At 42.9% G+C, this 144,179-nt stretch overlaps 1 protein-coding gene across 1 annotated transcript; it reads right to left on the reverse strand.

Moving 5' to 3' along the window:
* Positions 1–1,889: 1,889 nt before the first annotated feature.
* Positions 1,890–120,164, reverse strand: LOC124619754 (aminoacylase-1-like). The gene is made up of 8 exons (XM_047146332.1): positions 120,025–120,164; positions 79,078–79,247; positions 70,302–70,473; positions 54,414–54,560; positions 22,975–23,162; positions 9,553–9,782; positions 8,292–8,352; positions 1,890–2,118 (listed from the first exon to the last, which is right to left on the reverse strand). The coding sequence occupies exons 1-8, from the start codon at positions 120,110–120,112 to the stop codon at positions 1,972–1,974; spliced, it is 1,203 nt and encodes a 400-aa protein (XP_047002288.1). The 5' UTR covers positions 120,113–120,164; the 3' UTR covers positions 1,890–1,971.
* Between the last annotated feature and the right edge of the window lie 24,015 nt (positions 120,165–144,179).

The raw sequence follows: 144,179 nt of genomic DNA on the forward strand, positions 1-144,179 counted from the left end.
AATGGCCGGACGCGGGATTGAACCGTCGTCCTCCCGAATGCGAATCCAGTGTCTAACCACTGCGCCACCTCGCTCGGTCGAGAAGCTCCTGACTGCACCTATTTCTAAGAATAAATTTTTGAGTCATAGTACCAAAGAGGAAACGAATATTTTTTGCGAATTTGCATTTTGCTGCAAGTGAAAAATAGGTTGGTAGCTTGTCTGAAAATTGAAACAAATAGTTGTAGCTCCGTCACAAGTTGCATTGAGAAGCATTCTTTTTTTTTAATTTTTTTTTTATGGTGAGTAGTTTCGGACACCTGTTTCCCTTTTCAAACCATTCGTGCTATAAGTGTGACAAATTAGGCGATAGTTCATGTACAGAATCTACCACTGCAGTAATCGAAGTAGTATGAGGCCGACTTAACAACAACAAAATGCGCCACACATTAGAGAACTCTATGTCTCTAATGACTGTACATGGGCTGTTGCCTGTATTTGACATACTTATAGCACGAAAATTAGTCACCATCAAGGAATAAACAATATACTTCTCAATGCAAACTTATGACGGAGCTAGAACCATTTATTTCGAATATCTTTTGCATGTATTTCAATGAAGAAAGAAGATTATGCACTTACCTGAAACAAATGGCGAAACGTTATCTTTGTGTGATAACTTTTCTGCAGCGTGTGTCTCTTCCTTTTTTGCTTAACTTCCGATTCTGTCAATATCAAGATGAAAAAATTTGTGACATTCTGTAGTATTTACAAATCTTAGCTCTACCGTCCGCCAGTTCGTTGTACCTCTTTTTTGTTGTTGCTGTTATTGTAGTCTTCAATACGAAGATTGATATGCCGCACGTATCCATGCTAGTTTATCCTTCGCAAACCTCCTCTTCATTTCTACATAGCTGCCGAAATTTGCATCCATTTGAACCTGCTCAGAGTTTTTAAGCCTTGGAATTCCTCCACAATTTTTACCCATCACCCTTTCTTCAATTACCAAACTGACAATCCCTTGATGCCTCATGATGTGTCCTATAAACCGGTCGCTGCTTTCAGTGAAATTGCGCCATAATTTTTTGCTCAATTCGATTCAGAAGTTCATTTGTTGTTCAGTCCACATATCTTACAAATCGCTATTTTTCAGTCCATTAAATTTCGGGCATGCAACCGCACAAATAAAATTTCTTCCACTGGTATTTCGGCCGCAAACCCTATTTTGTTGCCCCTTTTTGCCGTGCCTGATAGGTCAACGTCCGTTATGACTGATTTCGATTTGTTCGTCCTCTACTTCACCCAGTATCAGAGCAATCACTGAGAGTCCACCAACAGAAAATTTCGCTGTTTTACAAACTCGGACGCAATGTCAACCGACGGAGGTATTAGATCGAGACCTATTGACTCACTAGCCAATGACGTTAGAGTTGGGTGTGAATAAGCCTAACAAAAAAAAAGCACTCCGTCTTCAGGCCGCAAGTGGCCCATCGGGACCATCCGACCGCGGTATCATCCTCAGATGAGGATGCGGATAGGAGGGGCGTGTGGTCAGCACACCGCTCTCCCGGTCGTTATGATGGTTTTCTTTGACCGGAGCCGCTACTATTCAGTCGAGTAGCTCCTCAGTTGGCATCACGAAGCTGAGTGCACCCCGAAAAATGGCAACAGCTCATGGCGGTCCGGATGGTTACCCATCCAAGTGCCGGCCACGCCCGACAGCGCTTAACTTCAGCTATCTGACGGGAACCAGTGTACCCACTGCGGCAAGGCCGTTGCCAAGCCTAACAAGTGTTGCTTTTATTTAATGTTCTTTCCCCTTAATCGCATCTCAAGCAATTTAGTGTTTTGCTTATAAATGACTTAACTAGGAACACATTCCAGGAAACGTGATGAATTCTGCAGTGGAAAGTATATTTAATAGTGAATGAGGTACATTTGTCGCTGCATCGCAATGCACAGCAGGCGAGCCGTCTGTACGGAGCGAGAGTGCTACGGGACGTTAGCCAGCTCGAGCAGCAGCTCCTGGAAGATGCGGATGCCCTGCAGGAGGGTGCTCACCCTGATGAACTCGTTGTGGCCGTGCAGCAGCGGCGGCGTCAGGTTGATGGCCGAGAAACCCAGCGCCGGCACGCCCACCTACAGCACGGAAATGACGAAAACAACGACGGACTCAAAGTCTCCACCTCATGTACAAAGATACACTGCCGTTTATTATTGGTGGTATTTCACTCAAACATAACATAACGAGACTGGCACAAGTTGTGTGTCATTTTAATAGCCATAAAACTTACACTACTGGCCATTAAAACTGCTACACCACGAAGATGACGTGCTATAGACGCGAAATTTAACCAACCGGAAGAAGATGCTGTGATATGCGAATGATTCGCTTTTCAGAGCATTCACACAAGATTGGCGCCGGTGGCGACACCTACAACGTGCTGACATGAGGAACGTTTCCAACCGATTTCTCATACACAAACAGCAGTTGACCGGCGTTGCCTGGTGAAACGTTATTGTGATGCCTCGTGTAAGGAGGAGAAATGCGTTCCATCACATTTGCGACTTTGATAAAGGTCGGATTGTAACCTATCGCGATTGCGGTTTATCGTATCGCGACATTGCTTACCGCGTTGGTCGAGATCCGATGACTGTTTGCAGAATATGGAATCGGTGGGTTCAGGAGGGTAAAACGGAACGCCGTGCTGGATCCCAAAGACCTCGTATCACTAGCAGTTGAGATGACAGGCATCTTATCCGCATGGCTGTAACGGATCGTGCAGCCACGTCTCGATCCCTGAGTCAACAGACACGGACCTTTCCAAGAAAACAACCATCTGCACGAACAGCATGACGACGTTTGCAGCAGCATTGACTATCAGCTAGGAGACCATAGCTGCGATTACCTTTGACGCTGCATCACAGACCGGAGCGCCTGCGATGGTGTACTCAACGACGAACCTGGCTGCACGAATGGCGAAACGTCATTTTTTTGGATGAATCCAGGTTCTGTTGATAGTATCATGATGGTCGCACCATCGCTTGGCGACATCGCAGTGAAGCACATTGGAAGCGTGTATTAGTCATCGCCATACTGGCGTATCACCCGGCGTGATGGTATGGGGTGCCACCGTTTACACGTCTCGGTCGCCTCTTACTCGCATTGACGGCACTTTGAACAGTGGACGTTGCATTTCAGAAGTGTTACGATCCGTGGCTCTACCCTTCATTCGATCCCTGCGAAAACCTACATTTCAGCAGAATAATGCACGACCGCATGTTACAGGTCCTGTACGAGCCTTTCTGGATACAGAAAATGTTCGACTGCTGCCCTGGCCAGCACATTCTCCAGATCTCTCACCAACTGAAAACGTCTGGTCAGTGGTGGCCGAGCAACTGGCTCGTCACAATACGCCAGTAACTACTCTTGATGAACTGTGATATTGTGTTGAAGCTGCATGGGCAGCTGTACCTGTACACGCCATCCTAGCTCTGTTTAACTCAATGCCCAGGCGTATCAAGGCCGTTATTACGGCCAGAGAAGGTTGTTCTGGGTACCGATTTCTCAGGATCTACGCACCCAAATTGCGTGAAAAGGTAATCACATGTCAATTCTAGAATAATATATTTGTCCAATGACTACCCGTGTATCATCCGTATTTCTTCTTGTTGTAGCGATTTTAATGGCCAGTAGTGTAAATTACAAATTAAAAAATATCCTCTAAAGAGTGAAAAAAGGAAAAAAAATGTGCATTGCCTTGTTAAGTTTAATATAAGTAGTAATATTTTGATCCAGTTGTCGTCGCGTCAGGGGACCGCTAAGTAAATAAAAAAAGTCAACAGTAGCTTTCTAGAATAGCGTAGTTTCATTATTGCTGGGTATAAGCCTCCTCTTCTGTTTGGTGCCCTCTCTTCCAGGCTTGCGCAGCCTGCATTCACACATCAAAATAGGTGGTGATATTAAAATTAATTATTATATAAAATGTGAAAACCAATCTCTCTTTAATTAGACTAGCATTATTGAAAAACAGAGTTGCCAATTTATTTTTTATCCTGTTTCTTACATAATTACATGCGAACTTAGTTTCACGCATTACTCTGTTTCGAGGCCTACGGCCTACAGTAGTCTGATGATAGCGTCCTAACTCTCGGCGAAACCGCGTGGTGCGCCGTATGAAGCTTGCAGGGCTTGACCAGGTGCTGTGACCCGAACGGGCAGTCGTTTGACGACAGGCGTCGTTGACATATGTGTCTACGTTTCCAATTTTTTCGGAGTAAAGTAATTAAGACTTAGACTCACAGATTTATATTGTTGGTTTGACATGTATCTACACTGCCTAGGTAGTTGATTTGTACTTAAATTTCGTACTTCACGATTTTTAGATGTATTCTGTTTTTATTTTGTTTACTTAGCGGTCTCTCGACGCGACAACGGTTGAATAAAACTATTCCTGCTTAAGTAAAACTTAAAGGGGCAGTAGATACTACATTTTTACCTTATCGGGTTTTTTTGTGTCATTTTTTTTATTTAAGTTTTATTTCGTGCTTTTTAAATTTCATATTTTGCTAGTAGACCCGGTGCGATTGGCACACTGTCTTCTCATTCACATAAATACTTTCCGGGACGAAACATAAAATAATGACATAAAATTCTGTATACAAATCATCAACATTGGAGGCCGAAGAAACCGGCGTAGGAAGTCACCCTCTTTCATCTAACGGCCTTGCCAAGAGGACGGAGGATTGTACAGAGGTTCAGGGCACTGTCTTGTTCTTGGGGTGGGAAACTGTTCCTAAAGACCTAATAATCAGCAAAGATCAATGGCATGACTGTTCAGAAGACGATGGAACCAATGCATTAATGATACGTAATGTATATCCAGAGGACTTGTAGCCCGTAATAGAAAAAGTGTCGATATCTCCATTGGTAAAAGATTCCAAATTAGTCCCCCCATTCGGATCTACAGGAGGATACAGGGAAAGGGGAGGTAACCATGAGAAAAAGACTGAATATCCAACGAAGGAATAACACTGTAAGAGTCAGGGCTTGGAATGTCAGGAGCTTGAACGTGGTAGGGAAGCTAGAAAGTCTGAAAAGAGAAATGTTACGGCTCAGTCTAGATGTAGTGGCTCAGTGAAGTGAAATGGAAACAAGATAAATATTTATGGTCTGAAGAGTACGGGGTAATATCAACAGCAGCAAAAAATGGTGTAACGGGAGTACATTTCGTTATGAAGATAGGACAGAGAGTTATTTTCTGTGAACAGTTCAGTGATAGGATTGTTCTTAACAGATTCGATAGCAAAACATCATCGACAACAATGGTTCAGGTATGCATGCCGACGCCGCAAGCTGAAGATTAAGAGATACGTAACGTGAATGAGAACACTGAACGGGTACTTCAGTACGTAAACGGATATACAAATGACCTGGATGCAGGAAGTAGTAGAAGAAATGGTCGCGGGAGAATGTGGGTCTGGTACTATGAATTAGAAAGGTAAGATGCTAATGGAGTTCTGTGATAAATATCAGTAGAAATAGCGAATACTCTGTTCAAGAAACACATAGTCGGAAGTACTGACTGAGCGTGTAGGAAATTAAAAGCAAGAGTGGCAACGTTACAGTGTAGTGGGAATTCCACTGTTCAATGCAGAGGAGAGAGTACATAGGTAGAACAGCACACTGAATGCCTCTATAAGGAGGAAAACTTGTCTGATGACATGGTAGAAGAAGAAACAGAAGTCAGTATAGATGAAATAGGGGATCCAGTATTAGAATCAAAATTTAAAAGAACTTTGAAAGTCTTGAGATCGAATGAGGCAGAAGGGATAGAGAACATACAATCATAATTTCTAAATTTGCTGTGGGAAGTGGAAACAAAGCGACTATGGACGTCTGTGTGTAGAATGTGTCAGACGACATACCATCAGATTTTCGGAAAAATGTCATCCACACAATTCCGAAGTTCTCAAGAATCGACATGTGGGAGAATTACCACACAATCAGCTTAATAGCCCATGCATCCAAGCTGCTGATAATAAGAATACACAGAAGAATGAAAAAGAAAATTGAGGATGTGTTAGATGACGATCAGTTTCTCTTGAGGAAAGGTAAAGACGCCAGAGAGAGGCAATTCTGACGTTGCGGCTAAACAAAAATCAAACACGTTCATAGGATCTGTCGACTTGGAAAAAGCGTTCGACAGTGCAAGGGTGCCAAATATTCGAAATTCTGAGAGAATGGTGGTAAGCTACAGGGAAAGACGGGTAATATAGAATCTGTAGAAGAGCTGAGTGGGAGCAATAAGAGTGGTAGACCACGAACGAAGTTCTCGGATTAAAAAGGGTGTAAGACAGGGATGTAGTCTTTCACCTTTACCGTTGAATCTGTACATCGTAGAAGCAGTAACGGAAATAAAAGAAATATTCAAGAGTAGAATTAAAATCCGGGGTGAAAGGATGTCAGTGAAAATATTCGCAGATAAGTGAAAGCGTAGAATTGTTACAGGATATGCTGAACGAAATGAACTGTGTAGTAAATACCGAATATTGATTGAGAGTTACTCGAAGAAAGACGAAAGTACTGAGAAGTGGCAGAAATGAGAACAACGAGTAACTTAGCATCATAATTGGTGATCACGAAGTAGATGAAGTTACCGAAACTGCGACCTAGGCAGCAAAATACCCCGTGACAGACGAAGCATAGAAGTCATAAAAAGCATACTAGCATTGACAAAAAAGGCATTCCTGGGCAAGGGAAGTCCACATAGGTTTTTATTTGAGAAAGAGACATGTGACATTCTTCTTTTAGAGCACAGAATTGTACGGCAGGGTGACATGATGGACTCTTGGAAAACCGGAACACAAGAGAATAGAAGCATCTGAGGTACGGTGTTACAGAAGAACGTTGAAAATTAGATGGCCTGTTAAGGTAACGATTGAGGAGATCACCCGGAAAGTAAGAAGGGACAGGATGATGGGGCATGTTGAGACAACAGGAAATAACTTACACGGTAGTAGAGTGAGCTGTAGAGGAAAAAACTGTAGAGGAAGACAAAGACTGGGATACATATAGCTAATGAAGTTGCAACTGCAACTCTGAGATGAAGAGGTTGGCACAGAATAGGAATTCGACGCGGGGGAGAGGGGGGGGGGAGGGGATCAACGCGCTATTGACTTGCTCAGGTTGTGAAGTTTGTTGTCTTCAATAAATCATCCAATTTTTCTGAAAATATACTTTTGTTTGTAGGTAGAAGTACATGATAACTACTAATTTACGTTCCTTCCTAGTGGTTCTAAGCACTTCAGTCTGGAACTGCACGACTGCTACAGTCGCAGGTTCGAATCCTGCCTCAGGCATGGCTGTGTGTGATGTCCTTAGGTTAGTTAGGTTTAAGTAGATCTAAGTTCTAGGGGACTGATGACCTCAGATGTTAAGTCCCATAGTGCTCAGAGCCATTTGAACTATTGAACGCCCCTTCCGGAAAATTCCTTCGTGATTTGCTTTTTTTTCTCTCTTTTTCTGAGATTCTGTTTACGTAGTGAAAATCAGTATTTTAAGTGCCGGGGCTTGGAGAAATCTGGAGGAAAATGTAGATGCTGTAAGAGTCAAGGGTGACCACGAAGACAATGCTGCGTATAAAGCATCATTTTGTTGCAAGATATTTCTTAGATGTTGTGTGAGGCAGTAACGAATGAGTTCAAAACTAAACCACGAAGGTCGAACTAGCGTTACAATATTTAAAGGCGTCTTTCGTCACGTCACGCGGAAGTGCGTTTTGATCAGGTCGTGGGTAGGACGCTACTTTATCGGCGTAGTGTAAAAGAACAATACAGGACCTTATAGGGCTCGTTTTCATAATAGCTCATTACACAGTTTAAACTGGCCTTGGTTGCCGATAAAACGATAGATTTAAGTTAACTAGTAGACTCTACTTGTGTTTCGAAACAAAAGTTTCGTATTTTTATGTGTCTGAACACCCTCGTAGATTAGACAGTAGTCTCTTTTACTTTAACGTGACTTTGTAATGGATAGTAACATCAAATATTTTACCGAGGCGAGGCGGGTGAGGCTCTAAATTCGCATCGGGATGGAGACAAGTTCATATACCCGTCAAATCGTCTAGATATTGGTTTCCTGTCGCTTCCTTACATCGAAAGACACAAATGCCGGTTTGGTTCCCTTAAAATGGTGACGCTGGTTTCCTTACCCATCCGTACCATCTATATATCTTGTCGTCGACAGGACGTGAAAACCTAGTGCACTTTCCTTTCACATGATAATACACTTAAGTCTTTGCACAACTTACATTTCGCAGGAAACGCGCGTCAGTTGTTCCAGGACAGGATACAGCTCGTATCTTCAGCTTCCTGCAAAAGCAGAACATAACGAGTTCACCAGAGAGATGTCTATGTTTCATAATAAGTAGATAGGATTTCAACGTAAGAAAGTATTTGTATTACGTACAAGCTGTTCAAGAAATAACCTTATGAGAATAACTGAGCAAGTTGTTGAAGTGACCTCCATTGTGAGATGCTGCATGTTTTAATATTTTTTGTGGAGTCAAAAATTTAAAACCTTCTCAAACCGGCCTGATTTACCTTCACTGATCAGGATGGTAAAAAACATGCGTATATTAAGGGAATTTTCATTCACAAAGCAGGCTTATCACATTCCTGATTAAATTGAGCTTAACTTAAATTCCATAAGGCAGTGAAGCAATTTCGAAGTCTCGGTGCGACGAAAATTGTCAGTCGATCTCCTGAAAACGTTTGTAATAATTATTAACTTTCGGTGATCACATGGGAAAGACCGGAGATCTGCTGGTAAGACCGTGTTAGCCTATTTATTGGAAATAATAAACTGGTTATCTTGAGCATACAAAACGGCAGGTTCGTCCAGCGTAAATTAGACGTTCCCCACTGATCCCGTGCAACACAGCGTAGTAAGCAGACACTGTCAATAATAATCAGTTAAATAATACGCAAACACACTTACTTTAGTTTAGTTCATGTATTGAATTCCTTCTCATACAGAATCTCATCAAGATGGCGATTAGCTCAACAATACATACATAAACATCTTCGTTCTTTCCTGGCTAATCGGCAATATCCGAATCCTTCTTTTCATAAGAGAAAAACATAGATAGCAGAGAAGCTATTCCATGGAGTAAATGCATGCTCCAAGGAATAATAGGGCTTGAAACTACTTTGCATTGATAATCATCGTATATTAAAGTTTAGTAACCGTTAAGATAAGAAGAGATATTTCGAGATATGTACTGAGTTATATAATTTATAAAATTTCTGAAAATATTGCGGAGAGACCGCTGCAAGAGACATTACACTGTTGCATGTCAAAACTACGTAATATTTGTCGAGAAATAGCGTTAACGCATCATGGCGAGCTTACCAGCAGCAGCAAATAAACGCCTGTCATAAGGATACACTAGTTTTTAAACACCTTGAATTTCTGTCTTGAAGTATTAGGACTAATTTAGGGAGTACAGCACTCTTGTCGTTTCATCAGGTGTGAGACATAACGTGTACGCGCCAGCAGCTGTTGCTTACAGCTTGTCGGCTGCCCTCTGGAAAGCTGCCCACCACGCGTTGTCTGGCCCCAGGTCAGTGACCTGCTGTCTCGCCTCCTTCTGCAGGAACCCCAGCTCCACCTGGTCTCCAGCCTCGGAACACCACTGCCGCATCCTGCGCTCCAGCTCGTCGAAGTCGATGCGCGGGTTGAGCCTCATGTCGAAGACTGCACTCATCTCTGGCGGTATCACGTTCACCTGCATGCCTCCCTAAACAATACATAATCAAAGGTCTTATGAAGACGCTACCAGTAAGGATGGTTAAATTTTCTAAACTATGGATGTATCGAATTTTTGGTAAACGTCTGACTGATATCGATGCTGAGGCTACATTTAAAGCTACCTCTTTATTCAGCACTTTAATTTATACCCAGTATATTTTTTTCGTAGACGACGATATTCACTGTTGTAACTGCGACCGGAACGGTCGCAGCTTTGACGTGACGGAAAGCGCGGCGGGACCCATGGAGCGGCCCGCGAACAACACAAACTGGAGAGGACGGACGCGACCAACGAAGGACCTTACGAACAACGACAAGACCAAAACAACAGGGTCACTAGAAAACCTAACTAGACAACCATGTCCTCTCGTACACAGAACAAGAAAGTAAATACGCTATCTATGGTGAGGCGATATGTCCGGAGATGTACGCAAGATTAGACTGACTGGTTAAGTTTTTTTTTCCTTTATTGAATTTCGATTCCCCCAGAAGGGGGCGGGCTGGCAGCAGCTTAGTACTCTGCTCTGCAGTCTACAGACTTTTTAAAACGTAAGAAGAAGATAAGAAACAATATAAGCAGGCGATAAAACGGTGACTTAAATTGTAAGACGGCGGAAAATTGTGGAAAGTTAAAACATAAAGCAAAGGGTTGGCAAAGCTAATAAAATACACAGGAAGCAGACAAGTAACACGGTAGACAGACAGTTAAAAAACATGGTGAAAGTCTGGTTTCTGTTGGAAAGAGATATAAAAATCACACCCAGCGACAGTATGATGGCCGTTCGCAATACTTCGGAAAAGACACATAACACCGAACACACACTGTAAAAACTGCACTAAAATGTTGGCACAAAGATGACACGCCATAGCCAATGGCAAATGGGGGGGGGGGGGGGGGGGGAGATCTGGACAGATGAGGGGGAAAAACAAGAAGGAGGGAGGAGAGGAAAAACGAAAGGGTTGGGGGAACCAAAGGAGGGGGAGGACTCATAAGGGCAAAGGGGAGAGGGGCTCGCTGAGAGATTTTTGTTTTTTTTTTGTTTTTTCTTTATTGTTATTTTCAAACCCGCACAAACAGGCAGGCTGTCAGCAGCATGTTACGCCGCTCTTCAGGCATAGAGTAGATAAATAAACAACAGAAAGTGTGGTGTCACCGCCAGACACCACACTTGCCTGGTGGTAGCCTTTAAATCGGCCGCGGTCCATTAGTATACGTCGGACCCGCGTGTCGCCACTGTCAGTGATCGCAGACCGAGCGCCACCACACGGCAGGTCTAGAGAGACTTACTGGCACTCGCCCCAGTTGTACAGCCGGCGTTGCTAGGAAAGGTTCACTGAGAATTACGCTCTCATTAGCCGAGACGATAGTTAGCATAGCCTTCAGCTTAGTTAATTGCTACGACCTAGCAAGGCGCCATTTATCCTTTGCTATGTATCTAATGAAGCATGTACAGTAACAAGACCAATGTTCACAATTGTGGATTAAAGTTAAGTATTCCAGCAGCTACGTACTTTTTCTTTATAGCATTCATTACGTATCCTGTTTCAGACCTCACGCCAGCCTGCGTGAGTTTAAGCGCGTGCCTTTCGGTTACCCGTCACTGTGGACTGGCTGTCTTGTCAGTCCACAACATTTTTGGCGGCGAGTAAAAACAGGGTCTTGTTCTTTATCCTTGCTTAGATTACTTGTGTCATGGCTTCGCCACAATCTCCAGATGTACTGTCCGAATTTTATCGCTTGCAGAATCAGCAGACGCAGGCGTTATTGGATTCCCTTGGACAGTTTGTCCAGGGTCAACGTGCAATGCAACACGATGCGGCAGCCGCCGCTCCACCGCTACCACAGCCACAACATGCAGTTGCACCACCTTTTAGACGCTTCGATGCGGCCCTGGAAAGCTGGACGGAGTGGTCACGCCAATTTGGATTTCATCTCGCCGCCTACAGAATTCAAGGGAACGAGCGGCAGCCTCATTTATTGGCGTGTGTAGGAGTGCAAACGTACCGTGTGATAGTGAAATTATTTCCCCGACGCGACGTAGCAACTCTGTCCTGCGAATAAATTTTGTCTGCTTTAGATGCCTATTTCAAGGAATCAGTCAATATAGTGGCAAAACGGTATACGTTCTTTCGTACAAAACGTACGGCCGGTCAAACTAATCGGGAGTGGGTTGCAACTTAGCAAGACCTTACCAGGGATTGTGCTTTCGAGTGTGAATGTGGACTCCCTTATTCAGATACAATGGTACGTAATGCAATTGCACAGAACGTTTCTGATGTTCGTATACGGGAGCAAATTTTGAGACTAGTCAATCCCTCCCTTCAACAAGTGATAGACATATTGGTTAGGCAAGACACACTTGACTTTGCTCAGGAATCATTTGAAACTTCGCCAGCCGTGTGTCACATTAACCGGCCCGCCGGGCGAGCTGCACGGAACTGTAAACAGCGTGTCAATTACGTAACGATCGAGAGTAACAGCAGTAATACTGGCGAATACAGCATTACCGAACAGGAAATGGTGCACACCATTCAAAAGCTGGAAAACAACAAGGCTGCTTGCGTGGACCACATGTCAGCAGAGATGTTAAAAGAGGGTGGAAAGAAACTACATGAAATCTGTAACCTTATCACAACGATCTGTAAAACTGAAACTCTATCTGAAGACTGGAAAACTGCAATAACTTTGCTCATACACAAGAGAGGAATTAAAATGGAATGTGGAAATTACAGAGGAATCAGCCTGCTAAACATAACATACAAAGTTCTGTCAAAGACCATTCTCGAAAACATTAAGTTTTATACAGAAAACATTATCCAAGAATACCGGGCTGGATTTCGACCAAACAGTTCCACAGATGACAATCTGTTTGCTCTACGGCAGATCTTTGAGAAATAGCGTTAATCTGACGGGAATATTTACTCTCTGTTTAATGATTTTCAGCGAGTCTATGACAATATCCACAGAATTACAGAAGTAGCCACTATAACACACTAAAAGAATTTAGGATTCCCAGCAAAATGATTATGATGATACAACTGTGCATCGATGGCTCACAGGCAGTAGTGGAGTTCAGAGGATCCATATCCTCTAACTTCTCAATCAAAACAGGAATACGACAAGGAGATACTCTTTGATTTGGTTTCTTCGACCTTGCATTGGAGAAAGTTGTCCGATACGAGCACAGTGAAGTAAAACTTCTGACATTCGCAGATGATGTAGTCTTGCTCAGTGAAACAGGAGAAGAGCTGAAGGCACAGTGCCGGCCGTTGGTGGCCGAGCGGTTCTCGGCGCTTCAGTCTGGAACAACGTGACCGCTACGGTCGCAGGTTCGAATCCCGCCTTGGGCATGGATGTGTGTGATGTTCTTAGATTAGTTAGGTTTAAGTAGTTCTAAGTTCTAGGGGACTGATGACCTCAGATGTTAAGTCCCATCGTGCTCAGAGCCATTTTTTTGAAGGTACAGTGCCACCAGAATGGGACTTTTCGTAAACTATCTCCCGAGTAGTACCGTACGGTCCGGAAAGCTAGATGCTTACCAAGAAAGAAAGAGAAAAGCTGAATGCTTTAGAAAGAAAATCGATGTGAAAAATCTCGGGACCTGTATTGGAGAATGACATCTGGAGAGTTCGAAAGAACACTGAAATTTACCACTAAATGAAGCAACCCATTGTCTTCAAGAAGTTAAAAAGCAGAAAACTGCAAATGGGCGGGGCATGTGGCTAGAATGGAAAGCAAAAGAATTCCTGAGGGGTTCGAGGACACTCTCTAAACGACACAACCATTGGACCGTCCTCGCACACGGTGGAAAGAGGACATAGAGAAGGACGTCGAAGCTTTAGGAATCCACGCAGGTTGGAGAGAGACAGCGAGGGATAGAACCAGATCTTTGATGCAGCTCGTCGTCTACAGGGCGTGTGATTGCTGAAAAGAAGAAGAAGTTCTGTTCCGGATTTGGTTAAGTGCTAGTTACTAGAGACGTGTTTCTAGAGGACACTGCCTTTTTCTGGATGTGGTCAGTGCTATTGTGGAGATTCTGCTGTGTTGGCAGAAGAGCCAACATCGTGTTACGAATGGAGGCCGAAATGCACGCGTTTTAGCTCACGCAGGCTGGCGTGAGGAGGGAAGGACTATACTGACGTGAGTTCTGGAACATGACAAGGTATTAGAATTCAGAAAGCGGACGTAATTAGTTTGATACTTAACTTTAATCCATTAATGATGAAAGTACATGATTCACAATATCGATCTCAATAGTAACTGAATATGGCGCGTTGCTAGATCGTAGCAAATGACGTAGCTGAAGGCTATGCTAAGCTGTTGTCTCTGCAAATGAAAGCGTATGTAGACAGTGAACCATCGCTAGCAAAGTCGGCTGTACAACTGGGGCGAGTGCTAGGGAGTCTCTCTAGACTAGACCTGCCGTGTGGCGGCTCTCGGTCTGCAATCACTGATAGTGGCGACACGCTGGTTCGACGTATACTAACGGACCGCGGCCGATTTAAAGGCTAGCAAGTGTGGTGTCTGGCGGTGACACCACAAATTCCACAATGAACAAACATTTGGGTGAAATCATTTCAGTTTACTAGCATTGGTCAGACTTAATTGTAGTGGCGAGTTGACGTTGGTACTCTGTGGTTGGATTAAGAATTAGGCCGCGTGTCTCCGAGCAGTAAAGTGGAAGCTCATAGGTTGCTCATATTAAGGACAGTGGAAGGTGATTACAGAGTCGTATATGAACTTTTCACTTCGTCTTGTTGTAAATTCCAAAATGTTACCCTTTCCAAAGAATAAAGTAGTTTCTGAGCTTCTAAAAAAAGTTATGAGGTGTCCCGAACGCTAGCCGTCACACCGAATTCCTTATTTGCAGGCTTGAGTACTTTTGCGGGCTTATAGAATCATTTTGTGCTGACGTACGCCTTCGGAAGCACGCCGGTGGGCACTAGGAAACATTGTGTAGGAGGAGCTGAACTAGGTGCGCCTGTAACAAGAGAATACCAAGACACGCCGCCAGGCTTCACACCGACAACGCCCCCTGGGCAGCGTTCATATAGGTCGCCGCCGCCGACCAAGCTGTCTGAACCTCTCAATCCCGGTACCTCAGAAGGTAGCACTTGGACTCAGTTCGCATTGCACCACAATACGTCGCATTGCTCTATAGTCTCCCACAGTGATAGTAGTTGCTTCGCACCTTAACTGAGAGGGAACATTAGTCATTGTATATAGTTGTGTGATGGACATGAACAAGATTCAAAAATTAGTACTTGTTATTTGATTGCTGTTAACCATAGAACTTCAGACTGGACGTTATTGAAGTCAAGTATTCAGTTGGTTCCTGTAATAAAGTGTATTTCAACCGTATGCACATTATGTGTTGTAGTGAGAGGAAACTGCCCACGTACCTATCATACCACCCTCTCCTAATCCAGCCAGGAATCACAAAACATTTCAGGAGGGTACAGCCACAACAATTGGTGACGAGTTTGATCAAGTTTTGTTTGATTTTCATGTGTTCTAGGTTTCTGCAGGGGAGCTGTCGTTACAGAGATTCTATTTGCTAATTTATTATTATTGTTCATGTATTACAGGAGGGGAGCTGCAGAAATAATATATTTCTCTTTTCGCAGGCTTTGCACATTGCTTTTTCTATTTGCCCTGTGCATCAGCCGCAGACTGCTCCTGCTCTGAAACTAAATCAGATTTAAGTTTCAGAACCAGTAAATTGCCACACTGACTGTGGAGCAATTGCTTTCCGCACAAGCTATGTCGACTGCCCAACCGGCCAACCAACTGCAGTCCTTGTTTCATCCGTCATAGACGGTTCCTACACGTACTGCTCAAAAATTGCAACTGTGGGCTTTACGTCTACACCAGTATCAGTACGAAATTGTGTAGAGAGCTACGACAAAGCATGGCAATGCAATGCTGACGCCCTTTCTCGCCTTCAGATCGGCCTGACTCTGATTTTGATTCCTCTGACACATCTTCTTGCCAGATCGATGGGCAGACTCTGAACTGCTGCAATCTTTTCCACTGAATTACAGAAAAATTCCACAGGCCACGGAAGCGGACCATGATCTGAAGATTTTGTAGCATTACATTCGCACGTCTTGGCCTCGATCATTGAACAGTGTTAAAAAAAATGGTTCAAATGGCTCTGAGCTCTAAGGGACTTAACATCTGAGGTCATCAGTCCCCTAGAACTTAGAACTACTTAAACCTAACTAACCTAAGGACATCACACACAGCCAGGCCCTAGGCAGGATTCAAACCTGCGACCGTAGCGGTCACAAGGTTCCAGACTGTAGCGCCTAGAACAGTGTTCAGAACTCAGTAGTACGCCGATACTTTGTTCGTCGGCATAACCTTTCAGTACAATAAGTTGTGATCATAGTACAGTCCGATAGTGGACAGTCGCATGTGCTCGTTTCCGTTCCAAAAGTATGTGTTACAAATGCCCCACGAAGGTCATTTGGGAACTGGTCGCACTAAACAGATAGCGCGCCGGCGCTGTACTTGGCAGGGCATGCACGCCCACACTGAACAGCGTCAAAGCGTTGCGCATGCGCGGACGACCAATAAGCTCCGCCACAGACATACGTAGCTTGGCTTAAGACTCAATCGCCATGGCAGCGTATGAGCATTGACTTTGCTGGACCATTCTGGAACACTAATGGCCCTATTGTGGTAGACTCTTTTACCAATTGCGGTGCCTATGAACTCTACCACGTCATGTAGCACCAATCAGGTGTTGTTCTCAATTTTTTGCATTGAAGGATTGCCTGAAGTCATTGTTACGGACAAAGGACCTCAGTTCACGTCACATGAGTGTGAACCGGTTTGTGAACGAAATGGCATTCGTCATCTAACAAGTGGGCGTTTCACCCCTCAGGTCAACGGGGGAGCAGAACACTTCGTACGCAGCTTTAAACAACGAATGGCCAAGCTTCGCACATCCCACGCACGGTAACAATCACTGCAGCTCTTTCTCGCCTTCTATCGCTCCCACTCACCCGACGGACCATCACCGGCCGAACTTCTCCGTGGCTGCCGCCATCGGACGCTGCTGCTCTTCCTCCACCTACCGCAACATCCGGTGCCGCCGATGCTCCGCAAGTATAGCTTGCAAAGCATGATCTTGTTCTTTACAGGGCTTTTAGCCGACGTCAGCACTGGGAGCGAGGCGAGATTCGGAAACCCTTTGTCGCATATATGTATCTAATTGCAGTATGGCGGCCTCACGGACCCCCCCCCCCCTCACCCCCCTTCGCAGCCACCAGCTGGTGCCGCCAAGTCACCCCCAGACGTCGCGCCCTCGCCTCCTCCGTCGCCGCTCTCCGAACTGATGGGCCTGGACCCGCCATCGCTGTCGCCATCGCCGTCGCCGTCGCTCCAGGAAACACCCTCAGGACTGGACATGTACCCTGAGCAGTATTTTCGGGAGGACGTTCCTCTGCCCTCCCAAGCCAGATGGCGGGATACAGCTGGGAGTTGGGAGTACGCCGTCCTCCACATCTGTGGCTCCTGGCTCATCTCTACTTCCAGGAGGGGGGAGGGGGGGGAGGAATGAGCGTGCTTACGCCTTCACCAGCACACCAGTCGGCAAAATCAAAGATTTTATAGCAGGCGCTGAACTAAGCGGACCTATGACAAGAGAAGACCAAGACACGCTCTCAGGCCACGCGCCGATAACGCCCCCTGGACACTGTGCTTATAGGCCGCCGCCGGCGACCGAGCTGTCTCAATTTCTCAATCTCATAACCTCAGCACGTCGCATCTGGACTCAGTTCGCATTGCACCTCAATGCGACACACTGTGCTCTAGTCGCCCACAGTGATAGTTGTCGCCTCGCAACTTAGTGAGCTGTGGGGGTACGTTAGTCGCTGTATATGGTTGGACACGGACAAGATTCAAGAATCAAAAAATGGTTCAAATGGCTCCGAGCACTATGGGACTTAAAATTTGAGGTCATCAGTCCCCTAGAACTTCGAACTACTTAAACTTAAGTAACCTAAGGAATCACACACATATCCATGCCCGAGGCAGGATTCAAACCTGCGACCGTAGCGGTCGCGCGGTTCCAGACTGAAGCGCCTAGAACCGATCGTCCACGCCATTCAAGAATCAGTACATGTTATTTGATTGCTGTTAACCACAGAACAGGACGTAACTGAAGTTAAATACTCAACTGGTCCCTGTAACAAAGTGTAATTTATCCACGTGGGCACTTTGTGTTGTAGTGAGAGGAAACCGGCCACCCACCTGTCATACCACCCTCTTCTCATCCAGTAAGGAACTACAAAATATTACAAGAAGGCACAGCCAGAACACATTTCTTGCGTTCAGTTACAGTACAATTCATTAACAATCCACTTCTTTCGCATTCATTTCAAGATATATCTTATCATTCTTTGTATTAAGGCACCACTTTTGATCTCTGTTAATGATCCACAGATACACTCAGGCGTATCAGAAATCAAATGCCACGCGGGATTAGCCGAGCGGTCTAGGGCGCTGCAGTCATGGACTGTGCGGCTGGTCCCGGCGGAAGTTCGAGTCCTCCCTCGGGCATGTGTGTGTGTGTTTGTCCTTAGGATAATTTTGGTTAAGTAGCGTGTAAGCTTAGGGACTGATGACCTTAGCAGTTAAGTCCCATGAGATTTCACACACATTTGACAAAAAAGAAGTCAAATATTGAATTCTGATCACTACTTTTTATTGAGCGTTTCAAGAATTGTATGATGTATCTAATCTTCTATGCTGCCATATATTAATGTGATGCTAGAAATCCTTAATGAATGTTCGTTTTGTTACGTAAATTCGACGTAATAACTTAAACCAATGACTGCATTAAATACGCAACGAAAGCATCAAACAAAATAGAATTATTAAAACCCTACATATTAGGGAAAACTATCGGTACTGTCGATATGTCGCCTAAAAAAATTTGGAGTACAAAATTTTAGAGTGTTTAGAGGGGATAAGAAAAGCACTTTTTTATGTAAGAATAATGGCACAGTTTCACCGTTTCTCCGACAGGATCCACGAACCTTCTGACGGTAGTGACGTTCTAAATGCCGCGTGACGAATATTGTTTTAAAGATGTTGCTTAAAATGTCATTTGTTTACACTATTGCACAACTGGCATCTACGTGCTAATTACTGCCTAACTCACTATAAACAATCACGTGTTTCACGAATAATGAATGCGCATTAGTCAAAGTGGAAATCAGCTCATCTGAAATGTATATCAGTGTCTCTTGTGCGACGAACTCTTATCTCCCCCCACAAGCTTACGCCCTGCGGAATGTCATCAGCTGAAAGTTTTGTACCCTCTGATACCTGAATGGTTGGAAACCCCCTCTCACGCATTGACATTGGAGGCATTTAGTTTCTTGGCTATGGATAGGGTGCGGTTGGCGGGGTTATGTTTAGTTAGCTGTAACACAGCTTCCTCAAATCGAACAGTTCGCACACAGTGAGGTTTACCGGTTCTTAGTCGGTTTGTATCTTGTTTCACTAAGATGACGATGAAGTCTTTGAAATGTGACATAATTTGCCTGGAAATAGTTACGTATGGAGGCCCCTCGCTGCTCGACTGTTGCGTCATCACTCCCCAGAAATATGGTGCACATCAACTAACTTAGTTAAAATGTAATCAGGCATCAAAAACCTGTGAACATCGGTAGAAACTTCCATATGAACACAATATAAACAATAATAATGTATTGATCTAAGGAATGATCTCCCTGAATCTAATGACCTCTCTGGAGACGTAAGAGTCTCAACTTTATCTTCGATAAGAATAGAAGCTAGTGTACGAGTAAATCGAAAATTGTCCCAGGAGAAAAATGAGCTGAAGGTGTGAACTGAAATTAGTGTTAAGGAGAGCATTGGACTCGGAAAGTCTGTGCAGCTGTGGTAGCTGCAGTGCCACGGCGGTGCAGTGTTCATCGCGTTTGTCTTGTCTGCAGGAACCCTAGGATCAAATCTTGGCCTGGGTACAAATTTTAATTCATTACTAGCTTGTATCCTTATCGAATAATAAAGTAATTCGATACCTTAAGTAGTAATGAAAACGTACCCTTCCTATCAAATGTAATTGTATTGCAAATCTGATTCCAGTATCACTGAAAGCGCACGAAGCCGTTCAAATGGTTCAAATGGCTCTGAGCACTATGGGACTCAAACGAAGCCGTCAAAACAAGTCCAGAGTTGAACCATTCAAGAACCCCAAGCAGGGTGACATCTGAGTCACGTAATACAAGTATTTATCTTCTGTAATAACTCAACATATACATAGTTCCTTCACATCCTAGATATAAATATACTGCCTGATACACAGTACAACTCAACTGGTTATAAGAATACTGACTGGTCGCAAACGCCTACCACCATTCTAACTGTCCAAAAAAGGTAAGCATCCACAACGGAGGGAGGAGTCGAGATAATTCACGGGCTGGGAGGTCACGTGAAATTTCTTCAGTGATTTCAAAATCGAAACAAATTAGCAAATAATTTGACAATATGAGCAAACTTACCACTATAACACAGCAACCCATCTATCCTGGATGAGTGCAGTGATTATATTGTGAATGGTGCAATAAAACCATTGAATCCTCTTCTGACGCATCTGGCGAAAAATTATTGTAACTGGTCCTTCGGATCCTGGATACTTGCACTGGGACAAACCGGATGTTCTAGCTGGTGCCATACATGTTCTATTGATGGCAGATCCGGGTAATTGTAGGCCATGGGAGTACCTTAGCATCACGCAGGCAGTTAACAGAGACTCATTTCTAGTGTGGACGAGCATTGTCCTGTTGAAAAATGGTGCCAAGATACTGCCACATGATGTCCGAGACGTAGCGTTGTGGCGTCAGAGTTGTCCCGTTCACTACCACCCGTTGTATGAAGTCATACCCGCTTGCTCTTCATATCGTGACACCAGAAATAACTTCGTTGTGGCTTTCCAAAGTATCAGAAGAATGGGAGAATTCTCCAGGTTGCCGTAATACTCGCCAACGATGGTCATTAGGGGCAGCACAAAACCGCGATTCATCGCTGAACACAATGTGTCGGCATTAAAATTGGAATACCATGAACACTGCGTGCAACAACAGTATAAGTGGCATGAAATTTACCACGTGCTGGAACATGCAGTCGATCAGCATTTCAGCTCATACTCCCGAAGTAGGTGGGTGTAACACCATCTGAAATCTGTAACAGGGAAAGATCATGCTGAATGTTTCAGATATCGTATTTCAGAATTGTCTGTTTCTAAGACCATCACGTATGGCCCATGGAGGAGGCAGAAATGTCTACCGGGACACATCGGAATTAAAGACAGAATCCTGATCTATTATGAAAGCAGTTTATCGTTCCGCGGTGCTTTTTCTCGAGCTGCTAAGGTATCTAAGACTGTTATGTGACTACGTGCGCGATTGATTCAGGAAGTTCTACTCAAGGCCATGCACGATTTCAGTGAACCCCTGCGACGATCTGCCATCTTTTATTTGCAAATACACGAGCATAACATGGTCGTACGACGACTGTATCCAGCAACACGCACTGTTAGCACGGCGGCCATTGTTCTGGCTGGCATTGACACGGCAGTAGAGGGATTCGCATCGACAGAGGAGCGCTCAATAACAACAGTTAAATCAGGAGAGCAAATACGAGGTTTGTTCGGACAGGTCCCGGTTATAGGTATAGCATCGCGATACGTGTCTGTATGTGAAGGCTCCGAGAAGAACGAATGTAGCCAGGTTGCATTTGGCACACAAGACCGGCACCAGACGTAATGGTATTGGGTGCCTTCGGTTATCAGCAGCTCAATTTAATAAGTGTTAAGGGCAGACACCAATGGTAAGGGATGGCCTCTTCGATTAGTAAACGTCCTTGGTCCCGGAATCGAACCCAGCCACCTTCTAAATTTTGAATAATAATCATCAGTTTTGGCGGCCGAGGACTTACGCCATAAGAAGTCACGAAGTCACCCTCGTTCTATCAACGGCCTTGTAAAGATGGCGGAGGAAAGGAGAGAGATTCAGGCCAGTCTCTTGCCCTTGGGGTGCGGAATTGCCCATAAGATGGAATAATAAAAAATGATCAACGGCAAGATGATGCAGAAGACAATGGAAACCACTTCACTATAGACACAAAATACGTATCCACAGCACATGTGGCCTGTAGTTGATAAAAATTTCGTGATGATCTGTCCGTTAGCAAAAGATTCCGGAATAGTCCCCCATTCAGATCTTGGAGGGAGGGGACTGCTAAGAGAGAGAGGACCATGGAAAAAGATTTAAAAAATAACGTAAGGATACCGTTGTACAAGTCGGTTCGTGGATTGTCCGAAGTTTGAACGTGGCAGGGAAGCTACAAAATCTGAAACCGGAAATGATAAGACTCAATCTAGATATGGTGGTAGTTAGTGAAGTGAAATGGAAAGAAGGCTATAATAGGAGTAAGAATCGTTACGAATGGGAAGGGCGGGTAAAGAGTATGTTGCAACTTCCTGGCAGATTAAAACTGTGAGTCCGACCGAGACTTTGGATTGTTTAACGGATAATTATAGTAAGAATAATTAGTTTTCCCCCCCTTTCGCCTTTGCCTTTCGCCGGCAAAGGTCCCGAGTTCGAGTCTCGGTCGGGCACACAGCTTTAATCTGCCAGGAAGTTTCATATCAGCGCACACTCCGCTGCAGAGTGAAAATCTCATTCGGGAAAGAGTATGTTATTTCGAACGGTTCAGTGATATAGTTGCTCTTATCAGGGACGATAGCAAACCGACACCGACAACAGTAGTTAAGGTATAAATGAGCATGAGAACGGCGCAAGCTGAAGATGAGGAGGCAGAAAAAGTATGTGAGGATATTAAACGGCTAATTCCGTACGTAAGAGGAGATTAAAATCTAATAGTCTGTGGGGACTCGAATACGGTTGTTGGAGAAGGAGTAGAAGAAAAAGTTACCGGAGAATATGGTCTTCTTGCTAGGAATGAGAGAGGAGAAAGAGTAACTGAGTTCTACAATAAATTTCAGCCAGTAACAACGAATGCTATGTCAAGAATCGCAAGAGATGGAGGTATACTTGGAAAAGGCTGAGAGGTACAGCAAGATTTCAGAGATTGCAGATTGAACAGAGTATTTCTACGCCGTCTTCGTGAGCTTCCGTACCTCGACCATTGTGAGGTTGACGCTAGTGACGTCGCCCATCCAGAGCCCGGGTTCCTGCTGCAGCGTGTCCAGCTGCTCCTGCCGGAAGTCCATGAAGCGGTCCAGCACGACGCGCAGCTTCTCTCCAGGTGTTCCAGGCGTCAGTCTGGCGCCGTGGCCCGTGAAGCCCCGGCAGGTCACACGCGGACCTGCAGTGCAAGAGTGTAACATACCGGGTGATCAAAAGGTCACTATAAATCTGAAAGCTGAATAAATCACGGAATAATGTAGATAGAGAGGTACAAATTGGCACACATACTTGGAATGACATGGGATTTTACTAGAACAAAAAAAAAAAAAAAAAAAAATACAAAAGTTCAAAAAATGTCCGAGAGATGGCTCTTCATCGGATCAGAATAGCAATAATTAGCATAACAAAGTAAGACAAAGCAAGGATGATGTTCTTTAGAGGAAATGCTCAATATGTCCACCATCATTCCTCAACAATAGCTGTAGTCGAGGAATAATGTTGTGAGTTATGGTGAGGCATTGGGGTCGGATGTTGTCTTTCAGCATCCCTAGAGATGTCGGTCGATCACGATACACTTGTGACTTCAGGTAACCCCAAAGCCAATAATCGCACGGACTGAGGTCTGGGGACCTGGGAGGCCAAGCATTACGAAAGTGGCGGCTGAGCACACGATCATCACCAAGCAACGCACGCAAGAGATCTTTCACGCGTCTAGCAATATAGGGTGGTTCAAATAAAATCCCATGTCATTCCAAGCATGTGTGTCAATTTTTACCTCTCTATCTACATTATTACGTGGTTTATTAAGTTTTCAAAATTATACTCACATTTTGATTACCCGGTACATTCGGCAGTATGGGGTTTCAAAATAATTATGTGCAGTATTTGATTTTTGGGGAAATATTATTACGTATCAGTATGAGCGCCATCAGGGGGAAAGCATTTGCGATATTATAGGTCAACCAGGAACACGCGAACATAATGAGCGTAACGTGGTGGAACGCATACCATTCTGGAGAAAAGAGATAAGGGGCTGGCTGGTTCTTTTAGAAAGTGGACTTACTTGCTGACGATGTTAGCTTTGCATTGTTTAACGGATGTACAATTATAGTCAGAATAATTAGTTTTTTAGTCTGTACTGACAGTAGAAGTAAAACTGCGGTAATTAAAGGAGAATTAATGAACTGCAAATGAAATAACTTGCAACACTCTGTGCACAATATTTTGCTAACCAGACACTTTTATTACAAAAATTTTGACGAAGAATTAAATTCAGTACGACGATTAAGATTAAAATATTTGTGAGCATTGTATGAGTATATTGTGGTTGTGACTACATAGAAGCTATCTGATCTAGGCTCAAACTAAACGTGCGAGTAGAGGTCAACGAGAGCCCAAATAACACTGATAAAAATGGTTTCGCCGGCCGCGGTGGCCAAGCGGCTCTGGGCGCTGCCGTCCGGAACCGCGCGACTGCTATGGTCACAGGTTCGAATTCTGCCTCAGGCATGGATGTGTGAGATGTCCTTAAGTTAGTTAGGTGTAAGGGGAGCCGGAACGATCCATCTCCTCCATGTTAATTTTAGCAAATAGAAGGAACATTTTTTCTAAAACCGTTAAACATATTGCTCTGAAATTTGGACTACATGTTCATTGTATATTTCTCTACAAAGTTATAATGCCATGTTAAGAAATATTTATTGGTTTTGGTTTTTTTAAACAGATGCTAATTTTTTCTGTAAAATTTTGCACTTTTTCTTCTATAACTCTTGAATTATACGGTATATTTTTACAATTTCTTATAAAAATGAAGTAAAAGAAGTAAAAAAAAAAAAAGTGTGTGTAAATTTCATTGATATACTGTTAGCAGTTTTTGAGAAAATGTTCCTTGAATATGAAAATTTTAAAGTTATGGGTAATGGCTTCCAAAGTTTTTTAATACATTCCGGCCCCATATGATGGATCATCAGCATCCTCTTCTTATTCCAGTGTTAGTTTCCTTTTCACTGGTCTTTTCTTCCCTTTTGCTGCATGCTGTAGGCTTTTGTCTCTTCTTTCAGCACCTCTTAGTCTTTCTTCATCCCTTTAGGCGCATTGTGGAAATGGTGTTGTGTCCTCGTTGGAAACCTAAACGTTTCAGCACATCACATTTGCTAATGTTTTCTTCATTGTGTGTTGCCACTGCATCATACACTCCAAAATGCAATGTTTTTATCTGCACAAACACTCTTTTGGGAATCCTAATCCAAATTAAATTATTTGCACTTTCATTTGGATTTTGTGTTTTCCCATGTAAACACTTTTCCAATAAACTTGCCTGTGATAAATCTCTGAATAGGGGCTTAATTACATCAATTACAGAAATTGGAAAACTGTTTTTATGGGCATATTCCTTTCCTGATTGTTACTTACACCATGCGTCATCACCTGTGGGGCACAGTGCATGTTGTGGGTGCTCATTTGTTGATGCAGCCTAACATTTATATCATAAACCTTCTTTCCACTATTACCACTACGAAGAATACTGTTAGAATTAGAAAACGAAACTTCTGCAGCACATTTATTACACTTCTATAACATTTTACATGCCAAACCAATGTGTGAATGTATTTGCAATTCCAGTCCTCTTCCTTTGCTAACTTGGCTTAATACGTTATGTTTCAAAATATTAGAGAGCAAGGAAATGTTAATTATTTCATTCACATAGTTACTGTCAATTTCATAGTTTTCAAATTTTTCTTTGCTGTAAAATAGTTTCTCGCTGGAAGAAGTTCTATCACATTCATTTGGAGTAGTCGGTGAAGCAGTCTGAGCAGCATCTCCCTTCGAAACAACAAAAGATTTCTTCTTCCACTCATTGTGCCTTTTCTTAAACACTCGATTGCTGAAACGGGGAATATTGATATCCACAAACCAAATACGTAAAACAGTTACGAGCAAAATTCGTCAAATACGCAAAATTGAACTACTAAAGAACGCAAAGCAAACTCCACAAGTCAACACACACGTTGTAGCGTTTATGTTTTCCGATATGAACAGTCACTTGTCACAGAGATAAAGCCATACAACGTTGGAAAACAAAACGATGTCTAATTCCGCCAAGATACCCTGCTTGCAACCAGCGAGCGGCGCGGTCAGAGGTGACACACCAAGTCGCTGCAACCCTTTACGCGGTGTCAACTTTGCAGCGATAAAAAACACACTTAGAATTCACTTAGAAGGGTGAAACTTGATTTGTTTTATTTAGAAAACTCCAAATAATTTTATAAAGAAAAAACCAAAAAACCTTAATTTTGTCATTTTCATCATTCCGGCTCTCCTTGGGTAGTTCTAAGCTCTCGGAGACTGATGACCTCAGATGCTAAGTCCCATAGTACTTAGAGCCATTTGAGCAAAAAATAGTTTCGAAAACCTATGGTTCCCCGAATACTTTGTATTACGAGTGAGTACATGAACACCTTATAACAGTCCCCGAGGATCCAAAGACAGACATGCACTTGAGGACAAACGCGTTACGACAAGTGTTCCACATTACCACCGTCATGTAAAGGCAGGCTCAGCACGTCTCCTCCACTAATACCCGCAAACGCTTAAAGTCCCAGATGCGTTCCGAATGCGTTGACAGCCAACCACAAAGCGTTCCGGTAGTTTATCGGCGCTATTAAGAGAGCTGAAGTACCGCAAAGCTATTAAATATCAATAGCCAAAAGAATCCACTGGGTTAAACTCGGGTACAAGAGGCTGTGGAAGTGACGATCCACGACCCACTAACTTGTTGAACATCCTTGCTATGTATTCCCGAACAGCAACTTGAAAGTGTTCTGGTGCACCATTGTGCATACACTATATAGCTATCCTTTCACGACAAGAAGCATTATACCAGTAGTCCTGTTGCAGGTAATGAAGTTACGGTTGCGTGTATATCTTATCGGGAAATCATTGGTTCCCAGAGCTATGTTTATTAGGATTATTTGCTTTTTTTCATTGGCCTCTAAGACCTTTTACAGTCTGACAGTGCTCCCAAGACAGAAGCAAGACAATGATTAATGCAGTTATGACTGTTTTCAGTACATATTCTGTTATCTTGTTGTGAAGTATAGTTTTAAGTGACGTTATTTTATATTTTGTGAAGATGTTCATGAAAATTAAAGGAGACGTATCCATCGAGACAGGAACGTGAACGAGACCAGATAGGAATGAGATGAGATAATGGCGGAATTTAAAGCTGTGAAGATGGATCGCTCAGACGGTAGAGCACTTGTCCGCGAAAGGCAAAGGTCCAGAGTTCGAGTCTCGGTCCGGCACACAGTTTTAATGTGCCACGAAGTTTCGACACCATGTAGAATCTGAGCTGCAGATCAACGACTGTTGGTCTTGTACAACAGTCTGCGTGAGTGTGACTGTATGCGGTTTTCCACGCATATTTAGACAAATTGTTATCTCAGAAAACACTACACAGAAACCTTTAACATACTGTAACATATAAAATAAAATTTACACGATTCACGGTTGGAGGGTGTACGCGATGTCCATCGCTTATGTGACAAACGTGGTGACAGAAAGGGCGTCTGGCCACACCGTTAAAACAAATTTGCCACATCATAAGAGAAGCGGATCTCTTACGACGGGATAAACACTGAGATAGAGAGAATAAATTTTCAAAATACACTCCTGGAAATGGAAAAAAGAACACATTGACACCGGTGTGTCAGACCCACCATACTTGCTCCAGACACTGCGAGAGGGCTGTACAAGCAATGATCACACGCACGGCACAGCGGACACACCAGGAACCGCGGTGTTGGCCGTCGAATGGCGCTAGCTGCTCAGCATTTGTGCACCGCCGCTGTCAGTATCAGCCAGTTTGCCGTGGCATACGGAGCTCCATCGCAGTCTTTAACACTGGTAGCATGCCGCGACAGCGTGGACGTGAACCATATGTGCAGTTGACGGACTTTGAGCGAGGGCGTATAGTGGGCATGCGGGAGGCCGGGTGGACGTACCGCCGAATTGCTCAACACGCGGGGCGTGAGGTCTTCACAGTACATCGATGTTGTCGCCAGTGGTCGGCGGAAGGTGCACGTGCCCGTCGACCTGGGACCGGACCGCAGCGACGCACGGATGCACGCCAAGACCGTAGGATCCTACGCAGTGCCGTAGGGGACCGCACCGCCACTTCCCAGCAAATTAGGGACACTGTTGCTCCTGGGGTATCGGCGAGGACCATTCGCAACCGTCTGCATGAAGCTGGGCTACGGTTCCGCACACCGTTAGGCCGTCTTCCGCTCACGCCCCAACATCGTGCAGCCCGCCTCCAGTGGTGTCGCGACAGGCGTGAATGGAGGGACGAATGGAGACGTGTCGTCTTCAGCGATGAGAGTCGCTTCTACCTTGGTGCCAATGATGGTCGTATGCGTGTTTGGCGCCGTGCAGGTGAGCGCCACAATCAGGACTGCATACGACCGAGGCACACAGGGCCAACACCCAGCATCATGGTGTGGGGAGCGATCTCCTACACTGGCCGTACACCACTGGTGATCGTCGAGGGGACACTGAATAGTGCACGGTACATCCAAACCGTCATCGAACCCATCGTTCTACCATTCCTAGACCGGCAAGGGAACTTGCTGTTCCAACAGGACAATGCACGTCCGCATGTATCCCGTGCCACCCAACGTGCTCTAGAAGGTGTAAGTCAACTACCCTGGCCAGCAAGATCTCCGGATCTGTCCCCCATTGAGCATGTTTGGGACTGGATGAAGCGTCGTCTCACGCGGTCTGCACGTCCAGCACGAACGCTGGTCCAACTGAGGCGCCAGGTGGAAATGGCATGGCAAGCCGTTCCACAGGACTACATCCAGCATCTCTACGATCGTCTCCATGGGAGAATAGCAGCCTGCATTGCTGCGAAAGATGGATATACACTGTACTAGTGCCGACATTGTGCATGCTCTGTTGCCTGTGTCTATGAGCCTGTGGTTCTGTCAGTGTGATCATGTGATGTATCTGACCCCAGGAATGTGTCAATAAAGTTTCCCCTTCCTGGGACAATGAATTCACGGTGTTCTTATTTCAATTTCCAGGAGTGTAGTAGGCGAGGGCTAACAAGTTTCATGAAAACGCATTGGTAGGCAAGTGCTTTTACGTAATTGCATTTAAGGCTGATAGAAATCTAAGGAGCAAATGAACCGTTTGCAAGTCGTAACCTGCTTCAATCGTAAATACAGGGTGTTACAAAAAGGTACGGCCAAACTTCCAGGAAACATTCCTCACACACAAATAAAGAAAAGATTTTACGTGGACATGTGTCTGGAGACGCTTAATTTCCATGTTAGAGCTCATTTTAGTTTCGTCAGTATGGACTGTACTTCCTCGATTCCCGCCACTTGGCTCAATTGAAGGAAGGTAATGTTGACTTCGGTGCTTGTGTTGATATGCGACTCATTGCTCTACAGTACTAGCATCAAGCACATCAGTACGTAGCATCAACAGGTTAGTGTTCATCACGAACGTGGTTTTGCAGTCAGTGCAATGTTTACAAATGCGGAGTTGGCAGATGCCCATTTGATGTATGGATTAGCACGGGGCAATAGCCGTGGTGCGGTACGTTTGTATCGAGACAGATTTCCAGAACGAAGGTGTCCCGACAGGAAGACGTTCGAAGTAATTGATCGGCGTCTTAAGGATCACGGAACATTCCAGCCTATGACTCGCGACTGGGGAAGACCTAGAGCGACGAGGACACCTGCAATGGAAGAAGCAATTCTTCGTGCAGTTGGCCATTCTTCAGGGCTGCATCAGCGCATCAGGGATTCCATGCGACGGAGGGTGGATGCATGTATCCTCGCTAACGGAGGACATTTTGAACATTTCCTCTAACAAAGTGTTTGAGGTCACGCAGGTACGTTCTATTGCTGTGTGTTTCCATTCCATGATTCATGTGATTTGAAGAGAAGTAATAAAATGAGCTCTAACATGGAAAGTAAGCTTTTCCGGACACATGTCCACATAACATATTTTCTTTCTTTGTGTGTGAGGAATGTTTCCTGAAAGTTTGGCCGTACCTTTTTGTAACACCCTGTATATGCATGAGTGTTGCTAAATGTCACTATATTTGCGTAAATAAAAGTATTATGTTCTCAATAACCTTCAAATAGTGAGCTACACCCTTAATTTTTATATATGAATCAGTGAATTTACTAATGGGACTTCCGTTGCGTATGCCTGTCGTCATTTTCAGAATTCAGATCAATAACTAGATTAATTAATTTAATAAGATTGAACATTAAATTCCTCGTGTATCCATGTATCATCATAACAAAATGAAGATTGTGAATCGTTGAGGGAGTATGGACGAGAACAGTGGCGTATTTAAGTTTCCGAAATAATGACAAATTTGTTAATCCTTTTGTAACAACAACTACAACGATAAACACAAATCAGAAAAGGAATGGTGTTTGACTGGCAAAGCATATTTTGGGGTGGAAGCTATACAAATTCTTCCCTGAATTGATCCGTTTTACAAAGAGATCTAACCTTGTTTACGCGAATCCACTGTGAGGCCCAACCACGTTCAAATGAAGTCAACTATGGCCAAGTAAACCACAAACAATGGTTCACCTGAGAACAGGAAACTGTGAATATAATTTAACAACCCCGCGCCGATGTAGCAGTATTTTACCCTTTCACCTTAATTCAGACAGCAGCACAAAACGGTGCGCTGTGTGCGAGAAGCAGTGCCCTGCAACAGCTGTAATGTTCTGACGTATCCACGAAAATTTCCAAACTACATGGCCAGACGTTCTGATTATGAGAACTCGGGAAACTTCGTTATCAGAGCCTTGCGATCTCGGCAGATTCCAGTGTGAGGCGCACCCGTTCTCTGTTCTGTTCAATCAAATTTGACTTGCAGGCTCGTCAGTGCCTGGTGGAATTGTCAAACTTTGGCCGACTCAGGATAACTAAGTTCACCCTTGTGACACACGATATGTCCGAGATGATACGCAGTTCCACTATATGTATAGTTGGAAACTACCACTGTCTCTTAGCCCACCACAAGGTACAGACCACAAGTCTCATTCACTAGGGGAAGACCTGAGGTTCTCCATCGGGGGAGGACCAGAAGGTGAAGAATCAAACAACCACAACCACTTTGCACCAAACCTCCGTACGGAAGACGTATTAGCAAAAACAAAACCACCCGCACATTGCACAAACCAGTCACACCATCCTCTACTCACTGAATCTCTCCTCTTGACTGAGCTGTTGGCCTGGTAGCCATTCCAGACCAGTAGCAGAGTTCTCACACTGGGGGAGCAAGCCTCCACTTTGCGTATCCTGAGAGGAGCCAAACAGAAACTCCTAATTTCTGTTGTCGAAAAAGAAGATTTTAGACCAAAGAGGCGTCGTTCCCATGGTAAGCATGACCATGTTTTGGCAAAAAACATCTACCTAGATGGGACCAAAAAAAAATGCAAATGGCTCTGAGCACTATGGGACTTAACATCTATGGTCAGCAGTCCCCTAGAACTTAGAGCTACTTAAACCTAACTAACCTAAGGACAGCACACAACACCCAGCCATCACGAGGCAGAGAAAATCCCTGACCCCGCCGGGAATCGAACCCGGGAACCCGTGCGTGGGAAGCGAGAACGCTACCGCACGACCACGAGATGCGGGCTAGATGGGACCAAAGTGGATCATGTATGGAGAGATCTGATCTTTCGAGGTCAACCATTTCCAGTTTCTGAAAAAAGGTTGTTAAGCTTCCCATGGAGTCGTTCCCATGAAATGTATGTTTTCGATGCTCGCTGAAAGAACCTCGCGACCCTGTGACGTCAGATGAGCCTCAGACTAGCCTCCATTAAACACCTGCACGTCCTCTGTCCATATCATCCCAGCTTCTAACATGAGAATGCATGGAGTCTTACGATCTTCCCACCGTTTGCACAAAGGCTCAGTTTACAGCAGTCTCTCATAAACGGCTTCCCCCACCAAATTCCCATTAACTGGCTGCGTTCATGATGGACTGCTGCCTGGCCCAGGTAAAATGTTTTGCTAGCTGGTTCCCCATTTGGCTGACCCTAAGAGGAAGAAGTCCCTCTGCAGGTACGATCCACTGAGTGTTTCTTCCCAGAATCACTCACACAGTCTGGGCGCTGCACTCAACATTTATGGTCCCCATTTCATCTCCCCCCTGTTCTCTGTTATCTCAACTACTGTCTCTCGGATACATGTTCTCTACAGGTTACACATGCCTTTATTCAAACATTTTTTCTATCATTTCCTCATGTAAAATAGTCATAAACCATGTGTATGAAATTTAGTAGTGGGGAAAACCGAGATCATGACCTAAAATACGAATGTTACTCAGACTGAAAATGTTGTTTAAGTGAGAAAGTGGCATACCACCTCTCATGTTCATCGGCGCGTGAACTTACTGTCGACATAAATCTTACGTTCATTGTATTTTTGTACGTTTAACATAGCAACGAGTGGTGTCACTTTATGCTAGAGTACACGCAATTCCCCAAATGAATGTGCAGCCTCACCTCAATGTGTGTTCCTCACTTAGTGGCCTAAAGTCTCGCTAGCCGCAAAATTGCTGGTAATCGTGATTTAAACACTCTGATGGAGACGTAGCAATGTTTTTCTTTGAATTGTTAATGAAACATGATAGCCTTTGTCATGTCGTAACACAGAATACAGGGACAACAGGAGGTTTGAGTACAGTCTGCAATTTCTGAGCGATGACAAGCGAGTGCTGAAAGACAAAATCCCAGTGAAGGCAGGTAGTGACTCGTATCAGTGACAACCAGTGTCACAGAGCGCCTACGAGAGGCGCGGATTATCGGATCCGACAGGTTGCTCGCAGCTGGAGACTTAAGGAATTTACTAGCTATCAGATAACTACTTCACTGAAGGCTGATTTTAAACATTAGTAAAGCAAAGGAAGTAACTGGTTGCCCAACAGAAGTCAGTGTCTAAATCCATGGGGTTGAGTGCTAACAGAAGTAGCGAACACTAGCAGCATATTAAGTACAGGCATGCAAGCAACACACCATCTGAGAAAAACGGACATATAGGAGCTTCCAGAATGATATTTTTCACTCTGCAGCGGATTGTGCGATGGTATGAAACCTCTTGGCAGGTTAAAACTGTATGCCGGACCGAGACTCGAACTCGAGACCTGTTGCCTTTCAGCTCTACCAGCTGAGCTACCCAAGCACGAATCAAGACTCCGAGTTCAAGTCTGCAGGAGCTTATCGACGCTAGCCACGGGCGACATGGGATCGGTGTCCCAACGACCTGATTGAGAAATCCCTCTGAATACAGAAACATGAGTATTTAGAGGACCGTAGCACCGCACTATTTCTCCCTTCCTACAGACGACCCACCAACACACTGGCACTTAACAAGTTTTGGCCAGTCTGACCAGTCCCTCTGCACCTCCAGGACATCTCTGGCCAACACGTTTAGATTGATACCTTTTTACTACTCGTTAAGTAGGGATGGTCCTGGACCTTACACCAACAAACTACAAGTTTGGCATCAACATCGTGAAAGGTGGACATTTGTGAGTGGACTGGGTGTTAATTTGCGGATAGTTTCATAATGTGTTATGAGAGCGATGCAGTCGTATGGTCGAACAGTGGAATAGTCGATTGACGGCAGTGACAATAGTATTCCTGAACTTATGTATTTTTGGCTTAGCTGTAAAGTGGGGAGTAGTCGAGTATTGGAAGTGGAATAAGCTGGCAGAACTTTTAACGTAGTGCATATTAGAGGAGGATTTTACTGAAAAATATTTGTTAGGAATTATTAATGTCATGGAAGAACTTACGGACACAGCATTTATAGGACAGAGAAAATGAATTTGCTTTATGGTTACGTTTATAAAGAAATAATTTTTGCTTCCATGTGCTGATAACATTAGCAATTCTAGCAACATTACAGTCCACCTCCCCACCTCAGTTCAGGTCATTTCTGTTTAATTAATTTCAATTTGCATAAACGTAGTAGTATTGCCTTCTAAGATTTTTGTAAATAAATTAAATTTTCTGGTATTCTGTGAGTTTTGTATCCTTCTAAAATAAGCATTGTCTCTATAATGAAGGGATTAGTATTTTCATTTCAGTGAAGAAGATTTTTAATATGAGGAAGTCATCCCAAACTTCCTCTGCGCTGTTTAGTTTTACTTTTGAATATTGTAGCTGATGCGATTTCTCCTTACTGTGCTGCTGCTGAATGTGCTGTAATTTTTAGGAGAGATTCTTTCCGTATTTTGTTGTTTCTTTCGTGTCTCATCTCAGGTTTCCATTACCCAAATTCTAAGCATTTTCTTTGCAATTCAAATTTTTGATGACCCAGGAAACAGTGCGTGTTTCACAGGATAGCTTCGTAATTTTAGTGTTTCAGTTGTTTTGGGAAGTGCACAGTTTGGCTTTGGTAGTGGTTTTTGAGTAACAGTTTTGATTTAATTTGCCGCACAATGCACGCCATTTAGTTTTGCCTTTATGTAAATGTGCGCTGAGAGACGCTGTCTGAAATATTAATTCCAGTTCAATCTTCCCATAACATAGGACAGTACATTCAGTTGTGAGTAGAAAAGCAGGCAAACATTTTAATGCTCATTAGCGAACAAACGATCGAGTCAGAGCAAATAACTTTCAAGCTTTCAGCTGAAAGCTAAACGTCACTTTCACACTTATGAGGGCCAGCTACGACAGTACTTCACGTCACTTGGCCCCGCTCTCAGTCCCTTTGTGAGTGCGGACTGCTGTGTTAGCACATGGACCTGTGTAAACCCACTGCCGTTGCAATTCTCAGGAGCAAGTATCAATCTTGCTGCCTCTGCTAGGACCTGCCTTTGCGTGACCACTTTCTACTGTGACCCCTTACAGCAGCGTCTAAGCGGTGGACGGAGTTACCAGTTAATACTCTGGAATGAAACTTCTGCCCTGGGACAATCCAGACCGTCTGTAATTTGCAGGGCTCTAGTGTTACTGTTTAGCTCCGGTAACCTAAATCCTACCAATCGTGCCTACACTCTGCATGTGTCGATGATTTCCTATCTTGACGTGCCCTTGATGACTCCCAACAGCCTTCAGCGTAACAAAGTACAAGTCATTACGTCATCAATGTGTAACAACTCCCCATGGGAGAAATCTGTTGACAATTGTTTGGCAACAAATGTATAAGATGGCTTCTGTTGTAGTTAAAACATCTTACCTCTAGAAATGACATTATAGACGTTCTTGGTTAATGACTCTAGCTTTCTTTACATTTTTCTCTTTGTAAAGTTTGTATCCTTCACTGTCTCATACTTGTAAAAGTCAACATAAAACACTGTTTCATTTTTCACTGCTCTTATGTAAACGTAAATACAGATGCATGCAAGCATCATTGTAAAACACTTTTTCATTTTTCATGAAGACATACATTACGTAGAAAATAAACGTAAATCATTGGCTGATTAACGTTTTCCTGATTAACGTTTTCCTTTTTAACTTTACAGATACAAACATACAACATTTTTCTCTATTCTTTTACGTTACACATACATGTTCATATTTATTTGTTTATTTGTCTTCGCATTACTTACAAATAAACATATCAATACAGCACATTATGTATCATCATGACAGTAATAAATCTAAAAGAAAACACATAATATTACAAAATTCTTGTTTACAGTTTATTATGTGCTTCACAACAGTACTTTCTTACGTACTACGAGAGTTTTGCAGTGACTTGCACTATCTTAGATGTCTGCTTGTATGAGGTATAGGTAAAGCGATTCTTTCTTCGTTGTGTTCAAAGGTAAGGGAGCTTTCATCACGATCTTCACTATTTAGAAGAGGACGTCTACAACGAATGCGTGTCATTTCCGACTCTTCACTTGTGTTTACTAGGTCGTCCTCACACACACTCTGCCACAACAATCATCACCAGGCCTTTCCACATAAGCTTTAAGTAATCTCTAAAGCATTTGCAGTAACTGCACGAACAACATATAAACATTATGGTAAGTATTACAACTCCTAGGAAAGACCAGAACGAATAATGACACCACGTTATTTTTGATAAACGATGCTGCTGTTGTAAAGCTACTTCCTCTTCTGTTTCTATTATTTTATGGCCTGCTATTTCAACGTCATCTAAACGTTATATTACATGATCCAGCGTCATGTCTAACTGTAGCTCAAAAATGTTCCTTTCTTCCTTATTTATGATACAGCAGTCAGTCTCCATTTTGAAAGCTGGCACTCTGTTTTCACTGCTCACATTAATTCTTATGATTTGTTCGGACAGTATGAACACCTCTATTCCATACCCTTTACATTGCCCATAAAATGTTCGTCACCCTGCACCTTTGATCAGTACATGTATTGACTTGTTATCATTACACAAAATTGTTAAGCGTTCCTCTTTTGGAGCAACGTGTACCCATCAGTCTTAATTCAATCGAGTCCAGCTACTATCATGTAGTTTAGCAAACCTCTTGATACAGTCCTTGGGAATTTCCCTTGAGATAGTAACATCCTTACTTCACATATTTGGTGATTATATGCGGACATTCAAACAAAGTTTTTTTTATAAATGTTCGAACGCCATTCGTATCTTTGCACAACAGTTCCTCGTTCCTCACTTTTGCATAATGCCTCTTGGATTCATCAAATAACAAATAATATTTTTCTAGCTGTATGTACATAAGTGAACCTTGAATTCCATCACCTTCGGACGGTAGGGATAATACTCTGTGCAGGTTAAACAGTTCGTTTTCTACTAATGGCACATTCAGTACATAACTTAGTATATGGCCAGAGACAAACACATCATCATCAATTGTGAGTAATAACAGACACCGTGTCTTCTGTGGAAGCAAATGGAACTTCTCGTCTTCAATATCATCCAGAATTAATTGCAAGTACCTAACTATTGGCACTGGATTACTTATATGAGGTTCCCGGATTCCTTTCTGAGCAGTTACTGTGGCAGAAAGTAGCATCTCATATTCCCCTTCCACCTCAGTGCAAACCTACAGCAATTGTATTAACTGCTCATTAACAGTTTTAATCACAGCTGTATCTTTTGATCAGTACTATTAGCGTATTCATTCATGTACCTATGGAGCTTTTCCATCCTTTTAACAATCATTTCCTCGTTACATGGAAGGCTAACTACTATATGGTTGAATCTCGACAAAGCTGCTTTTACTTCCGTTTCTTCCACGTTGGTCAACTTAAAAATTGCCTTTGTTCTTTTTCTATTAAATCAATGTTTCATTCGAAATAGAACGCATCCTGTTCATCAAATGCCCCAAACAATATTTTATTAGAATGAGATTTTCACTCTGCAGAGGAATCCTGGCAGATTAAAACTGTGTGCCGGACCGAGACTCGAACTCGGGATCTTTTCCTTTCGCGGGCAAGTGCTCTACCAACTGAGCTACCCAAGCACGACTCACACGAGACGAGATACTGGCAGAAGTAAAGCTGTGAGGACGGGGCGTGAGTCGTGCTTCGGTAGCTCAGTTGGTAGTGCACTTGCCCGCGAAAGGCAAAGGTCCCGAGTTCGAGTCTTGGTCCGGCACACAGATTTAATCTGCCAGGAAGTTTAATATTTTATTTGTTTCACCCACAATATTTAAGACATCTCGCTTCTTACGTGTCTCATTTCTGCTTAACTGTCCAGTTTGACCTCGAGAATTCTGGATCTTTTTGACATGCCATTCTAAGGCCTGCTCTATAGCGGTATATTCTTGGTCGCTTATTCCCAAGTTTGTTAACCTCTGTTTACAATATCCTACCAATAAATTTGTCAGTCCCTGTCTCGCCAGCTTATTGATGGTGTAATTGAAAGTAGATTGTAACTTTTAATTGTCCGGTTTTTGTGTATTTTAAGATATGGTTTTAAGCTGTGGACATCTTTATGTGTTAAATAGGAATGGACAATCCAAATTTTCAATTTTTATGGTATTTTTCATTGTCTTATTTTTACAAGTTTCTTCCACTCCTCTCTGTCAGGTAAACGTTGCAAGTCAATTTTGACCACTGCAAATGATGTTATGGACATTAGTCTCTGTCCACTGATTTAATGACTGGTAACTAATTAAGGCTTTTAGTCACACTTGCCTAATGTATATGTGCGCATGCTGGCTAGATGTTTTTGTTGTTTTAGGTTTATTATGCAACAGCCCAAGAACAGTGAAATGGGGAATCATTTTGCAAGCCAAGAAAATAAAGCTAAATGTAGATATTGTTCTCTAAATCTTGTTTACAATCCACGACTGGAACGGGAAATCTCGTTCGGCATATGAAGAGGAAGAAGAAACAGTGAAGGATATACAATTATCAGTACCAATTCTAACAATACTAACCCCAATTCTGCATCTAAATCTATACCATCCAATTCAGTAGAAGTTTTACCATCTACTTCAGCAGTCTTGCAGCCCTGAATTAGAGTATCTCAAGAAGCCAAGCAGTATATCAAACACCGAAACCAAATTTAATTGCAAGTTATACAACTAATACAAGACTACTGCCAATTCATCGTTCCAAGCAAATTAATAATCAATTACTAAAAATGATTGTAAAAGGATACCACTCATTTAAAATTGTAGAATATCCTGAATTCCGAAAACTGCTCAATTTACTTTATCCAGCATATATCATAAGAACAAGAAAAACAGTTTCTTGTGGTTTATTGCCTGCCATCCACAATGAACTAAAGGAAGAATTTCGAAATTTATTTATGCAAGGAAAAGATGTGTGTTTAACTGCTAATGGATGGACATCTCAAAATAATGAAAACCACTTCTACGCCATCACAGCACACTTCCTCGATGAAAACACAACGTCGAAAAATGACCTGCTGCACTGTATTCACCATCAAAGCCAGCGCACAGCTGACAATATAGCAAAAACGATCCGAGATATTGTACCTGAATGGAGTATATAAAATAATGTTACTGTCATAGTCACAGATAATGCTAGCAACATGTTAAGGGCTATGAAAATCGAAGGGAGGAGACAAGTGAGGCGCTCCTTAAATCTGGCAGCAAATAGTGGTCTGCAACAGGAAGAAATTAAAATCAGTTATAATAAAAGTAAAGAGTGCTGTCGAATATTTTAAGCGAAGTTCATATGCGTTATTTAGATTACAGCATAGTAAAACTCTCCGATAATGAAACTGAAACAGGACTAAATAATTCGTTGGAACTCCACGTAAGATGTGATTAGTAGATTTCATTCAATGCACACTGCTATAATAACTACTCTAGCCAGTGAAAATTCACGAAATTATTTCAAAATGCAAAGCAGTTTTACACATTTTTTTGTTATTACAGAGTCTCTTTGCTCAGAAAAACATGTTTCCTTTTCAACAATACCCATCTAAGTTTGTGTCATGCTTGACAAATTGAAGTGAATACTGAACAGAACAAAATAAATACGGCATTGAAGAACTATTCCAGACTGTTAACTGTGAGATAAACGGAAGACCTGGTGACGCTTAAACAGAAGATTTAATTGCTCATGTGACGTTTCTAGATCCAAGGATCAGGTCTCATGGTCTAGCGCCTAGAAGCATAGAAAAAAACAGTAGGTGACCTCAAGCAGATGTGTGCTAGAGTTAAGTTAAATACTGACAAAAACCATCAAAATATTAGTAAAAACAATGAAGAGTCTCTTTCAGTTCAACTTGAATGTCAACCGTTGATTTTTGGAAAATCTGGTCAACAAGTAAATAATTTGATTGCTCCACAAAATCCTGCTGTACCGAGTGCCATAGAAATACATAAATATACTATTGAAGAATTACTTCATAGGACTCAAGATCCTGTCTGATGGAAACAGTGAAAACATATTTAACCACAACACCATAAAATTATGCTGAAACGGCTGTGTATCACTGCCACCTCTCTGCCGTGTGAGAGTTTTTTTTTTTTGTTTTTTTTTCGAGATGGGCCAAATAATTAATGAGTGACAGAGCAGAACGAAACATGAAAAATTGTCCCAAATAATATTTCTTGCTCACAATTTAAAATAATTAAGTTATTCATGCTCGTGGACGTGTTTATATATGTTTACAGGAAACGCTGCTGAATCGATATGTAATTTCTTACATAGCTAATACCGCAATTATTTAAAAATATTGATTGAATAAAACTGTTTTTTAAATAAGAAAAGTTAACAAAGAATTTAGTATTGTAGAAATAAATATATAAATACTAATGTAATTTGGGTGACATGTATAGTAACTGATGACTGATTTTATAATAGATCAAAGTGTAATTTTCTGGTAATAAAACATAATTTTATCACAGTTAACATCCTCCTATTCTTTTAAAAAACTCAGTACTATGTGTAAATATGTTATTGGCCGCATAGTACACTCCTGGAAATGGAAAAAAGAACACATTGACACCGGTGTGTCAGACCCACCATACTTGCTCCGGACACTGCGAGAGGGCTGTACAAGCAATGATCACACGCACGGCACAGCGGACACACCAGGAACCGCGGTGTTGGCCGTCGAATGGCGCTAGCTGCGCAGCATTTGTGCACCGCCGCCGTCAGTGTCAGCCAGTTTGCCGTGGCATACGGAGCTCCATCGCAGTCTTTAACACTGGTAGCATGCTGCGACAGCGTGGACGTGAACCGTATGTGCAGTTGACGGACTTTGAGCGAGGGTGTATAGTGGGCATGCTGGAGGCCGGGTGGACGTACCGCCGAATTGCTCAACACGTGGGGCGTGAGGTCTCCACAGTACATCGATGTTGTCGCCAGTGGTCGGCGGAAGGTGCACGTGCCCGTCGACCTGGGACCGGACCGCAGCGACGCACGGATGCACGCCAAGACCGTAGGATCCTACGCAGTGCCGTAGGGGACCGCACCGCCACTTCCCAGCAAATTAGGGACACTGTAGCTCCTGGGATATCGGCGAGGACCATTCGCAACCGTCTCCATGAAGCTGGGCTACGGTCCCGCACACCGTTAGGCCGTCTTCCGCTCACGCCCCAACATCGTGCAGCCCGCCTCCAGTGGTGTCGCGACAGGCGTGAATGGAGGGACGAATGGAGACGTGTCGTCTTCAGCGATGAGAGTCGCTTCTGCCTTGGTGCCAATGATGGTCGTATGCGTGTTTGGCGCCGTGCAGGTGAGCGCCACAATCAGGACTGCATACGACCGAGGCACACAGGGCCAACACCCGGCATCATGGTGTGGGGAGCGATCTCCTACACTGGCCGTACACCACTGGTGATCGTCGAGGGGACACTGAACAGTGCACGGTACATCCAAACCGTCATCGAACCCATCGTTCTACCATTCCTAGACCGGCAAGGGAACTTGCTGTTCCAACAGGACAATGCACGTCCGCATGTATCCCGTGCCACCCAACGTGCTCTAGAAGGTGTAAGTCAACTACCCTGGCCAGCAAGATCTCCGGATCTGTCCCCCATTGAGCATGTTTGGGACTGGATGAAGCGTCGTCTCACGCGGTCTGCACGTCCAGCACGAACGCTGGTCCAACTGAGGCGCCAGGTGGAAATGGCATGGCAAGCCGTTCCACAGGACTACATCCAGCATCTCTACGATCGTCTCCATGGGAGAATAGCAGCCTGCATTGCTGCGAAAGGTGGATATACACTGTACTAGTGCCGACATTGTGCATGCTCTGTTGCCTGTGTCTATGTGCCTGTGGTTCTGTCAGTGTGATCATGTGATGTATCTGACCCCAGGAATGTGTCAATAAAGTTTCCCCTTCCTGGGACAATGAATTCACGGTGTTCTTATTTCAATTTCCAGGAGTGTATATAACTCCTGTGTAACACGACAGCAATCCTGGGTCAGAGAACATTCACTGCACAGATACGCTGTGTATGACCAGCTTTAGTCCAGTGGACACGGATCCTGGAAGCATGTCTGCAGGGCTGGATGCAGATCTGGACCCGACTCCTTTTTGTGCTTCTATCTCTGCATGCTGCTTAATGCGCGTACCCCCGATAGACTGGTTTCCTTTGGCGTAATCAACTACTACAGCTTGCTTCGTTAAGAAGTCTCTACCAACTAAACTGGCGTAGGGAGTATCCAGTTCTCCTCTTACCAGGTGAAACCTACATTTTATTCTTGATTCTGTATCTATTCCAAGATGTAAAACTACCGTACCATACGTATTTATGGCTGAACTTGTGATACCTTTAATCTTAGTACTTTCCTCAGGTCTATTCTCGACCTGGTTTTGTGATCCATTATGTAGAAGCAATACTCTGTGGGCAATTCAATTCTACAAACTCATTTCTACTTTCACACTCGACTTTGAATACATTTCCCAATTCAGCACAAGGCGACTGTTATCTTATGCTTTTCTTTAGTTTCTCTGTTTGTTATTTTTCACAGAATACCCTGAATTTTCAGTGAGCTCCTAGCTATGTGCCCTGGCATGTGACATGCGAAGCACAGAACTGGCTTTGCTATCTTACGAGGACTTCTGTGTCCCAATAAACTTTAACTTTCGCACCTGACTGTCTTTGGAGCCTCTGACTCTCGACATGCTTGAGGCGATCCCACTTTGCAAATTCTTTTCTTGCGTTAAATGCCGAGATTTACCACAAGTTTTACACTTAACATTACTTCTGTAATCCTTAATCGTGTGCACTCCACTTACATGTAAGAAACAATTAAGGTGACTTCCCGCACCTAGCATTGATGTCGTTTATGACCAAACCCTTCTGCCTTGTTCGATTTAATTGCCGATTCGTGCATCAAAGCGACCTCAACAGCCTCAGTGATGGCGATGCTTTTGCCCCTTGCATGCACAGTTGTCTGTACGCATTGATCATAGATGCCTTGAATGAAAACTTTTTTTTTGGTCATCAGTCTACTGACTGGTTTGATGCGGCCCGCCACGAATTCCTTTCCTGTGCTAACCTCTTCATCTCAGAGTAGCACTTGCAACCTACGTCCTCAATTATTTGCTTGACGTATTCCAATCTCTGTCTTCCTCTACAGTTTTTGCCCTCTACAGCTCCCTCTAGTACCATGGAAGTCATTCCCTCATGTCTTAGCAGATGTCCTATCATCCTGTCCCTTCTCCTTATCAGTGTTTTCCACATATTCCTTTCCTCTCCGATTCTGCGTAGAACCTCCTCATTCCTTACCTTATCAGTCCACCTAATTTTCAACATTCGTCTATAGCACCACATCTCAAATGCTTCGATTCTCTTCTGTTCCGGTTTTCCCACAGTCCATGTTTCACTACCATACAGTGCTGTACTCCAGACGTACATCCTCAGAAATTTCTTCCACAAATTAAGGCCGGTATTTGATATTAGTAGACTACTCTTGGCCAGAAATGCCTTTTTTGCCAAAGCGAGTCTGCTTTTGATGTCCTCCTTGCTCCGTCCGTCATTGGTTATTTTACTGCCTAGGTAGCAGAATTCCTTAACTTCATTGACTTCGTGACCATCAATCCTGATGTTAAGTTTCTCGCTGTTCTCATTTCTACTACTTCTCATTACCTTCGTCTTTCTCCGATTTACTCTCAAACCATACTGTGTACTCATTAGACTGTTCATTCCGTTCAGCAAATCATTTAATTCTTCTTCACTTTCACTCAGGATAGCAATGTCATCAGCGAATCGTATCATTGATATCCTTTCACCTTGTATTTTTATTCCACTCCTGAACCTTTCTTTTATTTCCATCATTGCTTCCTCGATGTACAGATTGAAGAGTAGGGGCGAAAGGCTACAGCCTTGTCTTGCACTCTTCTTAATACGAGCACTTCATTCTTGATCGTCCACTCTTATTATTCCCTCTTGGTTGTTGTACATATTGTATATGACCCGTCTCTCCCTATAGCATACCCCTACATTTTTCAGAATCTCGAACAGCTTGCACCATTTTATATTATTGAACGCTTTTTCCAGGTCGACAAATCCTATGAAAGTGTCTTGATTTATCTTTAGCCTTGCTTCCATTATTAGCCGTAACGTCAGAATTGCCTCTCTCGTCCCTTTACTTTTCCTAAGGCCAAACTGATCGTCACCTAGAGCATTCTCAATTTTCTTTTCCATTCTTCTGTATATTATTCTTGTAAGCAGTTTCGATGCATGAGCTATTAAGCTGATTATGCGATAATTCTCGCACTTGTCAGCTCTTGCCGCCTTCGAAATTGTGTGGATGATGCTTTTCCGAAAGTCAGTTGGTATATCGTCAGACTCATATATTCTACACACCAACGTGAATATTCGTTTTGTTGCTACTTCCCCCAATGATTTTAGAAATTGTTATGGAATGTTATCTATCCCTTCTGCCTTATTTGACCGTAAGTCTTCAAAAGCTCTTTTAAATTCCGATTCTAATACTGGATCCCCTATCTCTTCTAAATCGACTTCTATCACATCAGACAAATCTTCTCCCTCATAGAGGCTTTCAGTGAATTCTTTCCATCTATCTGTTCTGTCCTCTGCATTTGACAGTGGCATTCCCGTTGCACTCTTAATGTTACCACCGTTGCTTTTAATGTCACCAAAGGTTGTTTCCTGTATGCTGAGTCTGTCCTTCCGACAATCGTATCGTTTTCGATGTCTTCACATTTTTCCTGCAGCCATTTCGTCTTAGCTTCCCTACACTTCCTATTTATTTCATTCCTCAGCGACTTGTATTTCTGTATTCCTGATTTTCCCGGAACATGTTTGTACTTCCTCCTTTCATTAATCAACTGAAGTATTTCTTCTTTTACCCATGTTTTCTTTGCAGCTACCTTCTTTGTACCTATGTTTTCCTTCCCAACTTCTGTGATGGCCCTTTTTAGAGATGTCCATTCTTCTTCAACTGTACTGCCTACTGCGCTATTCCTTATTGCTGTATCTATAGCGTTAGAGAACTTCAAAAGTATCTCTTCATTCCTTAGTACTTCCGTATCCCACTTCTTTGCGTATTGATTCTTCCTGACTAATGTCTTGAACTTTAGCCTACTCTTCATCACTACTATATTGTGATCTGAGTCTATATCTGCTCCTGGGTACGGCTTACAATCCAGTATCTGATTTCGGAATCTCTGTCTGACCATGATGTAATCTAATTGAAATCTTCCCGCATCTCCCGGCCTTTTCCAAGTATACCTCCTCCTCTTGTGATTCTTGAACAGGGTATTCGCTATTACTAGCTGAAACTTGTTACAGAACTCAATTAGTCTTTCTCCTCTTTCATTCCTTGTCCCAAGCCCATATTCTCCTGTAACCTTTTCTTCTACTCCTTCCCCTACAACTGCATTCCAGTTGCCCATGACTATTAGATTTTCGTCCCCCTTTACATACTGCATTACCCTTTCAATATCCTCATACACTTTCTCTATCTGTTCATCTTCAGCTTGCGACGTCGGCATGTATACCTGAACTATCGTTGTCGGTGTTGGTCTGCTGTCGATTCTGGTTAGAACAACCCGGTCACTGAACTGTTCACAGTAATACACCCTCTGCCCTACCTTCCTATTCATAACGAATCCTACACCTCTTACACCATTATCTGCTGCTGTTGATATTACCCGATACTCATCTGACCAGAAATCCTTGTCTTCCTTCCACTTCACTTCACTGACCCCTACTATATTTAGATTGAGCCTTTCCATTTTCCTTTTCAAATTTTCTAGTTTCCCTACCACGTTCAAGCTTCTGACATTCCACGCCCCCACTCGTATAACGTTATCCTTTCGTTGATTATTCAATCTTTTTCTCATGGTAACCTCCCCCTTGGCAGTCCCCTCCCAGAGATGCGAATGGGGGACTATTCCGGAATCTTTTGCCAATGGAGAGATCACCATGACACTTCTTCAATTACAGGCCACATGTCCTGTGGGTACACGTTACGTGTCCTTAATGCAGTGGTTTCCATTGCCTTCTGCATCCTCATGTCGTTGATCATTGCTGATTCTTCCGCCTTTAGGGGCAATTTCCCACCCCTAGGACAAGAGAGTGCCCTGAACCTCTATCCGCTCCTCCGCCCTCTTTGACAAGGCCGTTGGCAGAATGAGGCTGACTTCTTATGCCGGAAGTCATCGGCCACCAATGCTGATTATTTATCAGAATTTAGGCAGTGACGGGGATCGAACCCGGGACAGAAGACGTTCTCATTATGAATCAAAGACGCTACCCCTAGACCACGGGTACCACCCATAAATGAAAATTACTAGCCTCAATTTTCTTAGTAATGGGAAGACCCTACCCAGTCCTAGGACACCTTCACAAAATTAATGTTGAAGTGTATCTACTTTTCTGTACCAATCAGTAATCGATGCTCTCTTTGACTGCCTACTAGAAACCATATCACAAGCACAGCAATAGAAAATACGCTTACATGTACAATTTTGCAACAAAATATTTCTTGCCTCTTCCCATGTTGAAGCCAAGTCGCCTTGAGTAGTTTATTTTATGGAGGGCCCTGAATAAGAGGTTTTTACGATTTTTGACATATTGGATGGTCTACGTCATGTACTAATTCGAAAGCTATGTCCACATTACTAATAAATTCATTTAATGTGACTCTTCAAGCTTCCCCGAGGATGTGTTGTAAATAGTCATCACGGGTTTGCCGCCGGACCATGTTGTGCAGATTCCACAATCTTTCCTCGGAGCTACTGTCCGACAACTTTTGATGGTGTTCCTTGCTGGTGGCTAGGTACGACTGACAGTATCCGCACGTCGACGCCCCGTTTCTAGAACATGCGCGCGAAGAATGCGCAGGTGCCTAAATCGTGCATGCGCTACGATTTGCAGATGGATGGTGGCATATTCAAACTCCCTCTGCCGAAAACCGCAGAGCGGCTCTGCTGCGCGTGCGCTGTACGCTGCGTTTTCCAACAGTGCGGCCAGACGTTACTCACCGACGGCCGTAATAGACCAGTGTTTTGACGAGCCTGTTATCGAAGTACACTACTGGCTATTAAAACTACTACACCAAGAAGAAATGCAGATGATAAACGGGTATTCATTGGACAAATATACACTCCTGGAAATTGAAATAAGAACACCGTGAATTCATTGTCCCAGGAAGGGGAAACTTTATTGACACATTCCTGGGGTCAGATACATCACATGATCACACTAACAGAACCACAGGCACATAGACACAGGCAACAGAGCATGCACAATGTCGGCACTAGTACAGTGTATATCCACCTTTCGCAGCAATGCAGGCTGCTATTCTCCCATGGAGACGATCGTAGAGATGCTGGATGTAGTCCTGTGGAACGGCTTGCCATGCCATTTCCACCTGGCGCCTCAGTTGGACCAGCGTTCGTGCTGGACGTGCAGACCGCGTGAGACGACGCTTCATCCAGTCCCAAACATGCTCAATGGGGGACAGATCCGGAGATCTTGCTGGCCAGGGTAGTTGACTTACACCTTCTAGAGCACGTTGGGGGCACGGGATACATGCGGACGTGCATTGTCCTGTTGTAACAGCAAGTTCCCTTGCCGGTCTAGGAATGGTAGAACGATGGGTTCGATGACGGTTTGGATGTACCGTGCACTATTCAGTGTCCCCTCGACGATCACCAGTGGTGTACGGCTAGTGTAGGAGATCGCTCCCCACACCATGATGCCGGGTGTTGGCCCTGTGTGCCTCGGTCGTATGCAGTCCTGATTGTGGCGCTCACCTGCACGGCGCCAAACACGCATACGACCATCATTGGCACCAAGGCAGATGCGACTCTCATCGCTGAAGACGACACGTCTCCATTCGTCCCTCCATTCACGCCTGTCGCGACACCACTGGAGGCGGGCTGCACGATGTTGGGGCGTGAGCGGAAGACGGCCTAACGGTGTGCGGGACCGTAGCCCAGCTTCATGGAGACGGTTGCGAATGGTCTTCGCCGATACCCCAGGAGCAACAGTGTCCCTAATTTGCTGGGAATTGGCGGTGCGGTCCCCTACGGCACTGCGTAGGATCCTACGGTCTTGGCGTGCATCCGTGCGTCGCTGCGGTCCGGTCCCAGGTCGACGGGCACGTGCACCTTCCGCCGACCACTGGCGACAACATCGATGTACTGTGGAGACCTCACGCCCCACGTGTTGAGCAATTCGGCGGTACGTCCACCCGGCCTCCCGCATGCCCACTATACGCCCTCGGTCAAAGTCCGTCAACTGCACATACGGTTCACGTCCACGCTGTCGCGGCATGCTACCAGTGTTAAAGACTGCGATGGAGCTCCGTATGCCACGGCAAACTGGCTGACACTGACGGCGGCGGTGCACAAATGCTGCGCAGCTAGCGCCATTCGACGGCCAACACCGCGGTTCCTGGTGTGTCCGCTGTGCCGTGCGTGTGATCATTGCTTGTACAGCCCTCTCGCAGTGTCCGGAGCAAGTATGGTGGGTCTGACACACCGGTGTCAATGTGTTCTTTTTTCCATTTCCAGGAGTGTATTATACTAGAACTGACATGTGATTACATATTCACGCAATTTGGGTGCATAGAGCCGGAGAAATCAGTACCCAGAACAATCACCTCTGGCCGTAATAACGGCCTTCATACGCCTGGGCATTGAGTCAAACAGAGCTTGGATGCCGTGTGAAGGTACAGCTGCTCTTGGAGCTTCAACACGATTTCACAGTTCATCAGGAGTAGTGACTGGCGTATTGTGACGAGCCAGTTGCTCGGCCACCATTGACCAGACGTTTTCAGTTGGTGAGAGGTCTGGAGAATGTGATGGCCAGGGCAGCAGTCGAACATTTTCTCTATCCAGAAAGGCCCGTACAGTGCCTGCAACATGCGGTCGTGCATTATCCTGCTCAAATGTAGGGTTTCGCAGAGATCGAATGAAGGGTAGACCCACGGGTCGTAACACATCTGAAATATAACTTCCACTGTTCAAAGTGCCGTCAATGCGAACAAGAGGTGACCGAGACGTGTAACCAATGGCACCCCATACCATCACGCCGGTTGATACGCCAGTATGGCGATGACGAATACACGCTTCCATTGTGCGTTCATCACGACGTCGCCAAACACGGATGCGACCATCATGATGCTGTAAACAGAACCTGGATTCAGCAGAACAAAAGACGTTTTGTCATTCGTGCACCCAGGTTCGTCGATGAGTACACTATCGCAGCCGCTCCTGTCTGTAATGCAGCGTCAAGGGTAACTGCAGCCATGGTCTCCGAGCTGATAGTCCATGCTGCTGCAAACGTCTTCGAACTGTCCGTGCAGATGGTTGTTGTCTTGCAAACGTCCCCATCTGTTGAATCAGGGATCGAGACGTGGCTGCACGATCCGTTACAGCCATGCGGATAAGATGCCTGTCATCTCGACTGCTAGTGATACGAGGCCGCTGGGATCCAGCACGGCGTTCCGTATTACCCTCCTGAACCCACCGAATCCATATTCTGCTAAAAGTCATTAGATCTCGACCACCGCGAGCGGCAATGTCGCGATACGATAAACTGCAATCGCGACAGGCTACAATCCGACCTTGATCAAAGTCGGAAACGTGATGGTACTTATTTCTCCTCCTTACACGAAGCATCACAACAACGTTTCACCAGACAACGCCGGTCATCTGCTGTTTGTGTATGAGAAATCGGTTGGAAACTGTCCTTATGTCAGTAGGTTGTAGGTGTCATCACCGGTGCCAACCTTGTGTGAATGCTCTGAAAGTCTAATCATTTGCATATCACAGCATCTTCTTCCTGTCGGTTAAATTTTGCGTCTGTAGCACGTCATCTTCGTGGTGTAGCGATTTTAATGGCCAGCAGTGTATCTAGATTTTCGCGTCATGATTTAAGAGCAGCCAATGCAAGGTTCCAGGCTGTGCTCAGTTGAAATCCCTCATCCTTGTTGATGAGATTATCGGCTGTACGAACGTGTATTGCTTCCTTAATGACGCATTCCCAGAAAGATGATACAGGGGATAAAAGTCTCGTATTTTCATAAATCATCCGATGTCCGCAATTGCGGACTTTTCCGGTTGACGAAGGCGTGTATCATTACATACCTGTCTCTGAGAATAACCATTTTGTCGGAACACTGTCTTCAAATGTTGTAGTTCACTCGAAAGGCTTCCAGGATCATATACCACCTGTGCTTTATGAACTAACGTACGTAATGCACTACCTCCGTGTGTAGGACGATGGCAGCTTGTGACCTACAGCTCCTGATCTGTAAGCGTTGGCTTGCGGTAGACGCTGCGTCCCAAGGTCCCATCTGCTTTTATTCGTACCAAAACATCAATAAAAGGTAAAGTACCATCTTTTTCTACTTCTGTTGTGTAGTTTATATTCGGATGCAGCGAATTCAGATGCTGAAGAAACGTAGGTAGATTATGAAGTCCATCACTTACCTTTGTCTGATGATACATTGGGCAGGGGTAAGATGAGACAGCATCGCTGCTTGAAGCTAAGTGCATTAGTGTGCTGAAGTGAGGTGACCTGAGTTAAGCCTAATCAAGCTGAGCTGAGCAGGACGCGACTGCACGACGCCCGAAGTGTCGCACTGCCTCAGCTGTGCTGTGTCGGACCTTTGCCCACTGCCACCTGCCGTCTGATCGCTGGACACTGCTGCCGCTGAAACTTGCGAAGCCGGCCGGGGTGGCCGAGCGGTTCTAGGCGCTACAGTGTGGAACCGAGCGACCGCTACGGTCGCAGGTTCGAATCCTGCCACGGGCATGATTGTGTGTGATATCCTTAGGTTAGTTAGGTTTTACTAGTTCTAAGTTCTAGGGGACTGATGACCTCAGCAGTTAAGTCCCATAGTGCTCAGAGCCATTCGAACCATTATGAAACTTGCGAAGGCGGCGTGCGACCTCCGCTACTGGGTCGCACTGACGCCGCCGTGTCGTTGTCCTGGTGGTCCTCCCTGAACCGCACCCGCAGCTCCGTCTCGTAATCGCTCTGCTGTTCCCGCGACTCCCTCGTTGTCGTGAAGTCGTGTAGACAGGGCTGCCCTGGCCGCGTCTCCCTTCGTCAGGCATCGATCTCCGGACCTCAGCGTCTTTCCTCTGCTCTTCGTGCTTTGTTTTCAATGGAGTGCAAGTGCTGCTTCTGATAGGTCTCAAAGCCTCAGTCCAGCTATGGCATTGGGCTGAGTATGTGAGAAGCCACTATCAATGTCAAAACACCCCACACCTGATACAGGATGGAGAGAAGACAGAGAGTTTAAGGTCAGTCTGCTGTTTCTGAGCGGTGAGGAGCAAATGCAGAAAGACAAATCCCCAGTGGAGGCAGGATGATGACTTCGATCAGCACCTCACTGTCACATGGCACCTATGAGAGGCGCGGATTTTCGAACTTGACAGGGTTTCGCAGTTGGAGAGTTACGTAATTCAGGGTTCTGACTGTTAGCGATCAGACTAACTACTTCACTGAAGGCTGATTCTATAGGTTAGTAAAGCAAAGAAGGCAACCGCTTGCACAACAGAAGCCAGTGTCTGAAATAACGTGGGTGAGCGCATAGAGAAGTAGCGAGTACCAACAGGATGTTAAGTATGAACTCCAAGTAAGAAAAACATATATGTCGGAGCTTACCGATGATGGCTATGAGTGATATGGATTCGGAGGCCCAAAGATCTGACTGAAGACTCCCTTTGAATAGAGAAACATGGGTTTCCAGAGGATCGTAGCGGCGCAGTGTTTCTCCCTTCCTATAGCCATCGCACCAACAACTTAACAACCTTTGACCAATCTGATGAGTAGTTCTGACAAATCACATTTAGATTCCTACCCTTCTCATAGTCGGTACGTAGGGATGTTTCTGGATATTTACATTAACAAATTCCAGATTTCAAATGGTTCAAATGGCTCTAAGCACTATGGGACTTAACATCTGAGGTCATGAGTCCACTAGACTTAGAACGACTTTAACCTAAGTGACCTAAGGACATCACACACATCTATGCCCTAGGCAGGATTCGAACCTGCGACCGCAGCAGCACGGTTCCGGACTGAAGCGCCTAGAACCGCTCGTCCACAGGGGCCGGCTTCCAAATTTGATAGCAACAGCGCTTAGCTGAAAGCAAAACGTCACTGCCATTCCTATTATCGCCAGCAACACTTGGCCCTGCTCTCAGTCCCTTTGTGAGTGGGGACCGCTGTGGTAGCACATTGACCTGTGGAAACTCAATGACGTTGCAGTTCTCAGGAGCAAGTATCAAACTTGCTTCCTCTGCTAAGACATGCATTTTCGTGGCCATGTTCTAGTATGATGCCTTGCAACAGCGTCTAGGCGATGGTTGGAGCTACTAGTTAATTCTCTGAAGTGAAAGTTCTCCCCCGAGAGAGCTGCCCAGAGTTTCTGCTGTTTGCAGGGCTCTGGCGTTACTGTTTAGCTCTGTATTGTGTCTCTGATTTTCTATCTTGGAGTACCCTTGATGGCTTCCAGCAGCCTTAACCGTAACAATGTGCCAATCGTTATATTGTCAATATATGACACCTTGTCTGTCTTCTGTCTGCTTGAGACACACGGGTTAGATACTTCAACCTTCCAGCCCACTGGAGGAGACGCACTCGGAATACTGCATCTGAGAAGACATCTGCCTGTACATGCCGCAGTCTGAAGGGATAGACTTTTTATATACGGATGAGAGCTGTGCGCAAAACTCTAGCAGTTCTGCACTCCGTTCACCACATCATGAGTGGATCAGCAAAGAAAATTCAATCCGGCGAGATACATTTTAAAACAGAATGGTTTCCACTTTCCTGCCTATCACAACAGAGTGACTTTTGCCTGCCTGTGGATGGTCGTTGCAACACTGACATTCGATACTTTTATTTTACTTGCTAAGCTTCATTTGCTCCTTCGATGTTATTGCAGCACTATCTGGCTCTTGTTGTGTTTTCCATTGTAATGGTTTGATCTCCCCAGACAGAATGTTAAAAAACTATATATATATATATATATATATATATATATATATATATATATATATATATGTGTGTGTGTGTGTGTGTGTTAAAGTCTGAATGGTGTGATGTGATTACATACACACGTTATTATAAACTGAGATTCTTTCATTGTTAACTGCAGTTGGGATAAAGATGTATTTCCATATACACCCACTCACATGTACACTGTGTTTCGCGCTGTTCTGATTGTCTTTTTGGTATCGGCATTAGTTACTACGTTACTTAATCGAAAGTTACTCTCTTTGGTGATTACAGTTTTCGAAGCTGGCCATGTACCCACATAAATGGAAATGCCGTGTGGCTAGGGCCTCCCGTCGGGTAGACCGTTGGCTTGGTGCAAGTCTTCCGAGTTGACGCCACGTCGGCTAGCGTGTCGATGGTGATGAAATGATGATGATAAGGACAACACAACACCCAGTCCCTGAGCGGTGAAAATCTCCGACCCAGCCGGGAATCGAACCCGTGCAGTTAGGTATGACATTCCGTCGAGCTGACCACTCAGCTACCAGGGGTTGACTGTACCCACATACATGTGTACTGGGTTATGCGGTACTCTGGCTGTGTTCTTTTGTTTCGGCATTAATTGCTATAAGTGTGTGTTTTATGGTACTTAGTTAATCCCTTCGGTGCCTATGGTTATTCAAGTTGGGCGTCTGTAATGTTAATAGCTAATACAGCTAATCTCTATTAAACATTTTGTGTCGGTTATCCTGGGATGGTCTGTTTCCTTTTTTTATTGTGTATGTTTTATATGTTTCCAAGTTTTATGAGAGTTTTTCAAATGTTTTCGTTGCCATTTATCGACAGATTAATACTGGAAATATTATAAAATTGCATCATCTTACCAAGCGGTGTGCACTTCAAGACTATAACAGAGGCTAGCTGCTTACTGCTTACATTAACGCGCGTTTTATAAATTCTTTCAGGGCCTGTGGAGCACCTGATTCTAATTCTTATGTACCTGTGTTAAGCCTCACGGCAATAAATTTTCATAATTTTTTTTCTATAAAGAACAGACTTTACATCGAGTGAAATAAAAAGTCTCAGTTATTTGGGTAAATGGGTTTCTACTGGCAGTTTACACTTCTAGACCTCGTTCTCATCTTTGCTCTAGGAGATTGTGATATGAAGAGCAATTTTGTCTTTTGCTATGCGTATAGTCTGCTTGTAACACTTTACACAACAGTTACACAGAAATGTTTGACTGTAACCTCTTCGTTGTCTGTGGGCTGAATTCGCATTTTTACAAAACGCCTCAGTGTCAATTCGTTGTTTATGACGCCGAAATTTTGACCTGTAAGTTTCGTAGTAATGTTTTTAAATTTTTATCCATTAACGTGTTGTGACTGTGTAACTGCTCCATTACGGGATGAGAATCTTATGAGAACGTTTGAGACTGCAGTTCGAATAAGCGTTAGTGGTGCTGCACGATTAACATTAGCGGTATCAAGTTCCCTGTGACTGGATTCTTTATATTCCACTGAAGTATGACAGAAAAGCTTGTAACGTAACGTAACTCACGCCATACGCTTCTCTCGCAGTGGAAGACAATGAACTCGTCCTCCATCCAGGGCATGCTCTCATCCAGTTCCAGGCCGATGTTCAGACGACGAAAGTCTTCCGACTGGGTAAATTTCTCCATGCCGTCGGCACCTCCAATCTCCTCGTCTGAAATGTAGACACGTTTTTCTATAGTGAAACAACCATTTTCATAGGTAAAAAGACACATACCTGCGTGCCTAAAGTCAGTTCTGTTGATGTAGACGCGTAATCATGAGTGCAGTAACATATCAACACTTCACCCATACTGGGCAATAACTTAGTTTTTTAAATGCAGTGTGTCCATTATATTGAAGACAAGAAAGTTCACATGCGGAAGGGCAGAAAGCGAAATATAGAAAATAACTCCCACTATGTTTAAACTTAGTCTGCTCTTCATTTCTAAAAACTTCAACTGTAATATTAACTGAAGTGAGATAAACATACAGGAAGACAAATCTATGATATACCGGTATAGTGACAAAAACTGAGTGTTAAAGTTAAGCGAATTTCATATCTCATACTTGCACGGTTTATGAACGCTTTACTCATATGTGTACAAAGTTTCTTCCAGGACATAAACGCTGTCGTGGATATCAGTTCACTGTGAAGATGCAGTAACATAATTGATAATGCAGTCTTATGAACAACCCAGTAATTTTGTGTACAATCCCAGGTTTCAGTAACACCATGGATCCCAAGCTATTAATGTTTCATTACCTTCTTATGTTGCATTAAGTACATAATTGTTCTAGCCAGATACGCATAGCACTATGCGCGTGCTGAACTGACAGACCTAACTCCAAGGGCAGTACATAAGCGTACCAAGGCTCTGCATAGACCAACATAGACTGAGTAATCAATACAGCTACACGGGAGAAGGGCCGTGTGTGTGTCTCCTGCGTCTCGACCTAGAAGCATGCACTTGTGTGTTATTACTGCCGACTACTTCTCTTCTAATTCGAACAGTCTACAGATCCCATCTACGAAACATTTCTGAGAAATGCAGACGCATTATTGAGGTGCCTGTCAAGAGTCGAAGAAACAATTAATAGTTTGTGGAGACTGCAATGTAAATTTCTTAAGAGATTCTGGTAGAAAAGCTGAACTGGAATCAATATGTAGCTTTTTCAATTTCATTCAAATCGTAAATCTTTCAATATTTGTGTCGCAAGACAGCAAGACTTTGACTGATAACATTTTTATTGATAGTGCTTAGGTGAAAATACGATCAGCAATGTTTCAGATTTCGAGGAAGAATGGGATAGGAATGATGATGGAAGTAGGATCACATTTGAGGAAGTGGAGAAAATGGTCAATAGATTGCAGTGCAATAAAGCAGCTGGGGTGGATGAAATTAAGTCGGAACTCATCAAATACAGTGGAATGTCAGGTCTTAAATGGCTACACAGGATAATTGAAATGGCCTGGGAGTCGGGAAAGGTTCCATCAGACTGGACAAAAGCAGTAATCACACCAATCTTTAAACATGGAACAGAAAAGATTGTAACAGCTACAGACGTATCTCTTTAATCAGCGTTGTTGGTAAAATCTTCTCAGGTATTGTTGAAAGGAAAGTGCGAGTATTAGTTGAGGACCGACTGGATGAAAATCAATGTGGGTTTAGGCCTCTTAGACGTTGTCAGGACCAGATCTTTAGCTTACGGCAAATAATGGAGATGTTTTATGAGTGGAACAGGGAATTGTATCTATGCTTTATAGATCTAGAAAAGGCATATGACCGGGTTCCTAGGAGGAAGTTATTGTCTGTTCTACGAGATTATGGAATAGGAGGCAAACATTTGCAAGCAATTAAAGGTCTTTACATGGATAGTCAGGCAGCGGTTAGAGTTGACGGTAAATTGAGTTCATGGTTCAGAGTAGTTTCAGGGGTAAGACAAGGCTGCAACCTGTCTCCACTGTTGTTCATATTATTTATGGATCATATGTTGAAAACAATAGACTGGCTGGGTGAGATTAAGATATGTGAACACAAAATAAGCAGTCTTGCATATGCGGATGACTTAGTTGTGATGGCAGATTCGATCGAAAGTTTGCAGAGTAATATTTCAGAGCTAGATCAGAAATGTAAGGACTATGGTATGGATATTACCATCTCCAAAACGAAAGTCATGTCAGTGGGAAAGAAATATAAACGGATTGAGTGCCAAATAGGAGGAACAAAGTTAGAACAGGTGGACGGTTTCAAGTACTTAGGAAGCATATTCTCACAGGATGGTAACACAGTGAAAGAACTGGAAGCGAGGTGTACCAAAGCTAATGCAGTGAGCGCTCAGCTACGATCTACTCTCTTCTGCAAGAAGGAAGTCAGTACCAAGACTAAGTTATCTGTGCACCGTTCAATCTTTCGACCAACTTTGTTGTATGGGAGTGAATGCTGGGTGGATTCAGGTTACCTTATCAATAAGGTTGAGGTTACGTATATGAAAGTAGCTAGGATGATTGCAGGTACTAGTAGATGGGAACAATGGCGGGAGGGTGTCCACAATGAGGAAATCAAAGAAAAACTGGGAATGAACTCTATAGATGTAGCAGTCAGGGCGAACAGGCTTAGATGGTGGGGTCATGTTACACGCATGGGAGAGGCAAGGTTACCCAAGAGACTCATGGGTTCAGCAGTAGAGGGTAGGAGGAGTCGGGGCAGACCAAGGAGAAGGTACTTGGATTCGGTTAAGAATGATTTTGAAGTAATAGGTTTAACATCAGAAGAGGCACCAATGTTAGCACTGAATAGGGGATCAAGGAGGAATCTTATAAGGGGGCTATGCTCCAGACTGAACGCTGAAAGGCATAATCAGTCTTAAATGATGATGATGATGATGAGTGCTTAGGCTGAAACAATTGATGTCTAACCAATCGTCAGTGGACTCTCTGATCGCGATGAACAATTAACGAAAGTAATCTTACAGCTGTGAGGGATGTTCATCCATTGCACGGGGGCTTATTAACGAAAACAGAGTTCAGTGTGTTATGAATAAGTTAAAAGAGATTCTATGGGATGTGGTATATACCAAAGGAGGTGCTGATGTGAAATTCGACATATTCCATGGTAAATTGGTGTCAATATTTGAAAATAGGTTTCCTAAAAACTTGTCCAGAATGTCCTTAAGAAAACAAGTAAGCTATGGATAACTAAAAGGATTTTTTTTTCAGAGGAAAACGTAAATTTATGTAGACGCCAGAATAAGTCAAAGCAGCAATTAATAGTGTAGATAGTGTGCTTAAAACTGTACGGGATATTGTGAAATGGGAGACACAGGAACCAGTCAGTGTACAAAACGGCACCACAATGAAATTAAAAGACAATAATTGAGACTGATAAGTCATAAGTTGCAAACATTTTCAACAGCCTCTTTCTAAATGCAACAGCAGAAATAGAAGTACGCGTATAAGTAGGCTGTTTAGATGGAAGTAGGCTGTTTAGGTTTTTATGTTGGTAACGCCATGTAGCGCTCTGTATGAAAATCACTGACTGTGCTGTGTGTGCAGTCTGTGGTTGCTTTGCATTGTTGGAAATCTTGCTATTGCAGTGTTGGGCAGCTGGATGTGAACAGCGCGTATCGTTGCGCAGTTGGAGGTTAGCCGCCAGCAGTGGTGGATGTGGGGAGTGAGATGGCGGAGTTTTGAGAGCGGATGATCTGGACGTGTGTCCATCAGAGAGAGTAAATTTGTAAGACTGGATGTTATGAGCTGATATATGTTATGAACATATATATATCAGTTCACAACATCCAGTCTTACAAATTTACTCTCTCTGATGGACACACGTCCAGATCATATATATATATATATGTATATATATATATATATATATATCAGTTCATAACATCCAGTCTTACAAATTTACTCTCTCTGATGGACACACGTCCAGATCATCCGCTCTCAAAACTCCGCCATCTCACTCCCCACATCCACCACTGCTGGAGGCTATATATATATATATATATATATATATATAGCCGGCCGCGTTGGTCTCACGGTTCTAGGCGCTCAGTCCGGAGCCGCGCGACTGCTACGGTCGCAGGTTCGAATCCTGCCTCGGGCATGGATGTGTGTGATGTCCTTAGGTTAGTTAGGTACAAGCAGTTCTAAGTTCTAGGGGACTGATGACCACAGATGTTAAGTCCCATAGTGCTCAGAGCCATTATATATATATATATATATATATATATATATATATATATATATATAAACTTTAGAACACTATTAAGGTAAATACATTGTTTGTTCTCTATCAAAATCTTTCATTTGCTGACTGTGCCTATGAGTAGTTAGTGCCTTCCGTAGTTAGAATCTGTTATTTAGCTGGCAGTATTGGCGCACGCTGTATTGCAGTAGTTTGAATAACGAAGATTTTTGTGAGGTAAGTGATTCATGAAAGGTATAGGTTATTATTAGTCAGGGCCATTCTTTTGTAGGGATTTTTGAAAGTCAGATTGCGTTGCGCTAAAAATATTGTGTGTCAGTTTAGTGTTGATCAGAATAAGTAAAGAGAGTAATGTCTGAGAACGTTCAGTTTTGCTCAGCTGTTTGAAAAGCAAATAACGTAAGAGGTTTTCCAGCACAGTAATTCATTAATTTTTCTAAGGTGACGTTTCACGCGGTTCAGCTAAGTAAGAGAATATATTAAAACGTCATCCTACATAAGTTTAAACAACTAGCAGTAGCATCAACATCCTTTACTTAAATTAATAGATCATAAAAATTAAAAAAAGAACAAATACAAAACAAGCATCTATGGCGTTAATGGAATTTTAAATAGAATTCTGAAAAGTTGCTCTAAGTTAATATGGAATGTCTTTAGCGATGAACGTATGTAATGCATCACTGGCGCAGGGAATTTTGACAATCTGACTAAAATTTGCAATTATTAAACCGCTTTATAAGAGAGGTAAAGCGAAGTCGTATGATGTGAATGGCTGATGATAGACCCCGAAGTAAGGTTTTAGCCTCCTGAACAGGGGAGGTGTTTTCTATCCCCCGCAACCACTAACACTTTTCGTTGGTTCGCGTAGTATGAGAACTGTGTGCGGAAGCGTAGCTGCTAGGTGTAGGAGACTGTAGTGTGTGTGTGTGTGTGTGTGTGTGTGTGTGTGTGTGTGTGTGTTTAGCACAGTGTCATATTCGTGATGGATATGTCGAAGGTTGGGAGAGGGTGAAAACAGGTGGCGGCACATAGTCTTCTTGAACACCACCAACAGGTATGCCGAGCTTAATGTCCCCAACCCGCGGACGAGTCACCGTCACCAGTGTTGCATGCCCTCACTTAATGAGACACTGCGGAGAGTTTCGAGATTTAATCCAAACTACTGACGCCAAGACTAGTGATCTGGGACTTGCCCTCCACCATCCCTCCTGTCCCCTCTGCCTTGAAGCAAAGGGGAAACTGTCAACAGCTCGTGGCTTACCCTGACTGTAACCCATCCAAGTACTGGCCACGCCCAACGGTGCTTAAGACTTAAATAAATGTCGTCCAATTCCTTTATTGATGCTGTTTTCCTAAACGCTCGACAAAGTTAGTCTCACACGTAAGCAGAAACAATTTACTTGACTTATTACAGTTTGAAATACAGAAGCGCCGCTCGAATGATAACGCCATTTTTAAGCATTCACTCACCAAATATTACGCACCTTAAATTATAAAATATCGCTAGTTGGTGTCCTTTGTGATTTTTCCACAGCATTTGACTGCAGAGAAAATTCTACTGTCTCAGATAAATTTAATTTTTATTTTAACTTTACACTCTACTGGTTTGAATCACACATAGCAAACAGAACTTAAAAATAATTAAAACAATAATAAAAGGAGAGAAAAGTTTAGTGACCGTCGCGATATCACGAACAGCGACCCAAAAAGCTCAATTCTGGGTCCTCTGCTATTCCTCATATATGTGAATGACATTCCATTTAAAATTCATCCAGCACAACTGGCAGTTTTTGCAGATTATAGTGGTGTTATAATAAATACCATGAGAACCAAAGCAACAGACGAGATTGTCACTTACGTTTTTTCAGAAAGCGATTATGTTGACAGCGAAATTTGACACTTCCCAAATTTTGACGAAACACCCCAAATTCAAATGCGTACAACTAATAGTCTTAGCAACAAGTAAGGCAGAACATGAATAGAAGTCAGCAACCTTTGCTATTCGTACCAAACCTGGGCCGGCCGGAGTGGCCGGGCGGATCTAGGCGCTACAGTCTGAAACTGCGCGACCGCTATGGTCGCTGGTTCGAATCCTGCCTCGGGCATGGATGTGTGTGACGTCCTTAGGTTAGTTAGGTTTAATTAGTTCTACGTTCTAGGGGACTGATGACCAAAGAAGTTAAGTACCATAGTGCTTAGAGCCATTTGAACCATTTGAACTAAACCTGGAAGCAAGAGTTTCACTGAGTTGTAGCTTGTGTAATAAATTTGAGTGTAGCTCACCACTTAGATATAAAGTGCCGATTGCACAAAACGAACAGTGAGAATAAAATGCTGTGTTCACCTCTTGGGCATTACGTAGACATCTTTTCAATGGATAATTCGTTTTAACTACACCATCACAATACATATATTCACTAATGATGTTCATCATAAATAATCCATCACACTATGAGAAGAATAGTGATGTCTATACCTACAACTACAGAGGATAAAAGACTTTATAACCCACAATTAAGGCTAGGAAAGGAGTTAACTATGCTACAACATTGATTATTTGCCCTATAACACACAATGACCGAAAGGAATCATAGCAACTTTTAAATCTTACTTAATATCATTTTTCCTGAGGAAGTCCTTTTGTGAATTTTTACTTAAGACCTGGTTACCCATAAAATAGCCTCAAACTAGTTTTTAAGTGTAGCTGCACGAGTAGGACCAAAAAGGAATATATTTATTCATTTTAACATTAATCACGTATACACATAAACTGATTCGTTCCACATCATTTCGATAAAAGAAACTTTCAGATCATCTCCGGAACATTTAACTAAAACTGACTCTACTTGCCGAGAGAGGCTGGTGAAACTCTCCCTTGTGAGTTGAGAGTCGTACGGAGCACACGGCTTCATGCGGTCTGTCCCTTCTTCTGTCTGGTTCTATTATTCGGCAGTCGTCTGAAATATCAGCGTACTTTTTTACGTCTTTCAACTTCTGGCCAATCAACCCGTCGCCCATTCGAATGGCATATGGAATAGGCCGTTCGTCCTGGAAGTTCCATTGTATCCCGTATTTTAAAAAATAATCAGACATTTTCTTGCATTTTTTGACTTTAATTCAGACTAATCGTCCATTTTTCCATACCGTCCATATCACACTCTTGCCACTGTGTAAACTTATTCTCTAAGACCTTGGTTCTAAACTTTCTGCGAAAGTTCTGCTTAAGGTATTTCATTTATTTCATAAGTTACGTCCTGCAAATATCACTATTTCTTTAGTTAAAACTTCCGCAATGAGAGGTCATGGTATCTATATTACTAAACGTCTAACCCGGAGCACGCTCTCAGTTGCAGGTTGCCTATTTAACGGCTTAGAGGGACAACAAAAATTTTAGTTTCTATATTTCGTAAAGTTACTAGCCGAATTAAAAACAATGTAAAATGCTATCTTCATCTGCTCATAATGAAGTATAATCTCATGTTGGAGCTTAAAACAGTACGTTAAGTATTACAGTTAGAAACTGTTTATACAGGATGGTCAGAAATCGTCTGAAAAGCTTGTAAGGGCTATGCAGGGGAGGCTGTGTTTAGAAATAATTGCTAAGAGACAAATAGTATACGTTGCGCCGTTACAGAGTTATTTAACGTCGATGTTAGCCAGTCAGGTCGTCGCGTATGCGAATTCAAGTACTTGCACGGGCTAAAAGGCGGCTGTTCACAACCTGTTGGTCAGTTAGTTACCACTTAGGAAAATGCTCATTACCATTATTAGAATGTGCCTTCATCGGAAGTGATAAATTTGAGCTAGGTGAGCAAAGCTACATTTATGCGGTTAAAAACCAACGAAGAACATGTTTGGCGTCACTGTCTCCAACAGGCTGCTTGAACTTGTGCGCGCTATGACCTGATTGGCAAATTTCAGTGCTAAACAACTCGGTTAAGGCGGAACGTATACAAATTTTTTTCTTAATTATATTTCCGCACCGCCTCCTCTGCAGCACTCTTACAATCTGTTCAGACTGTTTCTGACCACCCTATATATCTTGAGGCAGCAAATCCTGTGGCGCGTAAATTTTCCAGTATTCTTGCAGTATTTGAATACAACAGCACTTGACCACTTCCAACAAAATTTTCACACGATTTATTTACGAAACTTTTTCAAGCCGACACCCAACTCCTCCACATAATGACGAAAGAGAGAAAGTTAATTGCTTACTACATTTTCGCTGTTCATTGACAAACTACCGCATCGGGCACGACATTTTAACTTATTATTTCTTCACTACTGGCTCTGTTCGCAACAAATTTTGCAGATTTTATGTACGCATATCACTGATCATGTATGCAAAATTGTAGCACTTTGTGACCCATAGTTCAGGAGATACGACGTTTTATACATAGGTGTTCGATCCTCTAAGGACGCGTAAGAAGGGGAACTGCCGGTATAGCTCGAACTTTTTCCTGACGTGTCCTCCGACTGCTGGAGACATCTTCGGAGGTAAAACGGCAGTGAACTAAAAAACGGTTGTGAATGGCTATATTGTATGATTGCTTCAACACCTTTTTTTTATTCCTATCAGAAAATGAAAGAACCCGTCGTGTGTATATACTGCGGCAATGAGCTGTAAAAGTCACATAAACGGCGGAAGAGACACGTGTTCGTTAAAAAGGATCTTTTTCATCGACTATCTGACCGTCACTTTTCAGATCGGTAACAACTGATTATTTCCTTAAGTAGTTAACAGAAACAGTCACTAGCGTTCACGCGATATTGTTCTTCGGTCGCCAATGTTATTCGTGTCACCTATCATCAATAATCTTACGTGCACCCTTTTTGCTCGTGGCAAAAATAGTAATCTGCAACGTATTGAGGAATCCTTCGTTTCTGGTTCATACGCGATATCCTCGTTTCACCAACTTCAACAAAAATTTTATGGATTCGTCATTAATTCTTTTCAAAATGTCAAGATTAACTTCCTTTCCCCTTTCCTTTGTTTATTACACTGCTTTTCACCACCACTGTCGTAAATACTCTTCTCAGGTTCATCTACCCCGATAGAGCCGTAAACGTCCTCTTTGTAAATGTGTACCACTTGAGAAGTATCTGAAAACTACATCTTGATTTGTATACCCGCCCAAGTCGGTCATCATTATTCTCCGAATCCCTGCCTTCAAAAAGTCTCATGAACCATTAAAAATTATATGCATATGGCAAAGAATCATCCCTGCCAGCTTCTCACAACATGTGAAAAGTTCTTGTTGCCGACTTTTTGCGATGCGCAAGAAATTTTTTTTACTGCGCTTCCGTTTTACCGCCTGGAAGACTAATACCTCTGTTTAAACAAATTTGGCAAACACACAGATCCTAAGCAGCAGTGTGGTTTATTTTAGATCAGACCTTGTCAACGAAAACGTTCTAGAGCCGAGCACATCAACATGCCGGTAGTTAACTGCCCGTTCAGTGTCACTGAGCTGATCGAGGAAGTTTGAAGCTGTCGATACGTAACGTTAAGAGTTCAGCAAACAAATTTATTCTTGTGTTCATAGGCTAAAGCTGTGCTTTTTGAGGCTTTCCCAGTGCTGCATCTGCTTGATAGGTTCCCGGGAATTACGTCCGATAATATAGACGGCGTCTAATACCAGAGCCCTCTGCTGGAGAAACGGGTCGCGGTCTGTGGAAGCGCGCCGCGGCGCGGGAAATTGCGGCCGGGAGCGATGGACCCCGTTTGGCGCGTGCAGGGGTTGGCGCGCTATTTAAACATCTGCGCTAAGATTTCCCATCTGCGTTGACTCGGTGCACTTGCTAATCTGCCGCTGACGATTCTACGATTGGTCTTCGATGATGTTATGCGCCCGCTGGCGCCTGCGCTGTTCTAGAAAGCCAACGTGTAAATTGGCGAGCTTCTCAGCGACGCGACAGTAGCAGCTGAAGATGGCGGGCAGTTGTCTCACTGAAATGTTGTGCGGTTTTAACAACATTATCCGGCGTAATTCCCGGGAACCGATCAAGCACAAGCTAACGCTGTTTTTCATTCTTATGGTTACTTAATATGGAGTATTAATGATTTAATCCGTATTTGTGAGTTTTATAGTTATTCATCTGCACCACACAAAAAGTTGCTGATGTATGCTTATCGTAACTCAAATAAAGTATATTAAATACACTCTAAGAAAAGAAAACGACGACCACGAAGGAATTATTCGAATGGAACGGAAATCGCTAGATGTGCTGTATGAGGTGTGATAAACATTCGAAATGTTGACTGTGGCTTTTCCCGAATCTGCTATGAGTTAGACAAGAGTTTACGAGTCGTATAAACGTTTCAAAGACGGTCGACATGACTTTGAAGAACACGACCACTCTGAACGCCCTAGCGCATCCATTACTGATGACGATATGGAAGAAATAAAGAAAATGGTTCCAGAAAATCACCGAATCTCCATTAGAGAGGTTGCTGATGATGTCAGCTTATTGGATCAGGCCAAACAATTTTTTCGGATTTTTGGGCAAGAAACGTTTAGCATCAATGTTTGTTTCGAAACTGTCGAATTTCGACCAAAAACGACGCCGCTTGACATTGCTCAGGAACTGCTAAATGACAACGACCCAGGACTTCTAAAGAAAGTTGTAACAGATGACGAAACATCGGTGTACGGGTATGATGTCAAACCAAGACCCAATCGTCCCAATGGAGACTGTCTGAAGAGCCAAGCCCGAAAAATGTTTGACTATATCATATGTAAAGGTTCTTCTCACTGTTTGCTTGATAGTGCGTCATGAGTCTCAGCCATACAGCCGTACAGTCAATAATACCCGGAAGATAGGCGCAATTTTCAAGAACCAGTCAGAATGTGGGAAAACCACACCTGGAAATGGCTTGACGATAATGCTCCTACTAACACCTCAGTGTTTGTTCCAGATTTTTTAGCAAAAAAGAAAATCGCTATGTTGCCTCAGCCACCATTTGCCAGACATGGCCCCCTACCCTACAACTTACTTCTATTTCCGAGGCTGAAGAGAACCCTGAAAGGACGTAGTTTTACCACCACTGATGAAATAAAAACAGAATCGCTAAAGGAACTGCACACCACAACGAAAAATGAGTTCCAGAGGTGCGTCCAAGATTGGAAAAAACACTGAGACACGTGAATTATATCCAAAGGCCTGAGCCGTGCGAGGCTCGTGTTTGTACCATCTCTTTTTCAACACTCTGCTTTTACCGTAATGCCGCCTCGTTATGTTAATTTTCAATTACTGGTGTCACTGAATTGCTGCCTTGCCTGTCCGTGAGCGGCAACAGCAGCGCTTATCGATATAGGCCCTGCCTTATTATCTTTGCTGGGCTGCTGATACTTCCTGGTCGTCGTGTGTCACCCAACGAGTTGGAACGCGCCAGCAGTCGGGTTCAGATCTGGCAGTCGGACAGTTGGGACACGGCAGAAGTTCGGTCGGGTTGGAGCAGCAATGAGGTTCGGATAGCCATCATGACTCGCCCGACCGCTGCCGGCACACATCGCTTCAGTGGGGACGGTCTTGGTTGATCGTCGGCTGGTCGTCTCACCGGACGACGTGTATTTGGTCACCGATCGCATATGGGTCGGCGGTGCGTCTCTCAGCTCGTGGTTCGTCCTTGTGATTGCACAGACACTGCTTTAGCAGTTCTTCGTCCATGGGTTTGTGAAATTGTGTGTAGCCTGTGATGTCGACTGCCCAGTTATTTTAGTGCTATCTCCGTGCGATTGTGTAGCAGTTGGTCGGTTGGCGCAGTCGCGTTGTAGCACCAGTGGGGCATGCAGCGCCAGGAGGCACGGATAGTCATCACTCGCCGATGATTGCCGACACACATGATATGAGTGGGGGACGACTTTGGTTGATCATCGGCTGGTCGTCTGGTCGGACGACGTATATTTGGCCGACGATCCCTTATGGGTTGGCTGTGTGTGCCAACTCGTGATCCGTCCATGTTTTGCTCAGTCCATGTTTGTGTGTAGTTCATGTGGTTTGACTGACAGGTTATTTAAAGGTTGTCGGGGAACTTGCTCAGAAATGTTCGGTTGGCGTGGAGTGGCGAGGAAGAATAGGATAGCCATCACTCGCCCGATTATTGGCGACACACACGTTAGACTGGCACCGACCTTGCTTGACCATTTGGTCGATCGTCTGATTAGACAACGTGTATTTGGGTCGTCCACCGCTTATGGGTTGTCTGTGATCCGTTCTGGGTGTTGTTCCACAGTCTATTCTGTTATCATCGTTTGAGTTTTAGTGCAAGTGTTGAGCGGAACTGATCGTGATCATTTGTTTGTTGTCTGTCGGTCGTTGGGTTGTCGTCGGATCGTGAATGGTTGGCCCGACTGCCTGTCTCACCTAAGCAAGCGTTAGTGTTGGAGTTACAGGCAGACCGTCGAACAACTGGGCGCCCTTGTGTGTACTGATTTATTTTTCTTTAATTTCTTCTTGTTGTTGGTACTTGCAGGGCTTCTAGCCAATTTTGTGTTTTAAATTAGAGTTGTTTCACTCTTAAGGCCTTCAGCCTAGTTTAAGGTACTGTTTCACGTAAGCCCATTGGCATGTTCAAAAAATTTTGTATTTTTAAGCCTTCGGCCTTCAGCCGATTTGATTTAACTTGTTTACTTCTGCCTCACTAAAGAGCTGTTTCAAGATTAGGCTTGCCTTTTAAATTTCTGATTATGCTTGCTTTTTAAGTTACTGGTCTTCAGCCGTTTTTTAAATTAAAGTGGCTTTCAGCTGATAACTAAGTCCCAAAGATTAAAGCTGTGTGTTTAAAAAATTTTTTGTTCACTTGTAATGTTTGATCAAAGAATAAAGTTGTATTTTGGAGTGTAACTGCTAGCCCCTTATTTTGACACATTTCCACAATTTATTCTATTGACCCGTACTGCGGGTGAAGAAGGGGCATTTCAAGGTCCATGAATAAAGATTCTCTAAGAAAAACGCAAATTCCTGTACCTTTCTGATCACATCTCGTACTTGTACAGGCAGACAAATGATTACAGTTTCAGTAAGAAAATGGACGAGCTACTCAAGAGAAAGAGCTTCACAAATTGGCAAGCCAATAACGCCTTGATGCACCGCTAGCCCTTACACAACCAGTTATTTGACTTGTATCAATTGATAGAGTTGTTGGATGTCCTCGTGAGGGATATCATGCCAAATTCTATCCAAATGTGGCGTTATAGCGTCAAAATCTCAAGCTGGTTGGAGGGCCCTGTTCATAATTCTCCAAATGTTCTCATTTAGGTGGGGAGGGGTTAGGGGGAAGGGGGGCGGGGTCGGGGACATGGCGAATATGTTGCCCGAGGTAGGGTTTGGAAAGCGCGAAGACAAACAGTAGAAACTCTCATATGCGTGCGTGGGCATCATTACCATGCTGAAACGTAAACCCACGACGACTTGCCACGAAGAGCAACAAATGTGGTCGAGAATGTCGTTGACGTACCGCAGTGCTGTAAGGGTGCCGCGGGTGACAACCACAGTGTTCGTGCTATGAAACGAAATGCCAACCCAGACCATCACTCCTGGCTCTCCGGCCGTATGGCGAGCGACCGTCAGGTTGGTATTCCACCGCTGTCCGGCGTGTGTCCCAATACGTCTTCGGTCGTCATCAGGGGTCATCACTGAATACAATTCTACTCCTATCAGTGAGATTCCAGGCCAAATGTGCCTGACACCAATGCAAACGGACTGGTTGGTGTACAGAGGTCAATGGTAGTCGGCGAAAAGGGTGCCGTGAACTCTGCCTCCTTTCTCTATGGCGTCTATTAATGGTCGTTGTGGTCACTCAAGGATCAGTTGGACGTCGGATCGACGACGTTGATGAATCTGTGGCTCTGAGTGCCTGTCTTAAGGTTGCCCAGTCCTCACGTTCTGTCGTCTCTCTAGATCGATCGCTTCCTTCTTCATGCTGTGTTCAGCCATGGTTCACCCATTCCTACCAGCAACGTCGAATAGCGCTGTCTCGCGCCTATTGATATATCAAGAGATTCGTCGCATACTCCAACCGGCTTCTTTGAGCCCAACTACACGTCCTCTCTCAAGTGCTGACATACGAGGGGCGTTTGAAAAGGCCATGCAAAGTCCGAGAGATGGCACCACTGTCGGGTATCGAGGTCATTTTTAGTTAGTAGCATGTTTGGAAAGAACGCACACCAATTTTCAGCCATATTGGTCCATTTCTTTGTGTTTCGCGTTCATGCGAATCAAGGAAGTGGAGTGATTGTCAAAAAATGGACGAAAAAGAATTTCGTGTGGTGATTAAACATTACTTTATGAAAGGCAAAACGCCTCAGGAAACTAAAGAGAAGCTTGATAAACAGACCGGGACTCTGCCTCCTTCGATTAGAATAGATTATAGGTGGTTTCAAAATTTTCGGAGTGGCCATATGTGCACAAGTGATGCTGAACGTTCTGGACGCCCTGTGGAGGTTACGACTCCAGAAATCATTGATATGGTGATGAATGACAGAGGAGTTAAGGTGCGTGAGATTGCTAGTGCTGTGGGAATCTCGAATGAACGGGTACATAATATTTTGCATAAACATTTGGAAATGAGAAAGCCATCCACAAGATGGGTTCCGCGATTGCTCACGCTTGACCAAATCCGGAATAGTGTGAAGTGTTGCAAGGATAGTTTGGAGTTGTTCAGGAAGAATCCGCAGGACTTTAAGCGTAGTTTCGTCACTGTGGGTGAAACATGGATACATTACTATACTCCTGAGACCAAACAACAATCTAAACAATGGGTTACCAAGGGAGAATCTGCACCAAAAAGGCGAAGACCATCTATTGGCTGGAAAAATTATGGCGACTGTCTTTTGGGATTAGCAAGAGATAATCCTCATCGACTGTCTAAAGAAGGGCAAAACTATCAAAGGCGAAGATTATTCGTCGTTATGGGACCGTTTTCAAAGCGAGCTGCAAGAAAAACGCCGGCGTTTGAACCGCAAAAAGTCCTTTTCCATCACGACAATGCACAAGCACACACCTCAGCAGTTGTGGTCGCAAAATTAGTGCAAATAGTATTCCAACTCGTTTCACATCCCTCCTATTCTCCAGACTTGGCACCCTTGGACTACTATTTGTTCCTCAATTTGAAGAAATGGATGGCGGGACAAAGACTATTCAAACGAGGAGGTGACTGCAGCAGCTAATAGCTATTTAGCAGACTTGGACAATTCCTATTATTCGGAAGGGATCAACAAATTAGAACAGCGTTGGACGAAGTGTATAAGTCTAAACGAAGACTATGTTGAAAAATAAGTAGTTTTTATTTTTGCGTGGACTGTCAAACGCCCCTCGCATGCGTATACTTTTAACGCGCTCGTCTGCGAGGTGTAATCACCGTCCAAATGAGTACACAGAATGAAATTTGCAAAGACGTTATGCCTTAGATCATGCCCCCTGTTTACTATCCTGCGTGATGATATTGCTTTGAAGCGTCACACGTTCATTCATCGGCCGCAAAAGTTAACAGTTTTGCATCTTCCATTGATACCTGTATGAATATCAATTTGTGCGAAATTTGGATAACTCCTTCGTGGTGGTAGTTTTTTTCTGAGAGTTTACATCCACTGAAAAAATACTGATGTATTCCTCTTATACTAAAGCGAATGCGCCTGTGTTGTGAGCTACTACCCTTAGTAAGCAGAATCATCCTATTGCCAGGAGAGGCTCGTACTAACCAGGAACCATGGTGATGACGACAGTGCGACGCAGCCTGACGCCCTGCGCCTTTAGTCTGTGCACCGCCTCCATGTGCATGATGGCGAGGTGCTTCATGTCTTGTGATCCACGGCCAAACACCCGCCCTTCCTCGTCCAGTTCGGCACTAAATGGGTCGTGTTCCCAGAGGTCCTGAAACAATAAATCAATAGCAGATCCCCAAAACAATGCAACAAATTATACAATGTTTCAACATAGGGTCGTACAGCCAACCAGCTTCAAATAAATGCTAGGTACATTGACCTAGGTTTCGACATCTACTATGGGTGTCTTCATCAAAATGAAATTTTCATAAAGCGTAATATTGAATTGCTAAAACGCAACGGTCAGAACGTTTTATTTCACTTTTGACTTGCGCTTAGCTGCTCTAATTCTGATAACTGCTTCTTAGCAATGTAATTTTACGATTTATCAAAATTTCATTCGTTTAAGACACCCTTGGTAGGTGTAGAAACCTAGGTCAGTATACCTAACAGTTATTTGTAAGCGGTTGGCTGTTAATCCTATGTTGAAACTAGCATACGGTTGCTGAATAATAGCCATGATTATAACCGTAACTATACAGTGCCTACATACACATACCATTTGAGCCGTGTATCGACCTATCGCGTCAGGCTTTCGTGTGCGATTATCCTTGCCTAGAGGGCGTCCACGGGTAGCTGCTAACAGGTCTCTGGCGAACTTCCTCTATTTCAGACAGTTCACCGAGAAGCACGTGGTTCTTAGCTGGAACGTATATGGAGCATGCGGAGCACCTGGCGGTCTGGGGCTGCTGGCTGTGCTTTCGACGGCAGGAGTGTGGGCCGCGTTACGCTACAGTTAGTAGTATCGCGGGAAGAGGGCCTTTTCCAACGCGGCAAATGCTGCAAACGGATGTCTGTGCCACCGCTCTACCCAGTGATTCACCACGGAAGCCAAAGCTGCAAATTTAAGTCTCTCCTTTAATACCCGGTGAGGTGCTTGAATTTGTTGCTTACATTCAGCAGTGTGGCAGAGCTGTTGCGACTGCTATTATGACACGCTACACCAGCCGAGCGTCTTGACAGGTGCGCTAACTTGGGTAACGCTCGTTAACTGGACGGAACTTTGCGGGAAGCCTATGTCTGCCAATCATCATTTTGTTATTCCGATCATTTGCTTTGCTTGACGCGAGTCAGCCTCCCGTGGAAAGACTTCCCTCTAATTACGTTGATCTTTGGTGAGACGAGTGGATAAGGGCAGCGTAAAGTTTTGTGTGACTTTTAACGCTCCATCTGTGTTGTTGCTCCCAGCTTTGTGGAGTTGAACTACCCTGGACTCTCTTAGTACTGATGGGATTGTCTAATAAATACCGACATTCGGGTCTTGCAGCCAAAAAAATGTCTATTTCATATAATTGAAGAAAAATTACAGTAACGTATTGTAGCTCTCTGCTATATCATGTGGTATCAGGAATCTTGTTTTAATTGTCCTCTCTTATATTATAAAACAGAGTGGTATTGAAGGAAGGGATGCAGCTAATCACTAAATCTAATCCCCAGAATATGAAATTCCATTATTTGTTGCCACGCTACATCACGATTGTTAATTTTATTGTACTTGTAATAATAGTCTCGTGTATGTTTCAGAAACCAGTTAATTTGGTTTACTGAGCCGCGTTCTTGTGGAATGTCACGGGTCCTACCACCTAGTGCGAAACACTTGGAATACCAAACGTTTGCTTCGAATGTTTTGTAAAAAATTCACCTTGCAATTTCTTGTGAAGGTTGTTGTATACGTAAAAGTTTCATTTTCAAATTTCTTATTACAGGATCTATATACGTCTTTCCTCAAAACATAGTTTAAATTGATTTAATTATCGCTGGATGAGCAAAGTTAAGGTGCACTGGATATTACTGTGAGTTCGTGTGCATTATGTTACGCATAGCTAAAACTTTTTAAGAGTTATTTGATTTTATTTAAAGCCTGTGTCGTAGAAATTATGTAATTTTACTCTCAAATGCTCACTAATGTAAGAAATATTTGATCAGTTTCATCATACCTAAATATTTGGCTTGTAGTACTGTTAATTTAGAAATTGCTAACTATACTTTTTGGTTTTGGGGGTCATCCTTTTAAATGTGCTGATTTATGTGAGATAATGTAATATTAATAAACTGTAATTCAAATGTGCATCAACGAATGGTGTTCAGTCCCCATTTGCCCATCCCCATTTGCCCACGCTTTTGTACAGGCTAACCCACACAAAATATTGGAGCAAGCATGTCTTCTGTACCGCACTCTTTAAATGTAGTAACATACTAGTCACAGCATGTTCCCCATCAGAGTAGCATCTCTGAAATATCGGTTTGCATCGGGTGGTTTGGGACACTGGACTCCCATTCTTGCAGCTGCTCTAACATCCAGAGCTCAAACGTCAAGTCAGTAGTTACCAACGGAGGGAAGGCTGAAAGGTGGAAGAAACAAATAGAAGAGCTATAGAAAATAAAAAAGAAATAAGAAATACAGGGGAAATTTGGTGGAAGGTGAAGGGGAATTAGGTGAGAATGATATGGGAGGTGTGGTAATGCTCCATGTATCTGACAGAGCACTGACAGACATAGGTCGTAAAAATAGACAACATTTCTCGACATCCATACAGATAGATGGGAGAACCAACCCCATCTCCATAATAATCAGAATTCCGATGAAAGCAAATGCTGATAGATGTGAATATTACTCAACCATCAGTTTAATAAGTTATGGCTGTCAAATACTAAGACAAATTATTTACCAAAGAATCGAAGGACCTCCAGAAGCCGACCTCAGGGAAGATCAGTTTGGATTTAGGAGACACCAGTAAACCCAGGATTGTTGAAAGAGTCAACGTCCCACGTATGAAACAGTTTAAAAGTCTGATTACCTTACAAATGCATTAATGTATTAAATATTTAACGTTACGTATGCAAGCGAGGTGAAGTATAGAAAAGTTATGAATCTGTACTTGTAGTTTGTTGGAAGTCTCCAAGTACCGTCATTGTGAAACATTGGGTGAAGGAAATCAACGAATTTGAGCGTCGTCAGTTACCCTGCTTCAATTTCTAACTGTCATACTTGCTGTACTGTGTTGAACTCCTAATAAAGGATTATGTGTCTTAATGAGTAGATTAAGAAACAATTTAAATTTTTAAATTTGGTCAATAATTGCTCGAAATACTGAAAATAAATTTTTTCTTGTTCCTGGAAGCCGTTAGATAGGTAACCCCAGCTAGTACTGGGTTTCGGGTTCCGGATTAGTAGCTTAGTACCACAGACGTGAGAACACGCGAGAAAATAGTGACCCAACACATTTATCTTAGAGGACTGACGACATTGTCCCTTAAATGTTAACACACAGTATTCTTTGATCAGTATTTCTGTTAATTGGATACCCGTTAGCTCACCAGATATTGTTACTGACAGTATCACGGGAGCATGCTATGGTATTTTATGTTTGACGTCCGCTACATTCCCTTTTCTCGATCGGAACATGAGCATGCAGGTAAAATGCTGCTAGACTGTTCGTGCCAAAATACAAATTTCTTACAGCTAAAGCTTGGAAATGAGACACTTAAAGTAGTAAAGGAGTTTTGCTATTTGGGGAGCAAAATAACTGATGATGGTCGAAGTATAGAGGATATAAAATGTAGACTGGCAATGGCAAGGAAAGCGTTTCTGAAGAAGAGAAATTTGTTAACATCCAGTATAGATTTAAATGTCAGGAAGTCGTTTCTGAAAGTATTTGTATGGAATGTAGCCATGTATGGAAGTGAAACATGGACGATAAATAGTTTAGACAAGAAGAGAATAGAAGCTTTTGAAATGTGGTGCTACAGAAGAGTGCTGAAGATTAGATGGGTAGATCGCATAACTAATGAGGAGGTATTGAATAGAATTGGGGAGAAGAGGATTTTGTGGCACAACTTGACAAGAAGAAGGGATCAGTTGGTAGGTCATGTTATGAGGCATCAAGGGATCACAAATTTAGTATTGGAGGGCAGCGTGGAGGGTAAAAATCGTAGAGGGAGACCAAGAGATGAATACACTAAGCAGATTCAGAAGGATGTAGAATGCAGTAGTTACTGGGAGATGAAGAAGCTTGCACAGGATAGAGTAGCATGGAGAGCTGCATCAAACCAGTCTCAGGACTGAAGACCACAACAACAACTACAACAACAGCTAAAGCGATCTTATCTTTTTAGAATGATATATCCAGGCTGTGGCTGCCATGATTTTAAAATCTTGTGCAACTGAATTAAATTAGATGATGCTGAGGCATTTAGATTAGGAAATGATGGACCGAAAATAGCATATTAGTCTTGCTGTCTGGATAGCAAAAAGTAGAGAAGACATAAAATGTAGGATAGCAGGAACAAACTTGCTCTGAATCAAAGAGAAATACAAATTTACACGTACTATAAAAGTGTACGTAAGTATCTACTTTACATATATCTTCCTAAACCATTGTATTAGGTAAAGTGAAACTTGGTAAAGATACTACTTACTTTCTGGAAAGTACGTCTGTGTGGATAAGAACCAACTATTTTACAAACGGGTGGGGATGAAAAATACATGTAGCTAACCACGCACAAATAACCGGGCTATATACTTCCAGTATTTCTTAATGGGAACACTTGGTGTATTGCAGTAAACTTTACACATAATTTTAAACCTTTCAATACATTTGCTCGCTCATACATCCCACTAAATAGTGAAAGGAAAATGTCAATCCCTTACTATGTTGTCGCTATTTATGCAGTAAAACTGCCGCCTCAGACAAGCTCTTTTAATTTACCACTTGTTTACTAATAACTGTATTCAGAACACTTTCTGAGACAGTGTCCAAATATTCCACTGGATGCACCTGAAAAATTATATCATTTTACAACATATCGTTCAGGATGTATAACGTCATATACATCGAGCTGCGTGAAAACAAAAGAGCTGGTCGAAATCTGCTACAGACACAGGTGAAATATGTGTACAGATATGTTTGAAATATGTTAAACATATGTGACATGTGCATATGCGGACAAAGCCACAGGTAAGAAGCTCCTCCTAAACCCTTGAATCGACTTTAACCAAAGTTGGTACACATAATACTTACTATCTGGAAACCAGTACTGTGCAGGGAACAACCAGCAACCTCCTATTGTTTTATGAAGATGATATCTATTCTTTCGGACATGTCCGAAAGAACAGATACCATTGGTTCAAATGGTTCAAATGGCTCTGAGCACTATGGGACTCAACTGCTGAGGTCATTAGTCCCCTAGAACTTAGAACTAGTTAAACCTAACTAACCTAAGGACATCACACACATCCATGCCCGAGGCAGGATTCGAACCTGCGACCGTAGCGGTCGTGCGGTTCCAGACTGCAGCGCCAGAACCGCGCGGCCACTTCGGCCGGCGATACCATTGGTGACCATGCAGCTCTATAGAATGAAATTATAGTTAAATCAAGACTCTACGCTGTCGACAGGCGTTGTTATACATCAAAGAGGACAGTTGAAAATGTGTGCCTCGACCGGGACTCGAACCCGGGATCTCCTGATTACATGGCAGACGCTCTATCCATCTGAGTTACCGAGGGCACAGATTGTAACAACAACAACGCTGTACTATTGTACAAATAAGTAATTTTTCCTGATTTTTCGAAAAACTTGTGTAATTAATGTTCTGATTTCATTTCTTTTTTGTTTCATGTCATTGTGTTAGGAAAACTATAAACGAGTTTCAATGTGAATATTAATGTTTATGTCGAATGTCAAGCAATACTGTAACAGAATTGAAAAGTAAGAAACGTTGAAACTGTTGTAAGATGTTTAAAATTGTAACTGTGCGTCTGGTCCATAGGTAGGCAATGTGTTGGGATATGTAGAATGCAAAACCTCGGGTGAATACCCGGCCTGTAAGGGAGCGGTACAAGGTGGATGGCAGGCGAGCGCGGGAAAATGCACACGGGCGCTGCATGGCACAACGGGCTCAGCAGTAGTAGTTGGAGTTTGGCATTGGTCTGAGCAACACGTTCTGGAGCGAGGAGGCTCTCCTGGAAGACGTAGTTTCATTGAGCCTCGGGTATGCCGTTCCAACGCCCATACAGCATGGCAAAATTCCATAGGCACTAAATGGAAAAGTATTGCGACGCTATGAAGAAATAAAGTGCCGATACGTCAAGAGCCATAGCTGTGGTTGTATGTGTGCTTCGTGCCTCGCCATCTCGCCGCCTGCCAACCGCCGCATCGATACGAACAGGTTGAAATTTTTAGTACTGTATTCGTATGGACCAGTGTTACTTTTGTTCCATACTGTTCAATCACAACTTAAATTTTACCAGAACTTTCCTATCATCTAATTATCCTCACAACTAACCTAGATAGGGTCCTCTCCAAATGTTGTGCAATCCGAGTGTCCCGAAATGAAAAATTAAATTTTGTGTTAATAATAATTACTTGCAGACCTAACTATGTTAGAATCGTGTTTAAAGAACTGTTTTGTTAATTAACCAGTAAATGAATAACGAAGGTCTGATAAAGTTGGAAGATAACTTTAATATTGATTTAGTAATTAAGTTTAATTATTTCGAAACAGATATAAAGGTATTTAAATGAGTAGGAAATAAGATAAAAAAGAGTAGTAACTCACATACTGGAAATCTTGAGCGCATAATAATTTCAGTAATCAATTTTTTTTATACAGTGATCACAACAGTTTCAAGGTCCCCCCCCCCCCCCCTCCCTTTTTTTTATTCATTTGAATTCTGAAGTGTTCTAAATTGGTTTGACTAGCAAAAGTTAAAGTCAATATATATGTCAAAAGTTATCAGTGTTTTATCTTTATCAAAACTGACATTTTGTGTGTGGCCCCAAACTGCTATTTCTAGGGTAACCTATGCCCGATTTTAATCAGATCAATAGACAGTACGAAGTTTGGTAGTATACATTATAGTGTAGTGTTATGTATTCATGGTTTTTCCATATCAGTACAGAAAGTGAAACTATCAGTTCAATAGATTTTCTGGTTCTAAAATTTACTATATTATGCAGTGTTACTACGTGTTGTTTTGCATGAATGTACATCAACTTGTACAGGGAAGAAACTCAGTTAATGCCTAATTAGGCTGGTGACCGTATTATTAACAAATTGGTAGCATCTGCTGTTTTGTTTCTTGTCCGTCCTGACGTATAGTTGCATTTCGGACTTACTTGACGTATCATTGTTATTACAGAGTGGGTGTAAGTCTGATTTGCCACCATTCAGGTACACGTGGTCAATATCTATACAAAAATCGTGCCTCGTAAGGTAAACCCCACTCACTTACCATAGTACAGGCATTAAAGTGTATTTTGTGCCCTCACGCGCACGTTACAAGATGATAGTGCGACTGCAGGGACTTATCCCTTGCACTCTCCCCGTGAGAGCCACATTCGTAACTTAACGTCCACACACTACAATCGTAGTGCTTCTGCCCATTACACTCGTTACTCGCGGTAAACAATCTTACCGGGTCCCGTAAGAGTTCGAGTAATACATGTGCATCCGCACAGAAGAAGAAGGTCAATGGCCAGTTAGCCTTAACTATATGAAGATGGTATCTGCCTATCGACAGCGTAGGGTCTTGGTTTAATTATCATTTCATCCTATTGTTGTGGTGTTGATAACGCGGAGAGGGAAGAGGGGAGGAAGAGCAGGACAGATAGGAGAAAGGAGAAGATGGACACAGAGGGGAAGAAGACATGGACAGAGAAAGTCGGGGCAGGAGGTGGAGACATAGGGGAGAGAGATGGAGCAAAAAGGGGAAAGAAGAGATTGACAGACGGGCCTGAGCAAATGGACGGAGAGCGATCAGGGAGAGGTGGACAGAGAGTGGGAGTGGAGGAGGTTGACAGAAAGGGAGAGGGAATTAGCAGATTGACAGAGCGTGGGCGGAGAGATGGACAGCGAGAAAGGGTAGGAGAAGATAAAAATTGGAATACATACATATCCGGGCAACGCCGGATACTCAGATTGATCACTATAAATTTAAAAGTGGTAGGAGCTTTTTTTCTGAATTATTTGTCTGGAGCGTAGCATTGCACCGAAGTGGAATAGAACACAAAAGAGAATAGAGGGATTAGAAATATGGTGCTATTGATGAATGCTGAATATTAATTGAGTAGATCAGTTAACTATTGAAGAGGTAGTGCATCGATGTGGGGAGAAATGAGCGTCACGGCACAACTTGAGGAAAAGAACGGCTCGGTTGATAGAGAGGCAGCAATGATCAGTTAGTTTGCAACGGAGGGCTAAAAATTGTAGAGGACGATGAAGGCCTGACAGCAGTAATCGGGTTGAAATTGGTGTAAAAGGCAAGCGTGTAAAAGGCAAGCGTGTAAAAGGCAAGCGTGTAAAAGGCAATAGGTATCACAGGTAAACAGGTATGCATAGGATAGTCTACCGTGGAATGTTACACGAAGCCATTGTTGGGGCTGACCACTATAACAACATTTCCTTGCCGAGTATTAATATGATGTAGGACAGATGGTTCCTAATAGTAGTAAGATACAACCTCCTCCAAGCGCGCCACTGACGTGCTAAAATACATGTCTATGTAAGTATAGTGCGATGCCGAGAAACTGGACGGTGTTATTTTAGACACAATCACAAAAATTGAGTAAGTTTAAGATCACATGGGAATAGCAAATTCCGCGGTTATATACCGGTTGCCTATGCGCTGGTACGTCTGCTGAGTACTCACCTCCCTGGCCGGTACCACGTCCATGTGCGAGTTGAGCATCACAGCAGAGAGCTTGGGATCCGTGCCCTCCCACCGCATCACCACTATAGGTTTACCAGGAACCAGCTCGACCACGTTGCATTCCAGTCCGATGAGTTTTGCTTGTTCCAGTAGGAACTCCACACATGATGCTGCAGAGACACAGGAAAAATACAGTAGTACAACAAATATTTTGATGGGAGCTTTCTTCTACTGTGAACATTATACTTGGAACAATGTTTTACCCTTTTATTTTAATATCGTTATTCTTTGTGCTACTCTGCTCCTGAGCCTTCTGTTTTTCACAGCTATGCTTGTGTTGCCCCTGCGCGTAAGACAAGGATAAGCCACGAAATTATAGAAAGGGGACAGTAGCAGCCCAGTAAACGGCTGAAAAGCACATTACTAAACACCCAAGATACGTTTGTTAGCCAACGATTACATGTCGCTTTGTGGTGGCGCATCATGTTGGTAAAACAACAACATAAAACAAAAGACAAAGAACGTTAACGAGGAGATGGAGAACGTTAGAGTAATTTACTAAGGTAGTACCAATACAAATTAAAAAGAAAGAAAACTGAGCTGAAATAAGCCCAGCACTGTCTTCAACTTCGAACCCCGAGTTCAAATAACGGGAGGAAATGTACACAAGACTGGTTAATGTTTTGCGTAATCAAGAATATCTCACCAGATGGAAAAGCATAAAATGGTGATGCACAGTGAGTCTCAAATTCTTAAACCAAGGGCCTGTTCGTTCTCACGTTCGTGTTGTTGTTGCTTACATCCAAATACCAGTTTGATATGGCTCTCTATCCTAGTCTATCCTGGGCAGGCCTCTTCTTTTCTGCATAACTACTGCAACCTACATCCGTTTCAACCTGCCTGCTGCGTACGAATTTCTGCCCCCTCTATAAGTTTACCCACCTAATTTCCTCCATTACCAAACTGACAATTTCTTCATGCTTTCGAATGTGTCCTGACAATCGAACCCTTCTTTTAGTCAATTTGTGCCACAAAAATTTTTTCCTCAATTCGATGCAACATGTCTTCATTCGTTATTCCATCTACTCACCTAATTTTCAGCATTCTTCTGTACCACCATTCTTCATAAGCTTTTTTCTTCTTGTCTTAACTGTTTTACCGTCCACATTTCACTTCCGTACCCGGTTATCTCCAGAAAATACATCACAAAATCCCAATTTGTAATCCGTATTAACAAGTATTTTATGCTTTTCTTGCTATAGGCAGTCTGCTTTTCATATCCCCCATACCTCGGCCACCATCGCTTATTTTTCTGTCCAAATACCGAAACTTGTCCACCACTTTCAGTGTCTCATTTGCTAAACTAATCCCCTCATCAAAGCCGTATTTAATTCGAATGTATCCCATTACCCTTCATTTAATTTTGTTGACGTTCATCTAATAACCTCTTTCGAAGACGCTAGCCATACCGTTCAACTGCTGTTGTAGGCTCCTTCACCTCTTTGAGAAAAATGTCACTGGCAAACTTAATAACTTTTATTTCCACTCCATGGACTTTCCTTCTCAGCCTGTTCAATGTACAGACTGAATAACACTGGAGTAGGCTACAATGCTATCTCACACCCCTCTTAACCAATGCTTCCAGGTCTTATCCTTAAATACTTATGACTACACTCTGGTTTCTATGTAAACTGTGAATAACCTTTCGCTCCCTGTATTCTGTCACTCTTGATACCAAATTAACCGACGTAATACGCTCGTCGTTCGATTCGATGAATTTTGCTAAGTTCTGCTAACGAAATTTTAAAGTTCGACATAAACCTTAAAAAAAAGGGAAAAACAAAGATAACAAGATTAATAAGTGCGATATTTGTCAGTTCAACGAACGCCCCAAGCTATCTTCGTAAGCGTTGTCAATCCTCAGTATAAAAACAGAATGCTCTAGGCAACCTTTTAGAGCTTACACCGGAAGCGCCCTTCATAACTAATCTTGTCATAACGTAGAGATGTCGCATCGAAGAACTTGGTATGACACTGTTCAAAGAGCCGAAGGTTTGAAAAAAAACTGTACAATTGTAATACATTCCAATTTTTGTGTGTGATGACTGGTATACAATGTAAAGAGTTGAAACAGAGTCCTATCCCACTCGTTTTGTAAACTAGTTAAATCTCTCCACGCCTCTAGTCACTATATTTCACAAATTTTTGGTACTACGAGCTTTATAGGAAACAAGCCTGAACTAAAAGAAATTGTTCAGGAGGTGGATACAAGAAGCATGTTAAGAAAAGATTTCTCGCCAACAGATGCTTTGTAATAAGATATACAGGCCATAATTTGCTAGAGAAATTTCTGGGAATGTGTGTTGTGAACGTATCATTGTGGAAATGAGACACGAATTTTGGAAACTCCAAAACGAAGGAAATATAAGAGTTTATGAGTTATTACGGGATACTGAAAATTAGATGGATTGATAAGGCAATAAATATGGAGGTTCTGCGGAGTGTCGATGAGGGATGCAGTATGTATGAAATACGGGAAAGGTCAAGATGATGGAGCATGAGTTAGGACATCAGGGAATTATGTCCACTTTACTTGGAGAAGCTGTAGAAAGCAAAAAAGCGCGAATGAGGTGCCAGAGATTGAAAAATGTACAGGGTTATTATTATTAAACTTTCAAAACTCTGTAGAAATAACACCACTGATCAGAATGACATCAAATTGCAACGGAATAGGGAAAACGTATGGCAGAAATAATAGTTTGAAAATTGATCAATAGATGGCATTGTATGTGTCAGGATACGTAAATGAAAACACCTGACATGCGCACGACCCATTGAAGTTGGTATAAACACGCCTGGTACACAGCTTTTCCTCCTTTCGCGTCTGCGACGTTCGCCATGTCTGCCTCAATGCAGGATCGCACTCTGCTTGTAAAGTTCAAATGGCTCTGAGCACTATGGGGCTCAACTGCTGAGGTCATTAGTCCCCTAGAACTTAGAACTAGTTAAACCTAACTAACCTAAGGACATCACAAACATCCATGCCCGAGGCAGGATTCGAACCTGCGACCGTAGCGGTCTTGCGGTTCCAGACTGCAGCGCCTTTAACCGCACGGCCACTTCGGCCGGCGCTTGTAAAGTTGTATTACAGGAATAGTTACTGTGCACAAGTCGCTCTGCAGAAGTTCCAGACACTGACGGATTTGAGAAAAGGTGTTTGTGCGATGACTGCCGTGGGTCTGGAGAAAATGATTAGGAAATTCTAAAAGACGGTTTCTTATGGAGTGCAACCTAGTAGAGGGAGCAAACGAACTGATGCGACGTCAGTGGAAGCAGTGGCCACGGCATTGCAGGAGGAGACGAGCGTGGTGTGCAAACGTGTAGTGCACGGAGAATTGCCCAAACACTGGACATACCCATGGGCACGGCGTGTAAAATCCTGCGAAACATCCTTCTTTGTTATCCATTCGAAATTACCCATGTGGACGAGTTGCTTCCTTTTGACCTGCCAGCAAGAGGGACCTGTGCTTTAGAAGTTCTTGCTCGCGTGGAAGTGGATACCGATCGGCCGTGGAAGATTTCAGGACAGACGAAGTTCACTTACATCTGATAGGATACGTCAATACACAGAATTGTCGAATACGGGCAACGGAAAGTCCACTCGCAAATCAAAGAGTACTACTTCCTCCTGAAAAGGTCACCGTGTGGTGAGGGCTTACGGCATCATTTGTCATAGGGTCATATTTTTTCGAAGAGACAGGTGTTTCCGGTCCTGTTACCTCTACCGTGACTGGTTAGCGTTATGAGTGTTTTTTTGCGCAACCACGTCATTCCAGCTCTCCAACAGCGTGTATGTGTGGATGGGATCATTTTTATGCAATATGGCACACCTCCGCACATTGGAAATCCAATGAAGCAGCTGCTGAAGAACCATTTCGGAAATGCTAGCATTATCAGCCGCTATTTACCTACAGCCTGGCAGTCCCGATCACCTGATCTTAGTCCTTGTGACTTATGGGTGTAGGGCTATCTGAAAGATGTTGTGATCTGTGTTCCGACTGCAAACTTAGCTGCACTGAAGGCACGCATTGCGCAACACATTCTAAACGTGACCTTGGAAAAACTTCGATCAGTTGTGGAACATGCTGTTTCTCGATTTTAACGTATTGCAGAAAACGGTGGACAGCATATTGAACATGTTTTGCACCAGTCACACGGCAATTAATAATCCGATTTGATTTTGATTGATGCTTTTTATGCGGTTTTTGGCCTTAGGACAAAATACCGATGTGATTTATGCTTTTTAGGCGGTTCTTAGACTCAGGACAATTAAAAACCGATTTTCCCATCCGATGTGATATCACCCTACCGTGGTGGGTGGGCTTACGTAACTAACAATATCACACCTGTACGCCCATGCACACTGAGTAGTACAGTTTTTTTAACGTCAAACGTACAACTTAGGCATTGTTGTATGATTCATTTGTAATTTGCACTCGACCGCTATTAAATTATAATGCTTACAGCGCCATCTATTGCTACGTGCTGTAACTATCTACTTTTATTTTGCCATACGTTTTCCCCTTTCTCAGATAATATTCCGTTGCAGTTTGACGTTATTCTGACCAGTGGTGCTATTTCTACAGCAGTTTGAAAGTTTAATTATAAGGTACAGTAACGATTAATTTCTTGGTAATATACTCGTATGATACTACTGGCCCCGACTGCGTGTGTGGCCTGGAGCAGTATGTGATCAAGGAGAAAATTTACTACTCAGTCTAAGGGTAGACCACATACCTTCATATTATATTCCAGTTGATCGTTAGCATGATCCTGGTTGCAAACACAATGAAAGAGCTCCAGTGTCACATGTGCGCTGCCATCGTCGGAGAATGTTTAATTTAGGTGCACATTCTTCCGGATAGACTTGATGGTCGCACGTATCTCGTATTCCTGCGGTAGGTTCTGCCGGACTTGCAGAATAATGTTTCCATGATTATTCGTCTCTGCACTCTATTGCAGCACGACAGAGCCCCCGCGCATTTCAGCAGACAAATGAGGGCACATCAGCGGGCAAACTCTCCCTGTCGCTGGATTGGTCACGATGGTCCAGTCGCATGACTATCATGATGACCCGATCTGTTCTCAATCTTTTTTTTTTTTTTTTTTTCCTGTCGGGGGTTTCTCAAGGGCTCTGTGTATGGAACATGAGTTATATCTCTGGAGGACCTAGTGGACAGGACTGTTGCAGCAGCAGGATGTCTTCGAGATACACCAGGTATCTTTGAGACCGTGCACCATTCAACGGAGCGCTCGATGGCAGGTGTGTCTCAGTGAATCTGGTAAAACTTTAAATGAGCATCTCCTGTAGTGGGAGTCTATTTGTAGCAAGTGTCTACATAATTTCAACGTCATTTAGTATTCAGTTGCTGTCAGACGGTCCATAAGTAAAAATCATTAATATACCGTCAGTTAGTAGCCCTGGGTGCCCTTTGCGATACCTAGTTCCTATGTGGTCACTGATCCTTGTTGTATGCCCGATGTGCCATGTCAGTTTGCAAACATTTTTCGAATCACCCTCTATAAATAACTACAAGAATACATGTGCTTAAATTCTGTATCTATCGACACTAAACGCTAGATAGCTACGACGCGTAATATATACATAACGTACTGTTTTCATACATTTGACGATATGAACGTGTGTAACATGTTGATACAAAACCAAACATAATCATTTCATCGAAATTCACTCCTCTATTCGTTGGTTCCCAAATAAGTTGTTTACCGATTCATGGCAGCAACTGAGGTTTTTCAGCTGTTGTGTATTTAACTCTCAATATAAGCACAGAAATGTATACAAAATCTCAACTCCAGCAAAACACCAAATCTAACCAATGTTTCTTTTATACTTATGTTAGCAAGTCGTTAGTGACATCTGTAAGAAGTTTGAGCCGGGCGATGTGGAGCAATAGCTGTGAACAGGTCAGGTGATGAAGGTTGACCACTGTGATCCTTCTGTATCTCCCTGACTGTTACGATTCTTATTGTTTGTCGTTAAATGTCATAGATACGGTATTTTAAAACAAAAAAGGTATGATTTTATGATTTCGTAACTTAATAACTCTACGTTTAGTCACACTGGGTGTGTAGCTCATTATTTCTGGGTTTGTAATTCACTTTCACAGAGTTGCCTCTAACACGGTACAGTTTATATGTCATCATTATTACACTAGGAACTACGGAACTTCACAATGTTCGTGTATTCACCTGTATCGACTTGTATCAAGTCAACCTCCCACGGCTTGGAATTACCGCCAGTTTGGGTGCTATTCGCACACAAACGGCCGTGGCAGGTGTAAGACGAGGCTATACCTTATGACAGCAGTCGCTTTCTCTACACTTCATGCGAACTGACGACACTCGTATGCGCAGAAGGGGAATGCAAGGAAAGGGAAGAGGTACTGCAAAAGGATTGCTAGCAGAAGGCGTAGAGGCGGCTCGAGCATACATAAGGAAACGCAAGCGGATTTATTTTGCAGGATAGCCATCTAATGTGTACAGTTTGGTCGTGACAATAGCATAATGGTTAAGAGGACGCTCACAGATCTTATGAATAATTGCAAATGCAACTGCACATTACAAATAATACAGTTCATCGCTTGACATAATACTATGGATCTTTCACTGTCGCTATTTACAGTTACAAAACATATTTAGCAAGTGATCCACAAGAAGTCTCTTCATTTGCAGCAGCCATCTCTGTTTCACTTCCACTGTCAGTCTCAGTTGATTCACTTTCATCTGCACTGGCGGGATTAGTATTGCTTCATCACTATGACTGTGTGTACCTCTTCCCACATTTGTTATCAACTCCAGCCCTTAGTCCAGTAAATCTTCACTTGCAATATAATGCTCTTCAATTTTTTTATGTGCTCACGGCGTTTCTTCCAGTCTTCTATTATTGTGGAAGCAGTTTTTTCATCTATAAGTGTTAATAATGTGTCCATTCTGAAAGTCACATCAAGTACAAAAATGCCGTTCTCGATTCTTACCCATAACAGCGCTGTAGGATTCACTTGTGGGTAGTATGGAGAACGTCGTAACACAGTAAGACGTTCGGTTAAAATACTACCTATTTTATAAGTGACGTCGTCTCGTTTGCTCATTGTGATTCTGTTCATTTTGATCAGTCAAGGGGTCTCAGCTCGTCCATGTGGAAAGGAATTCCTTTCCCTGTTAACAGGGATTTCACTTCTCTACTCGTGGAGGTTGATGCGCGAGTAGGGGTAAGCGCTTCCTGTGGTAAAGGTCGTTACGTGAAACGAGGACAATATAAGGTGGTAGATTAGATACTGATCTCCACTTGACCCTCTATTCACAATTTCAGAGGTCAGTACGATTGTGATAAATCCTTATTTTCTGGCTACATTTAAGCCTTACGTAGGCATTCGGTACAAAACCGTCTTCCCCGCCAGAATTGTTGATGATAATGCGGCATTCCTTCCAAACGGGTATAAGCGGACCCCTTAGTGATTTGTCGCGCCATTCGTACGACGCTGTGTGAAAAGTGTGAACATGTGTCTCGTCCATAGAGATAAATGGACGACACTCACACCTGTACTCTTGGATACTGTTTTTAGTGAGCAATTCGTTCTGCCCTAATACCTCTTTGTTCCTGGAAAAGTTTCAAAAAAATGGCTCTGAGCACTATGGGACACAACATCTGAGGTCATTAGTCCCCTAGAAATTAGAACTACTTAAACCTAACTAACCTAAGGACATCACAACTTCCATGCCCTAGGCAGGATTCGAACCTGCGACCGTAGCGGTCGCGCGGTTCCAGACTGAAGCGCCTAGAACCACTCGGCCACACCGGCCGGCTGGAAAACTTTCTTAAGTCCTACAGTGCTACGAATTTTACAAAGTGTGTTTACATATCCAACAAAATGTATTAAAATCCCTAATTTTTTATGAATTTCTTTGAAGTGGGTCTTTTTTTTTATCTGTAATGTAGAAATTATTGATCATGCAGCGAACGACTTGCTCATTAAAACTATCTAAACTGGACTTCCAAAATCTTCTGGGCCTTTTTTTATGATCTACGAAAACTGTCGATGATTCATCTGCCTGGATCGTTTAGAGCTCTCTCTTGATTCCGCGAATCGAATTGAACGATACATCAGTTGCTTTAGGTACTTGTTTTAATGTGGATTTTAATTTTAATGGGGCACCTAGTACAGCTTCCTTCTCCTTAAACACATTAGTCGCCAATTCGGGTGTTTCACAATGAGGAACTTTACCCTTTAACTAGTTTTTTTTACAGGTGACATGTTCAACTTGGAATGCGTTGTCCCGGAGTATTTATTGGTGGAGCACTCTCCCTGATTCAATGGCAACATGTCCGACGCTGGCGATTGACTGAGCACCATAACTACGGTGTTCACGCCTGGATGAACCTACGTTACCTACAGCAAGTGCACTCGTTAGTTTACGTCTAACGGTGTGCGAGGCGCGTACTCCGCGCCGAACACACTTGCGCGTCCAACCACTTCACGAGAGAACCCGTCACTCGCCGTATGTGAGGTGGAATCGACGATATATTTGCATTTCGCAGTGGAATACGTCCTCCTCAGTATGTAACCCCATTGATCTAAACCAGTGTCTTAGAAGCAGAACATAAAATCCAAGTGGAGCAAACTATGTAAGATTCTCATGTTTGCTGGTGTCTTAGTTTGTAACTAAAATCAGTAATTTCCACAATACTGGATACAATCTCTAACGCCTAGCCTTCGAAGAATATTGAGGAATTCTTTTGTGTTAGTGACTGATAATTTTCACTGTTTTCTTACAGGCTAGTATGTCGCTGACGTTTAGGTATACACTATGTGATCAAAAGTATCCGGACACCAGGCTGAAACCTACTGACAAGTTCGTAGCACCCTCCATCGGTAATGCTGGAATTCATTATGTTGTTGGCCTACCATTAGCCTTGATGACAGCTTCCACTTTCGCAGCCATACGTTCAGTCAGGTGCTGGAAAGTTTCTTGGGGAATGGCAGCGCATTCTTCACTGAGTACTGCACTAAGGAGAGGTATCGATGTCAGTTGGTGAGGCCTGGCACGAAGTCGGCTTTCCAAAACATCCCGAAGGTTTTCTGAAGAATTCTTTTCAGGATTCTGTGCAGAGCAGTCCATTACAGTGACGTTATTGTTGAGTAACTAATCGGCCGTGCATTATGAACAGGTGCTCGATCGCCTTGAAAGATGCACTCGCCATCCCCGAATTGCTCTTCAACAGTGGGAAGCAAGATGGTGCTTAAAACAATAATGTAGGGCTGTGCTGTGATAGTGCCACGCAAAACAACAAGGTGTGCAAGCCCCCTCCACGAAAAACACTACCACACCACAACACCACCGCCTCCGAATTTTACTTTTGGCACTACACACGTTGGCAGATGACGTACACTGGGCATTCACCATACCCACACCCTGCCATCGGATCGCCACATTGTGTATCGTGATTCGTCACTCGACACAACGTTTTTCCACTGTTCAATCGTCCAATATTTACTCTTTTTAGACCCAGCGAGGCGTCGTTTGGCATTTACCAGTGTGATGTGTGGCTTATGAGCATCTGTTCGACCACGGAAACTGTAGTGGCGTGGCAAGACAGTCAAGCCACTCGGAGGTAGCCGAAAGGCACGCGTTAAGCTCACGCAGGCTGGCGTGAGGTCTGGAACATTACAAGGAAATGAGAACTTAGAAAAACGCACGCAGTGGCTGTAATGCTTAACTTTAATCCACAATTGTAGAACATCTCTCTTGACTGTACATGCTTTAAGATAAATATCAAATGCTATGGCACCTTGCTAGGTCGTAGCAAACGACGTAACTGAATGCTATGCTAACTATCGTCTCGGCAAATGAGAGCGTATCGGTCAGTGTAGCTTCGCTAGCAAAGTCGGCTGTACAACTGGGGCGAGTGCTAGGAAGTCTCTCTAGACCTGCCGTGTGGCTGTGCTCGGTCTGCAATCACTGACAGTGGCGACACGCGGGTCCGACGTATACCAACGGACCGCGGCCGATTTAAAGGCTATCATCTAGCAAGTGTGGTGTCTGGCGGTGACACCACAGAAACCAAGTTTCCTCACATCCCGCCCAATTGTCATAGTACTTGCAGTGGATCCTGACGCAATTTGGAACTGCCTATTACACATTACGACCCTCTTCAACTGTCGGCGGTCTCTGTCAGTCAACAGACGAGATCGGCTTGTCCGCTTTTGTGCTGTACGTGTCCTTTGACATTTCCACTTCACTATCACATCGGAAACAGTGGACCTGGGGATGTTTCGGAGTGTGGAAATCTCATGTACAGACGTAAGTCACAAGTGAAACCCAATCACTTGACCACATTCAAAGTCCGTGAGTTCCGCGGAACACCCTATTCTGCTCTCTCACGATGCCTAATGACTACTGAGGTCGCTGATATGGAGTACCTGACAGTAGGTAGCAGCACAATGCACCTAATATGAAATACGTATGTTTTATGGGTGTCCTGTACATTTGATCACATAGTGTATGACGTCCCGAGGAAAAGCAAAATTTCGCTGCTATGGATTATTTCAAATTGTTGTTACCGAAGACAGATGAAACGCGAGTATGACAGTCAGGATCTTCAGTGTAAACTAAATGTAACTTTCTGCTTTATAATCTCCTCTGTCGCTGACACTGAAATGAGAAATTTTGTTTACTTTGTTTGCTTTCAACCTTTTATTTATTACAAATAAAGTATTCTCGAAACTGAAACCGCATGGTTTGAATCTGATTATTCGGGTTTGTTTAATTTTGACGGCGCGATGTACAATTCATGACGTATTTTATACGGCTTCATGCTGTTGAGAACGCATAACTTCAATTTTTACGCATCACTATGAAACTGGTAGTGGAATAATCACGCCTGAAGGTGGTAGTCTGCTGCGGAAACCAGAAATTTGAATACCGCTAATATGATGCGGTCTTTACGTAATAAATAATTAATAAACATATAAGTGGGCTCATACTTTCGTTGGCAGTAAACCAGTTTCGAAATAAATGTAAGGCTGCTGTCCCTGCCGTAACACTTAGCTATGGAAATATCGAGAATTTTATTGAAAATAGAGGAATGAGTCCCTCGAAAGATTTATTGAATCGTGTCGTAACGAAAGATACCGAGGACGTTATTTTATCTTTTTCGAGCACCTTAGAGACACGAAGCATCCTTTGTTATGAATATTTTTTTGACAAATGATGTTCATTTCAACCTGCAGAGTTCTATTTTATTTCTCTGTATATTCTCGATTTTTCTGCACACATCCTTCCAACCCTTGTGCTAGTTAGAAAATTCCGTTACTGTGGAAATCTGTTCCTGCTGCCCGAAGATACTGATGCATCACTTTCTGGATGTCCTTTAGTGGTATGTAGCAATGGTGAACCCAAAAAAATCGTAAATTAGTATCCGTAGCAAAGTGCATCTCATGATCTCCAGCACGGTCCCTGAACATAAAATAATTTTCTCAGTCTTTCGTTAGGGCACGGTTCAATAAATCGCTGTAGGGACTTCAGCCTCTATTTCGCATAAAAGTCTTGATCTCTCCATAGCTGAAGTTCATGGCAGGGGCACTTTATTTAAGAATTGGCTTATTGCCAATTAAAGTAGGAGCCCACTTACATGCATATTATTAATTTATTACGTGAAGATATCTTCATAATAGAAATGATCAAATTGCTGGTTTCTTCTTTTACTTCAAGGCCGTAATCATGGAAAACTGCTTTCACAACCACAAAAAAATGTTCATCAAAAGTTCTTTCCTTTATTTAGAGATCTCTTAAGCCTTTCGGTGTCGTGCTCCATTCGAACTTTCTATGTTAGGAAAATGAAAGTGGTAGCCGACGGGTACAAATTTCTGAATACTCTCCTCCACTAGACCATGTTACATTACAAATTTCGTTGCGAATTAATTCACTGTGACATGTGAAAGAAATTACGCTGCTGGGGATTTGGCTGTTGGTTCATGGGGTCACGACGCTCAGCAAATGAGCACAGGGACTTGTAATGATGAAATACCGTCCAGACCTATGGTGGGGCTCCTGATAATATTCCAGAACTAAGTCGTGCAGGATGTGGGGCGTTACAGACTGGTGAAGTTCCATTGTGCGAAATCGCATCTAGTTTTGACAGTACAAACACGCCTACATTCTTCTTTCGTCACATTGAAAGAGAATGAGTGATTTAACTAAAAACCACTGTTCCGCCAGGATCGTATTAAAATCACAGTGATCACTCATGTAATCTGCAGCCCGAAGACTAGTTTCTCACAATTCTCCTCAATAGTAGCGCGATGCCGCTGTATCTCTGTGGGAACACAACGGCTGTAGTTTTCTCTTGCGTTAAATCATGATGAGGTGCCAGAAAAGGAAAAGCTGGATGATACTACAAGGTCCGATCACACAGTAACAAGGTCACACAGATGCACTTGCAACTACTCAGAGGGATGCTTCCCCTCTCCTGGAACCATACGATAGTCTTGCCTCTTCGTAGTTATCATTCCGATGTAGTTTTACCGAAGGTCGACTACCTGTGTTCTTAAGTTATCTAGCCATCCCACAACAGCGTTGTCCACTATTAATGATTATCACCAGAAATAATGAATTGTTATGAAACTTCCTTGCAGATTAGAAGTGTGTGCCGGACTGTAACTCGAACCTTGAACCTTTGCCTTTCGCAGGCAAGTACAAGCATGACTTACGATCCGCAAAGGTCTCATGTTCGAGGCAAGGTCCAAATTAGCGCACATCCGCTGCTGAGTGAAAATTCGTTCTCAAATTAATCCTAGGCTTTGTTTAACAGAGTTGTGAGCTGCGTGTCGGATGACTGTAAGCTCATTCTTGTCGACATGAAATCACGAGCGTCAGGGTACGGTAGATAGTACGCATTTGGCTGTGCACGGGGGCTTGCCTGTTTTGGGCTACCCTTTCACTCCAACACCCATCCCTTTGAGAGGTAGGCGCTTCTTACCCACACAGTGGTTCTTTCCAGACACTATGTGATTTGTGTACTAACTTCAGTGATCCAGTGATTTAGAAGAAGTTGTGAAACATGCCTCTACTTTTGTATTAAGTATGAATATAGAAAAAAGAAGTTGAAAGCTAAGTTTATATCAACAGTTGTTTATCTAGGCACTTTACAGTGTTATCTTCCCGCCATATCTGCTTTCTGATGACGCTCTACAAGGTGCAGTTTTTACAGTGTTCCGCTATGTTTTAGAGCTATGTAACCAAGATCGTACATCCCGACTGACAGAAGAAGGCTAACTCCGCACACCGACTACACGTCGTGTCTCACCGCTCAGACGTTATCAGCTCAATAACTGACGAAAGCCAGAACATGTAATGGATGGAATCATTTTGTGAATGTTGCAATTAATTTATTTCTGTGCTTGATAAGCACACTGGAGATGGTTTCCGCCTTATGCAAGACACATTTGTAGTTATGTTTTCACCCGACATGTTTCACCAGTTTTTGTGCTATCTTCAATGGGTTCATTTGTTCACTTTTCTTCTGCAAAATTGTTGATACATGTTAACTTTTAAATAATCTTTTTGTAAAAATATTTGCGATTGCTGTCAAATATTTTACATTGGTTTGCATACAGTACAGAATTGAAACATTTATCACTGAGGTGAAGCATTCTGTGTTGTCCACATACTACATTTTGAAAGGTTCTATTTTTGTAGTACATATGGGGATAAAGTGGATGTGTGCCTTTGTTTATATATCTCACATGAAACAAGTTGAAGTTTGTGGTAGTAGCTGTAGGTGTACAAGTGCATTTCCGACTGAGGTTATTTATGTATCATGTTAATTGGCGCTTTACTTACACTTTTTGATGTCATGGCACCTTTCTTTGTGTATATCGAGGTAAAACTCTTATTTCTCTCGTTTTTATAGATTGATAGGGATTTATTACGTTTTTTGTTCTCCAAGTACAGAGTTTTCGTCGCCATTACGTGTTGTTCTGGCTGTCTAGTGTTCATTTGTTTCTGGCGTGATTGCTTGGGACGTGGCGCGCAGATTTGAAGTGTTGTTGATGTTTGTAGTGTTTAGTTCAAGTGTACGTGTGTGTGTTTTCCCGTTTATGTATTTTGTTGTTAGTAGTATTTGTATCATACCGTTTGTCCTCTGCAGTTTGTTTTATTCTGTTCAGTTCTTCTTGTAGTCATCTTTGTTCATTGGAGGTTTGCTCAGTCTATTAGGTATATGTTTAAAGCTGGCTTCTGTGTAAGTTAAGGGGTGATTTGATTGGTTGTGAATGGTGGTGCTGGTAATTGTGGGTTTCCTATAAACTGTAAGCTCATGTTTATTGTTTCTATTGTGTATGGTGACATCTAAGAAACTAAGTTTGACATTTGTGTTTCAGTGATGAGCTGTGTTTGTGGGTGGATGGCATTAATGTCCCCATGAGGTTCTTTGATACACAGTTGCAATTCCACTGTTAGGCAAATTATATCGTCTACATATCTGTACCAATATTTTGTTTAGTACTTACTTCATATTTTCTGTACAGCTCTTCAAATATTTCAAAACACAACCATCGAACTCCGAAAAACAATACTTCACATAAAATTCATCAAACTGCGTTTGGCATATAAAATAATATGCAACCATGTAATCATAAATGTAAACACTTTATCCACAGCGCAATGAACAAACGGATACCACAAACAAATCTTTCACAAAAGTGTAATTAATCTAACAGGCATAAATTTATCCAAACACGAAAGCAGCCTGCTTGGAAAGGGTCACAAATATAACACTAACACAATGGTGTCACACAGGACAATAGAGCATATCATAACAGAAGCTGAACACATCATAAACCAACAAGAAAGACCGATTACACCTGAATTCAATCTCAACCTAGCAAGGAAACCAGAGCAACGACATCACAGAATTAACAACTGCCAATAAACTAGTACCAAAGGAAGTTACAGAAAACTCTGAGAAACATAGAACTAATATTTATAGACACACAGACTAAAAGAACGACACAGAAAAATCCAAAGGTCCCTACTCCAAAATCATTGCCTAAAAACTAACAAACCAGGTATCCCTGTACACCCCCTGATTAACTTTACCGAAGCACCAACATACTGCTTAGCCACACAGACACAGCCACATTGCTACAGACAATATACAAACAAACAAAAAACAGAAGTCTTAAGAACTCACGTGAATTAAAAGAAAACATGAGGAATGAAAACTTACCAAACACAGCAACATTAATTTAATTTGACATAATTTCCATATACACACTCGTTCCACCCGTAGAAACCATCAACATCATGAAAATAAATCTCTAACTACAAGGAAACATATCCACGACAAACATACAAGAAATATCAGTTGTACTCAAACTCAACACAAAGCAAAACTACCTCACATTCAGCAACAAATTTTACTGTCTACGAGGGGGACTGCCTGTAGGATCCCAATAGTAGCCTCCAAGATTATCATCAGTCAAATAGAAAATTAAATGTTCGACAAAATAGTAAAACCAAACCAGTAAAAATTAAAAAGTTAAGACAGATAAGTAGCCAATATAATTTTCGTAACAAATGGATCACAATCTCGTATAGAAGCACTTCATGTAGGCATGAACACCATCCACACGCAAATACACTTCACTATAGAAAAATAAACAGATGAAACACTCAATTTCTTAGACCTCCACATACGCAAGAGAAATATAAAACATGAGTTTATAATTTATAGGAAACCCACTGTTGTGGATTGGCAAGAGAGCCAACCCACTATGAGAGGAAGCCGAAAGGCACGCGTTTTAGCTCACGCAGGCTGGCGTGAGGTCTGGAACACGTCAAGGAAATGAGACTAACAAAAAACGTACGTAGCTGCTGGAATACTTAACTTTAATCCATAATTGGTGAACACCGCTCTTGACGGTACATGTTTTACAGCATCAATAGTAACTGGTAATGGCGCCTTGCTAGGTCGTAGCAAATGACGTAGCTGAAGGCTATGCTAACTATTGTCTCGGCAAATGAGAGCGTATTTTGTCAGTGAACCATCGCTAGCAAAGTCGGCTGTACAACTGGGCGAGTGCTAGGAAGTCTCTCTAGACCTGCCGTGTGGCGGCGTTCGGTCTGCAATCACTGATAGTGGCGACATGCGGGTCCGACGTATACTACGGACCGCGGCCGCTACCACCTAGCAAGTGTGGTGTCTGGCGGCGACACCACACCCACTATGACCATCACCATTATTTATAACCAATGCAGTCACCCCATAACTGAAAGAAGTCATCTTCAGATATTTACTTCACTCAGGGTCGGAAATACACGAGTACTAAAGAGAGAAGGCCGCAACATAGCATACATAACCAAAGACACAATACAGAAGAGTCTAGGAAGAAGTAGAATGACAACTGACGACTACAGTCAGTATTGTATGTGTCAACTAACTTTCAGCTGCTATCAGTCAGTATGTGTGAGGCAAATTTGTTGGGAATCTTAGAACACCTCAGAGCACTGAAAAGAAATAGCTCACGCTCAACATTTGCAGATCACCTAACGGCATGGTATCACAACCCAACGAACACAGAAGTCGATTTAAAAGCCTTAAAACTAGTTGAGACGCCGGATTTACTGCATTTAAGGAAAACGTGGAAGGGAGGATCCACCAGTAGAAATTTCTTTTCACACAACCAGTTTATTTAACAACACATAATTATAAATTTGTTTTTTTCTTTACCATTAACAAATTTGTGAAGTGAATAAGCTTTTGCAAGAGAAATCAAAACAAGAACAACATGACAATCACTACAAGACGACCGGACCTGCAGCCCGTCCATTATCGGGCGAAACAGCGGTGTTTACTACCGCGCTGCACACACTTCCTCTTATTAAATGCCCTTCTGCAACACATGAAAACTATATAAGCACCACTGATGACAAGAGTGTTTCAGTTACTCAAACACATGACTTAACTTTGAACTTAGAAGCTGTATGTCGAAAGGTTCGGAGTTAAGAGGCACACCTGTGCATAAAGGTTAAACAGATTAGGAAAAATTATGACAATGATAAGGCTTACTTTAAGGCAAGCAACCTCTTAATTTCAATCAGCAACCACTGTGCGGCTGGATCCCAACCCGTCCCTTTTGACAATCTTATTCTAACTAAGGCCCTGGTGACAGTTGGTTTGTAATATTTCAAAAGTTAAAGTAATTGTCAGTTACGAAGACCGCTCTGAAGGAACGTTTTAAAACATTACGTATGAACACTTATTACACAAGAACTCCCCCGGTGGAACCACAAGACCTAGTTAAAAACACACCAATAATGACCCGGTCTTTCAAAGACAGCAGAGCACAGCTTAGTACGACAATTTGTTCCAATTACAACTAATGCAATTGCAATCAAGGAATTGATCTGGTTAACACCTAAATCTAACCACAAGAGCCCTATTTACTTGACGGCAGCCTGTGCCTTGATAAAATTGCCCCGACTTTACGGTCAAGAGCTGATTCATTTGAACGTTAATGATCGGGTACAAACCAGAAAGGAAAGGCAATATAATATCGGAACGAAGTTTGAAACGACAACTAGTGTCTAGTACAATACTACGGCCTATCTTTACGACCAAAGAGCCGACCGAGTAAAACTCTGAGGCTCGGGTACAAACCAGAAAATAATAAGGAGGGCAGGTAGACAATGATATAAATAATCACAATGATTGCGGAATGTTACTCCCCTTTATCAGCAAGCTGTTCCATGGATCCACGGTACGTCGCGGCGGTTACTGACTGAGTGGTGCCGATGACAGCCAGGTAGAAGGGGCAGCCAGGCCACGAGCGGTCGTCCGACACGAATGTTGCCAACCATTGACGGAATGTCGGCCTGCTGCTTGTAGTCGACGATCACCCCGGTGAAGCACTCCGGTATCTTTACTCTGCGCAGACCCTCCTTGCGTAGCTCGTAGTTTCGACCGCTCGGACCTCGTGACCGCTTCCTGTCGCGACGCTACCACCAATCCCCGAACTTGGTGCCTCCTCTCTCGGGCCAGCTAACCCGTATATAACTCAGCAAGCAAAGACATTCTAAGGACACAACCCACAGATACCAACCGTTCCTCATAGGTAATGGCAATGGGGCCGCAAGAGGGATAGTCGATACTGTACCCCAGCCAGTGGCGCCAGATAGAACAATATACTAATTCAATGGCGCCACGGCTCACTAGTGACGACCTGCACCAAAAAATTAACAGTAGAAAGAAGCTATAACTTCTAAAAATCAGTAGCCAAAGGTAAGAAAGTATTAAACGAATACACATCACTGTGCAACAAAACCCTCTGCAATGAAACTCCCTTCACCGCATATTGCACACCATCTACATGCCTATCCACAATCCTCAACTCCCTCACTCCCTCTCTCTCTCATTTTTTCTATCGCCGTCTCTCCGTCTCTCTCTGTCTCTGTTCCTCCTTCACTTGGAAACACATACACGCACTTACTCACTCACACACACACACACACACACACACACACACACACACACACACACACACTCACACAGAGAGAGAGAGAAAGAGAGAGACGCATGCACGCGCGCGCGAACTAAACACTACAAACGTTAATGTGTGTAAAATCTTATGGGACCTAACTGCTAAGGTCATCAGTCCCTAAGCTTTCACACTACTTAACCTATATTATCCTAAGGACGAACACACACACACACACACACACACACACACACACACACACACACACACATGTCCGAAGGAGGACTCGAACCTCCGCCGAGAGCAGCCACACAGTCCAGCGCGTCAGACCGCTCGGCTAATCCCGCGCGGCACAAACGTCAATAACACATCAAACCCCAAGCAAGCATGCAAAGAACAAATAAACTATACATAGCTCTAATAAGGCGGAATGGTGACGAAACATCTGCGCGTGGCGAACAAATCGTACGAAATTCATATGTATAGACAAAAGCACGAGAGATAAGCATTTTTACCTCGACATAAACAAAGTAAAAACAGCATGACATTAAAAAGTGTAAGTAATACGCTGATCAATATGATACGTTCTGATTCTCGATCGGAAATGCATAATAAATAAAAATAAAATAAAGTTTCGCTGTTTGCTGATTTCAAGTTGCAGATTGCCTAGTAGCCTAGAACTACTACCATAAGCTTCTAATGGCTTCATGTGAGCTGTGTAAACAAAGGCATATATTCACTTTATTTGCAAATGTACTACTAAAACAGAAGCTTTAGAAATATGGTATGTCAACAAGACAGAATGCTTTACTTCAGTGATATATGTCTCATCTCTGTACTTTATGCAAACCAACATAAAATGTTTGACAGTAATCGCTCATTTTGCAAATGTAAATATTTTTACCGATAGCTTGTTCTCAAGGTTAACATGTAACAACAATTCTGCAGAAGCAAAATAAACAAATAAACCCAGTGAAGATAAAAATGTGTTCAAACATGTCTTGGTGAAAACAAAATTCAAAGGTGTCTTGCATGAGACGGGATCGCTCTCCGCCGCGTAATGGATATCGACTAGTAAAAAGTCTATGCAGAGAGATTGTGGCGTTCACTGCTTTACTCTTTGAATTAAAAAATGGTTGTCGCATTATATATTCAGTTCGCCACATATCATTTTGTGTTTCAAACCAATGAGAGAAACAACTAAGTGTTAATATAGAACCTATTCGTTTGTGTTTGAACGATATCTGACCTACAACAAATCTCGTATAAATTACATTCCCTCACATTCGTACATTATAGGTAGCAGGTACTCATAAAATATCACCGCCCATATGTGAAACCTGGTAATCAAGGGAAGGCAGGATTCGGATACGATTGTGGACGGGGCCGTAATCAGTTACTGTTGGTTGCCTTTTACAATTGCACGCAATTTATTTTAAACCAGTAATTCCAGACTCAACAAAAAAACACATGTTGTTAATGAAGGAATAAACAACTATGTAAATAATGTTGTTTTCAGTGAGTTACAATTTAGCAAATCACCATTAAATACAGATACAGCAGATAATGTTTTAATAGCAAGCCACTGTGTTCTGAGCCGAAGGCCTTACACGCCAGAAATGGCAATAAATTAAGAATGGTTTAAAACTCGCTGCAACTTACAAATTACAGGTATTGAAATATTAATGGCAAGTCGCTAGAAACGCAGCAGAAGGCATCAGACGCCAGGAATGGCGGTAAACAAGGTTGTAAAGGCTTAGTGCGTAAATACAAATACCAAATTAGAATTATAAGGCAAGCGACCACAATCATGACTGGAGGCCTTACACCCCAAGAATGGCAACAAATTAAGAATTGTTTAAGAATTCGCAACAATTTACAACTTACAGGTATTGAAATTCAAAGGTAAGTCGCCACAAACAAAGCAGAAGTCATCAGACCCCAGGAATGGCAGTAAATAAGGTTTTAAAGGCTTACTGCGCAAATAAAAATAGCAAAATTAGAATTTTAAGGCAAATGACCACAATCACGGCTGAAGACCTTACGCGCCAAGAACGGCAATAATATAAAAATATTAAAAACCTGCTGTAAAACAGCAAATACAGTAGCAAAGGTTAATTAAAAAACAAGCAACTGATCATCAAACGGCTGAAATAAGATGATGATAATCTTTGTAACACACCCCTTTACAATCACTGAACACTACACTGCTACATTAATTCCAGAAAGCGACCAGAACTATTAACCAGACATATGTAGTCTTTAATGAAGGCATTACAAGGTATTGTAATAAATAATACAATAATAAAACGCAAGAACCAGTACATAAGTTCCTTAAAGGCTACTGAGGCTGATTATACCCACAGAAGGCGTGGACTGAAGGCGCGTTACACTGAACTATTGGCCATCAAACCTCCTTTTAGAACACACATGTCTTACAAGAACAAAGGGGCCACAGACGGTGCTCCAGGAATCAACCGCTGAGAAGGTCTGGCCACAAACATTTTAGCGAGCGATGAGACAGGCAGCCAAGAGTTGCATTCACTTCTAAAGATGGTAGCTTAGACCAGTGGCAGTCTAACGAACGACTAATGATAATCTTGCTGAAGCCACCTGACGTCTGATAAACCAAATGCAACGATGGGACAATACGCCAAGGCCGGAATCGGCGGTCTGCACTACGTCCCCAGAATACTGTGTTTAAAATGCCCGGAGCGAGAAATGAATCATTACCACCAGAGTAGAAGAATCACCAACCGGCGTACAATCAAGAAAGCTGTCAAAACTACACGCATTACCGGACAGCAGCGGTAAGGCGAGGAAACGCACACTGCCGTTACATACACTAACCCCCAGGGCAGGTAACTGGGGCGTTAGTAGCCACCAGGCACGAAAAATTACCGCTGGTTGTACTTAACAAGTTGTAACAAGTTGAACGCAGTAAATAGTAATAAGAAGTCTAAGGAAGCTAATCAGATCCGCCTTCCCCATGCACTCCACACGCTGCTCTTCGTCTCGGCGACACTACGAACAGCAACACGAACCCAAGTCACTGGAGAATCGCGAGATATCACAATGGTGGAGGTTCCTCTACTTGGATTGAGATGCACTCATCTTAAGGCTTGCTGGATCCGCTTTAGGACGAGGTCGTGCACCCTCGTGACCACAGCCATTCCATCCGGCAGTCCACGCGTGCCGCCAGCGGTCCTGGCGTGTTCTGGTACTGCGCGGACCTGGCTCCTCCTACAGGGTGTTTCAAAAATGACTGGTATATTTGAAACGGCAATACAAACTAAACGAGCAGCGATAGAAATACACCGTTTGTTGCAATATGCTTGGGACAACAGTACATTTTCAGGCAGACAAACTTTCGAAAATACAGTAGTTACAATTGTCAACAACAGATGGCGCTGCGGTCTGGGAAACTCTATAGTACGATATTTTTCACATATCCACCATGTGTAGCAATAATATGGCGTAGTCTCTGAATGAAATTACCCGAAACCTTTGACAACGTGTCTGGCGGAATGGCTTCACATGCAGATGAGATGTACTGCTTCAGCTGTTCAATTGTTTCTGGATTCTGGCGGTACACCTGGTCTTTCAAGTGTCCCCACAGAAAGAAGTCACAGGGGTTCATGTCTGGCGAATAGGGAGACCAATCCACGCCGCCTCCTGTATGTTTCGGGTAGCCCAAAGCAATCACACGATCATCGAAATATTCATTCAGGAAATTAAAGACGTCGGCCGTGCGATGTGGCCAGGCACCATCTTGCATAAACCACGAGGTGTTCGCAGTGTCGTCTAAGGCAGTTTGTACCGCCACAAATTCACAAAGAATGTCCAGATAGCGTGATGTAGTAATCGTTTCGGATCTGAAAAATGGGCCAATGATTCCTTTGGAAGAAATGGCGGCCCAGACCAGTACTTTTTGAGGATGCAGGGACGATGAGACTGCAACATGGGGCTTTTCAGTTCCCCATATGCGCCAGTTCTGTTTATTGACGAAGCCGTCCAGGTAAAAGTAAGCTTCGTCAGTAAACCAAATGCTGCCCACATGCATATCGCCGTCATCAATCCTGTGCACTATATCATTAGCGAATGTCTCTCGTGCAGCAATGGTAGCGGCGCTGAGGGGTTTCCGCGTTTGAATTTTGTATGGATAGAGGTGTAAACTCTGGCGCATGAGACGATACGTGGACGTTGGCGTCATTTGGACCGCAGCTGCAACACGGCGAACGGAAACCCGAGGCCGCTGTTGGACCACCTGCTGCACTAGCTGCGCGTTGCCCTCTGTGGTTGCCGTACGCGGTCCCCCTACCTTTCCAGCACGTTCATCCGTCACGTTCCCAGTCCGTTGACATTTTTCAAACAGATCCTTTATTGTATCGCTTTTCGGTCCTTTGGTTACATTAAACCTCCGTTGAAAACTTCGTCTTGTTGCAACAACACTGTGTTCTAGGTGGTGGAATTCCAACACCAGAAAAATCCTCTGTTCTAAGGAATAAACCATGTTGTCCACAGTACACTTGATGGTTGTGAACAGCACACGCTTACAGCAGAAAGACGACGTACAGAATGGCGCACACACAGACTGCGTTGTCTTCTATATCTTTCGCATCACTTGCAGCGCCATCTGTTGTTGGAAATTGTAACTACTGTAATTTCGAAAGTTTGTCCGCCTGAAAATATACTGTTGTCCCAAGCATATTGCAACAAACGGTGTATTTCTATCGCTGCTCGTTTAGTTTTTATTGCCGTTTCAAATATACCGGTCATTTTTGAAACACCCTGTAAGTCCCAAACCGAACTTCCCACTCACACGACCTGGAAAAACAATGACATCGCCACAAAGACAGGGCAACAGTTACTACATATCGATAATCGCCGCTGCTGCCACTAGCGGACAGGCAACGCTTGCGGAACCGAGTGGCGCCAGTCAACACGAGAAGAAGACAAACAACCGCAACCATACCAACTAAAGGACACAGTCTGGCTTCCAACAGAGGGCGGAAACCTACAAACAGCACCAAAGCGAGGCGCAGCATGGCTCAATATGTCTGGTGATTAATAAACACAGTTTTAGTTTGTGAGGAATTGTGATTCGTTTCCTCCAAACGCTTTCCTCCGCTTTCACGACTCTGGTATTGGTCCTTCCTTGCGCGTCACCCCTTCAGCTTAGATCGTGATTACCAGGCAGTGTAGTTAAGTGGTGGGCTGTATCAGAAACTCTTCTCAGTGTCTCACGGAACGTCAAGTGACCAGTTCGGCGGTGCCTGTAATGATTCTGGAAAGACGTAGGCGATGTGCCAGGGTCACGTTTCGCACTCATCAGTTTATGCCAAAGTCATCAACGCAAACAAGACTTAGAAATTTAAACACAGGTATCTCAGATCCAGCTATGAAACATTTACAGCCTCAGACGAGGCAACTAGACAAGCTTGCTCCAGGTCCTAAGCCATATACTATACGACATAAATATTTTACTTTTAATGAAATTGACATCAGTATTTGATTAACACCACTGTAGAGCATAAATGTTGCTTATTTGATACAATAACTTATCGGTGGTGGCGGCAATGGTTGTCAGAATTTCCGTTCAGCCTACAATGGTTTACGATATTTTACAATGTGCTGGTCGTCAGTTAGTTTTATCCATTCCTTACGAGCTATCTTCGAATATACCTTATAAGACATTGTCCGAATAAAAAACGCTTTTAAACGTGTAATTTACGCACGAACAAAGGGCAGGAGATATTTTAGAAATGACATTTTAGTTAAAGAATTCGTTCTCTTGGAGTTTATTTCCATCTAGGCAGTATATTTATGTAGAATATTGTCTATTTGAACCATTAATGACCAATTTAGGATTCAGAACACGGCCTTTTCGTGAGGACAAGTTCATAAATACATCATTTCGAGCAGTGCGGCTCGCTTCGACATTTCGATTGTCGATTGTGCCGTTGTGCGGCAATCGTTGCCCCAGCGCGCCTCTTCGAGTAACAGCGGCGCCTTGCTAGTTTGACGGTGGGCTCCAAGGAGCAGAGTCTGAGAGGAAGGTACGCTGCGTAAGGGAAGTGGCCACAGAGAGCCGTGCTGTTAACTGGTGAAACAGTGACCCTACTGGGGCAGGCGGGTGTTTTGGACCGCTAGCGGTGTTGTGTGCAAGGAACGCGGCGGTGACTGAACCGCGCCCGCCCTTTGTGCCTGCCGGGCTATGTCTCGGGAAGTACGCTTATGAGGGACAACCTGAAACGTGGATTTGCCGCCACCCACTGCCAGATACGAGCGGTCGATTGCTGTTCCAGGCGTGCACGTTGAGACTCTGTTTCACTTTATGGACCGTTGGTGCCGTGTTGTGGAGGTGCTATCTGAACCTTTCCTCAGTCAATTAATACTTTGACCTTCTACATTAATCTCGCGGTCGTCAAATTGTGTGTAGTTATTGTGTGTTTGGCCGCAAGGCGGCCTATCAGAAAGGTCAGAAGCTGTTGCCTACTCTAAATTGTATTTTTACCGTGTGAATTAGTGAGTTTAAATTACTATTCTACTCGTTTAATTTGTATTTTGATACAGGGTGTAACGGCCGTCTTATTGCCGGTTCTTTTTAAGAGCCCTGAAATTCATAAATCTTTCTTTGTTGTTATTATAAGCAGCTTTAAGTAAGCATGTGGTTTCATCTTTCAGACCGCTTGTTACACCGGTCAATGGACTATGCGGCTGGTTCCGGCAGAGGTTCGGGTCCTCCCTCGAACATGGGTGTGTGTGTTTATCCTTAGGATAATTTAGGTTAAGTAGTTTGTAAGCTTAGGGACTGATGACCTTAGCAGTTAAGTCCCATAATATTTCACACACATTTGAACATTTTTTACACCGGTCAAGAAGAAAATATTCAACAATGAAAATGGGTGTTTCTTATGTTTTTCGAGCCCCCATGCACGAATATGTTATTTCTTTTTTTGCAGCACCTTCAGTTTTCATTACATAGGAATGGTTACAAAAAGCAAATAGGTAGATTTCTCAAGAAATGGATCCTATTAAGGCCGCTCTCACGGCACGACTACAGGAACGTTTCCGTTTAATTAATCCTTTACAACACGGCAACAGTGCGTGTGACACATTATCTGTTGCTCTTCAAGCTCGTGTTCTTGTCGGTCGTGAGGAAATGCTTTCTTTGCTTGTCTGTGCAGTCACGAGTGCAAACAGTGCGGCCTAAATATACCTTGTACTGAGTGCTCCGTGTTGTTTTAGTGGTCCATTTGTGTTAGTGCTTGTACAATGTCAAGAATATGTTTAAATCGCACAAATAATTTTTGTTACGTCTGTGGGGAGAACACCATTAAATAAAACAGACGACATGTAACACCCGTAATGAAGAAATTGAGAAACTTATTTAGGGTGCAAGTTAGGTGAACTGTTCGTATCATCTTAATGGTTGGGCGAAGAAAAAGGGTAAATTGCATTGCTTTTTGCTATTTTGATGATACGGAAGGAACCGACCAATCACGTAAGTTATTGCTACTTCTGCATGTTTCAAATAACAGGGATGAACGGCAAGGACAGAAAGACGATCAAGTATCCCTCCATAAAGTCAACTAATCGACTCGTACCGCATAGTTCTCCCTTACCTGTCCCCATTCCTCCAGACACGTGGCCACTGAATGTTGAATCCCGGGTAAAATCCAACAGAGACGCGGAGAGTGTAAACTCTGATTTCGATTACGAAGAAAGTACGGCACATCTCCTGACACAAAATGACTTGAATGACCTTTTTGGGGATCTAAATCTTTCTAAGCCACAAGCTGAACTTTAGGGTTCGCGTGTGAAACAGTGGAATTTACTAGAGAAAGATACTATTGTTTGTATCTTTCGATATCATCACGATGCCTTCGCATCATTCTTTGACATGGAAGACTCATTCTGTTACTGCAGTGACGTGAGTCGTCTTTTTAATGGTGTGGGAATGAAACTTATATCAGCGGAACGGCGACTATTCGTTGATGACTCCAAAACTAGCCCCAAAGCGGTACTCGTACACAATCGTATTTTCTCCTGTACCATTTTCCTCGTAGTACCATTAATTTCAAGGAAACATGCAGCAGTATGGAACTTTTGTTGAATAAAATTCAGTGCAACAGCCACAAGTGGAAAATCTGTGCTCACTTCAAAGTAATAAGCTTACTTACAAAATTGCAATCTGGGTGTAGAAACCATTGGCGTTTTCTTTGTGAATGGGATAGCAGTGAACGAGTCATTACGACAGACAGATCTGGCCTGACCGTACACACATGGAACGTAGTTGGAGGAACGTAGCAAGCGTTCCATTGGTGAATTTGAGAGACATTTTGTGACCATCACTTCACATAAATCTCGGACTTATTAACTCGTTCGTTGTTGCAATGGACAAAAGTGGACCTAGTTTCATGTACTTATGTCAGATATTCCCTGTGTTGAGAGAAGCCACAGTGGAAGCAGGTGTGTTTGTTGGCCCTCAAATTACTTTATTCACGATCCTGATTTTGTCACTGCTTTGCTCCCTCTTGAACTGGACTGCTGGAATTCTTTCATAAAAATGTGTTCTGATTTCTTTGGAAACAAGAGAGAAGATAATGGAGATGTGTTAGTCAACGAACTACTACAGTCTACCGTAATTCGTTCTTAGCTCACATTTGTATTCCTTCTTGCTGGTGCCCTTGGACAAGTCTACAATGAACATGGAGTAAGATTTCATCCGACCGTACCTACATTGGAGCATCGCTATCAAGGGCAATGTGCAACAATTATGATGGCTCACTGCTGTGCGACACTACTGCAGGATAGTAGTGCCACAAATAAGAGGCGCAGAAAACCTCCAAAAAATTTAGGTATTCGTGAAAACATATTTCATTTGCAGTTCACGCTCTCTATGCTTGTTTAGCATTTACAGACGAAATCAAATTGTTTAAGAAAAACAAAAACTGAATACAATTAGTGATTAATGCAATTTACACAAAAACTGTGGGTGCTGAGGAAAAACTAACGCCAGATTCGTGTTCATGTAAGGATAACCTATTTTGGCGCTCGCAAAATTTTACAAAGTGGAATTTTGTAGACCAGTGTTATGTCGTGGCTTCATGGTTGTCATTAAACTATGACGTTAGTATGAGCATGGTGCTGAGTTGTGCTTCTAGAGGTCTGCTGTTTAGACTCACCAAACCTCTATTAGTCGCAGGCCAAATGATTCTAATTGTTTATTACTAGTAACAGTTCCCTAAAAATTCGCACAAGTTGTAATTACAATTGAGGGAAATATTCAGGTCACTTATTTAAGCCGGTCACCGTCTGGCGTGTTATGAAATAAAATCTCTTGAATTTTTTGTATGAACATTTACGTCAGTTTTATTGTGGCTACTGACAAATCTTAGAAGGTCGTCTGTAGGATTAGGCCTCATCATTCGAGCCTGGCCGAAGCCTAAGTGAAGGAAGGCCGGCGACTGCCTCCAGTGACGTCGTGGCCTGCGTGCTAGGCGCAGACGGAGGCGCGACGGCATTGTAACGGTTCACAGCACGAAACTTCCTGGCACACTGTGTGCCGGACAGAGACTCGAACTCGGGACCTGTGTCTTTCCCGAGTTCGAGTCTCGGTCCGGCATGCAGTTTTGATCTGCGAGGAAGTGCAACATCAGCGCACACTTCGCTGCTGCATGAAAATCTCATTCCAGTTCACAGCACCATCTAGAGATGAAACATTTGATGGTAACGTGTAAACCGTCACACTTTGTACATTTCACGCAGATTAAACAGTAGCTGTAAAGAACATAGAAAGGGGAACTGAAATTATAAGCACTTTTACTCGTATCTATGCAGCTTAGCCCAAAGACCATTACTTAAGTGTTTGTTTCTGTTTAGCGCTTTTGTGAAACATACAATCCTGGATCTTGATGTAATGTCAAAAATACTTTTTTTTCACATGGCAGAGGAAAGCAGACATTCACGACGAAAAAGTAAAAACGAAAACATACACCACTACACATAAATCTGCATTTATTTGGAAAATTCAAGTAACTTACTTCTGCTGTTAGTTATAGGGATGTTATTCCTTATTTTAGAATAATTTTTTGAGAGAATATTCCCCAAAATGGATCACATTTTTGAAATGATTTCCTTAAAATCTGTACCACAAGTGAACGTCTCTGAAAAGCGATAAGTCAACTAGAATTTCCAGAAGTTGTTTGAAAACTTCCCTATGATATGTGCTGCTTAGAGACAAACATTCAAATTCATCAGATATAAGGGTACCTTACAGCTATCCACAAATATTTCTCTACTGAAATCTCTTAAAATTACTATAGAACATAGAAGAAATGGAATTTCTTTGACGCAATGTCTACAAAATAATACGAAATCCTTGGTAATCTTACACGAAGAGTCACTTAAACCTAGTTCATTTATTCTACTTGTAAAAGTATTATAGTTCGTAATCGCATCCTGCACACACCTTACACTGAAATTTCGTTTCTTTCGACACAAAATCTTGTTTGCTCTTTCCTCTGGAGATTTTCTCTCAGCAGATAGATCAACAGGCATGTAGGACCGTTGTCCAGGAAACAAAGAATGAAAAGCATACGGTGCCGATTTCAGAATTGTACTACTAACTAGCGGGCCGCAGTGGCCGAGCTATTCTAGGCGCTTCAGTCCGGAACCGCGCGACTGCTGCGATCTCAGGTTCGAATCCTCCTGGGGCATGGATGTGTGTGATGTCCTCAGGTTAGTTAGGTTTACGTAGTTGTAGGTTCTAGGGAACTGATGACCTCCTATGTTAAGTCCCATAGTTCTCAGAGCCATTTGAAGCATTTTTTTTTTTTTTTTTGTCCTACGAACTGTTGGCACAGAACCATCTGCTCTCCTCATTCTATGTTCAAATTCTCATCGAAATGCTTAGGAGAACCATAGGTTTCTTCTCATGTGTGAAATTCACGCAATGAGTTGTTCACAACCACTTAGCGCGACTGTCTGCGTCTTTTCGAAAAGAAAATATATTTTCCTTATTCGGCAGCTAGTTTACAGTACAACCGGGTACATAGGAAATATGTTCCATTTCAAATATCTACAAAAAGTAACCAACATACATATTTATGCTGGTTACTTTTTGTAGATTTATTTATTTATCGTATCCAAGGCATCACCATTTTACAAAAAAAATTATATTACAATGCAAGAGAAGCAGTTATAATACAATAATACATGGTTATAAGGTAAATTAACTACAATAACATAGAAAAGTATGTAACATACAATGATAAGCGCTAAGGATGCGAAACAGAGCGATTTTCATATCCCACGTGAAGCCCAATACACTGCAGCTTGAATAGCCTTGTCATTTGCTTCAAATAGGTCTTGAGTCGAACACGGGTTGTTTAGTTTCCTGCAGACCAGTAGGTGTTGTGGGTCTTGCTGTTCTCCGCACTCGCAGGGCTCGTCTGCACTGATGTAGCCCCATTTTTCCAAGTTTGCTCTGCATCTTGATACGCCTGTTCGTAGTCTATTCAGGGCTTTCCAGGTCGTATATGGGAGTTCAGAGCCAGCTGTGGGTTCTTCCCTGGGGCTATTCCCTGGTCTTCCCGGGTCCACATTGTACCACAGCTCTTCTCGTCGTCCTCTAGGTGATAAAAGAGTTGCTTCAGTTGTTCGTAGGAAACTCTTCCTTGATTTAAGTCGGCGAGATTGAAGATTCTATCCGAACATTGGATGCCTGGGATCTGTCTCCTGTTTATGTTTCTCGATTTCTGCGGCAGTCCTTCTTCTGATGTCTGGCGGGGCTGTGCCCATGAGGTGGTACAGCTGCTTTGTGGGAGTTGGGCGGAGCCATCCTGTCACGATGCGTCCAGTCTCATTCAATGCTACACTCCTGGAAATTGAAATAAGAACACCGTGAATTCATTGTCCCAGGAAGGGGAAACTTTATTGACACATTCCTGGGGTCAGATACATCACATGATCACACTGACAGAACCACAGGCACAAAGACACAGGCAACAGAGCACGCACAATGTCGGCACTAGTACAGTGTATATCCACCTTTCGCAGCAATGCAGGCTGCTATTCTCCCATGGAGACGATCGTAGAGATGCTGGATGTAGTCCTGTGGAACGGCTTGCCATGCCATTTCCACCTGGCGCCTCAGTTGGACCAGCGTTCGTGCTGGACGTGCAGACCGCGTGAGACGACGCTTCATCCAGTCCCAAACATGCTCAATGGGGGACAGATCCGGAGATCTTGCTGGCCAGGGTAGTTGACTTACACCTTCTAGAGCACATTGGGTGGCACGGGATACATGCGGACGTGCATTGTCCTGTTGGAACAGCAAGTTCCCTTGCCGGTCTAGGAATGGTAGAACGATGGGTTCGATGACGGTTTGGATGTACCGTGCACTATTCAGTGTCCCCTCGACGATCACCAATGGTGTATGGCCAGTGTAGGAGATCGCTCCCCACACCATGATGCCGGGTGTTGGCCCTGTGTGCCTCGGTCGTATGCAGTCCTGATTGTGGCGCTCACCTGCACGGCGCCAAACACGCTTACGACCATCATTGGCACCAAGGCAGAAGCGACTCTCATCGCTGAAGACGACACGTCTCCATTCGTCCCTCCATTCACGCCTGTCGCGACACCACTGGAGGCGGGCTGCACGATGTTGGGGCGTGAGCGGAAGACGGCCTAACGGTGTGCGGGACCGTAGCCCAGCTTCATGGAGACGGTTGCGAATGGTCCTCCCCGATACCCAAGGAGCAACAGTGTCCCTAATTTGCTGGGAAGTGGCGGTGCGGTCCCCTACGGCACTGCGTAGGATCCTACGGTCTTGGCGTGCATCCGTGCGTCGCTGCGGTCCGGTCCCAGGTCGACGGGCACGTGCACCTTCCGCCGACCACTGGCGACAACATCGATGTACTGTGGAGACCTCACGCCCCACGTGTTGAGCAATTCGGCGGTACGTCATGTACACTGCCCACTATACGCCCTCGCTCAAAGTCCGTCAACTGCACATACGGTTCACGTCCACGCTGTTGCGGCATGCTACCAGTGTTAAAGACTGCGATGGAGCTCCGTATGCCACGGCAAACTGGCTGACACTGACGGCGGCGGTGCACAAATGCTGCGCAGCTAGCGCCATTCGACGGCCGCGGTTCCTGGTGTGCGTGTGATCATTGCTTGTACAGCCCTCTCGCAGTGTCCGGAGCAAGTATGGTGGGTCTGACACACCGGTGTCAATGTGTTCCTTTTTCCATTTCCAGGAGTGTATATTTACTTGTTCAGCGTGGGTGGAATTTTGCCAAACGGGTGCCGAGTACTCCGCAGTGGAGAAACATAAAGCTAAAGCTGGCGTGCGGAGAACTGTAGGTTGCGCTCCCCATCTGCTATTTGTTAGCTTGCGGATGATGTTGTTCCTGGCACTCACTTTCATCTTTGTGGCCAAACAGTGTTCCTTGTAGGTGAGAGCACGGTCAAGTTTAATCCCAAGATATTTTGGTGTGTCGCAGTGAGATAGATGTTGTCCCTTCCAGCTTATGTTGAGTTTCCTCCTTGCTTCCTTATTACGTAGGTGAAAAGCACAGACCTGGGTTTTTGCTGGGTTTGGCTTGAGGTGGTTATTATCATAATAGTCACCCAGCTTTTCAATCGCTAAAGTTAATTTACTTTCTACCTCTTCAAAGGTTTTTCCCTGGGTGGCAACGACTGTATCGTCTGCATATATGAAGGAGCGGGCGTCCATGCTGATCGGTTGGTCATTGGTATAAATATTACACAGCAATGGGGCGAGGACGCTACCTTGAGGTAGGCCGTTTTTCTGGGTCCGCCATCGTCTCTTCTTCGACTGCAGCGTGACAAAATACCGTCTATTCTGCAACAGGCACTGGATGAATTGCGCCAGTCGGTAGTCTTTCGTGGTGTTATACATTTTTGATATTAATTTACTGTGGTTTATGGTGTCGTAAGCTGCTGTAAGGTCGATAAAGGCTGCACCTGTAATTTGTTTCCGCTCGTATCCATCTTCTATGTACTGTGTAAGGTTGAGGATTTGTCCGCAGCATGACCTTCCTGGGCGGAATCCTGCTTGCTCTTTAATTATATTCTTGTCTACATGTTCTGAGATGCGGTTAAGGAACATTCTTTCTAAGACTTTATAGAGCTGACAAAGCAGGGAGATAGGCCGAAAATTTTTAGGGTCTGTGGGTTTTTTTCCAGGTTTTGGTATAGCTACTATATTTGCCTTCCGCCAAGTCTTGGGGATTTTCATTTCAAGAACACATTTGTTCATCGTATCTAGTAACCACCGTCTGGTAACAGGTCCGAACATTTTTATTTGTTCTGGGCGTAGATCATCTAGGCCAGCGGCTTTATTAATTTTCATTATGGAGATGGAATCTTCTAATTCTTTCAGAATAAAGGGGGTGCCTAGGTGGTCTTTTTCTGGAGTGCCTCTCTGTAGTTTCTTTCTTGGGTGCTTACTGTTGGTTTTACCATTAAGTAGAAGTTCATTTGCTATTTGATTTGGTGTGACCTTATACAAATTTTGTGTATTAGATGAGGGGTCATTATTGATGTTTTTAAGAAGTTGCCAGGCCTTTCGGCAACTCTGTTTCATGTCTAGGTTTGTGATTAGATTACACGTCCGCCCCAGTAGCTGAGTGGTCAGCGTGACGGATTGCCGTCCTCTGGGCCCGGGTTCGATTCCCGGCTGGGTCGGAGATTTTCTCCGCTCAGGGACTGGGTGTTGTGTTGTGTTCATCATCATTTCATCCCCATCCGGCGTGCAGGTCGCCCAATGTGGCGCCGAATGTAATAAGACCTGCGATATGGCGGCCGGACCTGCCCCGCGAGGGGCCTCCCGGCCAATGACGCCAAACGCTCATTTCCATTAGATTACACCATTTCATTGTTCTTGAGGCTGATATGGCCTGGAGGAGTTCTTCTCCCGCCATAGTTGTTTCCTCTGAGAAAGGGTTTTCCTCGAAGAGCCGTTGGTAATGTTCCAGAAGAACCTTTGAGTTTCCGTCAAGTCCGGGGATATAACTAGTTCTGCAGCCTCGGGGGATATTTCTTCGGGAGACAGTTTTAACTAATTCAATGAAAGTGTCATATTTTTCCGGGCTAGCATCAAGGTTCTGCACCTCTTTGTCAAGTTCTTCAGAGACTTTGTCCCATAGGGCACGTTTAAAATTAAAACGTCTTTGGAAATGGGTGGTTGCTGGTTTAACAACTGCTTCAACCAGACATAATATAGCTCGGTGCTGTGTGTGTGGGAGGGGTTCACCCACATCCTTCCTGGTTTGATGTGCTACGTTTTCGCTGACAAAGATGTTATCTGGATTATATCCACGATTCTACCTGCTGCTGTTGAAGGAATATGGAAGTTTGGGGTCGTGTATTAATTTAAGGCCAGTTGAGACTGCCCAGGTTTCTAGGTCGTCCCCACTTTTGTCTGTGTGCCTGTACCCCCAGGCTGATCCATGACAGTTGAAGTCGCCCACTACTAATTTCGTTGGTTGTGAGTTGAAGTTGGCTGGCTCACTGAATCTGAACTCCCTACTCGGTGGCTTATATATAGACGTCACAGTGCAGGACTGTAACTCTACAGTCAAGATTTCGATGTCTTCTTGAGATGTCAGTTCTGCAGATATAATACCTAAGCCCATTTTGGCAAAGATTGCGCTGCCATATTGCTCGTGTGGTCTTTCAATTACTAATTTCATTCCGTGGATCTTTGGTCTTCTATTTGTGGGGCCAATGTGGGTCTCTTGGATTAGTAAGAGATCACAGTTGTGAGTTTTACATGCTACAGCAAGTAGCACTTCTTTCTCATGAGAGAGCCCTTTTGTAGATGTAAACTTAGCAAGAAAAACATGATACGCAGGATTAAGCAAAGACTGTTTGTGCTTAGCTCCTTCACTGTGGAATGTTTCCTAATATGATAGCATACTACTCTTGAAACAAATTCAGTTCAAGAAAAACCCACGTGCGGATGATGGTCCTGACACTATTGCTAAAAGCTTACTGAAAGCGTGAATTCAGCACCGGACGCGTAAGTGCCTACCCCACAGATCGGCACATAGCGTGGCCCACGAGAAAGACATTCCGCGGCGCGTGCAACACAGCAGTTGACACTGCAGGTCTAAGGTGTGCAACCAGCTGTCACCGGAGGGGAGTGAGTAATTGTTTCAGAAGAGTTTAATACTTCTTGACTGGTTATTTGAAAGCACGAAATTTCTAGATAGTGCACGCCAAAATTAAGACGTTTAGTGGGTACCTTTTCAATGACATATTGATTTACCGTGGGCCCTGCACGGAGCTGAGTGGTCGCGAAGTGTGATGAACAAGGCGACTAGTGTGATATCACAAGTTTGTTGTAAGACCCATGTGTCTCGTTGGCCCCGGCACTCAGATCGTGACGTCACGCGGACTATCTGTCAGTTGTCGCAGACTCCATATCCCGTAGGATACGGCCTGGCCATTTTACGTCACGCCCCTCCCTGGGCAACCTACTAACGTTGTAGTGCTTTGTGTGGTAATTGGTCTGTAGTTGTGTTAGAGATTTCGGTAGAGCCCTGTCTGGTGTCGCCGGTTGTTAACTTGCCTTGCCGCGCGAGCCCGGCCGTTGTTCCCTAGAAGTGGCGTGGGCGTCCTATCTGAGTTTTTCGCTGTGGCTTCATACGGAGGCTTGGCCAACTAAGCAGTTTGCTTAAACATTCTGTTGTTCTATCTTAATTAATGCTTTTGAATTTAATCATGGATGTTTCACAGTTCATTCAGTTTTTTAAGAGTTTTTGTTGCCTGCAGATAGTAACTAATTCAAACCATTGTTTAAAAATTCTCAATTTTTTACTTTTACTTTTGTTAACTCAATTAAATTAAGACCTTTCAATAATTTTAGATTTCAAGTAGAAGCTCCTAGCAAATATGAAAAATAATCCAAACACTTGTAGTTAGATTTTCTTGAAATAATTCGTCACTGTCACATTACTGACTCACTAAGCTGCGGTGGTTTAACATCTTTTCACATTTTACTGTATGTTTTGCCGGCCGGTGTGGCCGTGCGGTTCTAGGCGTTTGTCTGGAAGCGAGTGACCGCTACGGTCGCAGGTTCGAATACTGCCTCGGGCATGGATGTGTGTGACGTCCTTACGTTAGTTAGGTTTAAGTAGTTCTAAGTTCTAGGCGACTGATGACCACAGATGTTAAGTCCCATAGTGCTCAGAGCCATTTCAACCATTTGAACTGTATGTTTTATTAAATAATGTGTCTAATTTGTTTGAGCTGTGAATAATGTTGATGTTAGCCGCTTGGGTCCTCCATTCCACCCCACAGCCGAGTGTGATGAATACTAATGCGGTTCGTTAAAGGAATGCAATGCGTCTTCAAATATGACTCCAAGAAGACAACCACGGCAACTAATCGGGCGATGTTGAAACAGTCAGCGAAGATGTAAGCGCTACTTCTGTAAAACTGAGCACAGTACTAGTTTTTAGTAGTGCTGGTTTGAAGACGTTGACCACATCACTCGTGATTTTGTTTCAATACATATGCTGACCAGTTACCTAATGCTCCATGGTATGGTGAATATGACCGCAGATCGGTTGCACTATTTTCCTTTTATGCGATAAATATCAGAGTTAATGGCGTAAACGCACTCAGTTAAAGAACGCGATACAGGAAGAAAAGAAAAGTAAATACGGGCTCTAAAAAGCATACCTGAAGAGCTATGGGCAGTTCTTCATCTTCGATACTGTGAACAAATTTCTTCTACAAAATAAGTGCTCGTACCAGTAGCACCTCAGGTTTGTATTTTAGAGCCCATGTGTACTGGATATTTTTTTCGTTGTTTTACTCCACACTGCCATCTCTCAAAATATGTAAATCAGAAAGATTGCCGCAGAAATATTTGTTTGACACAACCAAAGATGAAGAAATGGCTACAGCTCTTGAGACGTGCATTTTGTAGCCCACATTTAGTAGAGTTCTTTGCTTATCGTATCGTATACCTTCAACTGTAAGCGTCTACGACATTAAGTATGATACCCATCTACATCTCCATCTACATGGATACTCTGCAAATCACATTTAAGTACCTGGAAGGAGTGTTCATCGAACCACCTTCACATTTCTCTATTATTCCAATCTCGTATAGCGCGCGGGAAGAATGAACACCTATATCTTTCCGTACGAGCTTTGATTTCCCTTATTTTTTCGTGGTGATCGTTCCTCCCTATGTACGTCGGTGTCAACAAAATATTTTCTCATTCGGAGGAGAAAGTTGGTGATTGGAATTTCGTGAGAAGATTCCGTCGCAACGAAAAACGCTTTTCTTTTAATGATGTCCATCCCAAATCCTGTATCATTTCTGTGATACTCTCTCAAATATTTCGTGATAATACAAAACGTTCTGCCTTTCTTTGAACTTTTTCGACGTACTCAGACCTATCTGGTAAGGATCCCACACCGCGCAACAGTATTCTAAAAAAGTACGGACAAGCGTAGTGTAGGCAGTCTCCTTAGTAGGTCTGTTACATTTTCTAAGTGCCCTGGCAATGAAACGCAGTCTTTGGTTAGACTTCCCCACAACATTTTCTACGTGTTCCTTCCAATTTAAGTTGTTCGTAACTGTAATACCTAGGTATTTACTTGAATTTACGGCTTTTAGATTAGACTCATTTATCGTGTAACCGAAGTTCAACGCTTTCCTTTTAGCACTCATGTGGATGACCTCACACTTTTCGTTATTTAAGGTCAGCTGCCACTTTTCGCACCATTCCGATATTTCTTCTAAATCGTTTTGCAGTTAGTTTTGATCTTCTGATGACTTTATTGGTCGACAAACGACAGCGTCATCTGCAGACAACCGAAGATGGCTGCTCACATTGTCTCCCAAATCGTTTATATAGATAAGGAACAGCAAAGGGCCTATAACACTAGCTTGGAGAACGCCAGAAATCACTTCTGTTTTACTCGATGACTTTCCGTCAGTTACAACGAACTGTGACCTCTCTGACAGGAAATCACAGATCCAGTCACATAACTGAGACGATATTCCATAAGCACGCAGCTTCACTACGAGCCGCTTGTGTGGTACAATGTAAATAGCCTTCCGGAAACCCAGGAATACGGAATCGATCTGAAATCCCGTGTCAATAGCACTCAGCACTTCATGTGAATAAAGAAGCAGTTGTGTTTCACAAGAACGATGTTTTCTAAACCCATGTTGACTGTGTGTCAATAGACCGTTTACTTTGAGGTAATTCATTACGTTCGAACACAATATATGTTCTAAAATCCTGCTGCATATCGACGTTAACGATATGGGCCTGTAATTTAGTGGATTACTCCTACTACCTTTATTGAATATTGGTATGACCTGTGCAACTTTCCAGTCTATGGGTACGGATATTTCGTCGAGCGAACGGTTGTATATGATTGTTAAGTATGGAGCTAATGCATCAGCATACTCCGAAAGGAACCTAATTGGTATACAGTCTGAACCAGAAGACTTGCTTTTATTACGTGATTTAAGTTGCTTCACTACTCTGAGGATATATACTTCTACGTTACTCATGTTGGCAGCTGTTCTCGATTCGAATTCTGGAACATTTACTTCGTCTTCTTTTGTGAAGGCATTTCGGAAGACTGAGTTTAGTAACTTAGCTTTGGCAGCACTGTCTTCGATAGTATCTCCATTGCTATCGAGCAGAGAAGGCATTGATTGATTCTTGCCGTTAACATACTTCACATACGACCAGAATCTTTTTGGATTTTCTGCCAGGTTTCGAGACAAAGTTTCGTTGTGCAAACTGTTATAAGCATCTCGCATTGAAGTGCGCGCTAAATTTCGAGCTTCTGTAAAAGGTCGTCAATCTTGGCGATTTTTCGTCTGTTTAAATTTGGCACGTTTGTTTCGTTATTTCTGCAACAGTGTTCTAAACCGTTTCGTGCACCAAGGAGGATCAGCTCCGTCGTTTGTTAATTTATTTGGTATAAATCTCCCAGTTGCTGCCGATACTATTTCTTTGAATTCAAGCCACATCTGGTCTACATTTAGGCCTACATTATTAATTTGGAATGAGTGGAGATTGTCTCTCAGGAAGACTTCAAGTGAATTTTTATCTGTTTTTTTGAATAGGTATATTTTTCGCTTATTTTTCGAGGATTTGGGGATTAAAATATTCAATCTTGCTACGACAGCCCTGCGTTCGCTAATCCCTGAATCGGTTTAGATGCTCGTTATTAACTCAGGATTGGTTCAAATGGCTCTGAGCACTATGGGACTTAACATCTGAGGTCATCAGTCCCCTAGAACTTAGAACTACTTAACCCAACTAACGTAAGGACATTACACACATCCATGCCCGAGGCAGGATTCGAACCTGCGACCGTAGCGGTCGTGCGGTTCCAGACTGAAGCGCCTAGAACCGCTCGGCCACACGGGTGGCAACTCAGGATTGTTTGATGCTAAGAGGTCAAGTGTGCATTCACAACCGTTTACTATTCACGTGGGCTCATGAACTAATTGCTCGAGATAATTTTCAGAGAATGCGTTTACCACAATTTCGGATGATATTTTATGCGTATCTCCGGAATTAAACATGTATTTTCGCCAACATATCGAGGGAAAATTAAAGTCAGCGCCAAGTATTATCGTATGATTCGGGTACGTGTAGAACATGACACATATGGATGATATTAACCTATTCGATGGGAAAATTGCACGCTGACCTCTTTACACTGCTGTGTTGATCGTGAGATGTGAAATATTGTGTGATGTGGTCTGACAATGCAGCCAGTCCTCAGTGACGGGTAGCCGAAAGAAAGGCACGCGTACACACACGCCGACTGGCGTGAAGTCTGGAACAGGATACGTTATGACTGCTATAAAGAAAATACGTAGCTTTGGAATATACTTAACTTTTAATCACTCCTTGTGATACATCTCTCTTGACTATACAAATGAGACTCGTAAGATACATGCACTGTTATAATTGGCGCCTTGCTAGGTCGTAGCCATGGACTGAGCTGAAGGCTATTCTAACTGTCTCGGCAAATGAGAGAAAGGCTTCGTCCGTATAGTCGCTAGCAATGTCGTCGTACAACTGGGGCGAGTGCTCGTCCGTATCTCGAGACCTGCCTTGTGGTGGCGCTCGGTCCGCGATCACACAGTGGCGACACGCGGGTCCGACATCTACTAAATGGACCGCGGCCGATTTAAGCTACCACCTAGCAAGTGTGGTGTCTGGCGGTGACACCACATTGTGTAAAGTTACTTCGTAATACCGAGCAAAATTCGCTGCTCGACTACGATATCAACGGTTTCTTTCAAATACAAAACGTCATCAACAGCAAACAATCCTTTCACAAAGTTTAACGCAACTGTGAGCCAAAGCATAAGAAGATGAAATTTCAAAATTGAAAAGTATTTTATTTCCCATAACGAACTATGAAACGTCCCCTTAAAAAAATTATGAATGGCTGTGCTGGACAACTTCCACGCTATTTGATTTTCGAACTGCTGAGCAAAACTGAACGTCCTCAGACATTTCTCTCTTTATATTTTTAGCGCAACGCAATCTGACTTTCAAAAATCCCTACAAAAGAATGGCCCTGACTAACAGAACCTACACCTTTAATGAATCACTTACCTCACAAAAATCCTCGTTACTCGAACTACTACAATACAGCGAGCGCCAATACTGCCAGCTGAATAAAAGATTATAACCAGTGAAGGCACTAACTACTGATAGGCGTAGTTAGCAAATGAAAGATTTTGATAGAGAACAATCAATGTATTTACCTTAATAATGTTCAAAAGTCATCATATATATATATATATATATATATATATATATATATATATATATATATATATATATATATATATATCAATTCATGACATCCATCTTCACAAATTTCCTTTTTCTGGCGGACACACGTCCAGATAGTCCTCTAAAAACTCTGGCATCTCTCTCTCCGCATCCACCACTGCTGGTGGCTCACCTCCAACTGCACAACGGTACCCGCTGTTCCCATCCAACTGCCCAACACTACAATAGCGAATATTCCAACAATGCCAACCAACCACAGACTGCACACAGCACGGTCAGTGGTTTTCATACAGGGCGCTACGTGGCGTTACCAACATAAAAACCTAAACAGCCTACTTACGATTGTAGTGTGCAAATTTTTGATTAGTATCCTAAAAGAGTGCACGACCAACAGTGAGGACAGTTATTTTTTAGAGTTTGTAAAAGAGTTTTAACTATTCTCCAGGGTTTCAGGACACTTAGAGAGACAGACACTGCATCGTTATTTACAGTTCGTCTGGAGGTGAATGTCGGCAATCGAGGTATAGTGAACTCAAGTGTCTTACCGTAGTCTGGATTAGGGTGGACACTGCGAATCCGCAGGTATTTTCTGAAGGTCTCAACGGCAAGGTCGTCCAACTGCTTCTTGTCCATGTCTTCTCGCCTTGTAGTCTACTAATTGCACAAACGAACGGCACACTGTGAGTGTTGGAAGCTTCAGCGCAGTATCAGGCACTTTGTCCTTGCTGATAAGCGTGGCCTTTGCATAATGAACGGCTCGAATACACCCGCTGAACTCAGAGCACGCTGTATGTTTCATTTCTGAGTGGACGTCAGAGCCATCACTTCTCCGCTTCCACTGATCTGCGTTAGTTCTGACATACAGGGGAAACCAAAATAGAAAATGTACGGGAGGCTATAATATCTCTTTCATTGTAGCTCTCTAGTCCTCCTAAAGGTGTATCTCCTCCTCTTAGTATGGCAATAGTCAACCATGAATTACCACTCACAACCTCTGTAGTTGTGCAAGAAAAATTAATCTTACATCCTACAAAGGTAATCGGTCCTCCAAGTAGTTGCTGCTGTCCTGTAGGCTTTGGTGTAATATCAAACTTATCGACATTCTTGTAAACTGGTAGTCGATAGATAGATTTGTCATTTATGAAAGGAAACAACTGATTTTTCTTTTGCAATAATCGGGATGATCATGGATTGGAGAAATTAGTAAATTCTTTAAATTGTAATGAATGGTTGTTAAAAGTTACTTTTTACGACAAAGATTATTATTAGGAGACTCTTAAAACATTTACATGGGACTTGAGATAGCAATACTACATATGCGCGAGGCTGCTTTTTACCTTATACAATAATGCTCAGGCTCCAGCATCGCTGCACCATGACCGGCCCAGCCAACACGATACACCAGACCAGACTGCTCGCTAGCAACAGCATACTGCTACAGCTACACAGTTCCTACTGCAGTCAACACTGCTCTCTGGTCTGAGGTTCTCTTATACCTTACATATCGCAGGCAGCGCATGAGCAATACATCGAAATTACAACTGCTCGGACCTCTTACATAACCCTCCACTGTGGGGGAAAAAATTTGGCAGCGATGGTGAGTCAATTGGACTTGCCATGAGCAACAAATTTTTCTAAAATCTATTTAGTTACTAAGTCTACAGTCACAGAGTATATACATTATTGATAAGTGCAGAACATATTAAGTAATGAAATAGAGTGCACACGCGCTAAGTACAGAATGTATCAAAAAATGTCAAAATGTATATGCAATGAGTACAAAAGATATTAACAAATGACAAAGTGCACACACACTGCATAAGTCTTTAGCAATTTTTACATACCATATCATGGAGTGAAATAAAGTGCACACACACTGAATACAAAATATATTAACAAATTTCATAAAGTGCACACGCACTGTAGAAGTCTTTAGCATTTTTACAACATATCATGGAGTGAAATAAAGTGCACGAACACTGAATACAAAATATATTAATCAATGACATCAAGTGCACATGCGCTGTAGTATTCTTTAGCATATTTAGAACGACTGACCATATTAACAATTTAAATGAAGTGCACAGGCACTGTAAAAGTCTTTAGCATATTTAGGAACTAGGAAAGGAATGGGAAGGATTGAATCATGGTTGTAGCACAGTAGGTTGCACGTAGCTGCACTCAAATTCCATGTCTTTCTACAGAAGCACAACACTAAGTGAGACAATCTGAAGTTCTCTTCCCTGAAGTATTTATCAGTGTAGCCAAGACACTGAAATGTTGTATTAATATTCAAAGTTAATATTTTGGTAGTACATTAGGTACACCAAACAGTAGGACCATAATAACATCTCCATCGTTCAAGGTGGTGGACAGCTTGATATGTCAACACCACATTCTTGTAGAATCCATACTCTCACGTCAACAGAGAATTAGTGCAAAAACCAAATATAGTGCTCCATGATCATGAGGATGGACAGGGCAAACGGATATTGTAGTAATTTCTGGTAATTAGGTCAGAAGGTGAAGGACATTAAGTCTTATGCTAGTCATCATTGAGAATTACACTAGTCTATCAACCGATTTGAATAATTATTGGCATTCCACAGTATTTAAGTAGTATGTATGGAGTATTACAGAACATTATTCATAAGTCATCTCAATATAATAATTATTGGCACTCATTGGCCAGTTACAAAGCATTGTTTTACGCATTATTCAGAAGTCATCATTCAAAATGAGTTAATTATTGGCATAGCATAGTGCAACCTCCCCACAAAAATAATTCACATTTAGTGTAACCTCAAAACAGAAAAATTCCTAAACTTCTCAACAGTAAAAATTATAATTATGTCGTTCACATTCAGTATAACGTCCGAACAAAAAATAAATTCAGTAATCTGGTAATAATACAATGTAACTAACCTCTCAATTAAATTGTCTCTCACTTATAACTTTTCAATAATTAACTGTGGATTTAATCTGGTAAATTTTGGACGCCAGCAGTGCTGCGTCATGGCCCTGAAAGATCATTCTGAATAAAAAAGAAAAATTCTTACCTCAATGAAGTCGCCGGATAACTCATATATATCTGCTCTTACAATAAATTTTTCTGGCACAGCCCTGTGGAATGCTGGCCGATAGATTTGTCATTTATGAAAGGAAACAACTGATTTTTCTTTTGAAATAATCGGGATGATCATGGATTGGAGAAATTAGTGAATTCTTTAAATTGAAATGAATGGTTGTTAAAAGTCACTTTTTATGACAAAGATTATTATTAGGAGATTTTTAAAACATTTACATGGGACTTGAGATAACAATACTACATATGCGCGAGGCTGCTTTTTTACCTTATACAATAATGCTCAGGCTCTGGCATCGCTGCACCACGACCGGCCCAGCCAACACGATACACCAGACCAGACTGCTCGCTAGCAACAACATACTGCTACAGCTACACAGTTCCTACTGCAGTCAACACTGCTCTCTGGTCTGAGGTTCTCTTATACCTTACATATCGCAGGCAGCGCGTGAGCAATACATCGAAATTACATCTGCTCGGACCTCTTACAATGTCTTTTACAAAATTTCGTCTAGTGCGTGTTTTCAGTTGACTCACACAAAGGCAGTTTGGCAACAATATAATCACAGATTCTACATTCAGTACCCTTTAGCTGTGAAGCTCACGTAGTGCTGACATCATTGCCTAATCCAAAAGTGAAGACTTTTATTTTCTAAATCTCAGCTTTGCAATAAAAGTCTACGGTACAGGGAGAGAGATATTACCGCCGATGAAGGCGATTTTGGTCAGCTACGAGAATGAGAGATAGAGCAAGGAGAGGAGTGGAATGTATTTTGTTTTAATTCTGGGGACGGAGTATATCTGAAGAGAAGAAAAGCGATGATGGTAATATACCGCAAAGTATGATGCGACGTAGCTCATCGATAAGAACAGGGTAAACGTTTAAAGGTGAAATACATCTTTGAAAGTGGAATGGTAAAAACGACTGTACTCCCGTTTCAGTGTTAGTATTACATAAACGCATGTGTTTTACGTAAGACCTGCTGTATTTGCTGTATCTACAACCACATCTACCAAATTATTCTGCTATTCCCAATCAAGTACCTGGCAGAGGGGTCATCGAACCATCTTTAAGCTACATATCTACCCTTCCACTCTCGAAGAGCACGCGGGAAAAACGAACACTTAAATCTTTCCGTATGAGCTTTGATTTTTATTATTTTATTATGTTAGTCACTTCTACTTATGTAGGTGCGTACCAACAAATTATATTCATTCTCTGAGGGGAAAGTTGGTGATTACAATTTCATGAGAACGTCCTACCGTAGCGAAAAATTCCATTAATGACTGGCACCGCAATTCGTGTATCTTATCGGATGCCTGTCTCCCCTATATTGGCATAATACAAAACGAGCTGCCCTTCTTTGAACTTCTTCGACGTCCTCCGTCAACCCTATCTGATGCGCAACCCATAAATTGGTTCAAATGACTCTAAGCACTATGGGTCTTAACATCTGAGGTCATCAGTCCCCTAGACTTAGAACTACTTAAACCTAACTAAGCTAAGGACATCACACACATCCATTCCCGAGGCAGGATTCGAACCAGCGACCGCAGCAGTCGCGCGGTTCTGGACTGATGCGTCTAGAACCGCTCGGCCACAGCGGCCGGCGCGCATCCCACACCGCACAGCAATTTCCCGGAAGAGGGCGGACAAGTGTAGTGTACGCAGTCTGTTTAGTACACCTATTACATTTTGTAAATGTTCTGCCAATAAAGGGCAATGTTTAGTTTGCTTTCTCCACAACTTTATCTATGTGATCGTTTCACTTTAAGTTACTCGTAATTTTAATCCCTACGTATTTAGTTGAACTGGCAGCATTTAGATTCATGTGATTTATCGAGTAAACAAAATTTAGAGTATTCCTTCTGGTACTCGTGTACGATTTAATAGTTAATTACCGTGTTTTTCAGCATACAGATATTTTATATAAATCATTTTGCAATTCGTTTTGATCATCTGATGAGTTTACATGACGGTAAATGACAGCATCATTTGCAGGCAATGTAAGAGGGTTGCTCAGATTGTCTCCTAAGTCATTTATGTAGTCAGGAGCAACAGAAGGCCTACAACACTTCCTTGGGGAACCCCAGATATTACTTCTATTTTAGTCGATGACTTTCCGTTAGTTATTACGAGCTGGGACTTTCCTGACAGGGGATCGAAATCCAGTCGTACAAATGAGACGATACTCTATAGGCTCACAGTTTCATTAGCAGTCGCTTGTGAGCAACGGTGTCAAAAGCCTTCTAGAAATCTAAAACTATGGAATCAATTTGACGACCCCTGTCGATAGTACCCATTACTTAGTGAGAATAACGAACTAGTTGTGTTTCATAACAACGACATTTTCAGAATCCGTGTTGGCTATTTGTCAATAAATCGGTTTCATCGAGGTACTTGAAAATGTTCGAGTACATTATATGTTCCAAAATCCTACAGCAAATCGACGTTATAGATATGGGTCTCTAATTCAACGGATTACTCCCATTCTCTTTCTTGGGGACTGGTGTGACTTGTGCAACTTTCTAGTCTTCGTGTACTGATCTTTCTAGGGGCGAGCTGTTGTATGCGATTGCCATGTATAGAACCATTGTATTAGCATACTCTGAGACGGACCCGACTGGCTTACAATGGGGACCGGAAATCTTCCCTTTCTCTTGTGTTTTAAGCTGCATCGCTGCACCAAGAATATATCTACTTCTAAGTTACTCATTTTGGCCGTTGTTTTTAACTGGAGTTTTAGAGTATTTAATTCGTCTTCTTTTGTGAAGGAATTTCGAAAAACCTTGTTTAGTAACTCTAATAGCGCTGTCATCAATAACATCACCATTGTCATCACACAGTTAAGGAACTCATCGCGTCTTGCCACTGGTGTAATACATTACATAATGATTAAAAAGCGAAATACCATATCACGCAGCCTAACATGAGAAAAAAAGTACAACTACGCCCGGCATCAAACATTGGAAAACGAGTATTCTAACGTGAAACCTTACCCACCGACTAAGAAGGCACCACAGATACTTATCGTACACATGAGTCCACTATTGACAAACTGATTTTCTTTGGCGACCGTGTTTTGCCGAATATATTCACCGAGCTAAATTTTGATACAAACTCTTTGTCGTGGAGTTCTAGAAGGAATCAAACGCTGGCGTCCAATTTTAGAGTTTTCGTTCATTCTTTATAACTTATCATTCTTTCTCCTTGATGATCTTCATTTCTGACCACCAAAAACTTTTTCGAATGTTGTTCATTTTGTTCATTAGCTTCATCTTCAGTCGTCCTATACACAACAGACAGAAAAAAATTACATTGCCTGAAAGGTTGTAGAAATAAAGTGACAAGGCAAAACATTATGACCACTGCCCACCACGACGTTAGATGCCTCCTAGTGGCGTTGCGGGCAAGTGACACGATAACGAAAACATACAAGTGGATCACCTCAGCAAAGATTGGGCTGCAAATGGGGAAATCCACTGAGATAAGAGCAATGACAAAGTGCAGATAATTACACTCATGCTCATAAATTAAGGACAATGCTGATACATGGTGAAACAACGATCTGGTGGGCGGTTTGTGGGTTTACATCACCTCTGGGTATGACCATGCGGCGCATTTGACTTGCGGTCGTCGCACAGTGGCGGTGGAAGCAGTCCACATACGCTGAGGTGTGTTGGTGCGTGTCAGTGTACGGTGCAGCGAGTAAATGTGCAGACGTTTTCAGACATGGTAACGGTGACTGTGTGTTGAAAATGGCTCAAGGAACACATACTGATGGCGTTATGAGGGGTAGAATACTATGGAGACTGGAGACTAGTCAAACACAACAGGTCGTAGCACGAGCCCTCCGTGTGCCACAAAGTGTGATCTCAAGATTATGGCTATGATTCCAGCAGGCAGGGAACGTGTCCAGGCGCAACAGTACGGGACGTCCACAGCGTACAACACCACAAGAAGACCGATATCTCACCATCAGTGCCCGCAGACGGACACGGAGTACTGCAGGTAGCCTTGCTTGGGACCTTACCGCAGCCACTGGAGCAGTTTTTTCCAGGAACACAGTCTACAGACGAGTGAAAAGACATGGTTTATTCGCCCGGAGACCTGCAAGGTGTATTCCACTGACCCCTTGTCACAGGAGAACCAGTAAATCCTGGTGTCAAGAACAGAGTATGTGGTCATTGGAACAGTGGTCTCAGGTTATTCACAGACGAGTCCAGGTACAGTCTGAACAGTGATTCTCGTTAGGTTTTCATCTGGCGTGAAACGTAACCAGATACCAACCGCTTAATGTCCTTGAAAGGGACCTGTATGGAGGCCGTGGTTTGATGGTGTGGGGTGGGAATATGATTGGTGCACATACTCCCCTGCACGTCTTTGACAGAGGAACTGTAACAGGTCAGGTGTATCGGGACGTCATTTTGCATCAGTATGTCCTCCTTTTCAGGGGTGCAGTGGGTCCCACCTTCCACCTGATGGATGATAACGCACGGCCCCACCGAGCTGCCATTGTGGAGGAGTACTTTGAAATAGAAGATACAGGCGAATAGAGTAGCCTGCCTGTTCTCCAGACCTAAACATCGAGCACGTCTGGGATGCTGTCGCTCAACGTATCGCTGCACGTCTTCAAACCTCTAGGACACTTCAGGTGCTCCGACAGGCAATGGTGCAAGAATGGGAGGCTATACCCCAGCAGCTGCTCGACCATCTGATCCAGAGTATGCTAACCCGTTGTGCGGCCTGTGTACGTGTGCATGGCAATCATATCCCATATTGGTGTCGGGGTACATGTACAGGTTAAATTGGCGTTTTGTAGTACATATGTTTCGGGACGGTTTTTTCAACCTGTCACCAATACTGTGGACTTACAGATCTGTGTCGTGTGTGTTCCTTATGTGCCTATGCCATTAGCGACAGTGGTGCCACGTTGAGTAGCACAACATTCTGCAATTATCCTTAATTTATGAGCATGTGTGTATTATGCAGAATCTGCGAACGAGAGCCTCGAAAAAATGGAAGCTGGTCGAATGTTCACCTGCTACTGCCGTCAGCGTGTACGGAAAGAGCTAGAAGGACAGTGAAACTACCGCTAGGCACCCAATGGTTGGACATCCTTCCCTCTTCACAGAACGCGGGGGTCAGAGGCTTGTCTACTTTGTAAAGTAGGATAGGTGGTGATCTGTGGCATCTATGCCGAAAGAGCAATGTGCTGGTGCTCGCACAAATGTTTCGGAGCACATCGTACATTGTTGAACAAGTAGCTCCGCAGCAGACCACCCGTATGTGTTCACGTACTGACCCAACGATAATGCTAAATGCGATTGCAATGGGAACGAGACCATCGGGATTCGACCGTCGATCAGTGGAATCGTGTCGGCTCTTAGGGTGAATCATAATTTTGCTACACTTGATCGATGGTCGTCACCACAAACGTCGTCATCGAGCTGAACGGCGGCGCGAAACTTGCAGCGCGCAACGCACGCAGATGAAGGGACCAGTATTATACTATGGGAGACATTCTCCTGCGCTTGAATGGGACCTGGTGAAAACACGCTAATAGGTGCAAATGCTCTGTAACGCGTCGTAACTGACATCTTCCCCTACGGCGATGTCATCTTTCAGCAGTATAATTATCTGTGTCTCGTAGCCAGCACCGTGCTACAGTGGTTTGAGGAACACAGTAGAGAACGCACGTTGATGTCGCGGCGACGAAATTCGCCTGATGTAAATCTATGGAACCCATCTGAGTAGCTATTGGGCGCCATCACCAGGTACGCAAGTTGGCGGCCTGTTATTTATGCAAATTACATGATCTGTGCGTAGACGTCTAATGCCACAGAGCTACATAAATCTATCAACAAACAGTCGGATCCCTGATATCCACAATCAGTGATGTATTTCGTACCAAAGGCAATCAGACGAGCTATTAAGCAGGTGGTCACCATGTTCTGACGCATCAGTGTAAGTCGTCGATGTTAAGAAAACTGTTATGAGCTTACAGCAAATGCTTTCAAGGAAGCTGAAGTCCCTCGGCTAGCAGGACAGAGCGAATGTGGCTATATGTATGGAAAGGGCCAAAGTAAGTTTGTCAGTTGCACTCAACATATAAACTTTATTTGTTAAAACACACAATCACACAAGCAAGAATCAAAACTCTCAAGGTTTTAACGAAAGACCTCTTTTCATTTAATTTAGATCTGTTGAAGGCCACATCTAAAATCCAAGGCACAAGCCCTAATGAAGGAATTGAGGTGCTGGAGCTCTTTTGGAGGTTTCACTTCTTCAGAAATTTTTGTTTTTATTTTCAATGTAAATAGGCTGAAAGCCTTAGCTTAAATTTTTCCCATAGAACTCGGCTGAAGGCCTCACGTTAATCAAGAGCAGTGTCATGGCTTAAGTCCGAGACAAAGATTTTCAGTGGTTAATCTAAATAAGCAGAAAACACGGCTGAAGGCCTAAGAGCTTTCAATTTGAAAAGGCTGAAGGCCTTATCTTAAAATATTTCGTGCAAAACTCGGCTGAAGGCCTCATACTAAAGAATAAAAATCTTATCACTGAAGGGCCAAACAAGGATTGAATCTTTAATTTAAGAGAGATTAAAACTCGGCTGAAGGTCACACACCATGCAGAAAACAAATTTACGGTTTAAGACCTAAAGGGAAGAGCTTCTAAATTCCAACTAATTTAGGCTAAGGGCTTTATGCTAAAATGCTTCACATAACTCTCGGCTGAAGGCCACATACGAAACCTAAACAATCTCACGGCTTAAATCCCAGATAAAGAAATTTTTAATTTAAGCTTGAAAATTAGTCTGAAGGCCACATAAAAACTAGAAAATCTTTCTTACGGCTTAAGGTCTAGACAAAATTTTTCAACTTTTGATTTGAAACGGCTGAAAACTCTGCTGAAGGCCACATACCAACAAACAATTTAACGCCTTAAGGCCTAGGAATAGAGCTTTGCAATTTTAATAAGCTAAAACTTGGCTGAAGGCCACACAGAGTACTTAAGACTAAAAAGAAAATAAATACGTAGAACACAAGGAGCGGCGCTCAGAAGGTTCCAAGGATCGGCCTGGGAAGGTAACACTACGCACGTTTAGGTGAGACAGGCAGCCAGACCGACAACCACTTACTTGGAAGGCAACCCAACTGCAAGCCAGATGGCGAACGAACCAACAAGATCCATTCTGCTCCACCCGACTAGCAAAACGACAACAACATGTCAACAGCACAACGTTCTGGATGCTGTTGCCCAATCCAGCCAGGTCAGAATAAACGCCCAAAACTACCAACAACACCTCAGCTGTCGAACTACACGCCGTGCTGGACAGCATCAACACAATGAGGAAAATACACTGCCAAAAACTACATGAACGACCAGGGCAGGTCACCGGAACGTCAATGGCCACAGTGTAGAAGATACCACTGGTACACTTCATTAGTGAAGGAATGAATTAAATTAAGTTAAACACGACACAGGAAGACGGCTGGAATTCTAGCCGACTTCAATGCACATACGTTCTTGCTCGCGGGAATCTCCCAGAAAGCGACAACCAGGATGTGATAGCAGTTGAGACTTGACAGTAGGTTAAGTGAGCACTCAACTTTAGTGTCTAGGATCGGTGGGCGACGAACTTCGTAACCCTCGCAAGAAGCGCCTCACAACTCCAATCGCGCGTGCACACTGCCAGCGGCTCCGGCTTGACTAAGCGCCGGGGAGACTTCCTCGTTGCTCTGCCCCCACCGACCGACTGCCACCACCTGGAAACTGCCAAAGTACCAGTTAGACGTCGGCTTATGGGACGACCGACCGAACGACCAACCAACGGTCATTCCCGCTCCAGCCTCCTTCAGGCGGACAGTGCATGTGTGTCGCCAGCAGTCGGTATGTGCTGGCTGTCTTCACCTCACCGGTGCTCCGTCCCCAAATCTCCTTCGTCGCCGACCGCTGCTCCGTCCTCGACTGCGCTGCTGGTCCGTCTCTGACCTCCAGACACACAAGGGCCGAGAAATACTATCTGTCGCTCCAGAGATAGTACGACAGTGCACTTATCGATACGCGCTGCTGCTGCCACTCACGGGCAAATAAGGCAGGAAGTTAGTGACGCCAGTAAATGAAACGAGTCGTGCACCTAGCAGTAGCTAATTAAGAGTCAAAAATGTTAAAGAACAATCCGTAGTGAACATACGTAAAAGCTAGTCAAATATGGATCGAGCGGGGTCTGAACTTTCTTTCGCTGTAGGTGAAGAGGGATGTTTGCTCGCCATACTCTGTCACTTACTGTTTAGATAGTAGTGACAGACCCACGTATCATCAACAGCTATTACACGATTGGGAATGTCGTCTCATTCCTATTCAAAACGGCTTAAATGGGAATTCGATGTTTCCAAAGGTTCCTGTTTCTTCTTGTCAGTTGTCGCGGTAACTAATCAGAAGAAATATTGAGATAGTTCGGGAATCCGAGAATAAATGCCCACATGGTGCCAAGGCTGTCTATGGTATGGTGGAGAAGTTTCGCTGGGAATTCCTTACAAATCCCTGGTACATCCTCGATCTCTCTCCACGCGATGCTTCCGCAGCACTGAAGAAAGCTTACACTCGTGGCCGTCGATGGCTCCGGTGGCCACTACAAACGTTTCTCGTGAAGCACGCCACACTCTGTCACTTTATGTTTCGATAGTAGTGACAGACCCACGTATCATAAACAGCTACTATACGATTGGGAATGTCTTCTCATTCCTATTCAAAACGGCTTAAATGGGAATTCGATGTTTCCAAAGGTTGCTGTTTCTTCTTGTCAGTTGTCGCGGTAACTAATCAGAAGAAATATTGAGATAGATCGGAGATCCGAGAATAAATGCCCACATGGTGCCAAGGCTGTCTATAGTATGGTGGAGAAGTTTCGCTGGGAATTCCTTACAAATCCCTGGTACATCCTCGATCTCTCTCCACGCGATGCTTCCGCAGCACTGAAGAAAGATTACACTCGTGGCCGTCGATGGCTCCGGTGGCCACTACAAACGTTTCTCGTGAAGCACGCCATACTCTGTCACTTTCTGTTTCGATAGTAGTGACAGACCCACGTTTCATCAACAGCTACTATACGATTGGGAATGTCTTCTCATTCCTATTCAAAACGGCTTAAATGGGAATTCGACGTTTCCAAAGGTTCCTGTTTCTTCTTGTCAGTTGTCGCGGTAACTAATCAGAAGAAATATTGAGTTAGTTTGAAGATCCGAGAATAAATGCCCACATGGTGCCAAGGCTGTCTATAGTATGGTGGAGAAGTTTCGCTGGGAATTCCTTACAAATCCCTGGTACATCCTCGATCTCTCTCCACGCGATGCTTCCGCAGCACTGAAGAAAGATTACACTCGTGGCCGTCGATGGCTCCGGTGGCCACTACAAACGTTTCTCGTGAAGCACGCCATACTCTGTCACTTTCTGTTTCGATAGTAGTGACAGACCCACGTATCATAAACTGCTACCATACGATTGGGAATGTCTTCTCATTCCTATTCAAAATGGCTTAAATGAGAATACGATGTTTCCAAAGGTTCCTGTTTCTTCTTGTCAGTTGTCGCGGTAACTCATCAGAAGAAATATTGAGATAGTTCGGAGATCCGAGCATAAATGCCCACATTGTGCCAAGGCTGTCTATAGTATGGTGGAGAAGTTTCGCTGGGAATTCCTTACAAATCCCTGGTACATCCTCGATCTCTCTCCACGCGATGCTTTCGCAGCACTGAAGAAAGATTACACTCGTGGCCGTCGATGGCTCCGGTGGACACTACAAACGTTTCTCATGAAGCACGCCATACTCTGTCACTTTCTGTTTCGATAGTAGTGACAGACCCACGTTTCATTAACAGCTACTACACGATTGGGAATGTCTTCTCATTCCTATTCAAAATGGCTTAAATGGCAATTTGATGTTTCCATAGGTTCCTGTTTCTTCTTGTCAGTTGTCGCGGTAACTAATCAGAAGAAATATTGAGATACTTCGGAGATCCGAGAATAAATGCCCACATGGTGCCAAGGCTGTCTGTAGTATGGTGGAGAAGTTTCGCTGGGAATTCCTTACAAATCCCTGGTACATCCTCGATCTCTCTCCACGCGATGCTTTCGCAGCACTGAAGAAAGATTACACTCGTGGCCGTCGATGGCTCCGGTGGACACTACAAACGTTTCTCATGAAGCACGCCATACTCTGTCACTTTCTGTTTCGATAGTAGTGACAGACCCACGTTTCATTAACAGCTACTACACGATTGGGAATGTCTTCTCATTCCTATTCAAAATGGCTTAAATGGCAATTTGATGTTTCCATAGGTTCCTGCTTCTTCTTGTCAGTTGTCGCGGTAACTAATCAGAAGAAATATTGAGATACTTCGGAGATCCGAGAATAAATGCCCACATGGTGCCAAAGCTGTCTGTAGTATGGTGGAGAAGTTTCGCTGGGAATTCCTTACAAATCCCTGGTACATCCTCGATCTCTCTCCATGCGATGCTTTCGCACCACTGAAGAAAGATTACACTCGTGGCCGTCGATGGCTCCAGTGGCCACTACAAACGTTTCTCATGAAGCATGCCATGCTCTGTCACTTTCTGTTTCGATAGTACTGACAGACCCACGTTTCATCAACAGCTACTATACGATTGGGAATGACTTCTCATTCCTATTCAAAACGGCTTAAATGGGAATTCGACGTTTCCAAAGGTTCCTGTTTCTTCTTGTCAGTTGTCGCGGTAACTAATCAGAAGAAATATTGAGTTAGTTTGGAGATCCGACAATAAATGCCCACATGGTGCCAAGGCTGTCTATAGTATGGTGGAGAGGTTTCGCTGTGAATTCCTTACAAATCCCTGTTACATCCTCGATCTCTCTCCACATGATGCTTTCGCAGCACTGAAGAAAGATTACACTCGTGACCGTCGATGGCTCCGGTAGACACTACAAACGTTTCTGGTGAAGCACGCCATACTCTGTCACTTTCGGTTTCGATAGTAGTGACAGACTCACGTATCATAAACAGCTACTATATGATTGGGAATGTCTTCTCATTCCTATTCAAAACGGCTTAAATGGCAATTTGATGTTTCCAAAGGTTCCTGTTTCTTCTTGTCAGTTGTCGCGGTAACTAATCAGAAGAAATATTGAGATAGTTCGGAGATCCGAGAATAAATGCCAACATTGTGCCAAGGCTGTCTATAGTATGGTGGAGAGGTTTCGCTGTGAATTCCTTACAAATCCCTGGTACATCCTCGATCTCTCTCCACGCGATGCTTTTGCAGCACTGAAGAAAGAAAACACTCGTGGCCGTCGATGGCTCCGGTGGACACTACAAACGTTTCTCATGAAGCACGCCATACTCTGTCACTTTCGGTTTCGATAGTAGTGACAGACTCACGTATCATAAACAGCTACTATATGATTGGGAATGTCTTCTCATTCCTATTCAAAACGGCTTAAATGGCAATTTGATGTTTCCAAAGGTTCCTGTTTCTTCATGTCAGTTGTCGCAGTAACTAATCAGAAGAAATATTGCGATAGTTCGGAGATCCGAGAATAAATGCCCACATTGTGCCAAGACTGTCTATAGTATGGTGGAGAGGTTTCGCTGTGAATTCCTTACAAATCCCTGGTACATCCTCGATCTCTCTCCACGCGATGCTCTCGCAGCACTGAAGAAAGATTACACTCGTGGCCGTCGATGGCTCCGGTGGCCACTACAAACGTTTCTCATGAAGCACGCCATACCCTGTCACTTTCTGTTTCGATGGTAGTGACAGACCCACGTTTCATCAACAGCTACTATACGATTGGGAATGTCTTCTCGTTCCTGTTCAAAACGGCTTATATGGGAATTCGATGTTTCCAAAGGTTCCTGTTTCTTCTTGTCAGTTGTCGCGGTAACTAATCAGAAGAAATATTGAGATACTTCGGAGATCCGGAATAAATGCCCACATGGTGCCAAGGCTGTCTATAGTATGGTGGAGAAGTTTTGCTGGGAATTCCTTACAAATCCCTGTTACATCCTCGATCTCTCTCCACATGATGCTTTCGCAGCACTGAAGAAAGATTACACTCGTGGCCGTCGATGGCTCCGGTGGACACTACAAACGTTTCTCGTGAAGCACTCCATACTCTGTCACTTTCTGTTTCGATAGTAGTGACAGACCCACGTATCATAAACAGCTACTATATGATTGGGAATGTCTTCTCATTCCTATTCAAAACGGCTTAAATGGCAATTTGATGTTTCCAAAGGTTCCTGTTTCTTCTTGTCAGTTGTCGCGGTAACTAATCAGAAGAAATATTGAGATAGTTCGGAGATCCGAGAATAAATGCTCACATGGTGCCAAGGCTGTCTGTAGTATGGTGGAGAAGTTTCGCTGGAAATTCCTTACAAATCCCTGACACATCCTCGATCTCTCTCCACGCGATGCTTTCGCAGCACTGAAGAAAGATTACACTCGTGGCCGTCGATGGCTCCGGTGGCCACTACAAACGTTTCTCATGAAGCACACCATACTCTGTTACTTTCTGTTTCGATAGTAGTGACAGACCCACGTATCATAAACAGCTACTATACGATTGGGAATGTCTTCTCATTCCTATTCAAAACGGCTTAAATGGCAATTTGATGTTTCCAAAGGTTCCTGTTTCTTCTTGTCAGTTGTCGCGGTAACTCATCAGAAGAAATATTGTGATAGTTCGGAGATCCGAGAATAAATCCCCACATGGTGCCAAGGCTGTCTATAGTATGGTGGAGAAGTTTCGCTGGGAATTCCTTACAAATCCCTGGTACATCCTCGATCTCTCTCCACGCGATGCTTTTGCAGCACTGAAGAAAGATTACACTCGTGGCCGTCGATGGCTCCGGTGGCCACTACAAACTTTTCTCATGAAGCACTGACAGTCTGGTCTCGCAGTGGGCAAATGAATTAATATTTGTGGAGGTTATTTTTGAAATAATAAACAGTTTACTTTATTTGACCGCCCCTTGTAAAATGCTCTGAAATAACTGAGAATACAGCTCTTCAGCTACACGGATAAGCCATAAAAATGAAAACTGTGAAGTTATAGCACGTGGTTGATGTGTCAGTCCTGAGGTTCTCAACATAGGATCCCGTTAAACAGACACACAGCAAAAAAATAGTCTGTAAAAACAGTTCATAACAATGGAACACAACTTACCAACGAATTTTTGCCAAGGAGAATAGTAACATAAAGATGCTAATCGCGTGCATTCAATTTTGTAGCACCTTTCGCATTGTTAGGTTATTTTATGTAACTGATATTTGCTTGGTAGCTGACGCTCATGGCAATATCTCCATTTATTAGTATCCTGTGATATATGGCACCCTACAGCTCCTACGTACATTTGGCTGACTTCCATGCTGTGATACATAATTCGAATCGTAGAACTTGAGAATGATTGTCGCTGGTCTCCATGTGTCAGCCGACGTAGGTGACAGCCGTTAGTTTTCTTGCACCCTGCCCGTGGCTTTTTCATTTGAAATAATCCAGTGTCTCTTTTCCCCATATCAACAGATGTGTGTGAAAATTTGGTGTAAGAATGTAGATAATGAACAGGTATAAAATAATTTTTCAAGATTTTTCTGACGAAAGGTACATTTAGGCCATTTTGGAATGTGTATCATTTTCATAAACGGGTGTCGAGAGACTAGATGGCTTATAAGATTGTAGCCACTATAACTTCTTTATTAATGAATCAGTTTCATTCAATCAGTTCTCAATACAAAGTTAAAAGAATGAACTATTTTATAAATATATTACACCGCTGGAATCATCCATATTAGTATTCACAGATCTTTTACGAAATCCAGGAATTTTTTAGCAAAATCATTGTTTTCATGAGTTTAATTTTTTTGACATAATGTCTATTTACATACTTTACAACATAAAAAAATTATTTAGATCTGATACTGTAATGAGTGTTGCTTCTGATGATTAAATAACAATACATGATAAAAACAAGGAAAACTTCAGTCTAGCCTCAACACTCACAGGGCGTGTGTGTGTGTGTGTGTGTGTGTGTGTGTGTGTGTGTGTGTGTGTGTGTGTGTATTTTGTATCTAAAGACGAACTTTTTTGATTTCGTGCTTTCTACGTTCCTACCTTCTTTGTTCAATGCCTCTTCTCTCTGGTAACGTGGCTGAAATTTTAATGCTAAAACTTCAAGAGAAATTTAGCAGAAGTTGTCTTAAAGAAAACCTCAAAATACTTACCTTAGCAAGAACTTCATCTGATAAACGAAAATAAAGAAGTTACACCATAGAATACACGGTACAGAAACCACAGCTACTACTAAAAGATGGTATTTTGTGAAAAGTAAGCTATAAAGTGGGAAGCAGGACAGGTAAAAATGTGGAAACATACGTTTTTTAGTATGATGATCATATTAGGTTGATTCGTAAGTTCGTAGCGTTTCGTTTTGAGTGTTTGTATTTCGGTTGCTGCGGGTTTATTTATTGATTGCCATTTTTTATTTGTAGTTCACTATTCGTATTTGAGTTAACATATTGTCATTTTGTCTTATGGAGATGTGTTTGAAGCTGTGGATGTTAGAAAATGGAGTGCCAAGTGGAGAAATCGAACATTTCCGAGGTATTCTTCTGTTTGAGTTCATTGAAGGGGTGACAGTAACTGAGGCAGACAGAAACATTTGCGCCTGTATGAGGATAATTTTGCTGGCCAGAGCACGGCAAGAAAACGATTTTGTCGTTTTATGTAGGATCGTTTGGACTTTAGCCGCTCTCCAGGATCAGGAAGACCTTGGGGGCGTGACGAAGACCGTTTAAGCGTATTACTCGACAATGATCCATGTCAGTGTATTTGAGAACTGGCAAATGTGTGTCATCGTGCCACCAGCGTGCGATAGTTGCATGCACTGGGGAAGTTACAAAAATCTGATGTATGGGTACCGCATGCTCTGAGCCAAAATCACAAATACCGGGGACTAGCCACATGTGCGTCTCTGGATGCTCGTCAGTAACTAGCTCGTGAACAATACCGACCATTCCTATCCCGTATCATTACTGGTGACGAGAAATGGTGTCTTTATGTTAACATAAGGGAAGAAAAGGAATGAATGAGCCAAAACAAACCAACAACTCCCGTTACAGAGACCTGCGAGTAACTACGAAAGGTAATGTTAGGGATCTGGTGGAACAGCGACACTGTGGTGTACTACGAATTGCTTTCTCGATGAATAACCACCACTGCTGAAGTCTATTGTCGACAACTGAGCAGACGCAGTCCAAGAACAACGACCAGGAAGACTGCGAGAAGTGATGCTAATCAACGATACAACCATCCCGCATGCTGCTAGACTGACAAAAAACACAATATAGGAGTTGGGATGTCACTCCGCACCCACCTTATTCACCTGATCTTACGCTCTGATTTTCATCTTTTGCGCTATCGAACTACCTTCAAGGAATTGCCTTTTCGGAGAAAGATGGTTCGACGAGTCCTTCGCCTGAAAACCACGTGATTTTTACAGTTGTGGAATCGAAAAGTTACCCTGGCGTTGGCAGACTGTTGTAAACAGTGAAGGAGAATATAGGATGTCCCAGAATAATGTATACACTCTTTGAAACAGAACATCTCTTTAATGAAAGGGGTTAGAAATACAATTTTAGTGTGGTGTTAGGTGCCTCATGGTCAGACTTAAGGTGGTAAATGTTCAAACTGGTGTCCGTCCATCGCAATACACCGTCGACAACGACTTGCAACTAACAAGGGAACCTCCCCATCGCACCCCCCTCAGATTTAGTTATAAGTTGCCACAGTGGATAGACCTTGAAAAACTGAACACAGATCAATCGAGAAAACAGGAAGAAGTTGTGTGGAACTATGAAAAAATAAGCAAAACATACAAACTGAGTAGTCCATGCGCAAGGTATACAACATCAAGGGCAGTAAGGACTCAGCAGCGCCGTGGTCCCGTGGGTAGCGTGAGCAGTTGTAAAACGAGAGGTCCTTGGTTCAAGTCTTCCTTCGAGCGAGAAGTTTAATTTTTTATTTTCAGACCATTATCAAAATTCAGGCACTCACACATAATCAATTTCGCTCTCCAAAATACCAGGACATGTTCAGATTTGCTTGGACATATGCAGGATTTGACGGTCTACACACGGAAAAATTTGAAAACGTTAAAAACATATGTTTTGACAGAGCACAGGGAAAAGTGTGGGACTGTGAGACTTTTGGATTCATTTGTTGCAGTTTATGTGACAAACTCTTATGTTTTCACCACTTTTTCGGGAGTAATTATCACATCCACAAGAAAACCTAAATCGGGCAACGTAGAAAAATCTTTTTTCCCATTCGCCAAGTGTACAAGTTAGGTGGGTCGACAACATATTCCTGTCATGTGAAGCACATGCCGTCACCAGTGTCGTATAGAATATATCAAACGTGTTTTCCTGTGGAGGAATCGGTTGACCTATGACCTTGCGATCAAATGTTTTCGGTTCTCATTGGGGAGGCACGTCCTTTCGTCTACTAATCGCACTGTTTTGCGGTGCTGTCGCAAAACACAGACACTAAACTTATCAGTGAACAGAGACGTCAATGAACGAATGGACAGATCATAACTTTGCAAAAATAAAGAGAAATTTTTCGCTCGAGGGCAGACTTGAACCAAGTACCTTTCGCTCCCCAGCGGCTCACGCTAACCACGGGACCACGGCGCTCCTGAGCTCAGTTTGTCTTTGATGTTGCCTATCTTCGCGTGGACTACTCAGTTTGTATATTTTCCTTATTTTTTTATAGTTCCACGCAACTTCTTCATGTTTTCTCGATTGATCTGAGTTCAGTTTTTCAAGGCTTATCCACTGTGCCAACTTATAACTAAATCTGAGGTGGGTGCGATGGGGAGGTTCCCTTGTAAGCAACATGCTAACTTTATTGTTTCAAACGGAACAGCATCACAGGCTTGCTCAATTTTCTCTCTATGATCATCCAGTGTGTGTAGTCTCACAGTGTAAACTGTGTTCTTGAGAGTCCCCACAGAAAGAAGTCTAGAGAAGTCTAAATCTGGAGATCGAGCGGGATACTCAACACTGCCCCTTCGACCTAGCCATCTATCAGGGAATGTACGATTGAGAAATGCCCTCACATCCAGGTAAAAGTGAGGTGGCGCTCCATCCTGTTGAAAGTAATAGTCTTCATTTCCAAACACAACGCTCAGGCCAGGAGTTATCATTTCCAACATTTCCAAGTACAAGTCGCCCTTGACAGTGTTGCCAAAGAAGTACGGCTCGATTAAGCCTCTAGAAGACAGACCACACCAGTCTGTTACTCCTGGTGGATTAACATGCCTTTGCTCTGTTACGTATGGATTCTCCCTGGCCCAGTACACGCAATTATGGGGTTAATTGTTGCATCAAGTTTAGACGTCGCTTCATCTGACCAAAGAATTAGATCTTGTAAACGTTGCTGTTCTTTAAATCTATTAATGAACCACTCACAAAATTCGCTTCGCCTATCAGGATCATCCTCGTTAAGAGCATGGACAAGTCTTGGAATGCAAAGCTTAAAGTTCTGAGACCGCAAAATTCTATGAACACTGCTTCTGTAGATCCCAGTCTCACGAGGATCGTGTGAATGCCCGGATTACTGCATCAATACTCTTATTATCTGTTGAACTTCTCATCCGCCCGCTATGTCCCTTCTTCATATCGTGCACCGTACCTTCGACTTCAAACTTATTTCTGGTTTTTGTATTTGTAATTTTTGTCGGTGGTGGTGTTCCAAATTCAACTCTCCAACGTCGGCTTACCGCACTCACATTCTCTGTTTTTCAGTAATACTTCAGCTCCCATTTTCGTTGTTCAAACGATAACGCCATGTTTGCTGACAATCCTGAGACAAAAGAAAGCATTGTTATGTTTTTCACGGCCTTCTAAATTATTACCCATAAAAATTGTATTTCTGTCTCCCTTAATTAAAGAGATATTGTGTTTCAAAGAGTGTATACACTATTTTGGGACGCCTTGTACATTACTGATGACTAAATTCTCTGTTATGTGTCTCTGTTGTGTTTATTAAACGCATGGTAAAACGCGCTACGAACTTATGCATCAACCTAATATAAATAAAACTCCTGCTAATAAGCGATTATCTAACTAACCTTTCAGGCGCGTTTTTTGAATTATTTTAGGGTAGGTATGCGACTTTAAACTTGTAGCATGTCACTGACGGAGTGGCGAGAGGCTAACGATGGCTGACCAATGCAATAAGGAAATAAGGCGCCCAATAGCATAGCGTTACCGTCAAGCACACGGCTGTAACCACGCCACAACACCTAGGCACGTCAGTCCACAACAGCTCCCGAGCCGGCACAGTGCGACAGCATACTTGGTAGCTATGGGACGGCCATCGACTGGTGTCAACAACTTCAATGTAAGACGAGGACCCACAGTCCAATACACTTTTAATTCTGTTTTATTCTATGGACTTCCCAACTATTTGTGATGGTATTTTGTCTTTTTAGTCCGTTTAATTTCATGACATAGATTTTACAACCTGATGATGGGAGCATTGTCTCTTGAAACGCGTTGTTAAAATATATGTATAAGAATCGCGGTTGAATCCTAACAGTGATAACTAGTAACCTTTCAGGTATTAGAAAAAGAGTGTATAAGACAAAAAACTCATTTTGCAATAAGTGACAAATGTTTACTGTAAATATTAACGTAAGTGTACTCATTTATCACCAGAATGGAAGAAGAACTGCATAAATTTTACTGGAGCTGGAATCCTTACAAGAGTCTGTAAAGGTTATTTTCAAGCAATGTATACAAACTGATCGTTCTATATTGGACACATTAATGACGACAGTGGATGAATTTGCTGAATATCTCGTTATATGACTTCAAAGCTCCTCCCAACACAATTACATATCAAAATCTTAGCGTCGCTACTTAAAATCAAGCAATGAAAGACTCTATGATACTTTGTGCACCGCTCTCACCTATGCTCTGGAACAAATATCATACATATAATATGTCATTTACTTCAGTGATGGCAGTTCTGCACAATACAAAAGCTTTAAGAAATTTGTGAATTTGTGACAATGCCGTGGAGTTGGTGGTACTATCAAACGTTTAGCAACAAGAGCAAATATACCGTGTTCATCAAATACTCACGTTTTAAGTCCAACAGACCTGTTTACTTTTATCAAAACTCTCGTTCCTGAAATTTAATCAATTGATGTTACAAGAGGGGAGATAACAAACTTCACAAGTATGTTACAAAAACTATATGAAACTAGTTCTGCTGTTCCTGGTGCAAGAAACAATCATTTCTTCAAACCCCTGAATGGCAGCAGGTTGCGGATAAACAGTGTTTCATCAGCTAGTAAATTGACACTAGTTCATCTTGGGCTACGAATCAGGGCCTCTAGCACTATTAAAGAAGAGTCGTTGATCGCAGTTGTCTACGATAACCGACTTTGGCTTGGAAAAATTGGAAAACATATCTGTGAAGAACATAGAGATGCAAAGATCAGAATTATGAGGCCAAGTGTAACTTCTTCAGGTTGTCGCCATTTCAAGCTGATGTTTGCTGAATCCCTAATGGTAAAATATCAGTGACTCTGCATGCTCCTAGCTCAAGCACGAACACTGGTCGCGTATATACTTTCGGATCAGACACAATATTACCCATTTACAACTTGTTTGAAAGAAAGAACTCTATTTATAATGTTATGAATAGGTTTTATGTGAACTGGACATAATTTGTTGTACACTAGCTAAGAGTCAAAAAAGAAAACGAAAAACTTTTAGTTTTAAATAACTAAAAAAAGACAAACACCCTTCTAACTTTACTAATCTTAAAAAGTGTGATAACAGGCATTATTTGAAACAAAATTTAAGCTGGTGAAACTTGTGATTTTAGTGAAAAAAGTCCCAAAATTTGGAGAAAAGATCTTTAGAAACGACTCTAATTAAATATTTGTAAATGTAATATTTATGTGCGTAATTACAGCATTTTAATAATTTTATTTCATGATTGGTCCTTTTATGTTTCCAGTGACATCAAACTGAGTAAAACTCATTCATTAACTAAGAGGTTATAGTGATTACAAACTTCTAAGCCATCTGTCGTAACGTCGCCCTTTTATGAAAATTTTTCAAAATTTCACCCTAACCACACTCTTGATCCAAAAATTCAGAAAAAATGTTTTAATCCGCTTTCATTACGTACTTTATTACACAAATTTTCCTAAACATGTCTGACATGAGTGCAATACGATTTCTTTATTTTGGGTTATTTTTAAATGAAATGAGTCTCGTGTTAGTGTACACGCCTGTTACTGTGATGTAGTTTGCACCTGTTGACCAATCGACGAAAATGTGTAAGTAGGTAAACACGACAAAGTTTCATTTTCTCAGCAGATTCTTTTTTAGAATGGTTTTCGACTCCATAGAACATTTCTGTTAAGTGTTTGTAGTAATGATCTGCAATAATCATTTTAGTGGGTACTCTTGTCACCGACAACTGTTAAATCATTTCAGGCAATGTGAACTACCTCTTCTCTGTTACATGCTGGACGACGGATAGTCTTTTGATCGAAACTAGTTTCGGCAATAAAGCCTACAGCCTAGCAGCGAATTTCTCTGTTATTAATTATTTGGAAGTTGTGGAACACGGCCTACAGCAGATACTCGTCTTTCTCCTGCCGTTTTACCTTGTTTATATTTTAATATTTGGAAAGTACTGTTTATAATTCCTCGTTTCCTTGACTAGCTTTAAAAATCAGCGTAATATTTGGTTTCATACCTAACTACCTAAGTGTAACAGTTAAAGCAACCAAAGCGGCTGTATGCAGCCAAAAGATTTTGTTTGTCTTACTCACAATGCCTTTCGGAACTATAGATCGATTATTCGAGTGGATTATACTTTTTCAGCTTAAGAGCATTTCTGTTTATTATCAACGTGGGTCCTGTAACCCACTGGTTTACATGAATAACATAAAGATCCGGATGGGCAACTTACTTAGATAATACGTAGGCATAAATGTAATACACCCGAAATCTTTTTTTTTTCTCCGAAATTGCCCCTCGTACCAAAATGCTTTATGAGAGTTAGCAAAACTTCAGTTCGTCCTGAGGAATCCCGCTACTGGAGATTATTTTCGTACTCCAGCCTCTCAGAGATAATACTTCAGGATTATATTAGCTGAGCCGGCTCCATCTAGCCCGCATATTGGTAGCTTTATGAGCCACTAATACAGGCGTGTAGGACCCAAAGAAAACGACCCCACAGACGTAACTACTAAACTCCTAGTGATCGACTGGCGAAGTATTAGCTACGAAGGAGCAGAGCTTTGGCCATAAAAATCAGTGAACGTCAGAAAGCTGATCAAAACCAGAAACTGACAGCAACGAAATATTTTGGGGAAATATAAACTTATATCTACTAGATAGACCAATGAAAAATTGAGGTTTAGTAATTTACGTGAGACAAGAAATTCATATCTTCCGCGATAGAAACTGAAGTTGCATGCGGAATAGGCTGACAAGACTCAGCAACAAGGAAGGGCGTTCATTTGTCAGTACGCCTT

The sequence above is a fragment of the Schistocerca americana genome, chromosome 6 (genome assembly GCF_021461395.2).
Source record: "Schistocerca americana isolate TAMUIC-IGC-003095 chromosome 6, iqSchAmer2.1, whole genome shotgun sequence".
NCBI lineage: Eukaryota > Metazoa > Arthropoda > Insecta > Orthoptera > Acrididae > Schistocerca > Schistocerca americana.

What these genes read in the sequence shown, in the direction of transcription:
- LOC124619754 (XM_047146332.1), bottom strand. Translation starts at nt 120,112, where the DNA reads ATGGACAAGAAGCAGTTGGACGACCTTGCCGTTGAGACCTTCAGAAAA. An exon ending in TCAACCTCACAATGGTCGAG is followed by an intron (nt 9,783 to 22,974) that starts GTACGGAAGCTC and finishes TGTATTGTTTAG; the next exon opens with GGAGGCATGCAGGTGAACGT. An exon ending in CAGAGGGCAGCCGACAAGCT is followed by an intron (nt 8,353 to 9,552) that starts GTAAGCAACAGC and finishes CTGCTTTTGCAG; the next exon opens with GAAGCTGAAGATACGAGCTG.